The sequence below is a fragment of the Phycodurus eques genome, chromosome 1 (genome assembly GCF_024500275.1).
Source record: "Phycodurus eques isolate BA_2022a chromosome 1, UOR_Pequ_1.1, whole genome shotgun sequence".
NCBI classification, from domain to species: Eukaryota; Metazoa; Chordata; class Actinopteri; order Syngnathiformes; family Syngnathidae; genus Phycodurus; species Phycodurus eques.
In genome coordinates this window covers 33,277,995-33,422,173 of record NC_084525.1, presented here as the reverse complement: position 1 = coordinate 33,422,173, position 144,179 = coordinate 33,277,995, and the positions used below count along the sequence as shown (strand labels likewise).

General features: G+C 42.9%; 3 protein-coding genes across 5 annotated transcripts; 1 reads left to right on the top strand and 2 right to left on the bottom strand.

Annotated features, from left to right (window-relative positions):
• Positions 1-51,906: 51,906 nt before the first annotated feature.
• zmp:0000000926 (uncharacterized) lies at positions 51,907-77,165 on the top strand. 3 transcript variants are annotated; one of them, XR_009770245.1, is made up of 4 exons: positions 51,907-52,077; positions 73,787-75,430; positions 75,583-76,124; positions 76,244-77,165. XR_009770245.1 is itself a non-coding variant. In XM_061703045.1 (3 exons), exons 2-3 carry the CDS (start codon positions 73,943-73,945, stop codon positions 76,039-76,041), a joined length of 1,947 nt encoding a protein of 648 aa, XP_061559029.1. In that variant the 5' UTR covers positions 51,907-52,077; positions 73,787-73,942; the 3' UTR covers positions 76,042-77,165. The 3 variants fall into 3 exon arrangements, 2 of the variants coding, with proteins under 2 accessions (XP_061559029.1, XP_061559105.1); XM_061703045.1 differs by having other exon boundaries at positions 75,583-77,165; XM_061703121.1 differs by lacking the exon at positions 51,907-52,077 and adding an exon at positions 68,658-68,823 and having other exon boundaries at positions 75,583-77,165.
• Positions 77,166-77,199: 34 nt separating this feature from the next.
• irf10 (interferon regulatory factor 10) lies at positions 77,200-89,197 on the bottom strand. Its single transcript, XM_061689139.1, is given in 9 exon segments — positions 77,200-78,258; positions 78,260-78,301; positions 78,538-78,656; positions 79,474-79,860; positions 79,937-80,032; positions 83,780-83,837; positions 84,102-84,181; positions 86,900-87,095; positions 88,864-89,197. Coding segments are annotated over 9 exon segments (1,248 nt in total). The 5' UTR covers positions 89,041-89,197; the 3' UTR covers positions 77,200-78,165.
• A 1,541-nt stretch (positions 89,198-90,738) lies between these two features.
• bmp7b (bone morphogenetic protein 7b) lies at positions 90,739-141,897 on the bottom strand. Its single transcript, XM_061689126.1, has 7 exons — positions 141,243-141,897; positions 105,771-105,963; positions 102,583-102,731; positions 93,797-94,000; positions 92,076-92,152; positions 91,883-91,993; positions 90,739-91,742 (listed from the first exon to the last, which is right to left on the bottom strand). Exons 1-7 carry the CDS (start codon positions 141,640-141,642, stop codon positions 91,593-91,595), a joined length of 1,284 nt encoding a protein of 427 aa, XP_061545110.1. The 5' UTR covers positions 141,643-141,897; the 3' UTR covers positions 90,739-91,592.
• Between the last annotated feature and the right edge of the window lie 2,282 nt (positions 141,898-144,179).

Genomic DNA, 144,179 nt, shown 5'->3' with positions numbered 1-144,179 from the left:
TACTTTTATTCAGATCCTCACTCAATGTAATGGTTCCTCTTTGATTGTTTTTCTTTTTCTTCCCACAATCCCTCTGACTCCATCTGTAGTCTGTACTAGTAAAACACATCCCAAGATGGCAGCAGCATAGCTAAGGTCATATCAGCTCTCCGCTGGGTGCAATTCTACATGATTGCTTGGTGGGGACAGCACTTTGATCATCTATTGGATTGTCCTTTGAAAGCGTATTTAGGGCCTATTACAGGTAAAGAAACTAATTAGACCGTGTAGCAAAAGCATCAGAAATTCTCTAAGATGCCAATTATCATAAATATGTGACACTTTTTTAAAGTGCAGTAAAATCATTTGTGTGAATTCAACAACAAACAACAGTACATACATTCTGACATTTCATTTAATTACTGAATGGAGGAATGAAAGTGCACTTTTTCTCCGGGGAGTTTTTGCCCCCTTTCTAATGAATTTCTCTCTCTCTTATGTATACATATACATTCCTGCGTTGGCACAGTATCCCTGTCAAATATGAATGTAAAAAATGAAAACTCCAAATAGCTGGTCGGGGCATGATGCTCAATGGACTCTGTAAGGCATGTCTTTGCTTTTGTTTCTGGTGTTTTTACTCTTAAAGGTGTGTGGTGATGAAGGAAGTTCTCTAGTTCACAAATGACAAGACCAAATATAGCTAGTGTGTCTTGCTAATGTGCACATATGAGCTATTGGCTGATGTTTGGTTTAGCTAAGACGCTTCATCGTGGGCACACAGCCAGAGCCTTATGTACTCGGACACTACAGGTGAATACTGCGGTATTTATATCATGTCTAAAACACAAAATTAATATGTAAATTGTGCACTAATAATTAAAAATGGCTATTTTGCTTATATTTGCAATTGCCAAAGCATTGCTGAGATAAAGAATGAAGAAAAACAAATCACCACAGAACTTCTTCAGTTATTAGAGAGAGAGCCTGGCATGCTTAAATGTGTAGAGGAGTTTGTTTAGTTTTTTTCTTTTAGACTGAAAGAGCATGCATCCATTAACTTTTATCTCAAAATGATTAGAGCAGGAAAGCATAATTTTTACCTAAAGTGTCATGTCTTAAACAGCTATGGAATTATTTTGATTGTATGGGCACCAGCACACTTTTCCTCCATTCCTCAGGCATCTTCTCACCCGCTAGTATTCTATTGAACAAGCTGGTCAAAAACTTCACAGCAACCTCTCCTAGATGCTTCCATACCTCCACAGGAATGTCATCAGGACCAACTGCCTTTCCATTTGTCATCCTCTTTAATGCCTTTCTAACTTCCCCCTTACTAATCATTGCCACTTCCTGGTGCACCACACTTGCCTCTTCTACTCTCTCTTCTCTCTCGTTTTCCTCATTCATCAACTCCTCGAAGTATTCTTTCCATCTAGCTAGCACACTACTGGCACCAGTCAACATATTTCCATCTCTATCCTTAATCACCCTAACCTGCTGCACATCCTTCCCATATCAATCCCTCTGTCTGGCCAACCTGTACAGATCCAAGATCTGGCAGGCTTTTATGCAGGTGATGATGAGGGCTGATTGATGACAAATCAAAGCACCACCCAAGCTCCAACAACAGAACTGCAGGGCACAGCTCATGACAACAGTATTACTTTCAAATATCACACAGATGGTTTTAAATCATGGGAAAAAAATTGGGAGAGCACTTCAAGCACAAAATTAAGTTTGAACTGATGGAATTGAAAGTGTCAGTGGAAGAAGCCAAATAAGAATATTTTGCCCCAACATTTGTTATGACCGCAAACTTTTTTTGCCACCTCTACCTTTGCCCTATGTCGCATCTCAATGTATTCCTTTCGCCTCTCCTCGGTCCTCTCAGTGTCCCACTTCTTCTTAGCTAACCTTTTTCCTCTTATGATTTCCTGTACTGTGAGGTTCCACCACCAAGTCTCCTTCTCTCCTTGCCTGCCAGAAGATACACCAAGTACTCTCCTGCCTGCTTCTCTGATCACCTTGGCTGCAGTGGTCCAGTCTTCTGGAAGCTCCTCCTGTCCACCGAGAGCCTGTCTCACCTCTTCCCGAAAAGCTGCACAACACTCGTCCTGTCTCAGCTTCCATCACATGGTTCTCTTCTCTGCCTTTGTCTTCCTAATCTTCCTCCCCACCACCAGAGTCATCTTACACACCACCATCCTATGCTGTATAGCCACACTCTCCCCTACAACTACCTTACAATTGGTAACCTCCTTCAGATTACATCGTCTGCACAAAATGTAATCCACCTGCATGCTTCTACCTCCACTCTTGTAGGTCACCCTATGTTCCTGCCTCTTCTGGAAAAAAGTGTTCACTACAGCTATTTGCATCCTTTTTGCAAAGTCTACCACCATCTGTCCCTCCAAGTTCCTTTCCTGGATGCCGTACTTACCCATCACTTCTTCATCACCCCTATTTCCTTCACCAACATGTCCATTACAATCGGCATCAATGACGACTCTCTCTCTTTCTGGGATGCTCAGAACTACTTCATCTAGCTCCTTCTGTATAATGTATAATCTGTATAATGTATATATAATCTGTAACCCTGTATAATCGAGCTAGAAACCATCTTACTAAAGAAATTAACATTGCAAAGAGGATCTATGCAGCAAAGTTGGAAAAACAGTTTAGCGCGAACGACTCGAAATCAGTCTGGCGTGCATTCCAATCGCTGACTAATTACAAGCGACGATCCCCCCAAGCTGAGAACAATAGCACACTAGCCAACGACTTGAATACCTTCTATTGCAGATTTGAAAAGGACAGTTTCACTCCACACACCCACCCGGCCGCACCCGCGACCACAACCACACCTCTGACTTCTGCGTTAACCATCCATGAACAGGATGTGAGACGCATCTTCAAACAACAGAAGATTAACAAAGCAACAGGACCGGACCATGTGTCCCCATCCTGCCTCAAAGTCTGCGCGGACCAGCTCGCTCCAGTCTTCACTCAGATCTTTAACAGATCTTTGGAAATGTGCAAAGTTCCATCCTGCTTCAAACGCTCCACCATCATTCCAGTCCCCAAGAAACCTGCAATCTCTAGTCTGAATGACTACAGGCCTGTCGCTTTGACATCTGCGGTCATGAAGTCCTTTGAACGTCTCGTGCTGGACCACCTCAAGAGTGTCACAGGTCCCCTGCTGGACCCCCTGCAGTTTGCCTACCAAGCGAACAGGTCTGCGGATGATGCAGTCAACATGGGACTGCACTTCATCCTAGAACACCTCGACAGTGCAGGGACCTACGCGAGGATCCTGTTCGTGGACTTCAGCTCAGCGTTCAACACCATCATCCCTGAACTCCTTTCAACCAAGCTTCTCCAGCTCAGCGTCTCACCTGCCATCTGCCAGTGGATTTACAGCTTTCTGACGGGCAGGACACAGCAGGTCAGGCTGGGGGAGGCCACCTCATCCACACGCAGCATCAGCACTGGGGCGCCCCAAGGTTGTGTCCTCTCTCCGCTGCTCTTCTCTCTGTACACGAACGACTGCACCTCAGCGAACCCGACTGTCAAGCTCCTGAAGTTTGCAGATGACACCACTGTCATCGGCCTCATCAAGGACGGTGACGAGTCTGCATATCGACAGGAAGCGGAGCGGCTGGAGCTGTGGTGCGGGCGACACAACCTGGAGCTGAACACGCTCAAGACGGTAGAGATGATCGTGGACTTCAGGAGGCATCCTTCGCCACAGCTGCCCCTCACGTTGTCCAGCTGCCTTGTGTCAACCGTCGAGACCTTCAAGTTCCTGGGAATTACAATCTCTCAGGACCTGAAGTGGGCGACCAACATCAACTCCGTCCTCAAAAAGGCCCAGCAGAGGATGTACTTCCTGCGGCTTCTGAGAAAGCACGGCCTGCCACCGGAGCTGCTGAGACAGTTCTACACAGCGGTCATCGAATCGGTCCTGTGTTCTTCCATCACAGTCTGGTTTGGTGCTGCTACAAAAAAGGACAAACTCCGACTGCAACGGACAATCAAAACTGCTGAAAGGATTGTCGGTACCCCCCTACCCACCATTGAGGACTTGCACGCTGCCAGAACTAAGACAAGGGCGTGCAAAATCCTCTTGGACCGTCTGCACCCCGGTCACCGGCTCTTCCAGCTCCTTCCCTCAGGTAGGCGCTACCGATCAACGCAAACTAGAACTAGTAGACATTCCAACAGCTTCTTCCCTCTTGCGATCAACTTCTTAAACACCTAACCTATAATTCCATTACAACAAGCTGGCAATTTTTTGACTTGAGTTCGTTGTCACATTTCTGTGGGGCCAATTATTTATTACTTGTGCACTCACTGTAGTTGTCTCGCCATGCTGCACTATTTGCATATACTGGCCACTCATGCCAGAGTAGCATCTGCTCCATTTGCACACTGATTGAGGAGTATCTGTAACATTTGCACAACCGACATTGTCCCAGATGATCGCACTACTCGTCACTTTAAACCGCATTCACTCCTTGAAGTCTCAGCGCCCTTTGCACAATGGTCATTGCACCGGACTATTGCAATATTAGTCGTTCGAACTGCTCTAAGTGCTAGAGGACTCTGCATCTTTTTGCACAATTGTTTTTTGTCAATGTCTTTATGTCCCCAAAGTGTTCTGTAAATTGACTGTTTGTTGTACTAGAGCGGCTCCAACTACCGGAGACAAATTCCTTGTGTGTTTTGGACATACTTGGCAAATAAAGATGATTCTGATTCTGATTCTGATTCTGATTCCAGAATTTCTCTTTCACCTCTAGGTCACATCCTACCTGTGGGGCATAGCCACTAATCACATTACACATCACACCCTCAATTTCAAATTTCAGCCTCATCACTCGATCTGATACTCTTTTCACCTCCAAGACATTCTTAGCCAACTCTTTTAAAATAGCTCAGACTCCATTTCTCTTCCCATCTACACAATGGTAAAATAATTTAAAGCCTGCCCCTAAACTTCTAGCCTGACTGCCTTTCCACCTGGTCTCCTGGACACACAATATATCAACCTTTCTCCTAATCATCATGTCAACCACCTCCTTAGCTTTTTCTGTCATAGTCCCAACATTCAAAGTCCCCACATTCAGTTCTAGGCTCTGTGCTTTCATCTTCTCTTTCTGCCAAAGAACCCGCTTTCCACCTCCTCTTCGACTTTGACCCACAGTAGTTGAATTTCCACCGGCGCCGTGCAGGTTGACGGCGCCGGTGGTGGAAGTTGTTAAACCGGGCCACGACCGATCCGGTATGGAATTCTTTGAATGAACGCTCATATTTGTTTGCAAAGTTTTAAGCCGGATGCCTTTCCTGATGCCACCCTCTGCATTTATCCGGGCTTGGGACCGGCCTACAGTTTGCACTGGCTTGTGACCCCCATAGAGCTGCATTAAAGAGCAGCAAATGAATAAATAAATTACAAGAAGTGCCCTTTTTCTCACTTGATCCCCTGCTGCCCAAAATGTCTGTGCATGTCATTAGTCGGCTTCCTAACCAAAATTAACCAATCCCAACAAATGCACTGGTAAAAAAGATACACAACAATCGTCACACGTGCCGCGTTAATAGGTACTTACCCCTACAGGTCTCTGCCATGAAAAAGGCCTCTAAGAGCCAATTATGTCACTTCAACTGGAAGAGGTTCTGTTGTCCAATCAACCTCTGGAAATAGTTTTTTTTTTTTTTTTTTTTTGGCTTGTTCTATTTCTATTCTGATGATGAGGTAAAGTATAAAGTCAATTTCAGCCTTTATCTATGGACATTACTATGAATTATTGGCCCTTGACAGTTTTTGGAATCATCCAAAGTTTTACTCTCTCTGAGGGTAATTTCCATGTGATAACAATGATGCTCTACAAATACTATTAATAAATTATCATCAATATTCATGATGTATGATGAAACTACGGAGCAAAATTAGATGACCTTAGTCCCAAAAGTTTATAATTGGGACAATATTGCCATCTACTGGCTAAAGTTGTGTTGTACATTATAGGTCCCTTGAAAAGTATACATTTAACCTATCAAACACAAAATTAACTCAGACAAAACTGTTTCACATTAATTTTTATTACAAATGAAAAAAATCTTAAAATGATAAAAACTGAAACACCACGTTTCTAAAGTGCAACTTACATATGACATACTCCCAATGGTATGGTATCAAGTAAAGAAGGGCTTTCTAAAGTCTGTTTTGCTGGGTTGCTGTGTGCGAGAGTGTGTGCATGTGTGGTTCTGTGCTGGCTTCCTCTCTGAAACAGTGTTGCCTCAGCTTTCTGCAGTGTTGTTTCTGATGCGGCTTGTGAGTCACTCTAAAAAATACACACGCGCATACATGCATGCGCACACAAAGATGGGTGCGTTCCACTCTCCCCACAGTCATTTTGCCTTCACTTAAATGTAATCATTTGGGTTGTGAGCCTGCTGCTAACATAAACTGCATGTTGCACACCCAAACGTACAGTATTTGAGAGGCTGTCAGGGACATAATTCAAGGATTACCTCTCATACACACTACTGAAAGGCACTAATATACTCACAAAACGAAATATTTTGTCACTCACATTCACTGTGAAGCCTTTCACTCACATGCAGAATTGAGAATCACAAACACTACATACTGTAGAATGGGCTTTGTGAAATCAGTAACAATTTGAAATGGCTCTGTCCAATAGATTTCTGTTCTCTCCATTTTAAAGTGAAAATTTGCCAAGGAATCAAGATGTGATAGCTTTAGCTCAGTTCGCAGGGTGTTCCACACGGAAGGAGCAGCATAACGAAATGCGTTTACACCCAGTTAAGTCGAACATGAGGAACAGTAAGGTTTTAAATGTCATATGACCATAGGGAATAGTGGCTGTTGGTTAGGAAACAACCTAAATACAACAAAGTAGTCCAATCAGGGCCTTGTAGAGCAGGGTTAATGTGTGTACATGCGTACACTCAGAGACAACCAACTCGAATTCGCATACAGATCACAATGATGTTTCAGCCAAGTGCAACCAGCTATTTTTGTATGATTGCTTAAACACGATTTTGACAACAGGCCTCATTTTGTCAAAACACTACACACATGTAACAACCGCACACATGTAGCAGAACACATCAGCTCCTTTGCAAAATGAAACACTCTTGTAAAAAGTATACAGTAATTTATTTAAAAAAAAACATTCTGTTACACCTGTTATGAAACACCTTTCATATGACTTCAGTTTTTTTTTAATCATTTACGCACTGCTGTTGGTAATGTAAAACAGTTTTAGCAATTCTACTTCTCAGTGATTAGAGTACTGTAAGTGAAGTACACATAGAAAGTGAAAATACTGTATACAATATGTAAATTGACCAAACACTAGACAAGACCAATGCTGCACACTCCATATGCATACCCACATCAGTCAACATGCTGACATGGAAAAATCACAAAATAACATGTCCCAGTTTTCATGCTAGTACAGTAAGCAAAGCAAAACAAATGTATTTATGTAGCGCATTTCATACAGACGGTAACTCAATGTGCTTTACATGATTAAAAGCATTTAAAAACAAAGAAAAAAAACAGCTTACAAACATTTAAAACAAAGGGAACAAATAAAAATAAAAATACAATTAAAACAGCGTACAGTGCAAGAAATATCATTTAAAAGTGGAAATGCTCTAAAAAGCAAGGGAAAAAAGAAAAAGAACCTTTACCCTGGACTTAAGAACATTCACACTTGGGGCGGATGTCGCTTCTGTTGGCAACTTGTTCCATTTGTGTTCAGCATAAGAGCTAAATACTGCTTCACCATGTTTGCTTTGGACTTTGTGCTCCACTATTTGATCTGAGTCTGTTGTTTTCAAAGTCCTACTGGGTTTATATCCCATTAGCATTTCATTCATGTATTCAGGACCTTAGTGATTTATAGACCAGTAGCAGAACTTTACAATCTATTCTATAGCTGACTGGAAGCCAGTGCAAAGACTTTAGAATTGGAGTAATATGCTCTGACCTCTTTATTTTGGTCAGAACCCAAGATGCAGCATTCTGAATGAGCTGCAGCTGTTTAATGCTCTTTTTCGAGAGTCCAGTCAGAAGACCATTACAATAGTCGAGTCTACTTGAGATAAAAGCATGGATGAGCTTCTCCTGGTCTGCTTGACACATGAAAGCCTTCACTCTGGATATGTTCTTCAGATGGTAGAAGGCAGTTTTAGTAACTGATTTGATATGACTGTTGAAAGTCAGGTCGAAATCTATCAGAACACCAAGGTTTCGAACTTGGTCTTTGGTTTTTAAAGCGAGTGAGTCCAGGTATTTACTAACAGCAATCCTCTTTTCTTTATTGCCAAAAACAATGATCTAAGTTTTGTTGTGGTTTAATTGAAGAAAATTTTGGCTCATCTAGTTATCCGTTTTAGACAGTGACACAACACCTCAATTGAACTGTAGTCATCTGGAGACACTGCTAGACACTGACTGTTGTTTTTTGTCAATGTCTTTATGTCTCAAAAGTGTTCTCTGTCAATTGACTGTCTGTTGTCCCACGAGAGCGGCTCCAACTACCGGAGACAAATTCCTTGTGTGGTTTTTGGACATACTTGGCAAATAAAGATGATTCTGATTCTGAGATATAACCGTGTGTCATCTGCATAGCGATGATAGTCAAAATTAAATTTCTGAAGAATTTTACCCAAGGGTAGCATATACAGGCGGAACAGGAGTGATCCAAGAACTGACCCTTGAGGGACCCCATAGGTCATTGCCATTTGATGAGATTGAACACTTCCAATAGTTACAAAATAACTCCTTTCCTCCAGGTAGGACCTGAACCATTTAAGGACTGTTCCATTTAGTCCTACCCACGTTTCCAACCTGTTCAGCAGTATATTCTGAGCTACCGTATCAAAGGCCGTACTGAGGTCCAACAAGACCAAAATTGACACATTTCCCGAGTCAGTATTCAACCTTATATCATTTAGCACTTTGATAAGAGCAGATTCTGTAATGTGATGAGTTTGGAAACCTGATTGAAATTTGTCAAAAAGTCCATTAAAGTTCAAGAAATTGCTGAGTTGATTAAAATAACTTTCTGAACAATCTTGGCTATGAAAGGGAGATTTGAGATGGGTCTATAGCTTGCTAACATGGAAGCGTCCAGCATTCTATTTTTTAGCAGAGGCTTAATGGCAGCTACTTTAAGAGCTTTCGGAAACTCGCTTGACTTAAGTGAGCAATTGATTATTTGCTGAAAATCAGCCAGCACAGATTTCGCAATAGCTTTGAAAAAGTCAGATGGTATTGAGTCAAGACAGCTCGTTGATGGTTTCAGCTGCTGAATCATTTTCTCTCTTTCTTTGGTCAACTGTATCAAATTCTGACATGGTAAGAGAGTTTTTCCTGGGTGGCTTCAGATGTAGTATAATTTTGCTTATTTGTGCTCATATTTAACCTGATAGATTGTATTTTTTCACTAAAATAATAGGCAAATTCATTGCATTTATCTACTATTAGGTGTTCTGGAGCTATTTGATTCGGGGGGGGGGGGGGGGGGGGGGGGTTGTGAGCTTGTGAACCACAGCAAACACTGTATCAAACGCTGCAGTTAGGTCCAGCAGGACAAGACACACATAGTCCCTGGAGTGGTTAGAGATTAGTATGTATTTTACAACTTTTAACAAAGCTGACTGTGCTATGAAGTGTTCTAAAACCAGATCATGCTCATCCAGAAAATTGTTGATTGGGCACAACTTTTTCGAAGATTTCTTTTTAAATAAAAGGAAGATTGGAAATAGGTCGAAAATTGGCGAGCACATTACAATCAAGAACAGGTTTTTTTCAGCAGTGGCTGTACAAAGGCATGTTTAAAACTTTGCAGAGGACAGACTGCCATTAATAATAATCAAAATCTATACTCGAGAAGGGCGGCACAGTTTACGAATGGTTAGCACATCTGCCTCACAGTTCTGAGGACCCGGGTTCAAATCCGGCCTCGCCTGTGTGGAGTTTGCATGTTCTCCCCGTGCCTGTGTGAGTTCTCTCCGGGTACTCCAGTTGCCATTCAGTAGTTTAGTTTGTCCTCCCACATGCCAAAAACATGCATGGTAGGTTGATGGAAGACTACAATTTGTCCGAAGGTGTGAATGTGAGTGCGGATGGTTGTTTGTTTCTATGTGCCCTGCGATTGGCTGGTGACCAGTTTAGGGTTTACCCCCCCTCTCGCCTGAAGATAAATGGGACAGGCTACAACACACCCGCGACCCTTGCGAGGATAAGAAAAGGTTGGATGGATATACTCGGGAAGACCTCTTACATTTTAGTGGATTCCTCTGTACAAGCAGGCTGGCAGGGGGTGTGGGGGTTAAGGAAAGAATCAATTATTTTAAATAACACATGGGTTTTGGTACTTTTAACTGAATAGAATAAAAGAATGTTAAAAGTCTGTGGTCAACCATGTCAAATGCCTTTGACAGATTAATAAAAGTAAAATAAAAAGAGCTGCACACTTTTTTAAAATGAAGAGACTATAAAATAATCTAAAACTCTCAGTGTGGCAGTGATAGTATTATATTGTTTTCTGAAACTTGACTGAAATTTGGTTAAAATGTGATTGCAATTTAAGAATTAATTCACCTGATCACTGACTAGTTTCTCATAGATCCTTGCCAGAATATAGATTTTTCAGATTGTCTAACGTCAGATCTTCACCCTGTATCAAGGTAAGTACAAATGCAGTTATACCAACTTTGGGAATTTCATTACAATCCAAATTTAAAATTAAAAAAATCGGCCAATGCCTTGGCCATATACAGTAGTCAGCAATTCTTAGCATTTGGTGCACAGGCTCTCCTAGTGGGAACAATGTTCTCTATATGTATATGAAGGGCTTCCGTTTCAATTTAAAAGTGGCCTCTTACACAAGTGAAATGCTCTTACAGAAACAAGTGAAACACTCTTACATACACTACAGAAATCCTTTATCATACTGGAATGTGCTCATACACTGGTAATATGCAAAAATTTGCGTTTCAGTAGTGTGCATGAGAGTGTTTCACCAGTCTGTGCAAGAGAGTTTCGCTTGTGTGTTTGTGCAAAAAAAAATAAAAAAAATCAGCGTTTCTGTGGTGTTTATGAGGGGTCATTCTGAACTGTCCCTGATGATCCCTCTTAGGCATACCTTTGTGACAGTCAAGTCAAAGCACTCAAACTTTATTAAAGAAAATATCACTGTGGTCTGTGAGAATATTCTGGGGATCACCATGGCAACAGACATCCCAGTGCCACATGCACGAACATGCACATCGGCCTGACAATGTTCCAGTGTGTGCTGCTCTCAGACAGTATCTCGTTGCTGTTTGCTAAATGTGACAGGACGGAGAGACTACAGCGGTGATGCAAAAAAAGAGGAGCACACTGCATTAGCAAGACGTTAATGAGACATTGTGAGATGTGGAAATTGGCTTTGTGTGTTGTTGGCAGCAATTCGGAATTACACACTTTTTCTTTTGTGAAGCATTCTTTCTTACCCAGTTTTGTAACCAGTGCTACAGTGAGAGCTCCTTTGAGAGAATTCAACACATCCTTTGACCTTGCCTGTAGAGTGATGACTATAGGTGATATAATTAATACTGTACTCTGTGGCTGACATGTCTGGTAAGCTGTAAAGGAGCATTGGGCATGCGGTGAGAGAACAGACTACATGTATTTGTCATGTCAGTTTTGCAAGCAAGTTTTTCTGTGTCCAAATGTGATCTCGTGACTCATGTGGGGAGAGCAGGCTGCTTGAACTGGTTGATTAGTTTCATTTGGACTCATCACAACATTGAACTTATCTTCCTGTGGAAATCAGTCAAGGCCAGAGGTAGGTCAAGTAGCCAAAAGACAAACGTGTATGACTGCACTACCAGGTTGATGTTATTGTCCTTATGTCTAAGGCATTAAATTGTATACAATAATTCTTGCCAAGAGGTAAACTAATTGAACTTACCGTAACTTACCGAACTTTCTAAATAGAAACACAAATTGACCAAGAATTATTGTATAAAATGTATTGCCTTAGACATAAGGACAATAACATCAACCTGGTAGTGCAGTAATACACACGTTTGTCTTATGTGCAGCCAGCATGGGATTTGATTCCCGCTCAGTGACTGTTTGTGTGAATGTGGATGGTTGTCTGTCGCTATATGCTTCAGGTGTGACTGGCTACCAATACAGGATTTATTTTGCCTTTTCGCCCAAAGTCAGTAACTTTATTTATTATTGTGGATGTATTGGCGGCACGGTGAACAACTGGTTAGAGCGTCTGCCTCACAGTTCTGAGGACCGGGGTTCAATCTCCGGCCCCGCCTGTGTGGAGTTTGCATGTTCTCCCCGTGCCTGTGTGGGTTTTCTCCGGGCACTCCGTTTTCCTCCCACATCCCAAAAACATGCATGGTATTGACAACTCTAAATTGCCCGTAGGTGTGAATGTGAGTGCGAATGGTTGTTTCTTTGTATGTGCCCTGCGATTGGCTGGCAACCAGTTCAGGGTGTACCCCGCCTCCTGCCAGGATGATAGCTGGGATAGGCTCCAGCACGCCCGCGACCTTAGTGAGGAGAAGCGGTTCAGCAAAATGGATGGATGGATGATAAAAACTTTTAATAAAACACATACTCATAAATGCGTATTATTTATAGACAAATTCCATCCTCTTTTGCTAACTGTGTTGGGTCTGAGCCAGCTACATACAGTAGTTGTTGAAGAGGCAAATAAATCCTTTACCAGGTTGAAACATTCCAGCCAGCTAAAAGCATTGTCCGACTTATTGTCACAATGTCTGGTGTGTCTTGAGTAAGTCCACCTTGAAAATTAATTTTTCACCATCATTTCCTTCATGTTCGTTATCTTGCTAAGCCGCCGGCTTCACGTCACGTTATGTAGGGAAAACCCACTCAAGTAGTTCTAAACTAATCAGAGGACGGAAAAATTCTGACGCCAGCAAGCTGTTTACTGAATCTGAAATCTGATTGGTTCAGATTGGTAAAAAAAGAACCAGACACTTTTATTGTGTGTATTTGGCATCGGCCAGCAATCTTGGTTCTGAAGCCCCTTGGAAGATTACATTCATAAGGCAACACACATAGAAGCTGAAATCTGATTGGACCAAAAAAAAAAAAGAAAGAAAATCAACCCTTGAAGACTGGAAGCTGCTGAACCAAGACACAAGCAGTGAAATAAATACAAGAGACTGTTGGAAAGTATTATTATTAAGTATTATTGATTTTGACCAATATTTTGATAATTGCGAAAATGCCTTAATGAGGTTAAAAATGTTTTGAAGTGATGCCTTGGGTTCTTGTAAATAAAGAAGGATATCATCTGCGTAAAGACTGATTTTGTGTTCTGACACAGGAGAACAGATACCTTTTGTATTATTGTTCTGCCGTGTTGCTATTGCCAGTGGTTCGATAAATAGTGTGAATAGCAGGGGCGAGAGTGGGCATCCTTGAGTAGTTCCTCTTTGTGAAGTGACATTTTGTGATGTGACCCCATTTGTGGTGACAGTTGCTTTGGGTGAGTTGTATAACGTTGCGATCCAGTTAATATATGAATCACTGAAGCCAAATTTGTGAAATACAGCAAAAAGGAAAGACCAGTTAACTTTGTCAAACGCTGTATCTGCGTCTAATGACAAGACAATTGTTTTTAGATTATTACGCTGAGACATACTTATTAGGTTTATCAGTCGCCTGACATTGTTAGTGGAGCTCTGTCCTTTAATAAAATCTGTTTGGTCACAATGTATTTTCGACGGGAGAAGTTTTTCTAGTCTGTTGGCTCAAGGTTTAGAAATTATTTTGATATCCGTATTAATTAGTGACAGCGGTCGGTAATTAGCTGGATGAATGGGGTGTTTCCCTGGTTTCAGTAGTAGTTTTATTGCGGCAGTGGTCATATGGCTTCTAATTAGGCCTTAATCTTTTATCTCTATCACCGTTTTGAAAAATAGTGGTTCATGTATAGAGCAGAAATGTTTGTAGAACTCTGTGGAAAATCCATCATTGCCTGTTGGCATATCGCTTAAGGCCTTATGTAACTCTACGAGTGTTAATGGGGCATCTAAAAACTATTTACTTTGTGAAGTTAATTTAGGGATGTTTAGGTTATAGAAAAAAGTTTCAATGTCATTTTTATTCGGCTTACTGTGGGATGAAGCTACTGTAGTAGCTCTACAATATATCATTAACATCCTGCTCTGAATGGGTAAATTTGCGATTTGAATCTTGTATGGTTGTAATTTGTTTTTTCTTTGTTACGTTGAAGTTGGTTTGCGAGAGATTTTCCTTATTCATAATGGGTCTCAACCAGTTCATGGTGTACCCCACCTCTCGCCCGAAGATAGCTGGGATAGGCTCCAGTACGTCCGCGACCCTAGTGAGGATAAGTGGTACAGAAAATGAATGGAATGAACATAATTGTGCTCAAAATTAGTGTATCTTAGCTGTTGTAGTCGGAACTCTGTTCTTTTCGATAATATGCAATCAAGTTGTTGTTTAGCATTATAAAGTTGGTTCCTAAGTAGGTCTGTCGGATTCATTGCATATTCTTCTGTGAGTTGCTTGATTCTAACCTCCAATTCACTTTCTTAATTATATATCGAACTCTGGATCTTTCAGTAGAGAAGTATTACCAGGTTGGATAAGGTATCATGTTTGATTCAACTTTGAGGCAGAGAGAAATTAGAGCATGATCGCTGATTATTATTGGCTGTATTTTGGAAATACTTTTTTGAGCAACTGAGTTATTTGTAGGCGGCACGGTGGACGACGTGGACGACTGGTTAGCCTCACAGTCTGCCTCACAGTTCTGAGGACCGGGGTTCAATCCCCGGCCCCGCCTGTGTGGAGTTTGCATGTTCTCCCCGTGCCTGCGTGGGGTTTCTCCGGGCACTTCGTTTTCCTCCCACATCCCAAAAACATGCATGGTAGGTTAATTGACAACTCTAAATTGCCCGTAGGTGTGAATGTGAGTGTGAATGGTTGTCTGTTTGTATGTGCCCTGCGATTGGCTGGCAACCAGTTCAGGGTGTACGCCGCCTCCTGCCCGATGATAGCTGGGATAGGCTCCAGCACGCCCGCGACCCTAGTGAGGAGAAGCGGCTCAGAAAATGGATGGATGGATGGATGATTAGAATACATGATCTGACTAGAGCAGTGATTTCCAACCTTTATGGAGCTAAGGAACATATTTTACAATTGAAAAATCTCACGGCACACCAACAAACAAAAATGTCACAAAACGTGGTTACATTAATTACTGTACTTCCTGCCATCTAATAGACCATTCATTTTTTTCTGGCTGTCACTATACCTCACTAGCATAAATAGATGAACAAAGATACATTATTTATTGTAAATATATTTTTTTGAGCAATTAAGTACACAAGTATATACAGTAAATTAACGGGTCATTTAAAGAGACACATTGCTCCATCTTGTGATCGGATCAGTGATCAGTTATCTCTTTTTTAAACTCGCTGATTGGTGATCAAAAATCCTGATTGTGTAAAGTCTAATGATCAGCCCTGCAATAAGAGGAAAAGAAGTGGATGAGGAGGAAATTAAGTCTCATGGTTGCTAATCTGATGTTGCAGCGTACCCGGCAAAATTTCGTCTGGGAAATCTCGCTGACTCTCGCAGTGTGTCGTCGTTCCTCGCAGTGTTAAATTTGAGTGGTTACATCATATTTAGTGTCGTTATACTGCATTATTTGAGACCCTTTAAGAAATTATTAGTACAGTTGCATTCATGGCTATGACTCTGTTAACCTCACTAAAATGTGTGTGTGTGTGTGTGTGTGCGTGTATGTGTGTACGTGTGTGTAAGTGTGTGTGTGTGCGTGTGTGTGCGTGTGTGTGTGTGCGCGTGTGAGTGCGCTTGCTTGTGTGTGCGTCTGTTGCTTGTCTATTTTGATTTTGATTTACCTTTAATTATTAATTTGTACATTGGTGATTATACAGTATGTATGTGTTGAAAGGACCTCCCTGAAAATTAGATGATACATCCCAAGGGGCCATCCTTGAAATTCATAAATACATAAACAAATAATGCACAATATAAATATAAATGTTTTTATTTATAAAGGCAACAGTCCTAAAACCTTTTAGCGCCATTGTTTTCATGTGAATACATTTTTGGTTATTTATACAATAGAGATAGCTGGGATAATAATCTGCCGATGAAGCTTCACTTTGTGTCGCTGCCCTTATTCTATGCTGCCAGTCAATGGTCCCGCTGCCAGCGTTAGCTTTTTTAGCTTTGGCTATCATCTTGAGGCTGCCGCCCGTCTTTTTTTTTTTGTTTTTGTTTTTGTTTTTTTGTCCCGTCCGGCTAGTAGGTCAAACAGAAAGGAGGATCTGTATCCCTTTTATGGTGAAACAGTTCTACTGTGCCATTGTGGAGTTTTTAGGCTGCCACTTTGGTTCTTTGTATTCTGATAGATTTTTATTTAAAATTTCAGTTGGACAGAACAACGTTTTAAGGGGGATTGACAGGGAGAAAAAAGGGGAGAGACAGTGAAAAGATAACTAAATAACATAGGAAGAGAAGACCGCAAAGGACAGGACATTAGCTGTAATAATGATGAGGAAAGTAAATTATTATATGCCTAGTACAATGATATATTACACTCAAGTGTTGTATGAGGCAGTAGTGCTACACCCTGTGAAGAAAGGACAGGACAATGTAGAACAGGACTGGACAGGACACGGACAAGAGGGGAAGCATGCAGGACAGAGGTAGTGGACCCGGCTGTACAACTGAAGTGTGGTGGGAGTGGTGGGAGTTCTTAAAATCTTTAAAAAATAATGTGAAAGTGAGGGGATACCCAGGAAGTTCGCATAGTTATGAGTTGTTTATCATAATGAGTGAATGGCCCCACACCCAGCGAATAAGTCCCAGAGGTGGGTATCTGCGGACACATGCAGATGAATTGTCACTGTCTCGCATGCACAATAACCTTCAGAAGTGACTTGTAATTGCTGTCCCTGCAAGGCAGGGGCTGAGTACCCCACCCCACCCAGTCGAGGGGCGGGGTCCAGGAGCCCACCCAGGAGCCCTTGGCCCGGCCCGGTGGACTGAACACCACCCACAGCGAGGGACCCAGGGTGGTACACCAGCGCCACTGAGGCACCCCAAAACTGGCTACCCAGAGGAGGCCGCTGGGGCCCAAAGCCACCTCCCCAGGCAACCCCTCCCCCCAACCGTCGCATGTGCCCCAACGCCGTCGCCCCAGGAGAGCATCCCCCGCTTGGTGGAAAGGAGGGCGGATAGAGACGCCCGAGAGGGAAACAATAAGGGAGAACCCAGGAGAGCAATGGTGGAGTGCATTCAAATCTGGAATGGCCCAAGAGGATGGGGGTGAGTGTAGAGCCTTCTGGACACTGCTGACCCAAATCCAACCACTTCCCAGAAATCAGTGTATGTAGTGCATTAAAAAATGCATTAAAAGTCCTGGGAGCAAGCAGGGTGGAACCGGGAACCAGCACTGACATACTGAATCCCAGTCTGACACCCGCATCTCCCTGACCAGCCCCCCACACGAAACCCTGAGTATGTGTGCACACCCGGATGTGATTTGTGCAAAAAAATATTTACAGTGAATGGTGTGAGTGTGTGCTAAGTGAATGATTAAGCAGCATGGCTCCTGTAGGTTCAGCATGTTGAAGAAGGGTGACCAGCTATCTGTGTAAAAAAGTAATAGATTTTTTTCATCCCACAGGTTTTTTTTCTAAAGCAATATATTCTATAATGAGATTTAACCAGTGATGAATATTGATAGATTATTTTTCCAGTTTAGTAAAATTATTTACTAACGCAACGAGTATTGATTGTGAATATTTATTTGGGTCGATTATGCTTAAGTCACCAAGTATGCACAATCTTTGGGAAAGTAGAACTCCGCCAGTTCAAATATATACCAAAGTTTCTGTATAACCGAAGTCCAAAAGCATTGAGGTTGGTGTGCATTCCCATGTATCATAAAAATAGGTGTCTGTGGTATTTTTAGTGCATATGTTAGATGAGGAGAAGCCCATTTTATGCATAGTGTATTGAGTAAAGTGTGTTCTATGGAGCACTTTATATTGTATAAGCTGTACACTTTTTTAATTTTAAATTACATTTTCGTCATGCTAGACGTATTGTATATATATCTGCATTCAGTAATTTCGGTCAGCAGACATAGAAAGGTCTTCTTCCCATTTCGTGATTGGTAAATGCATTGATTTTGTACTTGATATTAATTTATAAATTTTTGAGAGTTTTTTTTATACTTTCTCCCCTTTGTGGGAGAAGCCTCACTATTTGCTTAACAAACTCCGGCAGTTGAAGGGTGCTCTGAAGTGTTGGGATTGTTTTTTTTTTTGTGCTTTTTTTTTTTTATTACGGGTTTTAATCTATTGTATTGTATTATATCTTATTTGAAATTCTTGGAACAATTCATCGCGTGTCATAAAAATATTGTTCAGTAGTTGTTGTAGGTGGTCAATTCCACATTGTTCCTATGTGCTAAAATAAAGGGATATGTTGTTAATTTTGAAATCTGGATTGTGCCAGATTGGGGAGAGCATCCTGGGAGGTAATTGAGCTTCTAGACTTTTCCACCAAGATGGTAAGGTGTAAGTGAATGTTCTTGAAACAGTAATGGCATTTGAGACTTCCAGAAATAAATGTTAGTTTTTAGAGTTTGATATTATTGGAGTCTATCTTCCCAATTTTTGCCAAGAATGATGCTCCTCATTGTGGTACATTAATTTGATAAAATATTGTAATTGGTTAGCTGAACAATAGTGTTTACACTTGTTAGCATTTAGGCCTCCTTCCTGTTTATTTTTCTGAAGAGTGGATAAACTAATTCTATTTTTCTTATTCTTTGAGTAAAAATGTATTATGGCAGAATCTAAGGTTTGGAACCGTTTTAATGCGGTCTTAAAGTTAATCATTGAGAATTTTTTTTTATTTGAGGTAAGTTTTTTATTTTTTACTGTAGCTATTCTTCCCAGGAGTGATATAGTTGCTGTAAATTATTCCAGCGTTTTTCCAGAAGTGGTGTGTGATTTAGGTTAGCTCTGTGAGTTTTGGCGAAACTTGGCGAGTTTTGGCGAAATATTAATACCTAAATACTTAATGTTTCCTATAGGAATGGGATGGATGGATGGATCTATTCATAACTCTCTCATCTAATTTATTGAGGTCACCAAATTATTAGACATTCAGTATCTGGCTGTTAGGATGCAGTACAATTTTAAACTACTTTGAACTACAACCACAAATATGAACATGTAGTTAGATCTTCTTTCTTTTCCTTTCGGCTTGTCCCGTTAGGGGTCGCCACAGCGCGTCATCCTTTTCCATGTAAGCCTATCTCCTGCATCCTCCTCTCGAACACCAACTTCCATCATGTCTTCCCTCACGACATCCATCAACCTTCTCTTTGGTCTTCCTCGAGCTCTCTTGCCTGGCAGCTCCATCCTCATCATCCTTCTTCCAATATACTCACTATTTCTCCTCTGGACGTGTCCAAACCATTGAAGTCTGCGCTCTCTAACTTTGTCTCCAAAACATCGAACCTTGGCTGTCCCTCTGATGAGCTCATTTCTAATTTTATCCAACCTGGTCACTCCAAGAGCGAACCTCAACATCTTCATTTCCGCCACCTCCAGCTCTGCTTCCTGTTGTCTCTTCAGTGCCACTGTCTCTAATCCGTACATCATGGCTGGCCTCACTACTGTTTTATAAACTTTGCCCTTCATCCTAGCAGAGACTCTTGTCACATAACACACCTGACACCTTCCTCCACCCGTTCCAACCTGCTTTGACCCGTTTCTTCACTTCCTGACCACACTCACCATTGCTCTGGACGGTTGACCCCAAGTATTTAAAGTCCTCCACCCTTGCTATCGCTTCTCCCTGTAACCTCATTCTTCCCCCACCAGCCCTCTCATTCATGCACATATATTCTGTTTTACTTCGGCTAATCTTCATTCCTCTTCTTTCCAGTGCATGCCTCCATCTCTCTAACTGTTCCTCCAGCTGCTCCCTGCTTTCACTGCAGATCACAATGTCATCTGCAAACATCATGGTCCACGGGGATTCCAGTCTAACCTCATCTGTCAGCCTATCCATCACCACTGCAAAAAGGAAGGGGCTCAGGGCTGATCCCTGATGCAGTCCCACGTCCACCTTAAATTCTTCTGTCACACCTACAGCACACCTCACCGCTGTTCTGCTGCCCTCGTACATGTCCTGTATTATTCTAACATACTTCTCTGCCACTCCAGACTTCCGCATGCAGTACCACAGTTCTTCTCTGGGTACTCTGTCATAGGCTTTCTCTAGATCTACAAAGACACAATGTAGCTCCTTCTGACCTTCTCTGTACTTTTCCATCAACATCCTCAAGGCAAATAATGCATCTGTGGTACTCTTTCTAGGCATGAAACCATACTGTTGCTCGCAAATACTCACTTCTGTCCTGAGTCTATCCTCCACTACTCTTTCCCATAACTTCATTGTGTGGCTCATCAACTTTATTCCTCTATAGTTGCCACAGCTCTGCACATCACCTTTGTTCTTAAAAATGGGCACCAGTACACTTTTCCTCCATTCCTCAGGCATCTTCTCACGCACTAGAATTCTATTGAACAAGCTGGTCAAAAACTTCACAGCCACCTCTCCTAGATGCTTCCATACCTCCACAGGAATGTCATCAGGACCAACTGCCTTTCCATTTTTCATCCTCTTTAATGCCTTTCTAACTTCCCCCTTACTAATCATTGCCACTTCCTGGTCCACCACACTTGCCTCTTCTACTCTCCCTTCTCTATCATTTTCCTCATTCATCAACTCCTCGAAGTATTCTTTCCATCTAGCAAGCACACTGCTGGCACCAGTCAACATATTTCCATCTCTATCCTTAATCACCCTAACCTGCTGCACATCCTTCCCATCTCTGTCCCTCTGTCTGGCCAGCCTGTATAGATCCTTTTCTCCTTCTTTAGTGTCCAACCTGCCATACATGTCATCATATGCCTCTTGTTTTGCCTTTGCCACCTCTACCTTTGCCCTGTGTCGCATCTCAATGTATTCCTTTCGCCTCTCCTCGGTCCTCTCAGTGTCCCACTTCTTCTTAGCTAACCTCTTTCCTTGTATGATTTCCTGTACTGTGAGGTTCCACCACCAAGTCTCCTTCTCTCCTTTCCTGCCAGAAGATACACCAAGTACTCTCCTGCCTGCTTCTCTGATCACCTTGGCTGCAGTGGTCCAGTCTTCTGGAAGCTCCTGCCCTCCACCGAGAGCCTGTATCACCTCTTCCCGAAAAGCTGCACAACACTCGTCCTGTCTCAGCTTCCACCACATGGTTCTCTTCTCTGCCTTTGTCTTCCTAATTTTCCTCCCCACCACCAGAGTCATCTTATACATCACCATCCTATGCTGTCTAGCCACACTCTCCCCTACCACTACCTTACAGTTGGTAACCTCCTTCAGATTACATCGTCTGCACAAGATGTAATCCACCTGTGTGCTTCTACCTCCGCTCTTGTAGGTCACCCTATGTTCGTGCCTCTTCTGGAAAAAAGTGTTCACTACAGCCATTTGCATCCTTGTTGCAAAGTCTACCACCATCTGTCCCTCCAAGTTCCTTTCCTGGATGCCGTATTTACCCATCACTTCTTCATCACCCCTATTACCTTCACCAACATGTCCATTACAATCTGCACCAATTACGACTCTCTCTCTGTCTGGGATGCTAAGAACTACATCATCTAGCTCCTTCCAGAATTTCTCTTTCACCTCTTGGTCACATCCTACCTGTGGGGCATAGCCACTAATCACATTACACATAACACCCTCAATTTCAAATTTCAGCCTCATCACTCGATCTGATACTCTTTTCACCTCCAAGACATTCTTAGCCAACTCTTCTTTTAAAATAACCCCGACTCCATTTCTCTTCCCATCGACACCATGGTAAAATAATTTAAACCCTGCCCCTAAACTTCTAGCCTTACTGCCTTTCCACCTGGTCTCCTGGACACACAATATATCAACCTTTCTCCTCATCATCATGTCAACCAACTCCCGAGATTTTCCTGTCATAGTCCCAACATTCAAAGTCCCCACATTCAGTTCTAGGCTCTGTGTTTTCCTCTTCTCTTTCTGCCGAAGAACCCGCTTTCCACCTCCTCTTCTTCTTTGACTTCGACCCACAGTAGCTGAATTTCCAACGGCGCCCCGCAGGTTGACGGCGCCGGTGGCGGACGTTGTTAACCCGGGCCACGACCGATCCGGTATGGAATTCTTTGGATGAACGCTCATATTTGTTTGGCAAGGTTTTAAGCCGGATGCCCTTCCTGACGCAACCCTCTGCATTTATCCGGGCTTGGGACCGGCCTACAGTTTGCACTGACTTGTGCCACCCATAGGGCTGCATTATGAACATGTAGTTAGATGAATACCTAAAAAAAAATATACAAATGAATACTACATTCTCCTGGGACTTTATGTGTTTAATGGTTCAGGTCTGAAAGGCAATGGTGTTTGGATGTTTCTCATGGCGAAGCTGATGCATGTATATGTACAGTGTATGTGAATGTATGTATGAGTATGTGAGTCACGCACCACTATGCAGTCTCCTGGGCTTCCAGTTCTGATGGCCATCTCTCAGCGCTACTGCACACTGAACTCAGTGAACCCTCCGCTGTTTATACTCTACCCCTCCTCTATCCCTCTCTCCTTCTCTAGTTCTCATACACTCTCTCTCTTTCATGCTTGTCTGTTCTCTGCAGCTTTCTTCATCTCCCTCCAACTCCCTGCTGTAAAACGCTCATTCTCATGCACTCACGCTCTCTTGTGTTCTAACTTTTTTCTTGCTCAATCTCCCCTCTGTCTCTCTTCAGAAACATCACTCTATGTGTCTACCTCTGCAGTTCAAGACCTGTTCTGACTCAGACAGTCTATTATGCTAAGATTTCAGACACTCAGACACTCTCTATGTTAGGACTGTCTCGTTTAGCAGTTAGATGAAGCCAGGAAAAGAGGCAGACGAGAGAAGGAGGTGGCAGGAAGGAGAGAGAAAAGAAAGAGGATGTTGGTGCTTTTCACACCTGCAATCCAGTTCGAGATGCTATCCTCACTTCACATCCCCCAAATTCTCACTAGTGAGCTTGCCAATGCCATGATGGTCTTTCCAAATATGCACACACACACACACACACACACACCCATTCCATCAGACAGTAAAAAGTTGAACAGCTTTTGTGTCATCAGCACTCTGTTGCCCACACCGAGACCCTTCTGTTAGATACAACATTGTCCAAAGGCAGACTGGTAACAATGTGTCTCTTTTATCTGTCTGTGTGCAAGTCTGTGTCAGCGGATCTCAATGTTTTTGTGAATGGAAAATAGTGCTCGTGTGTTTGTGTGACTGTGTGTGTGTGTGTGTGTGTGCGTGTGTGTGCACATGTGTGTGTTTGTGTGTGATGGTGGCATTGTAAGAAAGGACAGCGCTTCGCTCTTCCAGGAATTGTGACTCGTGATGATGTAACGTGACCCCTTCCCCAAAAACAGTAACATCATCTTTTGAGTTTTGAACTGCTTGCCTTGCACTTCTCGAGTGCATTGTAGGACTGCAAAATGCTATTAATAATCCTGGCTGAGCATGAGCCGAGTGTTAGCAAGTGTGCGTGTTGGCTTCAAAGTCCATTGAGCTGTGTAGAGGAGGTAATGTGCATCACATGGCATGCACCTCAAAAAATACATTCTGCTCTGGTAAAGAGTACCTTGCATGTGGATTTGAAATTTTGGAGAAGGTACAATATACAGTAATGCACACCGTGTGTGTGAACGTGTAGATTGTGTACGGATATTTATGTAAAAATCACAAGTCATGTAACCACATACTGTGTGTCACTTTAGCATGTTCCTGTTGCTCAATCATAAAGGATTCTCTTTGCTGAAAGAATTCAAATGAATCCATTCATTTCCCTGCTGTCATGCCTCATACTGAGACAGACCTGCCTTGATGGCATGGTTTCCTCACTGGGTGGTACACATTGGAAGCACAAGGCCTGCTCACGGCTAGCGCAGATAACAACATCCGCGGCTAATCGCGAATCAAACCAGCGGAGAGGAAAAATCCCCTCCACTCCGTGCCTCATTCATAATTTACAGGAAGCAAATGAAGTTGGTACAGTGGGAGCAATCAAATATAGATGAGAGAAGGTCGGGGCGGGAGGGCGGGGGGACAGAGAGAGAGAGATTAAGGGGAATAAAGAGATACTCACCTTGCATGCAGCAGGGCTTTAGCATGTCAGTGAACATGGCAGCAGCATTCAGCTACCTGTATGAGTATGGACACATGTGCTTGGCTTTCGAGGCCTGAATTCTCAGCTGAGGGTTAAAGCAATGACACCATCAACGTACATGCATCATGGACCACACCAGCAGTATTTATTCAGCATGGTAAATTTAGAGTCCCCCTGCGTGCGTGTACGCTTTTTTTTCTGTTTGTTTTTTTTCCCTCTATGGCTGACTGCGCTGACTCACTCATAGCGAAACAGAATTCGGTCTCTTCACAAATGTCGAGAGACATTCATAACATCCCCTCAGCATGTTACTGCTCGCTCTGAAACCAGGATATCCAGTTGTTTCAGATGCTGTGTTTCAGAATACTCTTTAATTCTCTTCTGTGTTAGACTCACATAGGCCTTGAGTCTTTGCTCATTATAGCTGCAGTGCATGTGATTCACATGAAAACAGCTTCTAAGAATTATAATGAAATAATACAGCAGTTTTGATTCAAGTTTTTATTAATGCTGTCCCACAAAGCAAATGGTCTACATGGGATAAGATCACAAGATCCAAAAAGCTAAAAAAAATACATAAACCATTGACTCTATATAGAGTATATAATCGAACTTCGATAGGAGGGACTAATAAGGGCGAGGGGTCATCCAACATAGCAAATTGTCCGTTACATTGAAGCGCTTCCCTTTTTGAGGCCATATGCACTCATCTTACTGTACAGTACAAAATTATTGTTTTGTAGTTTTTTTTTTGAAGGCCTAAAGCACTAAGTACAGTACAAGGTTATTGTAAATAAATATTTAAAAAAAGCTTTTCAAACTTTTTCCAAACATACCACACAGTTGTGCTTGTTCATGGTGACATTGTTGATGTTCTACCGGGGTCCATTTTAGCGAGGTTCCACTGTACTTGTACTGTAGTTATTTTTTAAATTATTTATTATTATTATTATTATTATTATCCTTTACCATCATCCATCCGTTTTCACCAATTTTCCTTGTGGGTGAGCTGGAGTTTGTCTCAGATAGCTTTTGGGCAAGAGGTGATTTAGAGTTTTCATTTAAATCTGATAATCCAGAGAACTTGCAAACACCACACAGGATGGTCTGTGTGGTGTCGAGCCCAGTGCCCCTCGACACTACCATTACATTTTATTGTGAAAACACTGATCCAACAAAAAACATTGTGGAACATTATTAACCACATTTTATACATGGTAAATTCATAAAATGGCACTGTGGTTTTGTTGTTTTATGATTTTTGTATTCATTAACAACCAGTTTTGGGAAAGTTCATTTTATACACGAACTACTTCAAAATCAGGTTAACATTAAAAAAAACCACTATTTCAGTACATAGTTCCTAATTCTAAATTTTGAACTAAGTTCAACATTGCAAAAATCAACTACTTCACAGTTCTTTTTTGTTTTTTCTCAATATTTTGCTTACGAGGTATTTCCCTAAAAATGCTGGCATTTCATTTTCCCATTCTTTCCACCCATTCAGTCCACACTAGTAACCTTCTACAGCTTTCACCCTACAATCTAAAAAAAAATGAGGAAAAACTTGTTGCTTGAATAGTCTTTTTAAAAATGAGAAATTAAAATAAAAACAGGACTTTTGTCATTAATGTGCAAACAAAAACACGCAACACAGTATGACGGGGACGATAACTTTGCACTCCTCGCTGCTCTGGCTGACTATCTTTTCTTTATCTGTTTTTATATTACAAAACAAAAGAATTTCCATATCATGACAGTGTGATCGTACATCATTTTAACTAAGGTATTCAGATACAAAAAATAAATTGCATAGTAATCAGTTTTTACAATTATGTACTGTATGACAAAAGAACCACTGAAGAACATATCAATCCCATTTACACAGTGTCCCTGAACGCGTTCTCAAGCAGCTGCGACTTGCCTGACATGAATGGCGGCAGTGGCGGCACTGAATCCAAATACAGCGTTTATCCACTGATGTATGAAGGCTTGTATCTACTGTGTTCAGATCGGTTTGTCCTGGAAATCCCTAACAAAACCTGGAACTCTTGAATGAAACTGAGCTTTCGTTCGAAAATTGTTCTTTGACACCAATTACGTTCATCAGAATCAGAATCAGAATCAGAATCATCTTTATTTGCCAAGTATGTCCAAAACACACAAGGAATTTGTCTCCGGTAGTTGGAGCCGCTCTAGTACAACAAACAGTCAATTTACAGAACACTTTGGGGACATAAAGACATTGACAAAAAACAATTGTGCAAAAAGATGCAGAGTCCTCTAGCACTTAGAGCAGTTCGAACGACTAATATTGCAATAGTCCGGTGCAATGACCATTGTGCAAAGGGCGCTGAGACTTCAAGGAGTGAATGCGGTTTAAAGTGACGAGTAGTGCGATCATCTGGGACAATGTCGGTTGTGCAAATGTTACAGATACTCCTCAATCAGTGTGCAAATGGAGCAGATGCTACTCTGGCATGAGTGGCCAGTATATGCAAATAGTGCAGCATGGCGAGACAACTACAGTGAGTGCACAAGTAATAAATAATTGGCCCCACAGAAATGTGACAACGAACTCAAGTCAAAAAATTGCCAGCTTGTTGTAATGGAATTATAGGTTAGGTGTTTAAGAAGTTGATCGCAAGAGGGAAGAAGCTGTTGGAATGTCTACTAGTTCTAGTTTGCGTTGATCGGTAGCGCCTACCTGAGGGAAGGAGCTGGAAGAGCCGGTGACCGGGGTGCAGACGGTCCGAGAGGATTTTGCACGCCCTTGTCTTAGTTCTGGCAGCGTGCAAGTCCTCAATGGTGGGTAGGGGGGTACCGACAATCCTTTCAGCAGTTTTGATTGTCCGTTGCAGTCGGAGTTTGTCCTTTTTTGTAGCAGCACCAAACCAGACTGTGATGGAAGAACACAGGACCGATTCGATGACCGCTGTGTAGAACTGTCTCAGCAGCTCCGGTGGCAGGCCGTGCTTTCTCAGAAGCCGCAGGAAGTACATCCTCTGCTGGGCCTTTTTGAGGACGGAGTTGATGTTGTTCGCCCACTTCAGGTCCTGAGAGATTGTAATTCCCAGGAACTTGAAGGTCTCGACGGTTGACACAAGGCAGCTGGACAACGTGAGGGGCAGCTGTGGCGAAGGATGCCTCCTGAAGTCCACGATCATCTCTACCGTCTTGAGCGTGTTCAGCTCCAGGTTGTGTCGCCCGCACCACAGCTCCAGCCGCTCCGCTTCCTGTCGATATGCAGACTCGTCACCGTCCTTGATGAGGCCGATGACAGTGGTGTCATCTGCAAACTTCAGGAGCTTGACAGTCGGGTTCGCTGAGGTGCAGTCGTTCGTGTAGAGAGAGAAGAGCAGCGGAGAGAGGACACAACCTTGGGGCGCCCCAGTGCTGATGCTGCGTGTGGATGAGGTGGCCTCCCCCAGCCTGACCTGCTGTGTCCTGCCCGTCAGAAAGCTGTAGATCCACTGGCAGATGGCAGGTGAGACGCTGAGCTGGAGAAGCTTGGTTGAAAGGAGTTCAGGGATGATGGTGTTGAACGCTGAGCTGAAGTCCACGAACAGGATCCTCGCGTAGGTCCCTGCACTGTCGATGTGTTCTAGGATGAAGTGCAGTCCCATGTTGACTGCATCATCCGCAGACCTGTTCGCTTGGTAGGCAAACTGCAGGGGCTCCAGCAGGGGACCTGTGACACTCTTGAGGTGGTCCAGCACGAGACGTTCAAAGGACTTCATGACCACAGATGTCAAAGCGACAGGCCTGTAGTCATTCAGACTAGAGATTGCAGGTTTCTTGGGGACTGGAATGATGGTGGAGCGTTTGAAGCAGGATGGAACTTCGCACATTTCCAAAGATCTGTTAAAGATCTGAGTGAAGACTGGAGCGAGCTGGTCCGCGCAGACTTTGAGGCAGGATGGGGACACATGGTCCGGTCCTGTTGCTTTGTTAATCTTCTGTTGTTTGAAGATGCGTCTCACATCCTGTTCATGGATGGTTAACGCAGAAGTCAGAGGTGTGGTTGTGGTCGCGGGTGCGGCCGGGTGGGTGTGTGGAGTGAAACTGTCCTTTTCAAATCTGCAATAGAAGGTATTCAAGTCGTTGGCTAGTGTGCTATTGTTCTCAGCTTGGGGGGATCGTCGCTTGTAATTAGTCAGCGATTGGAATGCACGCCAGACTGATTTCGAGTCGTTCGCGCTAAACTGTTTTTCCAACTTTGCTGCATAGATCCTCTTTGCAATGTTAATTTCTTTAGTAAGCTGGTTTCTAGCTCGATTATACAGGGCCCTGTCCCCGCTCTGATATGCATCTTCCTTAGCTTGGCGAAGCTGCTTAAGTTTAGCAGTGAACCACGGCTTGTTGTTGTTGAATGTCCGAAATGATTTTGTTGGTACACAAACCTCTTCACAGAAACTGATATAGGATGTGACAGTGTCCGTATATTCATCCAGGCTGCCAGCTGAATTTTCAAAGACACTCCAGTCTGTGCAGTCTAAACAGCTTTGAAGTTCCATCTTTGCTTCATTGGTCCACTTTTTGACTGTTTTCACTGTAGGCTTCGCACATTTAAGTACTTGCTTGTACGTCGGTATTAAGTGAATTAAGCAGTGATCAGACGAGCCCAGGGCTGCACGAGGTATAGCACGGTATGCGTTTTTTAACGTAGTGTAGCAGTGGTCTAAAGTATTATTTTCCCTGGTAGGACAGTCGATGTGCTGCTTGTATTTAGGGAGTTCGTGGTTGAGTTTAGCTTTGTTAAAGTCCCCGAGAATAATGAGGGGTGAGTCAGGGTGTTTTTTTTCAATTTCGTTGACTTGTTCGGCGAGCGTTAGCAATGCGGCGCTCGTGTTAGCTTGCGGTTTGATATAGACTCCAGCCAGTATAAACGATGCAAACTCACATGGCGCGTAAAATGGTTTACAGTTCAGAAACAGCGACTCCAAATGCGGGCTGCAGTGTGTGCTGAGCACCGTGACGTCCGTACACCATTTTTCGTTTATATGGAGGCATATCCCGCCGCCCTTCGTTTTTCCCGATGATTCCATGTCGCGGTCCGCTCGATGAATGTTGAAGCCGGGAAGCGTGACGGCGCCATCGGGTACGGCGTCGCAAAGCCAGGTCTCCGTGAAGCACATGGCCGCGGAACGTCCGAAGTCTTTACTGGTCTTTAACAGAAGATGAAGCTCGTCCATTTTGTTGGGTAGGGAGCGTACATTCGCGAGGTGGATCGACGGGAACGCCAATCTGTGTCCTCTCTTGCGGAGTTTCACCTGAATTCCGGCTCGTTTTCCTCTGTGGCGCCGCTTCCGCATCCATGCGCCGAAAACCGCGGACGCCGCTCCGGTGAGTAACTCGGGGAAAAAACTGAGCGGATTTTCGAAAGTTGGTGACAGAAAGTCCGGAGTAGCCTCCTTGATGGTTAGCAGGTCTCCCCTTGTGTAAGTGAGTCGTGTAAGGTCTCCAAAGACGGACGAAAAACACAAAAACAAAGACAATACTAGAGAGCGCGTTACCGAGGCGGCCACACTGGTAGGCGCCATCTTGAAATGAGGGCAGAAATGAACAAAGTGCACTTGACGTTTGCACAAAATGTGGACAAGTTCATGAAGTTTTGTTCATTGAACTTGTTCAGGTACAACACTGTTAACAGCAGAACATATACAAACACCTACGCGGTCTTGCTTGTTTCTTGATCAGTTTCTTATATGTACAGCATTTGTCTAGCAGCTAAGCAATGTGGGAACCACCATCTTTTATTTTGAAGATGAAGACTCAACAATGTTTTTTCATCGCATTCTCTAGTTTGGGGACTTTCCCGGACAAACACAATGATATTTCCACTCGTTTAGAGCAGAGGTCACCGCAAGATGTGTGGGTTCTACACATCCATCAGCTGCCATCATTTGATTATGGATTATGTTTTTGAGAATAGCGTCTGTCAGCATCTTTGTTTCGATCTCTTTTTCACCTGCCTATTTTCTAAATGTCAGATATTGGAAACAACTCTTTCTGGGCCATCTGTATTGGATGTTTATGTGTTGGTCCGTGCATGCGTGTGCGTCTGTGTGTGCAAGTGTGTGTGGGCAGAGAGGCTGTTTGATGTGAGTCAGATCTAAACCCAGGCTGGTTTCTCTCAGATGTGTGGGACGCATCCAGATGGCTCAGCAGGACTGCACAAATGTCACTCTGATTCTGAGATGTCAGAAAATACAGGTAGTAGAGCTATTATGTGTGCTCATACAACATAGAAACACACATAAAAGGTAATACATGAACACACCAATGGCAAAATTTTCCCATGAAGATATCAGAATCAGAATCAGAATCATCTTTATTTGCCAAGTATGTCCAAAACACACAAGGAATTTGTCTCCGGTAGTTGGAGCCGCTCTAGTACAACAGACAGTCAATTTACAGAACACTTTGGGGACAGAAAGACATTGACAAAAATCAATTGTGCAAAAAGATGCAGAGTCCTCTAGCACTTAGAACAGTTCAAACGACTAATATTGCAATAGTCCGGTGCAATGACCATTGTGCAAAGGGCGCTGAGACTTCAAGGAGTGAATGCGGTTTAAAGTGACGAGTAGTGCGATCATCTGGGACAATGTCGGTTGTGCAAATGTTACAGATACTCCTCAATCAGTGTGCAAATGGAGCAGATGCTACTCTGGCATGAGTGGCCAGTATATGCAAATAGTGCAGCATGGCGAGACAACTACAGTGAGTGCACGAGTAATAAATAATTGGCCCCACAGAAATGTGACAACGAACTCAAGTCAAAAAATCTAAAATGGATGACCTTGGTCTTGTTGACATATGGAGGCTGAAAAGTCGTACAAAAAGTGAACATACATTTTTCTCGTCGATTCACCACTCTTTCTCAAGTATATATTATTTTCTTTCAAATAATTCGGTAGCTCAAAGAATTACCCCCAAAATACATCCAATCATCACCACTTGCACCAATTTCTCTCAATCTAAATAGTTTGTCAAGTTTGGGACCCCCACCAACATGGCACTTCAACACATCCCTATTGAAGGACCGTATTTTGATTATTTCGTGAGGAAGGAATAGGATGAGTTTTTGAAATTCAACGACTCCCCAACCATATTCCCATCTCTGCTGTCAGATACCGGGAAAGGTGTATTGAGAGCTCGAATCATATCATACTCTTTGTATAAGAAAAAACAAGAAAAAAAATTGCAAAATGGAATTGAGGAAAAAAAATCAAACACCTCACAGAAGAATATGCAATTAATCCGACAGATACGCTTGGAAACCATCTTCAAAAGGAAAAACATCAATTAGACGTTATCAAAAAGAACATATTTTCTACAGCAACAGTTAAGATACACTAACTTTGAGTACAATAATGAATCAGGAAAATTCCTTGCGAGCCAACTTCAGCGCAATAAAGAAAAGTCATTAATTACAGCCATTCAAGATTCAAACGGCAACTGTACACAATCACTGCTAGAAATAAATAAATAAAATAATATTTTACAATTATTATAGCATCTTATACGTATCTTCGAAAAAACCCAGACCAAAAACAAATGAAAACTTTAAGGATCTAAACATTCCTCAATTAAATACACAAATTAAAGACAGCCTTGATGTTCCTTTAACCATCACAGAATTACATAACGCATTAAAAAATATGCAATCGGGATGAGCGCCTGGCCCGGACGGAATCTCCGTTGAATTCATTAGATATTTCTGGTCAATACTAGCGCCTCTATTTTTCAGAACAGTCAAGGAGATAAAACGATAAAGGTCAAATTAGTAGCCATATGAACACAGCTTCAATTAAATTATTACTAAAGTCAGGTAAAGACCCCATTCCCTCGGCTAATTATCGGCCCTTATCACTGATTACTGTAAATATCAAGATTATCTCGTAAACCGTTGCGGCGAGACTTGAAAAGGTATTCCCGTCGATAATCCACTATGACCAGACAGGCTTAATTAAAGTTAGAAGTTCCACAAATAATGCCAGACGTCTGTAAAATTTAATAAGCACGTCACAGCGTAAAAATCTAAACGCAATCATCATGTCACTTGACGCAGAGAAAGCTTTCAATAAAGTTAACTGGGCTTTCCTGTTTGCAGTACTTCGCAAATTTGGCTTTGGAGATTAATTTATACATTGGATAGCAACATTATACATTTGGCCGAAAGCGACAGTCACCACAAATAGGATTACATCACAAAGTTTTACTTTACAAAGAGGAACTAGACTAGGATGGCCACTCTCACCAATGCTATTTGCAATATTATTCGAACCTGTTGCTGCTATACGTCAGAATGCTAATATTAAAGGCATCTGCTTGCTGGTGACAGAACACAAAATCAATCTGTATGCTGATGACATTCTTCTTTATTTACAGGAACCCAAGTATTCTCTTCAGGCAGTCTTCAATCTCATTAAAATAGTTTAACTGGACAAAATCAACAATACTCTCAATAACAGCAAAATCATGGACTCCTGCAGATGAAATCCCAGATTACCCTATTTCTATAGGAAACATCAAGTATTTAGGTATTAATATTTCACCAAAACTCAAAGAGCGAACCAATCTAAATTACACACCACTTCTGGAAAAAATCTCATCTGATTTAAGACGCTGGAATATTTTACCTATATCACCAGTGGGAAGAATAGCCACAATAAAAATGAAAACCTTATCTTAAATAAATTATTTATGCTCAAATAGTCTATTTAAGACCGCATTTAAATAGTTTCAAACCTTAGATTCTGCTGTAATAAATCTTTATTTAAAAATATGAGAAAATAGAATGTCTATCCACTCTTCAGAAAAGTAAACAGCAGGGAGGCCTTAATGCTCCGAACTTTAAACACCATTATTTAGCTAACCAATTACAATACCACATCAAATGGTTGCAGCACAATGAGGAGTATTATTGTTGGCTAGAATTGGAACACATAGACTGCAACAACATCAAACACCCAAAACTATAAATTAAATATAAATTAAAAGCAGCAATAAAAAAAAGAATACCAACACTCCAGAGCACACTCGAACTGCCGGAGTTTATCAAGCAAATAGTGAAGCTTCTTCCGCAAAGTAAAAGAAATGTCTCAAATGTTTATAAATTAATTTCATGCACTAAATCAATGCACTTACCAATCACTAAATGGGAAGAAGACCTATCCATGTCCACTTATATGTAATAATACGTTTAGAATGACAAAAAACACAAATTTACAGCTTATACAATATAAAGTGCTCCATATAACACACTTTACTCAATACACTATGCATAAAATGGGCTTCTCTCCATCTAATATATGCGCGCAATGCACCAAAAATACCCCAGACACCTATTTGCTACATAGGAATGCACACCACCAATTTTTGGTCTTCAGTTACACAAAAACTCTCTTATATTTTGAATTTCAGGATTCCACTTTCCCCAAGATTGTGCATACTTGGCGACTTAAGCATAATCGAACTCCCTAATAAATATTCACAATCATTACTCGTTGCATTAGCTACCGCTAAGAAAACAATTCTATTTAACTGGAAAAACAAACAAGCTAAAGATCTTTGCCCACGTCCTGGGGGAGACGGGGGACATTGAGTCCACGTGGACCAAAAGGATGCAAATAGTTGTAGTGAACACTTTTTTCCAGAAGAGAAAAGAACATAGGGTGACCCACAAGAGCGGAGGTGGAAGCACACAGGTGGATTACATCTTGTGCAGACGATGTAATCTGAAGGAGGTTACCGACTGTAAGGTAGTGGCAGCGGAGAGTGTGGCGAGACAGTATAGGATGGTGGTGTGTAAAATGACTCTGGTGGTGGGGAGGAAGATTAAGAAGACAAAGGCAGAGCAGAAAACCATGTGGTGGAAGCTGAGACAAGAAGAGTGTTGTGTGGCTTTACGGGAAGAGGTGAGACAGGCTTTCGGTAGACAGAAGGAGCTTCCAGAAGACTGGACCACTACAGCCAAGGTGATCAGAGAGGCAGGCAGGAGAGTACTTGGTGTATCTTCTGGCAGGAAAGGAGAGAAAGAGACTTGGTGGTGGAACCTCACAGTACAGGAAATCATACAAGGAAAAAGGTTAGCTAAGAAGAAGTGGGACACTGAGAGGACCAAGGAGAGGAGAAGGAAATACATTGAGATGCGACGTAGGGCAAAGGTAGACGTGGAAAAGGCCAAACAAGAGGCATATTATTACATGTATGCCAGGTTGTACACTAAACAAGGAGAAAATGATCTCTCCAGGTTGGCCAGACAGAGGGAAATATATGGGAAGGATGTTCAGCAGGTTAGGGTGATTAAGGATAGAGTTGGAAATGTGTTGACTGGTGCCAATAGTGTGCTGGACAGATTGAAAGAATACTTTGAGGAATTGTTGAATGAGGAAAATGACAGAGAAAAAAATGGAAAGGCAGTTGGTCCTGATGACATTCCTGTGGATGTATGGAAGCATCTAGGAGAGGTGGCTGTGGCTTGTTCAAAAGAATTCTAGCAGGTGAGAAGATTCCTGAGGAATGGAGGAAAGGTGTGCTGGTGGCCATTTTTAAGGACAAGAGTGATGTGCAGAGCTCTGGTAACTGTAGAGGAATAAAGTTGATAAGCCACACAATGAAGTTATGGGAAAGAGTAGTGGAGGCGAGACTCAGTACAGAAGTGAGTATTTGCGAGCAACAGTATGGTTTCATGCCTAGAAAGAGTACCACAGATGCATTATTTGCCTTGAGGATGTTGATGGAAAAGACAGAGAAGGTCAGAAGGATCTACATTGTGTCTTTATGGATCTAGAGAAATCCTCTGACAGAGTACCCAGAGAGGAACTGTGGTACTGCACGCGGAAGTCTGGAGTGGCAGAGAAGTATGTTAGAATAATACAGGACATGTACAAGCGCAGCAGAACAGTGGTGAGGTGTGCTCTCGGTGTGACATAGGAATTTAAGGTGGAGGTGGGACTGCATCAGGGATCAGCCCTGAGCCCCTTCCTGTTTGCAGTGGTGATGGATAGGCTGACAGCGGAGGTTAGACTGGAATTCCCGTGGACCATGATGTTTGCAGATGACATTGTGATCTGCAGTGAAGGCAAGGAGCAGGTGGAGGAACTGTTAGAAAGATGGAGGCATGCACTGGAAAGGAGAGGAATGAAGATAAGCCGAAGTAAGACAAAATATATGTCCATGAATGAGAGGGGTGGAGGGGGAAGAGTGAGGCTACAGAGAGAAGAGATAGCAAGGGTGGAGGACTTTAAATACTTGGGGTCAACAGTCAAGAGCAATGGTGAGTGTGGTGAGGAAGTAAAGAAACGGGTGCAAGCAGGTTGGAACGGGTGGAGGAAGATGTCAGGTGTGTTATACGACAAGAGTCTCTGCTAGGATGAAGGTGAAAGTTTATAAAACAGTGGTGAGGCCAGCCATTATGTACGGATTATAGACAGTGGCACTGAAGAGACAACAGAGCAGGAAGTGGCGGAAATAAGATGTTGAAGTTCGCTATAGGAGTTTTAATTATGCTGCGGCGAACACGTGATGCAATGCGGGCGTTGTCAGCCGCACGAACGCAGGAGTATAAAGAGGCCTTTAGTGTGATGCTGTTAGATTTATGACCCGTCACTTAGGAGCAAGAGGTGTCTGTGTTCCTTTCCCTAGTGTGCGTCCAGGAGAGGTGAGTGGAACTGCCACTTCTGTGTTCATTATTAGTTTGGTGAAGTTAAGTTGTTCTGCTACCTGTTGAGTTGTGCTGTCTTGGCATTAGCGATTGTGAACTAAATGTCTATTTGTCCTTATTTAATGTGCCTTATTTTCTGTATAGTATATAGTGATAAACACATTAACACCTTAAGTGAGTAATATCACTAGTCAGTTAGTAATTGTCCTTTGTTCTCTCATTGTAGAAACCACAACCACATAGAACAGGTGTAAACATAGACACATACAAGATACCGCAATCACCCCAAATTCCTTACAAAAGTGGAAAGTTACGTGGACAAAGTTAATGTGGACAATATTGGATGTTCTTGGAAACTGTTGGAATGAATGGACGTTTATTTGATAGTGTTGAATTGCACCATCAACCTGCCTCCTTATTCCGCCACATTGCCTTCACCCGTCATTTACTGCATCCTGTCCTTGAAGTACCACTCTGGCCGGCGCTCCAGCTTGTGTAAAATAGAAATTTGAACTGCCCTATTACGGTCATTATTCACACACCCGCTAACGACATAGCCTCCAAAACATTAATGGTCCTTCGAGCCGGATAGTACATCACACTCAAGCTCGACAAGATGGATGCTGCTTAGTTCGAAGCCTATGGCACACGTCCATGACACCACAGGCGCCTCCCCCTCCGTTACAAAGATTGTGAGACCAACTTGGATGGTCTCGGGTCTCAATAGCATGGACAGGCGACCACTAAGGGAGCGGCCGAGATGACCCCCCTTTCCTACGAGTTCTCTACTCCCTCCCGCACGCAGCTGAGTCGGGAAGCTGCCCTCCAGGAAAGTGGTGCATGGTACACCCCGAATAGTCCTTGGCCTGCCCCTGAGTAACCTACAGCTATGTCCATATGGAGAACATGAGAGGTTCCGTGGTCCAATAACCCCACTTCACACAGTCCTAGTCTCCAGAATGGAGTTGGAGGAAAGGAAAGGAAGGTCCAACATGAAAGACACCTGCTACAGCAGTTCCAGCAGCGCATGATGGCAGACCTCCACGAGTTAAAGGCATTCAGTACAGATAGCCAACAGTTGGTCTACGCTGCAAGAAGCCGCCCACAGTCCACTGAGGTACATGACCATCGTATAAATACATGTGAAGAGGAGGATGTGGACAGGCCCCTACCAACACCACCATGTGTAGAAGAGGAGATGAACCAATCTCCAATCGAACACCTCAATCGATTAATTGGGGAATTACAAGCTACGAACCATGAAACTTTGTCAACTTCTACCCATAATCCCCTCAGAGTAAGCCAACCCATAGCTGCACAGCAGGCTAACCCACTGCCACCACCTGCCTGGACCTGCTGTGGCTCCACCTGTCACGGGTGTGTGTTATAGTTGTTGTCTTCCCACTGTCTCGTACACACCTGCTCCTGACAGCATCTTCCCCACCTGTGCCTCATTTACCCTAATTACCCCATGCATTTAACCTTGTGTCTCATTCTTTCTGGTCGCCAATTTGTTGCACCTTGCTGTCACGTTCCAGCATTCCTTGTTTCCACGTCACTGACTCATAGTAAGCCTAGACCCTGTTCTGATTATTCACCTTGCTTTTTTTGCCTCACGTTTTTTGGACACTGTTGCCTTTGCAGATTGCCTGCCTGTACCAACCTCTGCCCGTTTATTAAACCTCTCTTTTTGAAACTGTCCATTGAATTGGAGTCATGCATTTTGGGTCCTGTCCTTTGTTCCGTTCATGACAGAACGAACTGGCCAAAACATGGACCCAGCAGACTCAGACCCGGTGCGTAAAGCCCTTCAAGTGCAGGGTCAACTCATCTCGAAGCAGGATGAGCAGCTTGCTGCCCTCCACCTTCATCTAAGGGAACTGTCAGAGCATCAGGACACTATGATGAGACAGGTGGCCTCACAGTTTGAAGTTCTAATGAATATGGTTCAGAAGAAGGCACCAGCTGGCACAGCACCCGATGCCACCACTGTACCACCATTTCCATGTGAATCAGTCACCATGCTGCCACCTTCCACCTCCGCTGCTGTCCCCTGCCCTGCAATGGCACACAAGGGAACAGACCCAGCCTAATGATGAGGTAAGGACATCAATTGAACGATGCTTCCATGTTGATAACTGCCTCCAGAGTCTTCCCTCTGTCACCACAGCAAGGGAACTGGTGGACAAGTTACGAACCCTCTTGTCCTCAGCTGGATTTGTTCTGCGTCAGTGGGCCAGTAACAAACCCAGCGTTATCAGTCACCTCCCCGAAGATGCTAGATTTAACAGCCCGAGCTTTGGCTCACACACGACAAAACGGACAGTCCTGAGTCAACCCTCTGTTTCATTTGGCACTTTTCCTCTGACGTTTTGGGCTATAAACATCATCCAGTGCAGTATGGTGAGCCCATCATGCGCAACATCTATAAAGTGCTCGCCAGCCAGTATGACACCTTGGGCTTCATCCATCCGTTCACAACCCGAGACAAGATGCTGGTGAGAGGCTTCTGGGACAAGCCAAGAGGCTGGCATGACCCCCAGCTGCCTCCCGAACTCCTTCAGCAGTGGAAGAATTGGGAAGAAGAACTGCGTTTCCGCCCACAAATGCACTGCCCACGCCCATATCTACCAAAGAGAGTCGCAACCTCAGTGAAAGGAATAGAGCTGCACATCTTCTGTGATGTGTCCGAGCAAGCCTATGGGGCATTGGCATACCTCAGGATGGTGGAAAATGATGATGGCTCAACTCACCTGGCCTTTGTGATGACTCGATCCAGGGTCTCCCCATGACGCTTGCACTCAATGCCTCGCCTGGAGCTGTTTGGCGCGCTGACTGGAGTGCAGATCGCAAAGTTACTTCATGAAAAACGTGGACTGACTCGACTACTGTGTTGACCTGGCTCCGATCGGAATCATGCCGCTTCAAATCTTTCGTCGGTACTCGTGTCGCCGAAATCCAAGAATTGACCCCTCAGTGCATATGGCGCTACCTTGACTCCCTACAGAACCCTGCAGATGACATCACCCGTGGCAAGGCACTCCAGGACCTAGTGCGCCCCAATCGTTGGAGCCAAGGTCCACTCTTCTTGTTGAAGGGACTACAACAGTGGCCAGCAGATCCTGTCGGTTTTCTGACAGACAATCGAGATCCCACTGAGCTCGGCAAGCCGACGTTCTATGGCATAGCTTCAGACTCAACTTACTCAGACCTGCTCCTCTTCACCTCGTGGAAGGAGCTGCTCCAAGTTACCGCCCAGAAGCTTCATGGGGCGGCTGCGGAGGATGATGGTATCAGTGCTGAGGTCTACCGCCAGGCCGAAAGACTCATTTTAAGGATGGCCCAACAAGACAGTTAGTGAAGAGGCCCAACTTCTTCAGGCTGGCAAACCTGTCCTGCGCAGCAGCCATCTTCTGAACCTGTCCCCAGAGTTTGACATCACTGCAGAGCTCATTTGAGCTGGTGGCCGGCTACGCAGGTCGGAAGAGCTGGCCTACAATAGCCTGCACCCAGTGGTACTCGACCCGTCAAATCCCGTGACGTGCCTCCTCATCCAGGACTTTGACGGTCGGATGAAACATGCAGGCCCAGAACGTGTGAGATTCACCGCACGTACTGGATCCAAATACTGGATCCTGAGGGGAAGAGAAGCCATCCGCCGCTTCCAAAGAACATGTGCGGAATGCCAACTGTGGAAAGCCAAACGCACTGTACCCAAAATGGCTGATCTTCCTGCAGCCCGGCTCCGTCTCTTCAATCTGGCGTTCTACTCTACCGGCTTCAGCCCATTTGAAGTCAAAAGAGAGATGGAGAATCCTGTTCACATGTCTCACGGTCAAGGTAGTGCAGTTATATATCTTAACATCAATCAATACCGATTCCTTCCTGGTGGCCCTCCATCATTTCATTGCTCGAAGAGGAACCCCAGCCAAGCTCTACTCAGACCAAGGGACCAACTTCAAAGGTGGAGAAAGAGAGCTGTGTGAGGCATTTGCAGCTATGTCACCCGATCTCCAGAGGCTTCTGGCCCCGCATAGGATCCACTTCCACTACAATCCCCCTGCCACTCCTCACTTCAGGGGTGTGTGGGAGCGAGAGATTCGCTCTGTGAAGACTTCTCTGTATACCACAGTCGGAGCTCACCCCCTGCAGGAAGAAGTCCTCCGCACTTTCGTCATCAAAGAAGAAGGAATCCTAAACTCCAAATCTTTGGGCTATATTCCGTCGGACGTCTGTGACCCTGATCCTGTGACGCCCAACTGCGTGCTGATGGGGCGGCCACAACAACAACAGTCTTACAGATCTATGAACTGCGTACAACTTCAACATTATACAATATAATGTTACCGGAATTTGTGATGTTTATTATTTTGGAAAGCAACAATATATATCCCTATCAATATAGGAGTGCAACCACTAGCCACACATTTTATGTATTTATGTTTGATGTACTGTGCCCAAACTTTTTGGCTCAGGGGCCACATTGCCGTAAAAAAAATTGTCATGCGGGCCAGCATTAATTTTACATGCTACCGACGAGGGGAATGCTTTTTTGAATTTTTATTTTACTGTTTTACTATGCTGTCTGCTGCTAGGTAGATCTTATAACTGCCTGACCTGGATAAATGAAGGTTAAAATAAAAATTAATGAAATGCAAAATAAAGTATTTTTATGAAATTTGACTCAAACTCAAACTTTATTCATCAGAATCAACAAACAACATCTTTGCATTAATGTGAAGGGTGATACTGAGATCTCGACTGCAGTAAATGGGGCAGGTCTGGCTCAAAAGCGGTGGTTTTAATGCGCAAGATGTCACGCAGGTGGGAGTCACTTAGTCTTGTCCTCACGCAGTTCTTATTCATGTTCATGACTGAGAATGTCTTCTCACACAAGTATGTCAAGCCAAACAAGCTCAACATTTTCTTAGCAAGTGTACAAATCTCTTGAAACCTGTCTTTATCCAGTTGCTGGTAAAAATTGACAAGAGGGAGTTGTTGGTACCGGCTGCGACACTCCGTGTCACACTGCAGCTCAATGAGCTCCAACTGCAGGTGGGCTGGAACATCACTGCGATCCACGGAAACGGTTTGGCACATAGAACTTGTTGGTGAATAATACAATGGAGTTTTATAGCTATACCTCCTTCTTCGCTTACTTTGTGACACACTAGGGTTGATAATCCACTGTGCTCGCCAACCATGGCAGGTGCGCCATCCGTAATAATCCCCGTGATTTTATTCCACTTTAATTTTATGTCATGTACGGCGGAACAAACAGAAGCAAATAAATCTTTCCATCTTGTTTAGTCCTTAAGGCTCTGGAGGTCAAGTAGCTCTTCACGCACGTTCATTTCACTGTCCACTCCTCTAAAAAAAATCAGTAACTGAGCTCTGTCGGATGCATCCGTGCTTTCGTCACAGGCTCACGAAAAAAATTCAAACTCTACTCCTTTTGCGTCCAACTGTCTCTTAATATCAGAAGAAACTTCTTCGATCCTTCGTGACACAGTGCTACGAACCAGGAAAACATTGGCGAACTGTTGCTTTTTCTCAGGACAAATGTTCTCCACCATTTTCATCACACAGTCTTTAATAAATTCACCCTCAGGTTTGCAGTGCTTGGCAATCAGCGTTGCCACCTCATAGCTTGCCTTTGTTGTATTTTCATTCGACTCACTGGCTCTTGTGAAAAAGTGTTGCTGTGCCGTTAAACCAGCTTCCTGTTGCTTCAATTTTTCACTGCGTTCGTTCCCAGTTAGCTTGTCGTAATTAGCATGTTCCGTCTGGTCGTGCCTCTTTATATTGAACTCCTTGAACACAGCCACAGTCTCTTGGCAAATTAGGCAGACGCAGTTGTTTCTAAACTCAGTGAAAAAATATTCAGACTTCCATTTGTCCTGGAAACGTCGGCCCTCGCTATCAACTTTCCTTTTCTTACTTCCAGTTGCCATTTTAGAAATGGGCAAAAAACAGATCATGCGCAAAATGGCCCCGCGAGAGTTCAGCCACAAGTTTACTGCCATCCTGTGGTGAAATATAAAATTGCGCGTGTATTTTGTACTGCCGGGCCACATATTATTGGTTTTATGACAGAGGCTTCGGGCCAGTGGACATATGAACACGGGGCGGATTTGGCCCGGGGGCCGGACTTTGGTCATGTCTGATGTACTGTATTCAATATTTATGATATACAGTCATGATGTATTTATTTCAACATCATTTTGACTACATAACAAGACAGTACACTTTGCTTTTTTTCCCCCCTGAGTTTTGACTGTCTGACGTGAAAAGACTCACCTGTTCCTGTTTTAAGTCAATTGGGATTTACAAAACAATTTCAATTTGCTAAATACTGGAATAATAAGGATATTAGGTTTTTATTTATTTATTTATTTTTTTACATAAATACACAGGTATAAAATATACAATACAGTCATGGTCCCGTGAGGGGCCAGTGTTTTTAGCCATGACTGTATTATTACTGTAGTATTATTATGATTATCATCATTATGTTTTTTGTATCTAGAGTATCTTCAATACAACTGTGGTCAATTGAAAGGTTTTATGTGACACTCATTCAGGACCATGGCAATCATTTTCTGTGTTGGGGAAAAGGGTTAGGGTTAGGGGCAACAGCGATGTGGGACTGCCTCGTGGATAACTTCATGGCTGTGCCCACCACAGAGGAGTGGAAGAAAATTGCTGGGAGGTTTGAGCAGTGGTGGGATTTTCCTCTCTGTTGTGGAGCACAGGATGGCAAGCACGTGGTCTTCCAAGCCCCTGCCAACTCCGGATCCCAGTTATACAACTTAAGAGCCACCCACACATACTTCAAAATTCCTGCAATATTACTTTATCAGCACCAAAATTATTGCACCTGTTTATATACACAAAGTCAACAATTAATTTGCATATCAAAATAAACATTGTCTGCTTATATATAGTATTTTATCCATAATATATTGTATTTAATTGACACTGTAACACTACACTGTAAAATGTATGGATTGCATTTAGCAGGTAACCAAATAAAACTGTACACGGTAGTAAAATACAGAAATAAACCTGACAACGACATGAGCTCATGACATAAGGTAAAGCACATATGGTTGTTTATGTATGTAATAACTATTTTTGTGAGAAAAATGTAAAAGACAAAAATTTGTCAAATAGAGTGGATTTAATCTAAAAAAAAAAAAAAAAAAGGGAAAAAAACGTTATAACTAAACATAGTTATAGTACATCTAGAACAAAATAAAAAAACATTAAAAAGTATAAAAGCCTGAATAATTCCTGGAAATATTGACACCTGGACATTATTAATCCAATTGCTCCAGATTTAGAGTAAATGTGCTCTGTTTATACACTAATTTATGAATTTGAAATTTTACATATTCCTTCCACTCTACTGACAAATCATTTCAAGGAAGGAGTCATGCTTGTCATGAACACCGTGTCCTCACGGTGAAGTCGTGATGGAGGAATGTTTGTACACTCCTTCAGGAGATGGAGAAGATGCTCCTCAATCTCCTCCTCAATTCCTCTGCTCTGTTTACATTTTCCTGTATGAAACGGAAATGAAAATGTGATATAAAGCAGTTTGTAAAGTTTATATTTTTTAATTATTTCAATAATGCATTTTATTTTGGGTGCCTTTCATGTCACTTAATGTCACCTACACTGGGTTAAAACAATACAATATTAATACATTAACAATAAAATACAGCGAAATAGTCGTCAAGAATCAATAATAGATAAGTAGTAGTAGTAATAGTATTAGTAGTAAGTGACTATAACCTAAAATATTGAAATTGAAGCCCAGACAAAAAAAAAAGAATAAAAAAATAACCCAAAAGGAAAAGTATGGAATACAGTACTACTCATTGTGAAAAGCATACCATAATTGGTTACACAGGTCGTACACTTGTACCCTATAAAATACAATCCAAATGTTTGATGTACATACTCGAAGGCAGTCTTTGAGGTAGGGCAGAGGCAGCAGCCTCCTGTTCTCCTTGACCCTCCTCCTGTTCCACCTCACCTGTCCGATAAAGTTAATCTGTAAACAGAAATAAATAAAAGTGTACCTGTGTAATCAGGTGGCCAGTGGTTGTGCTAAAGCTTTGGCTAATGCTATTGCTATATTGGTTAACAGTTCGATAGCTGTAAAAAAGTAAATGAATAAATACACTTACCAGATATGCCAGCTTTCTTCATTCACAATATTCCAAGCCTGCTTCTTTCTTGCTCGGTCCCGGTACTGATAATATTTTGCGTAAAACAGCACAGGGTGCCCACAGACTGTAACAATCACCTCTTCCATTTTCCTCTACTCAAGAACTGAACAGGATGCTGTGTGTGACATAGTCCATTCACGACGCTGATTGGCTGTCACCACACGAATGTCGTAGTTCAACTATCCCAACTCCGAGCGAACCTGTGAAGGAGGCGAATTTTCGTGTGCCCGCCCCACTCGCGCCACTCAAACATTCTTACTCTTATGTGCCGGCCAGCACGGATTCACGTCTATTCGTGCGAACTGCATTGACTTTCTATGTAATCATGCCACGTGAAATGCCCAAAACGCGTCCAGTGTGAACGCAGCATAAGATTGTCCTTATTTGTAATTGTAAGTGGGAATGGAAATCTGTCTGTTTGTCTACTGTGTATGTGTCCTACGATTGGCTGGCGTCCATTCCAGGCTGTACCCTGCCTCTCTCCCAAAGTCAGCTGTGAGAGGATCCAGCACACCCGCTACCCTAATGAGGATAAGCGGTATAGAAAATGGATGGTTAGCTGTATTTTGGACTTTGTCCAAACGCACCACTCAGTCCAGCTGGGTTGCAGCAATTATCCCTTTCGTCATTGGCTGCAGAAAGTTTTGGTGATCTTTCATGTTAAAATGACAAAGAACCCTACCATTCCAAACGCGACTAATTACCAGACTGACCTACACATAACGTTACATCAAACAATATTCATCCAGTGACCGGTGCTAAATGACAACTTCACCTCCGGTCTTTACAGGACTTTGTCGGTCACAATAACCATGGGAACAGCAACGGAAAAAAAATCTCAGACACATCAAACAGTGACACCTTACGCTGTCATGGAGAGACTCAGTTGAGAGGCACATCAAGTGTGAAAGCAAGAGTGAGAAGTTGTTGTTTATTTAATTTCCCGACCAGTCACCAGAGTGCCCTGTCAACCCCCTCTATTTGTTTAACTCCCACATAATATCTCACACGTATGCATGTAGAATATTTCCTTTGTCTCCGTCACACTATGGAGAAGTCTTGGAGCATAATATAGCTGCTATGTTGGAAGAACGCCTGTGTGTAATGCTCTCGCCTAGTACATTTAATTCTCCGATATTATTGGCCTTCCAGCAGCTCTGTAAGCCTCATACGGCTGCACCTGTTTTTCTAATACACATACAAATACGCTTTATATGTTCTCTTACGGTTTCCAGAGCTTATTTAATGACAACATTATTATCTGAGGAGGTGGTTGGCATGTGTGTGTGCACGTGTGTGCGTGCAGCAAGTGAGTGGTGTTGCTGCCTTATCAAAAGCTGACTCTTGCTGCCAGCAGATTTCCTCTGAGGTGATCTGTTATAGTGACAGGACAGCAAGTATTTTTAGCCAGAGATAGGGCGTACAAGTAATGATGAAGGAAAGGCATGGCAACAACAAGGAAGTGAGAGGAAGAAGCAGAAATTTAAACCTAAACCATTTCAATCTTACTGACTTGATGTTCTTCTGTCAGGTCACTGTTATGCAAACATCAATACGTATCCATTGTTTACAAGCTTGCACTCACTTCTCGCTTTCATCGCATGTTTCTTCCCATGTTGATGTTAATATGTAACTGACAATTTATACGTTTGAAGGTATGGAAACATGCAACATTTGTGGAACATACCTTCTTGTCTTCTTGTGAATCAAGATGTAGCAAGGTTGGAGAAGAACATCTAACAGGTCAAGAATTTATTACCCTGCTCCGATTTAAAAAAATAAAAGACATTATCCATCAACAGATTTAAAAGTTAAGGAGGCATTTGTTGTGTGCTCATACTAAGTGAGACACCAAGGCTATAAGGCAAGTGGAAGAACTGATCTACTTGCTGAGGGTTGAAACCAGTGTTGGCTAGTCAATAGAGGGCGCTAGGGCGCCGCCTTACCCCTCAGCTGAGTCACCTTGATTGAATAAGATAAAAATGTATTTTAAAAAAATTATACATATATATATTCATTTATTTTAGATGAGAAGGATAAATAGTAAACAATTAATAATGAGTAAAACTGTTTCTTTTATCTCCCGGTTTGGGTGCAAAAACCCATGGGCATTGATTTTCAGCGGCCACTGAGGAATTTACCCTCCCACCATAGAGCTGACATCACATTTGGCTATTGCGGATTGGCCTTCTCGGCGGCACGGTGGCCGACTGGTTAGAGCGTCAGCCTCACAGTTCTGAGGACCCGGTTTCAATCCCCGGCCCTGCCTGTGTGGAGTTTGTATGTTCTCCCCGTGCCTGCGTGGGTTTTCTCCGGGCACTCCGGTTTGCTCCCACATCCCAAAAACATGCATTAATTGGAGACTTTAAAATTGCCCGTAGGTGTGACTGTGAGTGCGAATGGTTGTTTGTTTCTATGTGCCCTGCGATTGGCTGGCAACTGGTTCAGGGTGTACCCCGCCTCCTGCCCGATGACAGCTGGGATAGGCTACAGCACGCCCGCGACCCTAGTGAGGAGAAGCGGCTCAGAAAATGGATGGATGGATGATTGGCCTTCTCTGTAATGCTATGTTCAGACTAAATGCAAAATAAACCTTTGTGTCATGTTACTCGCATGAGTTTGATCGCGCGATTAATTTATACACACTGAATGCGCAGTCGCACCACATTGATATGCTATATCATATATGCTATGATATATACGCGGTCCTCTAGAGTCAAAGGGTCGTCAGCGCGCTCGTCCCCTGGCTGCTTCCTTTGATATTTTTTTTCTTCCTAGTTCTACTCCGCTTCCAGCACTACAACTCTTACTGCCACCAATGTTGCGCTGTGACCGACCACGGCAGCTACTGGGACGCCCCGTCCCCGCAGTTGGAACCTGTCCTCACCATTTTCCAAGCTGATTGCCTGTCGCGACGTGATTTGTGGCTTGAAGTTCAAACTTCCCAACCTGAGCGAGTGAAGACGAAGAAGAAGCAAATGTTTGCATGCTTGCCCCACTTGCGTCGCATCAAACGCGTCATATCGCCCGGCACATATTCACTCCAACTGCATTGACTTTATACGTATGTAATCACGTCTCGTGAATAGTTACATTTGTGTCCTGTGTGAATGCAGCATAAGTCAGACAAGCATTGGTTGCTAACTTGCTATTATGTGCGTGCGTGCATGTGTCATATTTGTTGTGGCAGGTCCGCCTGTAAACTAATGCAAGTAAATGGACTGACCTTCATAAAGTAACAATCTCCAAAGCGCCCAAAGTTAAAGCCTTTCATTCACCCATATAAACACACACACAGACATACACAGTTAATTAATACGGAAGCAGAAAGGCACCAAAAACAACAGTTTTTTGTTAGTTTTTTTTATTCTGATGATTACGTTTTCTCCTACATACAGTATCATTACAGTAACAGCGTTAGATACATTGGTAGCTGCAAACACTCATGCAAAATTTTGAAAACAATGCATTCTTCTAAATAGTAATATTAATATATCAATAATTATCTCCAGGGTGTGAGACCTTTTTGGTCCTCATATTGGGTAACAGGGTATAAAATGGCAAGAGTGTTTGGTCAGGACACTAGTTTGCTTCATGAGTCAAAAGTCATGAGGCCTCACTGTGCAGAATTTTGTTTCTCTTTCTTTATCTCGCTCTCTCTCTCTCTCTCTCTCTCTCTCTTCTCCCTCTGTCGCTCACTCTCTCTTGTTGCGCTCTCTCTCTCACACATGCATACACGCGCACACACACGAACACACACACACACACTGATGTCCTAATAGCGTCGGGCAAGGGTAGAGAAACTGGAGCTCAGGCAGAATGCTGACTCAGGGAACAAACCAGTGTGCGTGTGTGCGTGTGTGTGTTTGTGTGTGTGTATGTACCTTTTGTGGTGGAGAGCTTCTGTTGCATTTACATGGGCAGACCCTTTGACCATCTTCGGCAATATGATACTTTTCACTTTGCGAGTAACCCTGGCCGTTCCTTTGTGCTCTCTCCAATCAGCCATTTTACCAGTGTGTCATAAAAAATGCACATCGCCCTGAGTTCTGCCACAATGCACCCAGTGGGCTTTGCATGTTGTAGTGAGTGACTGTATTAGTGTGTGCGTGTGTGATATACTGGATACTACTGGTTCTGCAAACACACAGCCAAAATAGCAAACTAGAGAGGTGTGAAGTAAAAAAGGAAAGGACACTTTAGCAGAGGAGTAACTGACACGGGCTGAGTCACACACACACACACACACACACAAAAGCATGAATGCACACACAGACACACACAAACACACACAAGCAGGTACTGCAATGCTCACCAGACACTTCATGAGGTACAATGCCTGCACTATCTAATGAGATCCACCACATCTAATATTGCCTTCACAATGATAATGATAATAATTAACATTGATTAGTTTCAACACTATCAGAGAGGTATTGTTTTTTATTGTGGTTGCAGTTTTTAAGGGTGAAGTACTGCACGGTATCATACTGAGAGGTGTGCTGTATATGGATCATAAATTGTTGTGAAATGATCTCTGGTACTGCTGAGTGTGTGTTCTGGCTCTTGCGCTCTGATTTTGGCTCTCTATGGTTTCTCACTTTGTCATTCTGTTTATACCAACAAACAATACCCAATTATTGGCTTGAAGAACTGCTTTATTTTCACCAGGCATTTTTTTTACATGCACTCCATGGGTTGTTTTTTTTTCTTATGTTGAGCAGTTTTAAACATCAGTGAGCAACAAGGAGGGTTGGTTACTCCCGTAGCCTTGCTTTCTGTCCCTGGTGGGTAATAAAAATATTAAAATGCAAACTTTATAATGAACCATTATTCATCAATTAAAATGGCAAATTAGTCAGCAAAGAGAGTTCTATACTTTTGCTAATATGTAGCCTAAATGGTTAGAACCCCATCCTTTTTTTTCCTGATTCCACCATAAGCACAAATGCTAATTGCGTGAATGTTCTGTCTTTGGAGCCTATTCATATGGCAATCAATTAAGAAATGTGCAGAAACGTACAGACAGCTACGTTTTCCCACTTCTATTCACATCTCTGTGAGATTAGGGTGTTGTCGTAAGATTGGAGAAGTGAAAATAGGAGAGAAAGAAGGAGAGAGGAAATGATACCAAAACGTTTGTCCGATGAGGCGCCTAATCATGACAAGAGCACATGCACGCATGTGAATTAGCACGTGCACACAACCACACATTCACAAAGAACACATCATGTGATCTGTCGGTGAGGGCTGCAGTCACACCCTCCCACTCTCTTGTTTGATCACAATCTCCTTCCTGCTTTCCAGTCCAACTTGCTCAAGTAGAAATTTTCACAAGATGATGTTTGTGAAAATACTGATAGTCACGTGTTTGGGCAACATATGCGAATACAAGATAACTCTTGGTTCTGTACATTAAACAATTCCGCGAGAACAACCCAATAATTCTGTCCATATATAAGTACAGTTTAGTGATTCCCCAATTCGATGAATTGCTGTGTAATATGTAAAAACATCTTACAAATATTTATGTACAAGCAGAAGTGAGTACTCATTTTCTTTTCTTCTTCTTAGGCTCCCCTGAGACCAACAAATTTGTCTGTTTTATCTACATTGTCTTTTTTTGTTCTGTTTTTTGCAGCATAGTTTGTTCTAACACTACAAACAACTCTGAACAATAACGTGAGCGGTGACCTGGTTTTGGTCCATGAATACTGTCGTCGACCAAAGCAGATAAGTGGTCACTATGCCAATGATATTGCTCTCCTTATTTCAAGACAGAGGACATAAAAAGCTATGACTTTGAAAAATATTTGGAAATGAGGACTCATCACACTACCATTTTCAACTTTGTATCAGGCCATCTTGGGCTAAGAGGCCACCGTATGTTTCATTGTGAATACCAGGCAGCCCCAATTTTGGAGGGAAAATGGTATCACATTTAAACTTAATTGTGTGATCTTGTGAGCTGATTGGCCACCAATCCGGGCTCAACATCCCACCCAAGTTAAATCAAAATCGTCCAGGTAGAGTAACCCTGCTAAAAGTAGGATGACCTTTAATTAAGACAAAAAACGTGTACAGTGGAACCTCGTTTTAACGGACTATTAGGTAGGGGTGTCTCGAGACGATCTTTGAGATTGGAAATCGGTCGGATGTCAGGAAAAAAAAATTAGTATAGGATAGGATTGGACTGGATCAATAATCTCAGATGTTTACACGCTTATACAAGCAGTCCATTCCATGCGCCGCTCCAGAACTTCTATTCAGCAGCGCCCGAACGGCATGCAGAGCGCACGTGTTTCCAACAACAGGTTGCTAAGGTGTAAAGTAGAACGCAATGAATGTTGCTTGCTTAAAGTCATTTATTGACACTCCAAAAAAACTCACATAACAAAAGAAGTACATACCTACTGTTGCTGATTGTTGTTCTCTGTTGGAGTAATATCCATCCATTTTCTGAGCCGCTTCTCCTCACTAGGGTCGCGGGCGTGCTGGAGCCTATCCCAGCTGTCATCGGGCAGGAGGCGGGGTACACCCTGAACTGGTTGCCAGCCAATCGCAGGGCACATACAAACAAACAACCATTTGCACTCACAGTCACACCTACGGGCAATTTAGAGTCTCCAATTAATGCATGTTTTGGGGGTGTGGGAGGAAACCGGAGTGCCCGGAGAAAACCCACGCAGGCATGGGGAGAACATGCAAACTCCACACAGGTGGGGCCAGGGATTGAACCCGGGTCCTCAGAACTGTGAGGCTGACGCTGGAGTAATATCACTTCCCTAAAAGCCTTTTTTAACATTCCACACTATAAATTAAGTAAAGTATGTATTATTATTGCTGATATTGGACCGATATCTTTATCTTTTTTTAACTAATTAATTTTTAATTAGTTAAAAAATTTGACACTGGATTTAATCATAGCGAATGAGGTACTGTGTGTGTTAAAAAATCCACATCAATAGTGTTGATTGTTTGTTCATTTTTCAGGTGAGATTAAAAAGAAATTGTACATGTGAAATGGGAAGTGCATATGACTTATTGCGTAGTTGCATAGGACATTCTTTTAGCCTGGTTTGACAATAAGAAGTGTAGTTGGTCTTTGTTTGGCCCAAGAAAAAGAAGTGTTGCCTCTGTCACAACTGTGATGAATCCTAAACTCGACTACAGCTGGGAGTGCATTGCACCTGCTGCAACTTGTCAGTGCTTTCTCACATACAGTGCAGCGTGTTCTCAACAGGCGCACCTTTGCCTTCATCCCTCCGGGCCTGGGATTGGGCGATGAGGCTAAGAGGCTGAGGTGTTACAACAAATAGCAAGAGCCACAGGGCCGGTCCATTCTGCATTCTGCTAAAGGGAGGTTAATGAGCCAATCCACTGGGCTGTCTGCCAAACATGAGCGTCAATGCCAAAGCTCTCACAATGAGCCTGCCTGTATTATCACTGAGCTCTCTCTAATTATACCCTCCATTGCAAGTAGGGGGAAAAAGTTAGCAAGTGTCAGGCAGCACTTGTAAAGGAACAAGGGAAGAGTGAGGTGAGGGGCGGGGTGGTGAGATCAAGCGAACCGGGGGAAGAGAATGCACTGATAGGGAGAAAGTGAGAGAGGGAGCAAGAGCAAGGGAGGGAGGGAGCAAAGAGGTGTTTAGCGAGTGAGAAGAAGGAGAGGCAGGGACAGGATGAAGAGAGGAAAGGCTGAGCAGTAGCGAGGAGGAAGACACAAAGTGGATATTTCTACGTGCCTGCTGCTGCCACCGCCAACCTGATCCAATGAGTGAACTCTCCAGTAGTAGATACATTCGGGCACCCGGCGAGGTATGTCACCAAATCACTTCTTCTGTGTGTGTTTTCGAAGTACAAGGCGAGTGAAACTGTGCCAGGAACTTTGAAGGAGACGTACTGTTGTCTGTAGAGTGAGGCTGAATTATGTACAGTATGTGTCACTCTCACAAACATCAAATATTATTTTTGTGTGCATGCGAGGATGAATGAACTCAAGTAAGATGGCACTTGTGTGTGTGTGCGTGCGTGTATGAATGTGTGCTATTCAGTAATGTAAGAAAGCACCTGCGTGCGCGTGCGTGTGTGTGTGTGTGTGCGCATGTGTCTATAGGCGCGTGGTGGGGAATAACCGAGAGAGTGTGAACAAACTGGTGAGTGTGACTGATCCAGAGACAGCGAGAGAGAGAGAGAGAGAAAGAGAGAGAGGGAGGTGGAGGTGCATCACTCAGCCTGATCAGGACTTTCAGAATTAGAGCAGTGGGCTTAAATAGCCCTGGTCCAGAGATAGCAAGGGGCCCAAGAGGAGGTGTGTTTAAACTGGCAAAGTACAGCGATTGGTCAGGGTGGGACTATTTGCAGTCGAGTCAAAAGCAAGTCAAAAGCCTTAGCTTGAGAAAGAAGTAAGAGAGAGAAAGAAATGAAAATAGGAAGTGCAGTCGCTGCGTATGAGATCTTGTGCCAACATGTGCAGGTGCATCAGTAGGTGCATAAAGTTTGGAGGGGTAACAATAACCAAGAATCGGGTTTTTTTCCTAGAATGTGTGCGAACAATACATTGAACTTGAAATGCATGGTGCATGGAGGGAAAGTGAAAGGAATACAAAGTAGTGAAACGAGGAGATCTCTATCTGCATCTGTCAGTCAGACCTTACAATTGTCAGTTCCCGCATCATTCTTTTGGGAGTTTTTGTGTTTGGCACCCAGCGAATTCCCTACTTTTCCCAACAATTATGGTGTCTACTTTTGCTGCGTGGAGGAACCTTTAACAGGTTCAAAGCCATCGGCGCGCTATATCTTTCATGTGAGCCTTACAGCTTTTGACCTCGCTGACTTAATTCACTTGTTCCAATCATGAACATTATCTGTACAGTTGTGCTTGATGGTGCAGAGGAAATATTTCTCGAGGCGCATAATTACCAAGATTGACTCCCATTGTTCAACTGAATGATGCCATGATGAAAACGTGTTTTTGGTGAGAATTATTACTCGTGCGTAGGCTGAACGAGAGTTTTCTCAGATGTGTGTCTGCCCAGGAAACCTGTGAGGTTGAATGGCTGCTGGCTCTTTAAGAGGTCTATTTTTGTAGAGGCACACATGAGGCAGGCGGCCACGCACTGGAGGCAGCGGCACACAGATCATAGTGTATGGGCCGTCCGCCTCACTTGTGTGACTCCGCACCACAGATCCTAGGAGACCGTAACCTTGTGACTAAGTGACTGCAAGAGTGAATGATACAATTTTGAGCATGTGTTCTCTCAGCACAAGCTCAAACAGGAACGTCATCAAAAGTCAAAGCTACAGGTTTTGCATCTGACAAGAGTCAGCTCCTTTTCAAGTGGATCTCTCTGAATCCTAAAAGTGATAATGAGTGGGAGCCTGTGATAAAAAGACAGCCTTTATGCACACTGTGCACAAGTGTGCCAACATTCCCACATATTTGTTTTGATATGCAGATAGCACCGAAAGAAATCTGAAACATTCATGCCCCCTTCTTAAAAACACATAATTCACCCTAGTTTACTCACACCCACATTCTCCACAAAAAGAAAGAGCACATCTCGGAATATTTTATACACTCAAGGTACGTACAGTGCTGTACGCCCACGTCCCAAAATACTTACACATTGTCGATATGTGGACTTAAAATAATCATCTCCTTATGCAATCTGCATGTTATATAATGCATGGCCTGTCATTATCACAGGGCTCCTTTACACCCTGCTGTGCTTCTCCACCTACCTTCCACACACACGGACAGACACACAAGTGTGCGCACACACACACACACACACATATATACTACACTTTGTGTTGACAGTCATATACTCTACTATGGCACTCTCACCCACTTTGAGTGAGGAGAAAAGAAGGTGAAAAAGACAACTGAACATTTATGAATATGTGCAAATGTATCGTGTAGCTTGTGATTGGGGTTTAGGGTTATACATACTCTATGTGTGTGTTGAAGTCGTTCACTTGTTCAAGGTCTTTTCGGCTTGACTGACTTGAAGGATAATGGCTCTCATTGTTGCTCACAGTCACATTGGCTCAATCAATTCAACCTTTTAAATGGAAAAAAATAGTCTTTGTCCATTCTTATAAGGGTTATTTGATCAATAACGGTCAAGACAACAACAAAAAAATCCAATTTAGCAATTTTTATGTGCCGCGCTTAAAGTCCTATTGTCAAAAAGTTATTGATGATTTAAAATTTTAGACAATCATACCTGTAGTAAAGGCAATCCTTATTGACAAAGCAAATGGTGGTCTGCCATTGAAATACACTTCTTTTCTTTGTAACAATAAAGACAAAAGTGCATAACGGTAAAGACAGCTTCATAAAAATCATGGGAGTTGCACAAATTATGTGTTGCCCTTCAAATTCTGTGGATGCAAGTGCAAAATGATCCTAACTACTCATTAAACCCCTTACACTCTTGTCTTTTTACAATTGTAATACTGGTGAAGACATGCAATAGTTCAGACGCTTTCACAAATTCACACATAAACTATTAATTCATATCTCAGAAATAACACCATTTATTTTGCTCTCTGCTATGGTGTGAATGCAAAATGGCTGCCTCATCCTTGCATTTCAGCTCACAGATCCCTGTGGTGGATTGCAACAATATAATGAGGCTCTCTCCCGTGACATAAATGCTAAAGACAGCTTTGGTTAAAAAAAAAAAAAAAACGTTCGTATAACAACCCCCCCCCCCCCCCAAAAAAAAAAAGAAACTCTGAAGAAACTAAGATGGTTTTGTGTTAGTTTTCATGGAGAAGGCATATTATGAAATATAAGAAAAATCCTTTATATCCAAAAGTTTAATTAACATCTTCAGAAAACATGTTGCAACTCATGAAACTTCATGTTGGACAACTCATGGTAAAGACATTCTGGCATTTAAAGTTTGAAAAATGTGATTTAAGAATATTTTGTTTCCATAGAATCAATTATGGTCTTTTGATGGATAACAACTGTAGCGTTTATGGTTGACATTAGAATTTGTGCTTAATTTAGAAGGAAACGATGAGTTGGAAGCGGCGCCTGCGTCACTTCCGGGTTATCTTAATTTTAAATTACAGCGTTATAAATCAAGATATTTGATAGATATGAGGGGCACCAGATCATATTTTTCCAAATTTAACTGACGACAAACCTTTATAATCAGTCTTTATCGGAAGGTGGCTACTTTGAGTTCTAGACTTTCTAGAGCTTTCGTTCCGAGCCCAAACACACATAATCCATGCAAGTGGTGAATTATACAGAAGGTTTAATAATAAAAAGGGTTTACTACAGGATAAAACACAGACAAACACAAAACAAACAAGGTATCTACGAACATTGGCAAAGGAACGGTTTTGTGACGTGAGATGAGCAGAATGGGCATGTAGTGAATGCGTATAGCTGAGGACTCCTGGTCTCGTTAATATAAACCCAAATATGCACTAATCCGTACTTTTAGTAGACCGCAATGTTGGACTTACATGTCTGGAACACGTTTGAGGCAGGCGAGTCAGACTCCCGAGTATTCGGCCGGCCCGTTCCACACTGGGAACAGGTGGATTCGACGGAGTTGCTTGCGTCCAGCTCCGTTCCCTCAGACTGAGTTCGGGCCCCAAACGGGGTAGCTCGCAGCACTTGCAGGAAGCGCTGCAGCCACGGATCGTCCGATGTGTCCTTGCCACCTCGGGTGTAGTGGGCGTCCTGTCTGGCATGGTCGTCGGTGAGTGGGTCGGGGTGACCAAAGGAAGACTTCTCCAATAAGACTCCAAAAACTTCTCAACTCTTCTCAGCTCCGGCCCCTTTTATGGCCAGAGCATTGTTTCACACTCATCCTCTTTCATACCTGTAATGAATGTTTCAAATGTTATGTGGTGTGGAGAACATTACTATTTTCATGTGACATTTGTGGCGTGGGGTGAGACATTTCATCTGATTCAGTTAACAAATTTGACATTCAAGTTTGCAGCAATATAGTCACTAGTGGCGTTCATGTAAAGTTCTTAAAATATTGACTCCCACTCGAGTCACAGACTGTCTTATGAACCCACGTCTGTAGTGTCGTTCCGTCGCCCGTGGGTGTCGCTGTTGCCTGTTCCAACTCCCAAGTAGCAGCACCCAACAGGGTGGAGGCGTCTTTGTGGGTGCAATCCTTCGATTGGCGGGGCGTCCAGGGGCGAACTCAGCATCCGTGGGTCTCCACTTTGAAGTACCAGGCAGACGTGATCCACTTAGCGTCGGCATGGCAAAGCAAATGTCTGTGTCTTGTTGAAGATAGTTTATTGTGTTAATGCGTTTAGAGTCTGCGTGTGACTGCGTGTGAGTTAACGTCTACCTCGCCGGGGAGTGGCGGTAGTGCGAGGCTGGGGTTCCGGGTGGTATCTTTTGCGTGGCATGTCCGCTACAACTACCAATAATTGAAATGCTCATATTAGTAAAATTAACAGATTTTTAAAAGGAAATCCAGTGGGCCATGTTTTTACCGCTATTGATCAAATTATATGAGAATGACCCGTGACTATAATTGAAACCTAATTTCAGAGGTTGGATGGTTCATATGTTTGTTCCCTTGTTGGGGATGGTGGTGGGGGTGCTGCATGGCCACTGTTCTCCAGCCAGGGGTCTTCCAGATGAAAGGGTTTGGAAGAATTGGCTGGACTCCTTAAAAGTGACAGATACAGCTATCCCTTAGAGAAGACACAGGTGGGCAGTTGTGATCACACAAATCCACGTGTGAAGTAAATGTTTCTATATGCATTATATAGCTTACTCTCTCCTGTTTCTCCAACCTTGGCTCCCTCACCCATGTGCCTCATCAAGCAACTTGCTTCCTCCTCCGCACCTCATATACAATACGGGTTCAGTGACCTTTCAACCCTGCCACCCACAGCTCACACCTACACTCAGCCAGATCAGCTCATAAGCATGCTGCAGCTTCGTGTAGTTTTAGTTAATGTGTTCCCCTGTATGGACAAGGCAGACATACAAGACACAATATATTGCACAGTATTGGTTTTGGTGTCAGTGTGCAGAAGAAGTAACATCTGAGACATTTTGTAGCTCCTATAGTGTCAATAAAAGATGATCTTGCCTTCTGTACCCTTAAAATGCTTTTCAATTCCTTTCATTTCATTTTTTTATGTCACTGGCTAAAGCATTCACACAAAAAAACTTTATTTGACCTTTATCCAGGTTTCTCTTCTTTTAGTTTGCGATCATCAGTACATATGATCAAATGGTTCAATAATAAGTCTCTAGTGAAAGTGGTTGAAAAAATAACACACAAACGTGTGTTGATGTGATTTGATGTTCAGGGCTGTCTATTATACCACAGGCAATGAATATGAGCACTGACGAAGGCATTCCAGACAGGCTCTGTGCAGACAGTCTAGACAGATTCTCTGTCACTGAATGGCACTCCAGCTACCAACAAGAGACCTAGCTATGGTCCCTCCATGGAGTTGCCATCACTGTGCTCACTTACTGCATGCTGACATTTTGCTGCTAAACCAGAAAACAAACCTAAGCCCACTTTGACTGACACTTTCCACGGGACAGTGACAAAAGAAACAAATATTTAGTATGGAAACAAACACACGCACACACACACCTACACACACACAGAGAGAGACACATACATTCATAGAGGCACTTATATTCTTTTTTACAAGCCGTACCCATCACATTCTCTATCCACTTCCCTCCACTCCCCTCATGTAAACTACTGATCTCGTAGTGTAAGAGTACTCCTATCAATGCCTGGCGGTTGTGTTAGTCATGTCACAAGCCAGCGGAGAGGTGCTGGCTGAGAAAGTGTGCTTTTAAAATTTGTGGAAGACAGAAGTTAAAAAGGTGTCACAAGTGTATCACCAAAAATACCCGCGATTGCAATTTTAGTTGGGCTTTTTTTCTTTAATATTGGGCCTATCAGTGCAGATAAAGTGAGCTTTTCATTTTTGAACATATACTGTATCTGATGTAGATGGCACACAGGAGGAGAGCAATTACACTTGTACAAAGTGCAAGAATGAAACTACCCTCAGCATACATTTAAATGTCAATGAATAATAACAAGCTAACGCCCACTTAAGAAAATGTCAGCCTCACAGTTTTGCAAAATACTTAACTCTCATGTTGACCTCTGCAAGAATGAGTGCCTGTGCCCTGCATATTTGTTTTTATAGGGTCACTCACAAACACCATCGTTTCATAATTTTTTTGTTCTGCTTCAGCAAACTGGCTGACCCCTGTGCAATTAGATGAGTCTTATTTAACTGATACTGCGTAAAAGCCATCTTGAAAAGTCATCGTGGTCCTATTTATAACCTAAGGGCTACCAGGTTGCACCACTTCAAGGTGAGATTTCCTCCCAGAACTACAATAAGCCTGGCGTAGGCCGTACCTGTTAGGTTTGTCTAGGATTAACCCTACCTCACTCTCTCATCTGCATTACCCAAAAAATGTCCCCACTTACAGTATAACACACATTCCTTGACCACTTCAGTAGGTGGACCTGCACAATGTTTTTCACAGTGTGTCTGTTATTGTTTGTTGTGTGCATTGGCGTAGAACTAACTACATTGCATCATTTTAAGGGATTTTGGAAATATTTTGTATTCTAACATTTTATATATTTGAAACACTTATCTTTCTGATGGTCCACCAAATATGGTGTTCGATAATAGTAATAATAATAATAATAATAATAATAATTTGTACTTGGCTACACCGGCTACAAAAAGAGAATTGTCCCGGTGAAACCTGTGAATGTAGAACATAATACATGATTTATGTTTTATTTTGGTGCTACTTGCGGCTCCTGATATTTGCATCAAGGTGTCTGGAATGACTGTGCAGATTAACACAAAGAAAAATTTTGATGTATGACTCAGTAGTCTTGCTTGTGTCCCTGGGCACATGCAGATTACCATTTGTGTGTGTGTGTGCGTGTGTGTGTGTGCGTTAATGTGTTTAGAGTAACTCTTGAGCCATAAACCCATCCTCATTGTGGTTGAGCCGGCTACGGGCTGGGCTTCCTGTCGAAGAATGGGTCAAATCTATCTTGTCCCTCTGCTTTCTTTTCCACTTTGTTACATTCAGCAACAAATTTCTGCTGTATCAGATGTCCATCACAAGAGATCCCTCGCATGGTCTCAAACGGGGTCAGATACCTGACTTAGCATTAATCATCTCTGCTCAACTGGAGCCATCAACAAACAACCATTCACACACAGATCTTCAATGAACCTAACATGCATGTTTTTGGAATGTGGAAGAAAGCCAGAAAACCCTTAAAAAAAAAAAAATTTCCACATTGACACAGAGAGAACGTGCAAACTCCACACAACAGAGATTCAAACCCCGGACCTTAGAACTGTGAGGCAGACGGGCTAACCAACCAACAGCAATATAATTTTTTTTTATTTCAATTAAAATAACCGGCTTGGAATGCGCACATGAAGTCTCACCAGTGAAAGTACTTGCCTTATTTTTATTTGGCACATCCATCGCTGTTATTTGAAGGGTGTAGTGTGACTCATTTGACCAGTTTACTTACTGTGACCCTTAGTGTGTGTGTGTGTGTTTGTGTGTCTGTGTGTGTAGGTGTGTTTGGGGGAGGGGGGCGGGGTGCATGTGAGTGTGCGTGCTTGCAATGAATCAGCAAGGCAAAGAAACTTAAATTAGTTAGAGCAATAATTTCCACTAAAAACCTCAGCGGTGGTGCATGATGTGTTTTTCTTAAAAAGCTAAACTAGTGCTTAGTGTAATCTGGGGCATAGCCATCATTTCCAAAGTCAGAGGTGAGGTGGAGCAGTTGTTCAGGAATAAGTCAACTTTATGACCGAATTATCATCCTCTCGCATTCAACACCTCCTCTCCATAGTGTCCAAAGAACTAAACAATCAAACTGTCTAACTGTGGTTGATGTAAAACACGATGATCGTAAAGTAGCCAGATAATTAAATGTCCAATGCAGAGCCGACCTTACCCAATGTGGCACCCCACGCGAGATTTTATATGGCGCACCCATCCTTTGGGGATTTGCATACGTTTAAGAAAGAAATTAAATGCCATTTTTTATAAATATTTTCTTTAATTTATAAGATAACATTTCACCCACTTTCAAATATGAAATGTATTTATTCCTCATTTCACTACACTATCGTTACTGCCGAACAAAGACGAGTGACTCGCTGTGATGCCCCCTGATGGGACAAAACAAAAGTTGTAAAAATAACCTCTTTTTTTATTTTTTCCTCCTTTTCCTCTTTCTTCCCTGTGCTCTGGACAGTTTATTTCATTTTTACATGTTTACAAAGGTCTCTAGGGTAACATCAATAAATTGTCCCTTCCCCCACAGAGAGCGAACAGGTACCAATCAGCCGGATGAGGAGGGGGCGGAGGAATGGTACTTATTTGGTTTTATAATTTGTAGTAATATTAATTAGGCATTGCTTAATATTTGAATCTGTGTTAGTTTTTCCATTTTAAGAGTTAATAGCCGTCAAGTTATTGTAAATGTGCAGCTTCCCCACTTGAAAGAGATTGAATAATTCCCTGAAGAGTTCATCTGTATTTATCTCAATGACCAGGCAATGGTTTCCTTTTTTCTCTTTTTATTTTGGCATTCAGTAGTTTAGGTTGACTGTTCATCAAGGAATGTGATTCCTTCCATTGGCCACTGGCCATAAGGTGCACTAAGTGTATTAGGTGCAATAGCATTCGAATTACATTTAAGATGAGGACAAAAACCTCAGAAAAAAAGAAAATACGCTATTGTAAATAACTAAGTAGTAACAGAAACATAATTCACGCATTTGTAATTACTATAACATCAAGCACAACCCTATGATTTACTCATGATCATATTTATCAACAATAAATATAATTAAAGCTGTCATTGGAGTTTTAACTTTTTAACTTAACATTAAATACAATATGTGCATGTTCTTATTGCCTTCTCATATGAAATATTTTACTGAAGGTTAGATTCAATGTTCTGTAATGCTTGTCCTCATTAGGATCACAGGTGAGTTGGAGCCTATCCCAGCTGACTTCGGGTGAGAGGCAGGGTAGACCCTGAACTAGTAACCAGAAGGTTTGATTTATTCAAATTATTTATTATTATTATTATTTATGATTTATTTTAATCATTTGTCTTATCATTAATCTTACACAATAGACCACAGGTGTCAAACTGGTTGCCCGGGGGCCAGATTCGACCTGCCACATAATTTTATGTGGCCTGCGAAACCAAATCATGTGCATCTCCGTCGTGTTTCCAGCTAAAATGCCAAAATTGAAAATTGCCTTCACTTTTAAAAGTATTCAGATATTCTATTTTGTTTGTTACTGATGCTGTTTTTAAAATAAATTAAATTATATTGTAGTCGAACAAAGTTTTTACTTCCTTCTGATTTTAAAAGTAGCTATGCATCAATTTGTGTATACGTAATAATATGACGCGATCATACATTCAAATGGGTTCATAACGGCCATCCAAGAGAAACCATAACTACGATGTGGTCCACGACAAAAATTAGTTTGACACCCCTGCCCATAGATAATTGAAAGTGCGACTAACATCCTACATTTAGAAATATACTGCAACAGACAATACCTGGCAAGCAAGCCAGACACTCAAGAGTTGCAGTCCCCTCCAAAAGAATTGGAACGGTAAGTTCAATTACTTTGTGTTTGTTGTATACAGAAGACATTTGGGTTTCAGATCACAAGATGAATATGACACAAAAGTTCAGAATTCCAGATTTTATTTCATGGTATTTTACATCTAGATGTGTTAAACAACTCAGGACTGAGCACCTTTTGTTTGAAGCCACCCACTTTTCAAGTGAGCAAAATTATTGGAACATCTGGCTGATGGGTGTTTCTAGTTGCTCAGGTGTTGCCTTTTAGATTGATTTCTTAAATATTAGATAGTGCTTGTTTTTGGCTTTGGGTTTCACCTGTAAAAATTGCATTGGCTGTTAAGCAAACATGAAGACCAGAGCGCTGTCTATGGCAGAAAAGCAAATCATTTTGAAGCTGAGAGAAGTAGGAAAATTGATCAGAGCCATTTCACAAGCATTGGGCACAGCCAATACAACAATTTGGAATGTCTGGAAAAAGAAAGAAACTACTGGTGTACTGAGCAACAGACATCAAACAGGTCGACCAAGGGTATTAACAGCAGTTGATGACAAAAACATTGTGAGAGCTGTGAAGAAACACCCAAAGACAACAGTCAGTGACATTACTGCCAAACTCCACAGGGCAGGGGTAAAGGCATCACAATTCACTGTTCAAAGAAGACTTCGAGAGACAAAATATACAGGCCATACCACAAGATACAAACCACTCATCAGCAAAAAGAATCAGAAGACCAGATTGGAATTTGCAAAGTACAGAGATGAGCCACAAAAGTTTTGGACCAAAGTTTCATGGACTGATGAGACGAAGATTAACCTCTACCAAAGTGGTGGAAAGACCAAAGTATGAAGAAAGAAAGGATCTGCGTATGATCCAAAACACACAAGCTCATCTGTGAAGCATGGTGGAGCTAATGTCATGGCTTGGGCTTGCATGGCTGCCATCTTTATTGATGATGTAACTCATGATGGTAGCAGCAGAATGATTACTGAAGTCTACAAAATCAATTGGTCTGGAAATTTACAGAAAAATGCATCCAAACTAATCGGGAGACGCTTCATCATGCAACAAGACTGACCCAAAACACAGACTGAAGGGAGAAACTCCCAGAAACAAAGAAGAACTGAAAGAGGCAGCAGTAAAGAGCTGGAAAAGCATTTCAAATGAAGAATGCAACAGTCTGGTGAAGTCAATGGGTCGCAGGCTTGATGCAGTTATTGCAAGGGTTATACCACCAAACATTAAATGTTATTCACTTGAAGTTCATTGAATGATGTGTTCCAATACTTTTGCTCACTTAAAAAGTGGGTGGCTTAACATAAAGTGCTCTGTCCTGAGTTGTTGAACACATCCAGATGTAAATACCATGAAATAGAAGCTGGAATTCTGAATTTTTGTATCATATTCATCTTTTGATCTGAAACCCAAATATCTTCAGTATACAACAAAAACAAAGGAATTGACCTTTCCATTCCAATACTTTTGGAAGGGACTGTAAGTCAATCCATGTGAAGCACTGTAAGCAAGCCACTGCCCCACCCCGATCATAACATATTGTACTGCCAGTCTGTCAACTGAGCCAGTGAAAGCGAACAATCTCCTACTGTTACCCAGTCTCTTGATTATAAGTACTTCTTATCTTGTCTGTACTTCTTAGCGGTGTTTGTTTACATCCAGTTTGCTGTCAGTTGTGGCTTGGTGTGTCGCCTTTTAATGCTCCGGTGCAGGAACAATTTCCAAATACTTCATCTTGCTCCTCTTATTAATTAATCATTCATCTTAACTTTATTTCACTCCCCTTTGCTCACAGTAGAAACAGTTGGCTTGACATCAAGGGCTTTATTTTCATAGACTGTGCAACGTGCGCCGGAGCACAAATGGTGACGTATCTTGATTTTCGTGCAAGTGCAAGGCTTGCTGGTGAGTTTGCCAATTTAGCAGACCTGTCTGTGCCACGATGGGTGAGGGTGTGTCCTTTGATATCCACCCAGTGCATGTGATCATTTGGTGGCTGAAAGTCACTGAAAGTATATTCGTATTGAGCCTAAATTTGGACAGCGGTCAGAACGGCGGCAAACACGGGGCAAAAACGAGTGAATATTCCGACGCCCTGTCACGGTGCCCCCTAAAAAGGCTGATGATTACAATGCATGACAGGTGCGTCACCGATGTCAACGCCCACCTTCGCTCACCCAGACACTGCAACACAAAGAAAAACAACTTGAAACACAGGGCCATGACACCGCCGCAACCAAGCTGGCGGCGTTTTCGATCGAAGAAGTCGACCATGCGGTTCCGATCGCTTTCCCTAGCCACGATCGGTCGGTGGGGCCTCAACGAGCAGCTGCCGGCCTCCCGCAGGGCCAGAGCATCCCAAACGGGACAACAACTTCCCTTTCCTACTTGTTTTTATTTTTGTACATCTGTTTTTTCTTCAACCAAACCTTCTTCATTTCCACCAGAGGTCCGCAGGAAGACCACCCCAAAGACCAGCTGATCAGCGTTCGTAAGTCGACACTGCAATCCTTACTATGATGTACAACATCAGTGTGTAATAATTGTGGAGAAATTACTAGCTTCATACAAAATCCCAACTTTGCCTTCTCTCGCTCTGACTCAACGCATTAAACGCTCACACGCTCATTTAGTTTAGCCCAGCGACCACACACGATGTCCTCTTTTCCATTTTCGTACGCCTTATTTTCTTTCTTTCTTTTACCCTTAGTGATATGTTCTTGTTGTAGTTTGCAGTTGTAGTTGTGTGTTTCATTAAATATACCATAAAATTCCACTCGTGAATTTGAGTAAACCTCTGTAACCAAGGACTCAAAATGTCGTCTCATGAACCTACAGATCATGAGACTGATTTAAAAAGGTTTGTCGTCATTTCGCCCAAAGTTAAACTTGAAAAATTTGACGTGGTGCATTTTTCGAGACATTAGTTTGATTTTAACAATCAAATCAAATTTTACGATAAACCGGAAGTGACGTTTGCGTTACTTACGGTTTATCTTATTACTTTATCCTAAGTTAATTACAATTCTTATTTCATACATAATCGCTACAGTGCAATATAAAAAAAGAGTGAAAATTTAAGGGGGTCTGAATACTTTACGTACCCACTGTATAAACAAACAACCATTCACACTCACATTCACAAATTAGAGTCTTCAATCAGCCCACTATGCATGATTTTGGAATGTGGGAGAAAACCAGAGGACCCAGAGAAAACCCACACAGACACGAGGAGAACATGCAAACTCCACACAGGGAGGCCAGATTTGAACCCGGGTCCTCAGAACTGTGAGGCGGATGTGCTAATCAGTTGGTCACCATGCCGCCTGAACAAGAAATAAACAGAATAATTCATCAAAGTAAGGGGGAAGAAAAAGTGTTGCGTGAAATCAGCTGAAGGCCGGAAGTGACGTTCCGCCACATGATATATAAAATAAATATTTTTAGGAATTAAACCACTGCCTTGTCTTATGGGACTTTATTTTAATCTTGGTTGTTATGGTTATGGGTATATTTGGATAGCAGTATATTACTGGTGTAAAAGGTTTGAGAACCACTGGGCTACATTCAGCATGTAACAGTTCACTTACACTACTTGTTTGGAAAAATCTGGGGATTGTATCTGCAGAAAATTAATTGATAACAACAAGTTATATTTTAGCATTCAAATATTACCAAGAACTTCTACATATTGCTGTATTTCCCAATACAGATTTTATTTTATTTTTTTACCAATGCTGTTAATTTAGGGCAGCTGTGGCATAAACCTTACATTGGGTCGTGGTTTGATAACTTTGTCAAGGACGATATGTTGTACAGTAGTAAATAACCTACGATGAGCACCTCGCCTCCTCTTTCACTGACTGTGTTTATGCATCAGTTCTATGCCAGTTCGTGGAGATTTGATAGTCATTTGATGTTTTGTTCTATTTAATTTGACTGAAGAATTTAACTATTCCATGTGTTGGTACAAAATTATGCTTACATAGCAGGGGAGGGTTTTATCTTTACCATTAAACACTCACACTGTTCATCACTACGTTATTTTTGCTGTGTTAAACGAACTAATTGTGATTATTTCCCAAGCTTTGGTATTTTTCTTTTGGTCATCCATGTTCAGTCTTTTTTGTTTGTTGTCTTTACTGGACTGTTGACTTCCAGCATTCTATGAACTATGCTGCTGTCACCAATTTTGTTTAATTTTGTTAAGCCACAGCAGCCATGCCAAAGCACTTGTCTTGACTCAATCACAGAGGAAAATCATTGAGAGCTCTCCTGCGGCGCTATTGTAGGCGTGCGTGAGCCTGCACGTTTGTCATATCAAACTAAATGCATTCATCAAATGAGGCACTTTGTGCAGGACAAAGGATGCAAATTCAAATGAAAACTTCAGAGAAAGAGCAAAAGTGTGCATGCGTTATGGATGTCGAGTTTGCTTTTGAGTCATGAGCAGCAGAGAAAAGCGAAATCTGAGAATGTGTGTAGGATGAACCTCAAGCTACATCCTTCCCTGCGACGCGGCCAAACGCGACTGAACTGTCGCAGCGTGAGTGGGGTTCTGCACCGTCGGTCACTAGTTTAGCTGAGATTCGAAATTTAAATTGCAGGTGAGGGGCTTCACAACATCGCAGATGTAACGGCGTATCAAAAATGCAATGTTGTTTTACATGGGCTTTCACAGCAACAATTACATTTCCAGGTACAAAGCGCCGCCACCAAGCCATACTAATACAGTAGATACAAAAAACGTGTACAGTGTTTAACAATAATACTGAACTATATATTTATAATTTCATATGTACCTGCTAAAAAGCGATAAACCGATGCGTGGAGATTCTTTGGAGCCAGCATCCTCTCAAATAGGACACTCTCTCTTTTGTTGTTCATTTCCTGTCTTTGTATGATCATACTATAGCTATAGCGGCCATGGCAGTTCACTTCTTCCTTGAAAATTACTCCAATTATGTTGTTTGTAGTTCGATAAAAAAATTAAACTAAAATACAGTACAGTATATATACTGTTTATATGGTGCCTTAAAATATTATTTCCCAATTAGAACACCAAGGGTCGCAGTTTTTCCTTTTCAGCAAGTTGGTTTTTGTGCGAGGGTCACTTGCCTGGTGAGTGGGTGTTACAACATAGTATCAATTCCAACATCAGGATGAAATACAGCAAAGTATACAACCTTTTTTTTTTTTTTTTTTTTTTTTTTTTTTAATAAGCACGAAGAAAATTACCTCGTTTTGCTTGCCAGGGGTGCTAATCCAGGATTCAAGACCTCAGGTTTGTTCTTTGTGGGTAATTTTTGGAGGCCGGCCAGTCCTGAGAAGGTTCACCACTGTTTCATGTTTTCTCCATTTGTGGCTCATGGCTCTCACCGTAGTTCACTGGAATCCTAAAGCTTTAGAAATGGTTTTGTAACCCTTTCCAGATTGATAGGGTGTCAATTGGCAATTCGTTGCATCTTTTTGAAATCTTTTGGCTTAATCTTGTCAGCAAGGTTCTATTTAATGGATTTCTTGATTTAACACGTCTGGAGGTAATTAGGCTTGGGTGTGGTCAGTAAAAATAAACTCAGCTTTCCAAAAAAATTGGATTAGCACCAGTTAATTCATGATTTAACAAGGTTACATTTTCACAAAAGGCCAGGTAGCTTTGAATAGGATTTTTCTCCCTAATAAATAAAATAAAAAGGAAAAAAATGCATTTTATGTTTACTTGGGTTATCTTTGTCTGATATTTCTGCATCTGCATCTTTTTGCACATTTGTCAAAAAAATAAAAAATAAAAATTCTCCCGGCATTACCAGATAACTAGAAACCCTTTATTGCTCAGTGACTGTTTTTCTCAATGTCTTTATGTCTCAAAAGTGTTCTGTCAATTGACTGTCTGTTGTTGTACTAGAGCGGCTCCAACGACTGGAGACAAATTCCTTGTGTGTTGTTTTTTTCGGACATACTTGGCAAATAAAGATGATTCTGATTGAGAGTCTGATTTACATTTGTTTTATGTTTGATGAAGTGTGATGCAGTTTCTGATATTGCCCAACAACATTTGTTTGTTGCAAAAAACAAGAATTTGAGAAGGGAGCAAGCAATTTTTCAAACCTCTTAGAATAAATTTCACAGTGTATTAAATTGAAATGAGTCATATAGCATTCTATCATAATTACACTGAATTGTAGCTACACTTGTATTGATTTGTATCGTAATTGGAGTGAATCGCAGAAATATTGGACTGCATTGGAATAGCTGTACACATATTGTACTACCATATCGATCTGCTGATGGAGATGCACCTACCCTATTAAAAAGTGGGCAAAATTATTAAATGGATGGATAGATAACAGCACATTGGTTAGTACGTGGCTGTGGGTTTGAATTTTGGCTCAGGCCTCGAAAATGGATGGATAAAATATACGAGTGTACCCAACGTTGTGGCTGTGCAGCATTAAATGCAGCATCCTCGGCTGTTTGTGTATGCCTGTGTGTATGTGTGTGTGTATGTTTGTGTCCCTCAGAGTGATTAAAGCGAGTGGGCGGCAGCAGCAACTGGTCTGCCAATGTGGCTCTGCATAGCAGACATGTTTCTCACTGCTAGATATTACTCATTTCCTCAGTCGTTTGCGCACACACGCGCGCGCGTGAGCACACACACAACAGAGACAAATAGGGCTCTCAGTTATTTCCCTCGATTTTGCTGGCTCGCCAGTATCATTTCACACACAGAGATCATAGGGTGGGCAGCTGTGTGTGTAGTTGCTGAGATGTGCAGGTGTTGACAGTGGCAGTCTAGCGGCGTAAGGAGCTGAAGAGTGGGTTGGGACCTCTGGGACGTTTGGGATATGAATGGCATGCTACGCTGGGATGTCTGCTCAGCCTGCACTAAGGTCAGTTTCTCGTCACTGCTCCATCCAGCGGGCTGCCTGCGCCCACATCACGTTCGCGCTCGCGATGTAACTGATTGACAGCTCCACAGAGGCATGCTCCTGCAGGAAAAGCGGAATCATATGGCGCTATTAAATACAAATATTTACCGGTAATCCTCGTTTAAAACGATTCTCAGATTGGAGTACAAATCATATTTCTCATGCATATTTCTCCCAAGTAAGCAAAATGTTTTCATTCTTTTTAAACCTCTTAGAATAAATTGCACAGTTTTCTAAAAACTTCAAAGTTGAATGTGAAAGAGTGTACAGTAGAACATTGCTATGATTCAGTGAGGTTTGATATAGTTTAACACTCCCACAGCAAAGTGAGCAACTCTATATGCATGTGTGTACAGTGTAGGAGTCTTCTTTCAGAAGACATTTCTCAGCAAACTCCTCCACATGCACCATATTCCTTCTTTGTTTTCACATACTGTTTGGCAGGTTTCAACTACCGGTTGGTTTTTAATGGGGTTATCAGAAGGACAAGGATATTCATTTTTGGAGGAAAGACAGCTGAATAATAGTTTAAGGAATATGGCTTTAACTGAAAGTGCTTTAGGTACACTAAAATATAGTTTAAAAGATGATGATTATTATTCATTCAATTTAACAATTTAGCTTTTTGCCTAAGATTTTTTTTTTAAGTCTTGTCTATCCATCCAACCATACTCTAAACCATTTGTCCTGTTCAGGGTTGCAGGAGCTTGAGCCTGTCCCAGCTGACTCTGGACTGCTCACCAGTCAGTTGATGGACACATTCATGTATAGATACAGACAACCACTCACACTCACATTCACAATGTCACCGAGTGGGAAATGAACCCACACTGACCTACAGAACAGGTATGTTTAGTGTTGCACCAAGTACCGATACCAGTACCGTACCAAGGTATTTTGATGTCAAAATTACCATGGTGCCAGTTTTTAGGACCGGTAGTTAAAAGACAAACAAAAACTTATGCGACAGCGCTTAATTAATATGGTGTCTTCAAGGCCAGTACCCAGAAATGCCGACAGTCAGCCAATGACTGCCTGTCTTCCTGCATGTTGTGTGAGCGTGACTGTGTGCGAGCCAGAAGAATTAATTGGCTTCAAACTGCCGACTTGCTCCTGCGTATAAGTTAGCACGCATTAGCGTTAGTCACCAGGACGTCACCTCAGAGAGTCCGCAGTTTACGAGGCTATTTGAGCAAAGTCAGTGTTATATGCAGTGGATTTTCCCATGCTGTTAGGGAAATTCGGCATTCGATGCACACGAGCGTCAGTGTTACCAGCGGGTAATCGATAGCATCGATAGCATGAGATGACTTAGCGCGGGTGAGCGCCACACGTTAGCCCAGCTTGAAGCGCTCCAACCCACATACAGGCTACGCTCGTCGTTGGAGACCACTTCGGAAATCAGGGAGTTCGAGAAGAGTAAAAATCCACCCGAATGCAAAAGGAAAAGCATCTATGATCTAAGTGGAGCAAAAAGGCCCACTTTCTGAGTGTCGTGGCTCCGGACGCAACGAAAAACAGCACTGCACTGAATGGGTGCACAATGTATTGTTTACAATGGGAGAAATCAAATGCTGTCAAAGACAAGAATACTGCACACTAAAAGCGTAAATACAAAGCTTGAAAGCTTGAAATACACAGTGTTAAGTATGAGTAAAGTACAACTAAATATAGATATAGAAATAATTAACATCGTCATGGATAAAATATTACACCCCTTGTTTCTTCAGTTTCTTATTAATTTTTAATGCCAGGTGCAACTAAAGGTACCTTTGTTTGGACAGATATAATGATGGCAACGAAAATAGAGTTTCATAGGAGTTTTGAATATATGCTCATATGTAGCTCTAGCCATTTTCCATGGTTTTCTTTTTATAATAACCAAAATTGTTTTGAAAAATACAATGAAGCTTTTCAGGTAAAATGCCTTTAGTGGTACCAGGCATTCAAATGAACAAGAAATTGAACAAGCAAGGGTGGACGAATATTTGTTTTTCATTACTGCATATATCATACATATACTGTATATACTGTAGATGATGATGATTTTATATACATGCGAACACACATATTCTTCATATAAGATATATGATAATGCAGACATTGATCTAATTATTTCAAACATTTTAAGAATAGGGTAATTCCATCATTACATAATTTTAAAAATTTGACATAAAGTTCTGAATTAATAAAAATAAATATAAAAGTATTTGAAGTTGTTCTGGCAGTTTTTATTCTGTTGCTTTTTCTGATGTTTTAAATTTTTGCTGTGGTTTCAGTACCGGTATCGAGGTACTTTATGCAGGTATATTATTGAAGTTGACATTTTGGTATCTTGACACCAACACCAATGTTTGATTGAATTGCATTTATTTAATATTATGTCCATCCACCCAAACATACTCTAATCCATTTGTCAGTTGATGGACACATACAGTACATGTATAGATAGACAACCACTATAGATAAAGACAACCACGATACACACACACATACACGCACACGCACACACACACACACACACACACACACACACACACACACAATTACTTTTAGCACCAATGGCCAAACTTTTAAGATGCATGATTGGGCCATTGTATTAAAAATAAACAATACAATTTTTCCAAATTTTTGCTTCTGGTGGGACATTTAATCTCTCGATTGAGGGAAGAATGAAACTACTGTATGACATTGGTTGTTAATATTACATTGGCACCAAATGTCTGCGTACATCTGAGACACTGAATTTCACAACCACAGCGAAGTGCCAACTTTTCAGCTTTCCACTCAGATGCATAAACAGCTTGCTTGTCTCCAACACCTAATCTGTTTTTGGACCTCGTAACTCCATGAGCAACAGTTTACCCGCCGTTCTGTGGAATATCCCCGTCTCACCTCTCTAACTGACGAGATGCGTGAGCGGACGCAGTCGCCATGGTGATAGTGTGGCGAATTGTCAGATGGCGGTACTGTCGGTTGTTGTCGGGTGAGCGTGGGGCCAAGAAGCAGCGTGGCGTTGTGGCTGTGGGGATGGAGGGAACAGCTGACAAGACGGTCGTTGAAAGGACTCATTTTGATGCACTTTTTTCATGGAAGGAAAAGAATTCGTGGAGCTCCCCCGCACTTCTCACTGAATGAAACGAGACTGCAAAATCTGTGACACATTTTAGGCCTCAAACACACACAATAACCTCAACAAATAAACACATTCACAGATTCTCCCATATCCCGAGCAACATGGCATGCACTCACACAGTTCTCGCCTCTTTTGACAAATATTGAGTTGGCACAGACAGATACTCACTATCCACAACAACTGCTGCTGTCTCTGTCAGCTTTTGGGTGGGTGGTGACCAGCTTTGACTGTCACTGGGGGAGCAAGCACTGCCGGCTGTGGGAGTATTTGTGTGTCTGTTGCTGTCTGCGAGTGTGAAAGCGAAGGGCCAGGGGGGTGTTTGTGGGGAGAGTGCTGGGTTTGGAGAGAGGGGGGTGCTGGTAGTACACTTCTATATAATTCCTGCAGGTGTCATGGGGGTGCTACAAGAAAATGATATCAAAACACATCTCCATATTACAATCATCACCAAAGAGTTAAGAGTTGAAAACTCAACTACAGTTGTGTGTGTGTGTATGTGTGTGTGTGTGTGTGTGTGTGTGTGTGTGTGAGTGCATGCACACGTGCGTGCAGTGCATGCGTTTGTGCTTATATGTGCTTAACACACAAAGAAATGCATCTGCTTAATTAGCTGTGAGGTGTATTTTTAGCCCACATGTGGGAGTAATGTGTTTGAATGAAATGAGTAAGTTGGGTAGTTTCAGTCCCACCACAGCGCACTCGGGTAATGACTAATTAGCGATGGTTATCAGAGTTTAAGTGCGAAGAGTTCTGACCTTTTTAATTATGGAAATATCTGATGCCAGCATCAGATGGGCTGCCCATCTTCACATATATTTATGACATACAAAGTTGGGTAGTAATGTGCTACATTTACTCCGCTATATTTATGTAACTTTTGGTATAATTGTACTTGTCTGAGCAGTTTTAATGCAACATACTTTTTACTTTTACTTCAATATTCTTGTTCAGAAGAAGCGTTTTACTCCGTTACATTGAGCTAAATTCCACACGCTACTTTTAATTGTATCTATCTTTCATTACTTGTGCGATCTATTTGTTTTGGTTTGTCATGAAGACTTCCACCTTGGGAATCTGTTTCAGCAATCCAACATAACCAGTTGTGAAATTTGACGCCATTTCACCAATCAAATGAAGCCAGGCAGTCATATGACAGCACAGAAAGCCTCCGCGTCCCCTCCCACGCAGAAGCAAAGTTTTCAAAGTGACTCATTTACGTGAAGCATAAGCATGGCAGAAACAACGGAGGAAACAACGGCATGCGACACATATCACATCCAATCTGTTTACCGTACCGACCACGAAAAAGAACCTCTCACTGTTCATTATGCGCTGTCATTTGTGTATGCCACAAAATGTCCAAATTTCAATCTACTTGAATTCCACTTCCAACTTGTGCTGTTTCATGAGTGTAAACAAAGAAAGTCAATTAAAGACCATTTCTTGTGGCTGAATTTGCCTTAATTTATGTCGTTTTACAAAGATTTTATGTATTATTGTTTTAGCTGAAATGGTGATGTTGGGCAATATCTGACTTTTTACAATCCTATTTTACTGTATAACCTTTTCCATTCGAGGTTCATGCTCTGATTAAAACAAAAATAAATCAGAAGTTATTCACTACTTAATACTTGAGTAGTTTATTTCACTGAATACTTATTCTTATACATTAATTATTTGGTGGACGATTTTTACTGAGGTAACAATACTTTTACTTCAGTACAATTCTTGGCTACACAACCTGCCTCTGGTGACCTCTTCCTATCTCACCTATGTCCTCCTCTGTAGGTGAGTGTCTTCAATCCTGAAAAATCTACAGTGATCTAACAGCGATGCTGTGCCACAGCCTTCCCCTCTGTCTGTGCCCCTCATTCTCCCGTGAAGCCCATGTGACCTAGCCTACGCCCACACATAGGGGGCACCCACTGCCGCTGGAGCCCACCCATGAATCCCAGCCCTGACCGCGGCAAAGAGTGCCTCCCTCCCAAAAAGAGGGAGTCTCGGCAAGGGTCGTCAGAACACTACCTTCCCCCGCCAGATGAATTCAAGCCCCCTGTGCCATTTCGGAGTAGGACCAACGTAGGGCGTGGGGAGAGCAGCAGGGAGGTTGGGGAAAGGCAGCGAGCTCTAACTACCCCAAACCCGCATCTCCTACAAACTCCTCCGCCGCTACCTGCTCCCGCACCCCTGCACCTGCCGTGGCCCCTGAGCTACACTTCATCTGTGTCCCTTCCAGTCTTTCAAGGACATGTTGTGGAAAGGAGGGGCTCTGGCTCTCCTGCCTGGAGAGATGATCCCCTCTCAACACCACTGCCTCACCACTCCAGCTGGCTTCGAGCTGAAGGGCCCCTTTCCTCCCCATCCTCCACTTGCTCTTTTAAGACTCCCTTCCCAGCAGATTCAAGAGAGATGTGGTCTTACATTAACAGCGGTCGACGAGATTACAGCTCCTCTCTCTTCTCCTCATCCTACTTGTTTGGCCATAGCTCTCTCTACCCTCACGAGCCAAGTTTAGTTGAAGCCAGACACAGATATTTGGGCAAAAGGCCCAATGGGCTGGAGGGGTCGGGCAGCAGGACTGCCTCCGCTTCCAGGCCTTTGCTCACAGGGGAATACAGCCCTGATAGCATCAGAAGTAGACTGGAAACAAGTCCACAGAGCTCCCATAGTAATGGTGGGCGGAGACAGCAAGAAAATCTGACACCTCATGCTCAATCCGGGGCCCCATTTTTTTCAGACTTTCAAGCTCAGGAGGGCCATGTGCCACATTCCTCACTGCAGGACAGACATCGGCAAAGAATACAGACCAGCCCCCATCTCCTGGGACAAGACCCCAGGGCAGGTAAAGAGGGATTACTGGACACCGTGGGGGCCCCGTCAGCTGAAGCTCACATCTACTACTCTTTGGGATCTGTCTGCCAGCCGAGCCCTCAGACCTCCCAGTCCTGCTCACTCCACAGTCCCTCAGGAACACCACTGTATAACTTGCAAGTAGAGCCAGGCCCAAAGAAGTACAATCCAAGGAACTCCCCTAACTCACCACAGGGTCTATTGAATAGCCATGACAGGTCCCAAAAAGACCATGACAGAGACCAAGTCAAAGACAGAGAAAAGACTGTGCATAGGGACAGGGAGCGAGGTAAAGACAAAGAGAAGCACCTGAAACATAACAGGGATCAAGTTCACACCTCACCCCCTACCCTTCACCCATCGCCCCCCGCGCTCCTACCTCACTTCACCAAGGGGTCGCTCATTGAGCTGGCCAGCGGGCAGTTGAAACAGGTGGAGGAGCTGCAGACAGAGGACTTCTTGAGGAGTGCAGATACGTCCCCAGAGTTCCATCTGAGCACCTGCACGGTGTTGCTCATTTCGCCCAGCAGTACACCGGGCGTCAGCCATCTAGAGGTCCACCTCACAGACCGCAACACTCAGGTAAGCAATCTCATTAAAAATAATCAAATTCGGTTGGCACTGTAAAGCTACTCTCAATCAAGCTTCTCCTGTTCAACTGAAATCCTGTAATGTACCAACAATTGCCAATTATATTTTAATTTGAATATCTGATCCATTTTGCCTTGACTAAGGAGTTACTGAAGGTCTTGGTGGAGTATCCATTCTTCGTCCAGGACCAAGGCTGGTCTTCTTGTTGCCCTCGGAGAACAACACAACTCTATGGCCTTCCCTGCCGCCAGCTTACAGAGGGAGATGTCTGCCTTGCTCTCACCCCCACACCCAAGCAACTCCACCGGACACATGTGCGTTACTCCTCCAGGGTCCAATGCAAACAAAACCTTTCCAGGGCTGTGGCAGGAGGGTCGAGCAGCTCACACAGAGAGAAAATGCCACCTCCTCCGCCTCCTCCCCCTCTCTACCAACACCCGCCTCCTACTGGGCCTCCGCATACTACGGCTGCAAAACCTCAGACTCAGGAGCTTGGGCGCCCCCGGAAACGGCGCTGGTCAGCCCCTGATGTCCTTCCCTCAACAGGAACTGATGAAAGCCTCCTGGATTTACCTCAAGGCTCCAAGCTGATGAAGTGGTAGTAGAAACTTGCACATGCACACGTTCACCAACAGTAAGCAGATGTATAAGCGCCATGTCTCTGTTGCTCCCACTAGAGTTTCAGGTACGGAAAAAAAGAACAATAAAAAATTACGGGTGTTCACACTGCTGCCCTAAGGCTTAAACATGTCTACTTGTTGCACCTCTCCTTCCCCCTCTTTTGTTTTCCTTTCCTTTCCTTAGCAGTGAAAGGAGCAGCCACTGAAAGATGTCTGAGTGGCTTCTTGCAGACACACTGAAGACATTAGTGAGACAATCAAGTACTCGTCTATGTTCACTCTGTTTATGTAACAGTCATCCCATACACATACGTACCGACAGTGGGTCCTGCAGGCTATCAATTTCAATCAGTGTTATGAAAGTAAGCGCTATTCATACATTGCAGATATATATATATATATATATATATATATATATATATATAAAGATATGAACAAAAAATGTTACTAATTATCTTACACGTGTACAGTGAGTATGCTAAACAGATTTAATGCAATTTTGTCCAGATATGTAGTGTTCGACTTTTTTTCTTGCTTCTCAACCATTGTGTATGCGTCGGTCTGGGCAGGCAAGATGAATGTATGAGCGCAAGCAACTCTTTGCCTTCTTCAAATCTTATCACCTTCAACGAGTTGTTTGTCAAGGCATTACTCTCCAATATGTTCTTAACATTATCTCTCAGAAGAGATGGGAGAACACTAAGGAAAACTGCGTATGAGACAATCATGCCCACATGGACAGATGTGTACCATAGCCTACACACTGATTTCCATTAAAAGCTGAATGGTGGAAAGAGTGCAGTAAGATAGAAGAGTAATGGTGCTAATAACACGTTGGAGCATGATGCGTTGTGGATATGCTCAACCCCTGTTTACTGTACACTTGTGTTTTCCATTTCATTGTTACGTACTGTATACAGTATGTCTGAAAGCAGGGAAAATGATGAAAGTATTTTAAACTCTGATACGGGTATCTGCTCTGATTCAGCAGTCTTTCACTTTAGTTTTTGTGACAAAACCATCCTTGTAAATTATTCCTTCTCAATGTCATAGCTACAAAATGTATATTTTTTAAAATTGTGAATCTGTTATATGATGTACGCTAGAAATAAATGGAAAAAAGCTTCGTAGATTTAATTATCACTTGTGATTTATTCAAAGCACTTGCTCAAATCAGTCTTGCAGAACAATTCCTGTTTAACAACTTTTGTTCGGTCACAAAAATACAGTATGTTGTCTGACTGAAAGGCAATGTAAAAACTCTATGTCCTACAGCAGGACCTCGCAGTCAAACACAAGTTGCTGACCTCTAATAGTAAGGCATTAGAATTGTGTTGTTCTTTTCATAAGAAAAAAATGGAACTCAACGATCACTTTAATGACACATGATGGACACAGTTGACAAACGTGCACATGGTGGATTTCTGTTTGGAAGGTGAGTCACTTCATAATGCTTAATTCATCACACTGTTTAACACACACATTTTGACTTTGAAATGAGGAGTTTACGATTTCCGCTTCAATTTTCCTTCTGTTACTGCATTTGAATTACATATTACAAAAAAGTCAAAGCGTTCAACACACCATTTTCAACATTCATTCATTCATCTTCCGTACTGCTTATCCTCACTAGGGTCGCGGGTACTCTGGCGCCTATCTCAGCTAACTGCGGGCATGAGTCGGGGTAAACCCTGAACTGGTTGCCAGCTAATCGCAGGGCACACATAAACAATCAGCATTCACACCTACGGGCAATTTAGAGTCTTCAATCAACCTACCATGCATGTTTTTGGGATGTCGGAGGAAACCGGAGTACCCGGAGAAAACCCACGCAGGCACGGGTAAACATGCAAACTCCACACAGCTGAGGCTGGATTTGAACCCCGGTCCTCAGTACTGTGAGGCAGATATACTAACCACTGTGCCGCCCATTTTCAACATTTTGGTTGAATTTCAAATTGTTTGATCCATGACTTAAAGACTAAAATAAAACATTAAAATACACTGAAAAAAAAGAAACAATCAAACTTTCATTTCCCTTACAAAATCCTGTTGTGATACTGTATCTTTCATGACAGTGAAAGGAGAAATAAACCTTTGAGTGGGTTATGTTGGCCCCCCTGCAGGATAATTCACTTTCTGACTTTCTTTCCCTTTACCTGTGACAGGACCGACATTCTTTTCCTTCATCTCCTCCAAGCTGAAGCTTTTGCAGCTGATCCACTGCAAACATGGGCAGCACCTGGGCAGTGCAAAAGGTTAGCGTTAAACAGAAACGGGGTTGCAGCGAACTCTACTGGTACGTCTGGGTACGACAAGTGATTTCGAGTTACAGGGTTGTCTGAATGCAAGCCTGCTTTCCTTTAAAATTCTATTTTCAAAAGGCAAAAATTTAATGAAATAATAAAAATGCACAATCGAAAAGAAAGGGATTTCTCAAGTAAATAGTCAAATCACGACATCTGAATTTTGACCTACCTGTACCATGACAAGCTTCTTGGTTTTAGGAGTGTTTGAGTCTGGGTACTCCTCTCCAAAGCAAAGTTCAATTCTATAATTGGGTGTTGTTCCCTTTCCTTGTAAACAGCTCTGAAGATCTGTAGACATATTTTTGGAGGTTTTGTTTTCTCATATGCCGCAATCCAACAGTTTATGTTGTATAATTTATAAGGATGTAGAACAGCCTGTCTTTCCATGACAACATCATGTTTTTAGCAAGGTGGGCTTCAATGAATCCAGAGGCGTTGCAAGGTTTTGACCTTTTGGGGTGGCTTAGCCTATACAAAATGTTTTTTAAAAAATTGTGTTACCCCCAAAACCAATCGTCGACAAGGGGGATGACCATTTTCTAAACGAGAAAATGGATATGGCTGTACTTGCTCGTATAATAAATAGTACATAATAGTGAATGTTACTTTGCGTTGACCGGGGGGGGGCTGAAGATAGGTTTTAGTTTTTTTTTTTAAGACAATAAAATTTCACCATTAATTCATTAATTTTCCGTCTGCGTGCTGGACGCTATCCTAGCTTTCTTCAGGCGAGAGGCGGCGTACACCCTGAACTACTCGCCAGCCAATCGTAGGGCACATACAGTATAAACAAACAACCATTCACACTCACATTCACACCTATGGGCAATTTAGAGTCTTCAATTAACCTACCATGCATGGTTTTGGATTGTGGGAGGAAACTGGAGTACCAACGCAGGCACGGGGAGAACATGCAAAGAACATGCAAACTCCACACAGACGAGGCCGGATTTGAACCCGGGGGGCAGATGTGCTAACCAGTCGTCCACTTAACCCTAACCCCCATTAACACATAATACCAAATAATTGTTTTGGGGTCCCCCTAAAATAGGCCTAGCAACACCACTGAATGAATCTTTTTAAGTGGAAAACCAAGTTCAATTACCATTGAGAAATGTTGATGTATCGAGTAATTTGACAGTCTTCCCCCGCTCCAGTTTGTTTGGTCTGTCAGTGTGTGGGGCCATGGGACCACTCCAGTACACTCTGCCCTGGCAGAAGCGCTTGATGAAAAGGCCGTCAGGGGCAACCCATAGGAGTACACCCCTTTCCAGATGGCAGAGAAGTCGGTTTATAGCTTCCACTATGCATGACGGCATGTGTATGCCATTTGGGGAAGGGAAGGAGAGCTGTTGCGTGGTGCAGGGCCCGTATATACGCTCACTTCCTAAAGGGATACGACCCTGCAGGATGAAGCACCCGTCTGGACTCTTGGTGGTACAGTTCACCACCCGTTGGCCTTGGTACAACAGTGCCACCTGCATTCGAAAATCTGTGAACAGAACATGCAAATCAGCAGGTTGTTCAGTGATATGTGCACTTTGTTTTTTTCCCCCAGCTTTTCTTACCTGTTATGGTATGTACAGAGGTGCAGAAGGTCAATGAAGCAGAGTGCTGAGAGGGACTTGTTTTCCCAGTCGGCTCAGAATACATATGTTCCATCTCTAGATCATCGAGGATACAGTGGAAAAAAATCCGTCAACACTTTGTTTCGCTCAATCTAGTCTCTGTAGTCTCTCTCTATGCCCAATTATATGAACCAACCATATTAGCCAATATGCTTAAGAAAATCAGCTTGAACCATGTAAACATGAAATAAATTTGTCCCTCTTGTGGATGACACACGTTATCACATCATCATTGCAGCAGACGACTAACAAAAAGTAGACCTGAAAAGTAGCACAGGAAGTTCTCGAGTTACGACGCACTCGACCTACGACGTTTCGACTTTACGACGCCCGTGCCTCGACCGCCATTTTGTCCCAGCACCATAGTCTTTCTGCTTAGCTAGTGCATAGCTAGTGCATTTTTGTGGGCCGGGAGTATCTTTGCCTTTTTCGTCCTCCTTTTTTCACACTCAGCACTAATGGTAAGTACAGCATCTTATTTTTATATTTTAATGTATTTTAGTTTTTTTACACGAAGTGTTAACCTTTCCTTCTACGGTCACCTGACCGTGGTCGAGAGACGCAGGGGAGACGCCTTCTCCTGTGCCGAGGTTGTCCTCCTCAGGTTTAACTCCCTTCTCTTGTTGCACAGCTGAGCTGGGTGGCGGCAACAATAACTCACTCACACATCGATGCACACGCCCACACACACTGAGCTTGCTGTCACAATCACGTGGGACAATACCCATAACAGAAGTATTTCGACGTTAATTTCGAATATAACGGTGAAATCCGACTTTCGCGGACATACGGGTTACGTCGCCAATATTTGGGCCAAATTTGAACTGTTTTCCCTCCTTCCAATCAAAGTCAGCAAAGGCTCTGCCTTTAAAAGATTATCCAGATCCGATTGTCCTGTGGTGTGGGGTGTCTTAAGAGTGATTTTTCCACCCCGATCAGCCTGGAAAATGGTCAAAGCTGACAATCTTAATTCTTAAATCTGGTCAATATTTATAGAATCTTTATTTGTGGTTAACATCGAGTTTGGCCGATCCACTACCACTATGTGATTAGGATGTGAAACAGAACGACAGCCACTTATGAAACTCACTGGAGTTTGCCCTATTGACTCTCTCCCAAGTCATTCACCACAAGAAACATTTAAATGAGATGAGCTTGCCACTGCAATGTTGTTATCACAGATGTCTTGAGTACTCCACACATTATAAGAGCAGTTAAGCACACACATGCCAATATTTTCTTCTTTATGCGTGTTCTCTCAGATTTAAAAAATATGTTCAAAATCGGTACGCGTGTACACCCAGCTTTAGACATACTGTATCTGACCAATGCGAAAGATACCAAGATTTGACAACTAACAAGCATACTGCAGTTGCTTTCACAAAGACCTGTTGCAATTTGTCAACTGGACTAAAAAAATAAATAAAAAATTGCCTCGTTAACATTCTCTTGTGATAGAAATATTATGGTCACTTGGATATTCACACTTTGAAGCCTTATTTTATGCCTGGATCAGACTACTGCCATAAAATCTTGCTGTATCTCATCTACTACAAGTATAATGTACAACCCCAATTCCACTGAAGTTGGGACGTTGTGTTAAACATAAATAAAAACAGAATACAATCATTTGCAAATCATGTTCGACCTATATTTAATTGAATACACCACAAAGAAAAGGTAATTAATGTTCAAACTTGATTGTTTTTAGCAAATAATCATTAACTTAGAATTTTATGACTGCAACACATTCCAAAAAAGCTGGCACAGGGTCATGTTTACCACTGTGTTACATCACCTTTTCTTTTAACAACATTCAATAAACATTTGGGAAATGAGGACACTAATTGTTGAAGCTTTGTAGGTGGAATTCTTACCCATTCTTGCTTGATGTACAGCTTTAGCTGTTCAACAGGGTCTTTGTTGTCATATTTTACGCTTCATAATGCGCCACACATTTTCAATGGGAGACAGGTCTGGACTGCAGGCAGGCCAGTCTAGTACCCGTACTCTTTTACTACAAAGACATGCTCTTGTAACACCTGCAGAATGTGGTTTGGCATTGTCTTGCTGAAATAAGCAGTGGCGTCCATGAAAAAGTCGTTGCTTGGATGGCAGCATATGTTTCTCCAAAACCTGTTTCAGCAAAACCTGTTTCTCCAAAACCTGTTTCACCAAAACCTTTCAGCATTAATGGTGCCTTCACAGATGTGTAAGTTACCCGTGCCATTGGCACTAACACAGCCCCATACCATCACAGATGCTGGCTTTTGAACTTTGCGTCCATAGCAGTCCGGATGGTTCTTTTCCTCTTTGGCCCGGAGGACAATGTCCACAATTTCCAAAAACAATTTGAAATGTGGACTCGTCGGACCACAGAACACTTTTCCACTTTGCATCTGAGATGAAATTGGGCCCAGAGAAGCCGACTGCGTTTCTGGGTGTTGTTGATAAATGGCTTTTGCTTTGCATAGTAGAGTTTCAAGTTGCAGTTGCGGATGTAGCGCCGAACTGTATTTACTGACATTGGTTTTCTGAAGTGTTCCTGAGCCCATGTGGTGATATCCTTTACACGTTGATGTCGTTTTTTGATGCAGTGCTGCCAGAGGGATCGAAGGTCACGGACATTTAATGTTGGTTTTCGGCCTTGCCGCTTACATGCAGTGATTTCTCCAGATTCTCTGAACCTTTTGAACGATATTAAGGACCGTAGCTGATGAAATCCCTAAATTCCTAGCAATTGTCCGTTGAGGAACATTCTCCTTAAATGATTCGGCTATTTTCTCATGCACTTGTTCACAAAGAGGTTAACCTCGCCCCATCTTTGCTTGTGAATGACTGAGCAATTAAGGGAAGCTTTTTTTATACCCAATCATGGCACCCACCTGTTCCCAATTAGCCCGGGATGTTCAAAACAGGTGTTTGATGAGTATTCCTCAACTTTCAGTTTTGCCACCTGTCCCAGCTTTTTTGGAATGTGTTGCAGCCATAAAAATCTAAGTTATTGATTATTTGCTAAAAACAATAAAGTTGATCAGTTTGAACATTAAATATCTTGTCTTTGTAGTGTATTCAATTAAATATAGGTTGAACATAATTTGCAAATCAATGTATTCTGTTTTTGTTTGTTTAACACAACGTCCCAACTTCATTGGAATTGGTGTTGTATTACGACACCACTGCATCCCGTCTTTTACAATCACTGGACTTTATGTTGTCAGATCAAACACTGTCGGAGAGGCGGAACCAGAAAATGTGTCACCGGTCAACATGATCAGATACACTCGTTACCATGGTGACAATAACAACAATGGATCAGGCCAATGCATTGTGTGGGGAAAATAAGAACTAAACGTGTGGTGGTCGTCACTGGTCCTCAGGAGTCACATGCGCCAGCAGGCGATGCGGCGGTCACAATACGAGATCCTATTGGTCAACGTCAAGGTGCGCTTTTGGAGAGTTGCTTTTGATTTGTCACACTACACGGAAGATATCCCAAAAAAAAATCAAACATGCTGGACTTTTCGTTTTGGCGTCGTAGGCCTATCGTAGGGCCAAATCGTTGGTCGTGGATTATGTCACACTACAAGAAATTTCTGACAAAATATGTCGGGCCCGATCTGGGAAATCGCCCGCGATAGCTAATCGGGCCAATAGCGGGGCTAAAATCCTTTCGTCTGATCTAGGCATTACCCACCTATTAATGGACACCTTTCCAACTCAAACTGTGGTAGCTTTCTCTGTTTTTGTATGTAGTTGTAGTTTTAACAGTGAAACTCTTACTGGGTTCTTTTTGTTCTTCTTCTTCTGGCTCTTCTTCGCAAGCATGAAATGATTCCTTCTTGACAACAACAAAAAAACAGTTTCAAACAGTTAAATCAGTAAAATCTCTTCAGTATAGCAAAAACAAGGAGCATGTGCCTTACAATATGATCTATTGGACAAGGTGGGGCAAGAATCTTTTCAAATCTTTTTTTTAAATTTTCTCCGACACAAACTTGTCCCTGCAAGAATTGTCGCTGGCAAATCATTGCACATCATTCCAAATGAAGAGAACACAATAGAACCAAACACAAGGATCGTTGCTATTTTCACCAAGACTAACCTCTTTTTCTTGGAAACCAGGGCTCCTTGGCGATGTCCTAAATTGGATGATCATGTGGTCCTTTTTTATTTGTGGAGACTCTGTAAATCAATCAAACCAATGAGAAGGAGCTCCTCATATACAGTAAGTACTCAGATATCCATTCATCCATCCATCCATCCTCTTCCGCTTATCCGAGGTCGGATTGAGGGGGCAGTTGAGAGCTAAGCCTTTCGGCTTAGCTCCTTCTTCACCACAACGGACCGATACAAAGTCTGCATGACTGCAGACGCTGCACCGATGCGCTTGTCGATCTCCAATTCCATTCTTCCCTCACTCGTGAACAAGACTCCAAGATACTTGAACTCCTCCACTTGGGGCAGGAGGTCTTCCCCAACCTGGAGAGGGCACGCCACCCTTTTCCGACTGAGGACCATGGTCTCAGATTTGGAGGTGTTGATTCTCATCCCAGCCGCTTCACACTCGGCTGCGAACCGCTCCAGTCAGAGTTGAAGATCACGGATTGATGAAGCCTTGACTTCCTGTATTAATCTTGTAGCCTTTTATTTTGAAGGGTAACTCAGCATTTTGGCCCAAAAAGTAACTTCACACGGCACCGGTGATTTATTTTATTTTTTTCATGGATGGAACCAAATGCTATAAAACATTGATTCCTTTCCCTACCCACCGATGAGGCACAGGTTTCGTGCTTGTGATACTGTGAGACATTTATGTGAATTTTGTCCAAATTCATTGAGATGTAAAGTTGCTATGGTGAAGTTTGGCCATTCATTTTAACAAAGTTAAGACACTTTTGTTCGCCGCCACCGGAAATATGCACGCTCTTCTTTGTTGGTTTTCTTCGGGGTGGGTGGACTGTAGGCATCGAAACTGGGAACCGAAATTTTTAAATTTGAACGATTCCGGAAGAACGGGAACGTTCGTCCCGGTTCCAATCAATGCCCAACCCTACCCCAGACTCTGCTTCCTCATGGGAAGGCGTGTCGGTGGAATTGAGGAGGTCTTTGAAGTATTCTCCCCACCAACTCACAACTTCCCGAGTCGAGATCAGCAGCGTCCCATCGCCACTACACACAGTGTTGATGGTGCACTGCTTCCCCCGCCGGATGGTGGACCAGAATTTCCTCGAAGCCTTCCGTGCATCTTTCTCCATGGCCTCACCGAACTCCTCCCACGCCCGGGTTTTTGCTTCAGTGACCACTAAAGCTGCATTCTGCTTGGCCCGCCAGTACCCATCAGCTGCCTCAGAAGTCCCACAGGCCAAAAAGGCCTGATAGGACTCCTTCAGCTTGACGCCATCCCTTCCCGCCGATGTCCACCAACGGGTTTGGGGATTGCCGCCACGACAGGCACCGACCACCTTACGGCCACAGCTCCGGTCGGCCCCCTCAGCAATGGAGCTGCGGAAAATAGTGCACTCAGGTTCCATGTCTCCCGTTTCCCCCGAGATGTGGGTGAAGTTCTACCGGAGGTGGGATTTGAAACTCCTTCTGAGAGGGGATTCTGCTAGACGTTCCCAGTAGACCCTCACAATACGTTTGGGCCTGCCAGATCGGAACGGCATCTTCCCTCCACCATTGGAGCTAACTCACCACCAGGTGGTGATCAGTTGACAGCTCTGCCCCTCTCTTCACCCGAGTGTCCAAGACATGCGGCCGCAAGTCCGATGACATGACCACAAAGTCGAGAACTGAACTGCGACCTAGGGTATCCTGCTGCCAAGTGCATATGTGGACACCCTTATGCTTGAACACGGTGTTCGTTACGGACAGTCCGTGTTGAGCACAGAAGTCCAATAACATAACACCACTCAGGTTCTGATCGGGGGGGGGGGGGGGCTTTACTCCCAATGACGCCCTTCTAGGTCTCAATGTCATTGCCCACATGAGCATTAAAGTCCCCCAGCAGAACGATGGAGTCCCCAGCGGGAGCGCTCTCCAGCACCCCCTCCAAGGACTCAAAAAAGCGTGGGTACTCTGAAATGCTGCTTGATGCATAGGCACAAACAACAGTCAGGACCCGTCCCCCCACCCGAAGGCTGAGGGTGGTTACCCTCTCGTCAACTGGGGTGAACTCCAATGTACAGGTGCCAAGCCGTGGGGCAATAAGTATACCCACACCTGCTCGGCGCCTACCACCGTGGGTAACTCCAGAGTAGAAGAGAGTCCAACCCCTCACAAGAGGACTGGTACCAGAGCCCAAACCGTATGTGGAGGCGACCCCGACTATATCTACTCAGAACTTCTCTACCTCACACACCAGCTCGGGCTCCTTCCCTGCCAGAGAGGTGACATTCCACGTCCCTAGAGCCAGCTTCTGTAGGCGGGGATCGGATCGCCAAGGTCCTTGCCTTCGGCCACCACTGCACCCAACTTCTGTGGCCCCTCCCACAGGTGGTGAGCCCTTGGGAAGGGGGACCCACGTTACCCTTTTGGGCTGTGCCTGGCCGGGCCCCACGGGTGCAGGCCCAGCCACTAGGCGCTCGTCTTCAAGCTCCGCCTCCAGGCCTGGCTCCGTGGGGGGGGGTGGGGGGGGGGGGGCGTGACCAGCGTCCGGGCAAGGGAAAACATCTTCCTGGAATTTTTAACATCATAGGGGTTTTTGGAGCCATGCTTTGTCTGGTCTCTCAACTAGGACCTGTTTGCCATGGGTGACCCTGCCATGGGCATAAAGCCCCAGACAACTTAATTCCTCGGATCATCGGGACACACAAACCCCTTCACCACGATAAGGTGACGGCTCAAGGAGGGGTAGTCAGATACGATTTCAAATGTTGCAAAACCAAATATTCTTCTTACCAACTTGTGAAGCATCTGTGCTGTCTTGCCGGATGCGATAAACTTTATAAGGCTCAGAGATGTCCAGCTGGCTGCGTTCATGGACCACTTGGAAGTCTGTGCTCTTGTTCAGTGCGCACCGCAGACGTGTCTTCCACACAGTGGGGTTTCCCTTGTCCTGCCCCTTCCTGTGTTTGCCCTTGTGCAAGGTCCAGGCCTGAACCATCAGGTAGACATGTGGACAAAATACACTTGGCAATTGGTCTCTCAATAATTCAAATGAGTTCCATTTTCAGTAGAACATTTTTGAGCTGTCAAGCAGTGATTTTTATTTTATTCTTCAAGTACATCTAAACGTTAACAGTATTGTTTGGATTTGCCATAGCAGAAGTGCAACATGTATCATCAGATTTTCTTTCAGACAATTTCAGGCATATTTTTGATTGATGTTATCAGGGCTTCATAAACTTAAAGTACTTCAATCAAGACTAAATATACACATGACATGTTCCATCTGCCATCCTGTGGCATCTATAGGCAAGTATAAACCTTTTTAGCAGCGACATTAATTACTCATAAATTTATGCTTTTTGCGGCAGCTCTCCATCCTTTATGTCTACTGTACTTTTGGCAGGCTCAAATTATGTCAGTGACTGGGTCACCAACCAATCGCAGGGCACATAGACAAACAACCATTCACACTCAAGTTGATGCCGATGGGCAATTTAGTCTTCCAGTAACCGAGGAGACATTAATTATTTAACTTAGCTTTTCGAACATGGGAGAACATACAAACGCCACACAGAAAGTCCAGAGCCCACATTTGAACCCCCAACTTCAGAACTGTGGTGGATGTGCTAAACTCTCAGACACCCCAGGCTATACCAGCAATCTTGTCTATTTGTGTAACAACCAAAGCAACCCTATTTAGCTTATTATGCACATTCAGATGTTGAATTGACATTGGTATATTAGTAGTAGTAGTACAACCCCAATTCCAATGAAGTTGGGACGTTGTATTAAACATAAATAAAAACAGAATACAATGATTTGCAAATCATGTTCAACCTATATTTATTTGGAGACACTACAAAGACAAGATATTTCATGTTGAAACTGATAAACTTTATTGTTTTTAGCAAATAATCATTAACTTAGAATTTTATGGTTGCAGCACGTTCCAAAAGAGCTGGGACAGGGTCATGGTTACCACTGTGCTCCATCACCTTTTCTGTTAACAACATTCAATAAACGTTTGGGAACAGAGGAAACTAATTGTTGAAGCTTTGTAGTTGGAATTCTTTCTCATTCTTACTTGATGTACAGTTTCAGCTGTACAACAGTCCGGGGTCTCCGTTGTCGTATTTGTAGTCTATTCAATTAAATATAGGTTGAACATCCATCCATCCATTTTCAACACCGCTTATCCTGGTAAGGGTCGCAGGGCGCTGTAGCCTATCCCAGCAGACTTCGGGCAAAAGGCGGACTACGCCCTGAACTGGTCGCCAGCCAGTCACAGGGTACATACAGACACGGACAACCATTCGCACCCGCATTCACACCGTCACTGAGTGGGAACTGAACCCACGCTGCCCGCGCCAAAGTCAGGCAAGTGTACCACTACACCATCAGTGACTACAGGTTGAACGTGATTTGCAAATCAATGTAATCTGTTTTTATTTATGTTTAAGACATCGTCCCAACATCATTGGAATTGAGGTTGTAGATGTTGCAAAAATAAATAATAACTGCAAAATAGAATATTTGTAATAAGACACTTACTGTAGTTTCAAAGTCAGTTATTCATTATTTCCTGCTGTTAATATTTAGTATATGTACTAACATGGTTCAGAGGTCATTCTGTAGTCTTTTGGTTATAACTATCGAACTTAAAAAGACAACAACTATTCAAATAAAGGGGAAATTATTGAAGCAGAACAGCATGCTAATAGTTGGGCCATGAGTAAAAGAAGCTGAAAGGTGACCTTGAAGAGAGCAGCATCATCCGTCGGCTTGTAGTCCTTTTTGGCAGCGTGCTTCCAGGGAATCCTGAACATGGTTTTGTCCCGGTCCTCCCAACACAAACCCTCATACGCGCCACTCTCCACCTGAGCTATGAGCCACTCTTTCAAATACGTCTTGGGCCCTTCGTCCATCTTCATCAAACGATTCCGAGTCCAGCTCGCTCCAACGAACTAACCGGCTACCAGAACTGCAGTATTTCAAGGCAGGGCTCAGCCGACCCAAAGCAAAGCAAAGTAAATTCAAGATGCTCAGACAACGAGAGCACAGAGTAAAGTCCACCACTGCACGCGTCTTGTGTAACAGAAAGCGAAAGTTTAGCGCCTGCTGCATACTTTCGGTTTCCCAAGTCACACAAACTGCCTTTTAATCCTTCACAACATACACGGGCAGGGGTCACTTTTCAGGAGGCAAAAGCGCTTTTTGCGCAGTACGTGTATTATTTTAAACGAGATTATATAGCATTCGACACTCATAGTTGCAGGATTCGAAAAACTAAAATAAATCCATGAAAAGTTTTTTTTTGTATTTGTTAATGTGCGCTGGCGGTAGAACTGGGAGTCACACTCACCATGAAGATGCAAAAGTAGCAATAAAGGTGTGCTGGGTGCCATCCTCAGAGCATGAGGGGAGTGATCATACCAACCGTGTATTATACATTATTCAGCCATGAGCAGTATGTAGTGATGTTTGGCCGTCAGGGGGCAGTGTGGATTTGTTTTCTTCAGAACCGTATATAAATCACTTTAAAGACGGCTCTGGGTTTCCTGCTTCTTTCTGCTACAAACTGACGGCTATATCGTGACAATTTGGCTTTTTGAAAGCTTTTTTTTCTTGTTTTTGTTTTGTTTTGAAAGACACATTAAGTAAGCATGCCCTAAAAGAGTATGACAATGTTATTCTTCATTTGAACTTGAACGACTCAGAATGGGCCCTCAATGACGTTAATGTTCTATATATGAAATCAACCCTATTTCTCTATTTAGCCCAACTTTTAGCATACTGCGGTTTAAGTCCTTCAGTGATAAAAGCCTGCTTTCTTTATTTTGATATAAGGATTATACATTGATAAGTGCTGTCCTTAACATATTAGTACTCATTTTGGCATAAGTGTCACACAATGATAGCATATCGGGAGGATTTTCGTCATCCATCTTTCGCTATCAGCGCCTATACATTTTTGAATGAAATTCAACACAAGGAAGCAGAGTAAACGTTAAATCTCTTTCTTTTTTTATACCTTTATAATCACTTTTAGGAGTGCTGCTGTATGTCAAGGCTAAAATTTACCACATAAAGCAGTATACTCATTAGCCATTATATAGTATTAGGTACATAATCTAAAATTACCCACTTCATGAGGTGCATCAAAAAGATGCCTTAAAAAAAATTACAACGATGATAAGTTTTGATTCAAAATGTCATGATGAGCGGTGTAACTAATATTTTGTCAATCGCTAAACAGGGCAACCTAGATATGACAGTTAGACACCACAACGCTGCAAACTACAACTACCAAAATAATCATACTGTTCAGAAAACAAATATTTCCCTTAGAGATATTTTCTTATTACAATGTAAAATTCATGAGGTTGACAAACATACATACACACACTCGTCACATCTGCAAAAAAGGGCCCGTTGTATCTAGTGGAGATGCAAGTGTAATTAAGTCATTTCTTGTTGGATTTTCCCACTTAATTCTGCGGTTTATGCACAATAAACACCATGCCTAAAGGAGGTTTATGTTGTGCTTTGTAGCAGTTTGTCACACTGAGACATACTGTATCTTTGACAGCTCCCAAATAAGTACACCACCTTGAATATGACAGCTTTTATTACAGCAGAGAACCTGAACATGTCAGGGGTACAAAACGCTGCTCTCACAACCCCCACTCCACGCCGTTCCCCCTCCTCCTTCAGACATTTTGTGAAAACATCTTTCAAGTTTATGTAGCAGCTTCCACTGATTAAATAAGTCACCACTTCCATGACAAGTGTGCGGATATTCAAGTCAGAGTCATTGTATGCTTATGCCTCCAGGCATTTTCGATACTGCTTGTCCTCATTAGGGTCGTGGGTGAGCTGGAGTCTAGCTCAGCTGACATCAGACAAGATACAGCCTGGACTTTATTTTTCCCTTAAAGTTCTTTGTGTCGGAAAGAAAGCAGTCAGCATCACAAACAAACAAACCTGACTGACATCTCAGGAAATAAATACAGTTTTTGCTTGGTTTGACAACATTATTTACATATTATTTATACAGTTCATTAAGTCCTAACTTGCATCCAGGTTCTCTCGTAAGAAATAAACATCTACAGCAAAAGAAGGAACTAACACAACTGAAAATAAACAAGATTGTTGATGGAGAACGAATACACGGCTTAAAATGTCTTGTATACACAGTAGAAAGCACAAATGTGTGCGTGTGTGCATGCGTGCATATGTGTGTGTGTGTGTGTGTGTGTGTGTGTGTGTGTTTGTGTAATCTAAAATTACATTTCAGCCACACAACACTGTTTACTTGGAAACAACCCTGAAGAAGAAGCAAGGGCTTTTTGCACACAGGAAATTGTCTTGGACCGCATTTGCTCGTGCCAAAAGTTGTCAGGTTTGTGAATGTGAGTGTGTGTGTGTGTGTGTCTGTGTGTGTGTGTCTGTGTGTGCCAATATGTGACAAGGTGACCAGCGTCTAGTGGCAGCCGCAGGCTCTGACAACCATGTTGCGGTACTTTTTGAGAATGACATTTGAGCTGTCGTCAAAGTAGAGCACTGAGATGGCGTGGAGCTGCGTGGGAGCACAACAAGGCTTTGGAACCGTGTCCGGGTTGATGAAGTGAACCTGCGTGAGCCAGGAGAAGAAAAATGCAAACAAACAAACAAAAAACGGTGGTAATCTTGTGAAGGATTTGGTGCAAAACTCAATTCGACAATTTGTCTTGACAGTTGATGAGACTCCAAAGCTTTCTCGAGATTACTCACGAGTGTTTGCACAATGGCGTGGTTTGTGGCGTTCATATAGGAGTTGAGTGGGAAGGCGCACTCTCCCTCACAGTAGTACGCTGCGTATCCTTCAGGGGCGATGATCCAGTCCTGGGCATGGGGCAGGAGTTTGATATACAAATGAGACACAGAGGGTGGCTGAGATGTGATATTCGATGTGGGGGGCTCGTACCTGCCACCCGAGATCTCGGAAGCTGACGTACAACTCGTGCTTCTTGCACGCCTGCTTCTGATCAGTGCTGCTGTTCTCTGAGCAAGAAGAGGGGGGGACATTTGTCATCCTCCAATAACAATTCGGCCCAACTGACACAGTGCAGAACCAAACACAGACATTTCAACAGTCGCTATCGGAAATCCCCTCCAGATACAGCGGCGCTTTGCTAACAGGCCACCCGGCTCAGAGGTCACGTTGCGGTGCCTTTGAGTTTCAGCACATATTTCAGCGACCATTGTTCCCTCGCTTTTCTCTTCATCTGTGTAACTTTTAACCACATGTTGCAGAGCAACATTACTGGCGGTCAAACTCGCCCCATAAAACCCCATTTGTTGTTCATATTGACAGTAACGAATGACTAGCGAATCACAATCATATCAGTACTTTTTGTACCTTATCCTGTCTGGATCAACTTTCTCCCAATCTGCTGCAGTCGCACCCTCCAATGATGGCTCCTTTTTGGCTTTTGTTGTGGCGCTTCCATATTATTCGTGCAGCTCATTGGAGCTAGGCTAAGTGCAGGCCTCCTTTGAGCTCGTTTTATTTTTGATTTTTATAAGAACAAACTATGGAGATCTCAGTGAAGCTACAGTGCATACATGTGCAGAAGCGATGCACACTAAGGCAACAGGGCAGCGCCCGTAAACAACACAATCTCTTGTCAGAATAAAGAACTATGGTATGTTATTCTTTGACCCGTTTTGATTCTAATGTGCAAGTTATGATTCAGGATGCATCTTTTCTTGGGGGTCCGAATCACAACTGATTCGTTCATGGCTCTAATAGTTAATGTAACTTTCAAATGGCTCACTCCCTCTTTCTCTTGTTCCGGTGACCCCAGCAGTCCCCCGTGCTGCATTTCTGCCCAAGAAGGCTCCAAGTTGTCAGTGATCACGAGTGACTGGTTCTCATCATCCACTTAAGAGGACGCGAGTCCAAAAAGCCCAAAACAGGCTCATGTGTTTGTGGCCCCGGTTGCCCCGCAGCACACCCCAGATGTGCTCTACCATAAAAGCCTTTTACTTCCTCGTAGGGAACATGGGCCCAACTGCTCTTGTAATGCTTGTGTAAATAAACATAGGCGGCCGAAGAATACTCGAAGCTCTGGCATTACGGTCTAATGTTTCAGCGATTCGCATAAACACAAACCTCTCGCACCTCCAATGAAAGTTCATGAATATGGACTGCATGCTTTGTTGGACTTAAATCTCACTATTGTCTGTTGTGCATAAATATGACTGCTATGATGTCATTTTGTTTTTAGAGTTCAAAAACTTAAATTCATAAATGGACAAACTGATTCCTGGCAGGCGTCTTGGCAGAGAGACTGTAAGATATGATGTTGCCAAACTTGTCAGGCAGCTGGACTGGTGATTACAGAAGTTTGTAATCTCACAAAACAATGTTGCCAAGCTTCATTTGGGGCCAGTCAAAAATAGGGCTGACCAATCAGTGTCCTTTTCAGTTTAGAGCTTCGTTTGAATGTGATTAAACAAGTGATTGCTACCTTGGAAACAATTGTGGCCCCCAAAGAGTTTATTGTGGTTGTTGTCATCGTACCTGTATGTTTTTTGTTTTTTTTTAAATTAAAATAAGAGTAAGTAGCACTCACTTTTTTGCATGTAACATTCATGTGTTATGTGTAATTTATGCCTTCTGAACACAGTTTTGTCGATTACCTGCAATATTGGCCACTCGCAGGGCCTCTTGGCTCTTGGCCCCTTTGGAGCGATTGGGGTTACGCTGCTTGGCACCTCCTTGTGCTGATCGAATGCTGCGCAGGTGCACCTCGGTGGCTTTGAAGAAGGCCACCATGAATGGCTGTTTGTTCTGCGGCCCACTCCGACCTATCAGTCCTGCCGCACGAGGGTTTATACTGTCTCCTATAGAGGGCGACACAGCGAAGAGTACTGTAGTTCTTGAGTCATGTCACAGACATGGGAACTATTTGAATTAATAGAAACATTGACAAAAACCACTTCCTTTAAAATAATTCTCTGGAAATTCCTCTCCCCCGTAGGCGTTTCTAGCCCATTTTCAGGGGTACTCAAGCACCTCTAAATCGAAACTTAATACCGCTGAAATTCGATTTTAAAGATTTTTTATTTTAGAATTTTTTTTGACTCTATTTCCTTTTTAAACACGCTAGACAAGTGCATAACCATGCAGTATATTACTTGGTTAAAACGTAATATCATAACAATGAAAGTACAGCACCCCCCGCACCTCAAAAGTGGTTTGCTCCTCCCAATCCCTCCCACCGCTCTCCGACTGGAATCTAAGCGAGCTGTCTGCACAAAGCAAAAAAATGCCTTCCAGTGATATACAGTCGTGGTGGATGTACCTGGTTTAACCCAGGACATGTGGAACATTTCTTAACTTCTACCACTCAATACCAACACATATGATCATTACTATTCCTTATTTTTGCTGCATTCATGTGTCACTTATGTTGTTAGATATGAGTTAGCTGATTCTTTTAGCGAGGAAACATTTCAGGCGGTCTGAGATAGTACCACCGTCTTCTATTTAAATTGGAATGACAGAAGCTAGCTGTTGTGTCATAAGCATGTCTTAATATTAAAGCCAAGGTGCTACTGACAAGCTAATTGACTGGGTGCCCATGAACATTATAACCAGGGGTTCGCATAACAATTTTCATCTGATTCTCAAATGAGCATCAGAGGTTTTTGCTTTGTGCTCATTTTTTTCATGACCCACTGACCTCAATGGAATGGATGAACTTACAGTATGTCCGTTTGTAGATATACGTTACTTACTTATTTTATGCACAAATAAAGGCTAGCATTTTTTTTTTAAACGGCCTTATAGTTCTTTTTTTCCCCTTTAGGTCATTTTGCATATGCTTTACAATTTATTAGTTTTAGTCTGAGCCAGTTCACAGATGGTAAACAGCCTGCACATACATACAAGCATTTTCTGAGCGCATGCGCACCTGCACCTCACTGAGGATAACTCCTATTAGGACACAGAAACAAGGAGCAAAGGGAGGATTTTATATATTATTAGTCAAAGTATTCACAAAAGTCAATTGGCGTTATTGTTTTACATTTTGTAAGTTACATTTCATATAAAAGTCCCCCCAAAACAACAAGTCCCTTTTTTGTTATTTTTCGTACTCACTATAGGAGACTGGCTTACTCCAGAGAAAATGCATACTGTTAATAAATATGTAGAGGAGCTACATCAAAATGAGATGTACTTTTCTCAGAAATTGGTAGGGTTACAATATGTTAGTTTTATAAATCCAAACCATTACTCTTTTGCTGTGGCTCAATATTGAAATACCCTTTATCAGATTTGCTGTTTTAGTACATACTTTCCCAAAGGTGTTATAATTCTCTTTCATAAAATGTAGGAATGAAATTACATTGAAATTGACAAAACAGGGTAATTGTCTCGCCTAGCACCCCTAAACCTCTGATCCTATGGTGAACATCGAGGCCTCCACTTCTTCTTTATGTGCTCTGTGTGGGTGTGTTGGCAAACACGTGTGTGGCCCCGTGCTTGCACAAAAGAATGTGCGTCTGATCGCCATTTGGTGGTAAATCGAGGCTCCTGGTTGTCGCTGCCGGCAGACCGTCTTGTGTGCCTGTCTGCACACGCTCACCCGTAAACCGCTCATAGGGACTTCAACACGCACTCATAGTTGCAGCATTCTCTCCCTAACATGAAAGCGTCTGTTTTCCTCGCCAAGCATGTAACATCCTGCCAACCTGTGAGAGATCATGTGGTTAATCACACTTTTCTAATCAACGCTGTTTGTTGACAATGTTTTCCAAAGACTAACAATCGAGCCTGGCAATGACAACTTCGAGCAGTCATATTCTCCAGAATGTGATAACATGACATACTTCCTGGAAGCACGCTAATCATGCTGCTGGTATGATGGAAGGTAGTGATGTCTGATTGAGTTTATTTTCATAATGATTCACCTTCTGGAAACTGTGTAAAGTGTGACACTCTTTTGTTGCCCCTGCACCATATTGTATATATGTTTCATTAGATTGGGTTCACCTATCATGGATTATAAAAAAATCTTTTGAAAAAGTCTAAACCCCTGTTGAAATGCTTTTCTGTGATATAAAAAAAATTAACCCCGGATAAATTATTTCAAAACTTTTTCCACCATTAATGTGACCTGTGAGCTGTACAACTCAATTGGAAAAAAGGGAAATCTTTTCGAGAGGGGAAGTAAAAATAAATAACTGAGCTTATGCGGTTGCACTAGTGTGCACACCCTCTTATAACTGGGATGTGGCTGTTTTCATAAGCAACCATTCACATTCAAACATGTTAAATAAGAGTCACCACACACATGGCAACATTTAAGGTGGCTCTGATTAATCACATAAATTTCAGATGATCTAATAGGTCTTTGAAATATAGGTTTGGAGTTCTTGTTGTTTTTTTGTTTTTTTTTAGGGAGGGGGAGCGGGGGGAGCATGGTTGTGTTTGCATCAAACAGGCATTTTGGAATTACAGTATGGCCAAAAAGTTCAACCTTATTTCCATCGGACCGTAACACATTTTCCCACACGTTTTGTGAGATTTGGTGATGGTCTTTATCTATTTCAAGCAGATCTGCAAAGTTTTAAAGTCAGTTGTTAAGATGTTATGATGTGAGATCATCAACCAGTAAGAGTGTTGACATGGTTGTAGCAGTCGTAAGTAGAATGACAATAACAGAGTCAGAAAAGTGGCGGTTTTGATCATCAGGCCCCCGAGAAAATAGGAAATACAGTGCTCCCCCAAAATAATGTGGTTCACCGACCACGACCCCGCTGTATTATTTTGAGAACATACTGTATCTATTTGTCTATCAAGGAAATCCACGCTATATTGCGGAAGCGTTTTTTTTTTTTTTTTTTAACAGCTTTTTTTACATTACTGTATTTCCACGACCATAAGGCGCACTTAAAAGTCTTACATTTTCTCCAAAATAGATGGGGCGCCTTATAAAGCAGCGCGCCTTATGTGTGCACCGAGTTCCAAAATCTGTAAATGTTGTTGTGTGACTTTAATGAGCACTCCGCTTGACTAACTGTGAGCATTTCCTGCCGACACGCTGCTTATATAGTGGAAAGGCGGACGTGACTGAGGACAGTATGCGGACGTTAAAGGGGGAAGGGTGCGCGTGACAGAGGAGGCTAAAGACACACCCCCAGTATGTATATACTTCCGGTATGTGCATCAGTTTGGCCCCCGAAAATGGCACCTACGAAGAGACACGCTTACGAAGCACAGTTTAAACTGCAAGCTATTAGTTACGCGTAGGAACATGGGATTCGAGCAGCCGCGAGAGAATTCAAGCTCAACGAATTCATGGTTCGCAAGTGGAGGAAGCAGGAAAACGAGCTTCGCCAAGTCAAGAAGACGAAGCTGAGTTTCCGCGGAAAAAAAAGAAAAACAAAACATGGAAACAAGGCGATGTGGCCCGAGTTGGAAGACCAACTCAAGCAATGGATTAATGAGCAAAGAGCAGCCGGGGGAAGTGTCTCCACAGTCACCATTCGACTGAGTGCAATAACTCGTAGCTTGCCATCATTCCGGGAGGCTTGACGAATCGCCAGACATCCGTGTAAACAGGGCGTTCAAAGTGAAGTTGTGAGCGGCGTTGGAGCCATAGATGACAGATAGCGAACACAGCTTTACTAAGACTAGGAGGCAGCGCCGGGCGAGTTACGCCACAATTTGTGAATGGATTGTGGATGCTAGGGCTAACGTGTCTGCTTGGACTGTTGTTCGAGCTTTCGTAAAAGCCGGCATCATTTCTGAGGAGCCACACGGCAACGAGACTGACTCAGATAATGACGAGAGGGAACTCTGCGTGTTTGTTGGAGAACTTGCCCAGCTGTTCATTTCGGATACAATACATGAGAACTTTGATGATGAGGATTGATAAAAAATAACATGAGTACATTGTTGTTGTGTACATTGTTAAATATTTCAATAAAGTACAACCAAACTCAGTTTTGCTCCCGCTGCCTTTTTAAAAACATTGTTTTAGCGTGCATGCATGCTACCGTCATGCATGCATGCTACTGAAAATACGGTAATATAATTTTGCAGGGTGCACAAAATTGAAAACATATGAAAAGTGGTTAAAATCCAGTAAAAAGTCTCTGCGACATCTCGGTAGGATATATTCCAGCCACCAGAGGCCTTAAACAGATATGTAGGTATAAGAAAGATGCTGGATGAAGCATCCATTTTTCCAGGTCATAGTAGTGGTATTAGATAGACAGTTGACAGTTGGACAGGGCTCGGTCAACCGGGAGGATCTCAGACTAGAGCCGCTGCTCCTCCACATCGAGAGGAGCCAGATGAGGTGGCTGGGGCATCTGATTCGGATGCCTCCCGGACGCCTCCCTGTTGAGGTGGAGGCGTCCGGGACATGTCCCACCGGGAGGAGACCCCGGGGACGACCCAGGACATGCAGGGGAGACTACATCCTTCGGCTGGCCTGGGAACACCTCGGGATCCCCCCGGAAGAGATGGATGAAGTGGCTGGGGAGAGGGAAGTCTGGATGTCCCTGCTAAAGCTACTGCCCCCGCGACCCGACCTCGGATAAGCGGTAGAAAATGGTTGGATGGATGGATGAAGATAAAATGTAAGATGCATTCGGCAATAATATAACATACTAATAGTGCCCTGACTGGAGGATTAGCTTGTCAATGAGTCAAACCCGGAGCAATGAAGTAGCCCGCCCTCTCCTATCAGACAGACGGCATCAATATGTTGACCAGGCGGGAGGTATGCCAAGAGTTACTGAGAGGTATGTCTTTAAAAACTACAAGTACAATCCAAAACGGTGAAGTTCGGAATGTACACATTTTTCACCAAACATAACAGACAAGCAAATCACAACATTATACTTTGTTCGTCATTTGAAGGCCCATTCTGTGTAATTAATTTGTTAGCCTGTTCCTCAACTCTGTCAGTACCAATAGTTAGTTAACGTTAGCTTAGGGGCTTTTCCACATTTGCATTTTCTACATTTATTTATTGATCCATCCATTTTATTTATCCTCACTAGGGTCATGGGCTGCTGGAGCCTATCCCAGGAGGGAGGCGGAGTACACCCTGAACCGGTCGCCAGCCAATCGCAGGGCACATAGAGACAAACAACCATTCGCACTCACATTCACACCTACGGGGAATTTAGAGTCTCCAATCAACCTACCCCGCATGTTTTTGGGATGTGGGAGGAAACCGGAGTACCCGGAGAAAACCCACGCAGGCACGGAGAGAACATGCAAACTCCACACAAGCGGGGCTGGCATTTGAACCCCGGTCCCCAGAACTGTGAGGCAGATGTGCTAACCAGTCGCACACCGTGCCGTTATTTATTTATTTATTTATTTATTCATTCATTCAAAAAGACAAGTTTTTCTAATGTCCTGGCATTCAGGCGATTACGTTTTTTAAATGCAGGTTCTCCAGCTTTAGAGAACATCCGTTCACATGTCTTTTGAGGACATTTTATTCACCATGTGCTACGAACATTGTACTGTTTATACAACCCCAATTGCAATGAAGTTGGGACGTTGTGTTAAACATAAATAAAAACAGAATACAATGATTTGCAAATCATGTTCAACTTATATTTAATTGAGTACACGACAAAGCCAAAATATTTAATGTTCTAACTGATAAATTTTATGTTTTTTTTGCAAATAATCATTAACTTAGAATTTTATGGCTGCAACACGTTCCAAAAAAGATGGGACAGATGGCAAAAAAGACTGAGAAAGTTGAGGAATGCTCATAAAACACCTGTTTGGACCATCCCACAGGTGAACAGGCTAATTGGGAACAGGTGGGCGCCATGATTGGGTATAAAGGAGCTTCCCTGAATTGCTCAATCATTCAGAAGCAAAGATGGGGCAAAGTTCACCTCCTTTGTGAACAAGTGCTTGAGAGAATTGTCAAACAGTTTAAGGACAATGTTCCTCAATGTACAATTGCAAGGAATTTTGGAATTTCATCATCTACGGTCCATAATATAATCAAAAGATTCAGTGAATCTGGAGAAATCACTGCATGTAAGGCCGAAAACCAACATTGAATGCCGTGACCTTCGGTCGGCGGCACTGCATCAAAAACCGACATCAATGTGTAAAGGATATCACCACATGGCCTTATGAACACTTCAGAAAACCAAAGTCAGTAAATACAGTTTGGCGCTACATCCATAAGTGCAACTTGAAACTCTGCTATGCAAAGCAAAAGCCATTTATCAACAACACTCAGAAACGCCACGGGCTTCTCCGGGCCCGAGCTCATCTAAGATGGACTGATGCAAAGTGGAAAAGGTTTCAAATTGTTTTTGGAAATTGTGGACGTCCTGTCCTCCAGGCCAAGAGGAAAAGAACCATCCGGACTGTTATGGACGCAAAGTACAAAAGCCAGCATCTGTGATGGTATGGGGCTGTGTTAGTGCCAATGGCATGGGTTACTTACACATCTGTGAAGGCAGCCATTAATGCTGAAAGGTACATACAGGTTTTGGAGAAACATGCTGCCATCCAAGCAACGTCTTTTTCAATGGACACCCCTGCTTATTTCAGCAAGACAATGCCAAAACACATTCTGCACGTGTTACAACAGCGTGGCTTCGTAGTAAAAGAGTGCGGGTACTAGACTGGCCTGCCTGCAGTCCAGACCTGTCTGCCATTGAAAATGTGTGGGGCATTATGAAGCGTAAAATATGACAACAGAGACCCCGGACTGTTGAACAGCTGAAGCTGTACAAAAGCAAGAATGGGGAAGAATTCCACCTACAAAGCTTCAACAATTTGTGACCTCAGTTCCCAAACGTTTATTGAATGTTGTTAAAAGAAAAGGTGATGTAACACAGTGGTAAACATGACCCTGTCCCAGCTTTTTCGGAACGTGTTGCAGTCATAAAATTCTAAGTTAATGATTATTTGCTAAAAACAATAAAGTTCATCAGTTTGAACATTAATTACCTTTCTTTGTAGTGTATTCAATTAAATATAGGTCGAACATGATTTGCAAATCATTGTATTCTGTTTTTATTTATGTTTAACAAAACTTAATTGGAATTGGGGTTGTATATGTATTTACTTCAATTTTACTTTGTTTTACTCTGCTCTCTGCAGGCAGGTCAGCATTGCAAATAACCTACTTTTCCTGGAGAACTTTCAATGAATAAATAAAAAATACATGACTTCATGAGCATCTCTTAGTGAGTTTAAATACAGCAGTGAGACGTATTTGTACATGTGTTTGCGTGAGAAAAATAAAAACAGATTGTACATTGGAAATATTTATTTGTGCACGTACAAACACATTCTAAAAGCCGGGTTTCATGTCCTGTTCTTGCACAATGGCAAACGTGGCATTTTTACACAAGCTGGAGGAGCTCTTGCCTGGAAAGGTTTTTTATTTTTGTTTACCCCCGTGACTGATTGGATTGGACCATCAGAGGGTCCCCGCTGGCCAACCTCACGCCCCTCAACCTCGGCCGAGAAAGACACACATGCTTGCTCGGACTCAGACTGCTGTTCCTTAGCGGAACTGAGTCAGCCAGTGGTGGACCTTCCTGCCGGGGCGGTGACAGATCTTGCCACAGGCCCGTGGCGGCAGTGAAGTCCGCCACCGCAATGTCCGCCGCCACCACGCTCGATCGGTGATTTGAAGTTTTGCTTTTCAATGTATTTTAAACCTCTCATTTCGAGCCATGCGTAATGCCGCATCCAGTAATGGTGGCTCTGTGAATAAAAAAGTAAACGGCTACAGAGGTCTGTCAACCAATCTACGTTCGTCAGCACAACTCACCCCCTCAAAGAGTTCTTGGTAGCTCTAGGAAGACCCTACCTACTCGGAAGAACTACAGTAATTAATCCAGGGGGAACCTTCTGTACCTTGGTAGTTTTTTTTTTCGGTGGGGACACAGGGGAAACTGAAAGGTGCCTGCGGTGGGAAAGCCCCTCTTGATATAATACAAAGTTCAGGGTAGCTGATGTGAAAAGAAGACACTGACAAAAAGAGTTATGATAAATGTAATTGTGGTTTGAAACAGTGAATTAACAATTGAGGGAACAAAATAGTAATGTTTTCAAAATGGAACAATTTTAAGTTAAAAACAGTTCTCTAAATACATATGTTTTTGTTTTTTTTAGTAAATTTGACTTTAAAATAGCAATTGGAATAAATACAGTCTTAAAATTAATGAGAATTTAATTTAAAAACAGCCTGCTATTAATGAATATAAAATATGCTTTTTAAAATGAATGTATAAAGGTATTAATGACAAGATAAAATATAAAAAAACGGCACTTATGATGATATAATAACAATAATAATCACCATCATCATCATAATAATAATAGACTTAATATTGAAATAAGCACAAAACATCAAAATATGTCTTTCTTTTCAAGTTCCCCGGTTATGGACGCTTGTGACACTCACTGTTTGTGCCCTCCAGAGCCAACTGGAGACCCAGATTTCTTCCTGGGTTGAGGACCCAGTGGTTGCTGGTGGCCGTCACATCGAAAACCAGCCAGCCCTCCTCTGCGGCCCAGATGACTCGTGAGTCCAGGAGAAAAAGGTCAGACTCTCTGGGCAGAACACAGAAGATTAGAGTGTGACAACCAAAACGATCACAAGGAGCAGCAGAGGGATTTGAAGGAGTTTCAAGCAAAGAGGGGGCGCTCCAGATGGCGAGGCCCGGGGGAACACTTCATTTCTTTGATTGACAATAATGGCTTTTTAAAAGACTGGTCCATGCATACACTACACACAGTCCATCACTAGCTGAAGTTTTGTGGCAACGAGTACAATAAAGTCAAAAAGAGGAATGACAGCGAAAGTCAGAATGAAAGCTAGAAGGAAGAAAATAGCTGTGAAAAAAATATGTAAGAAAAATAGTAGAAAGACTGGTAGTAGTAGAAGAGTTAAATGCCCTTCATGTATCCCGACTTATTTTATAACCAGGCAGATAGTATGTCACAGAACTCTGATTCATTCATGTAGACTAGCCTGCAACTGTTTTGTTCTCTAGGACGCTTTGGTAGTGTTTGCAGAAAGCAGGTCAATGACCTAAGTGGCAGCTTTTGATAGTCTGCATACTGAATGTGTGGTTCTCCTGGAGAAGCTTTAAGATCATTGCTGTAATGTATGCTTTCTTTCTTTTTTTTTTAACTAAAAGGTAGAGGATGCAGTTTTCAAACATCTAGCAAGATTTGAATGTAGCCTCACTTCACTGCCAGTCCCTGCCCACTCTTGTCTCTGCCCAAAGAAATACCCCCAGCTCACTAACGCACGCATACGACAGCTACATTGCTAGCATGGTTTATTCATGATGGAGTATTGATAAACACGAAATGTTACAGTGATTGCAGCCATATGCAGCCGTGCACGTACCGTGTAGAACACCACCGTTACATACTTTATGTTTACCTTTGATTAGTCTTGAGAGCTGCCCAATTCCTTCTTTTTAACTTTTTTTGCTAACTGGAGTTAAATAATTCGGCCAACAAACTAGAATAGTCCCCTTTGGGAAAGTCTACATGTGGGTGGGGGTGTGCATGAGAAAATGATTGATAGACCATTTGATCAGGCCTCCTGTCTCTACAGTCTCTGATTAGCAAGTTTTCCCCACACCGAGTCGGTTTTGAAATAATAATTAAAATTAAATTAGAGGCATTAGGCCTGTCACAATAATTACTATACCGACTTATCTTTCGATAAATAAAATGGACACGATAGTTTTTTCGGACTCGATAAATTGTCATTGTTGTGCAGATCACACAGTAAGTTAACAGGGTTGGACGGCTGTGTCATTAGCCGATAGTGGGCTCATGAAACGCCGGCGGGCCGGTACACTATTGCCGGTGTTGGCTCCGTCCAATACTCCACAGCCTTGCTCCATAGGCAAGCACGTAGATTCACAAAACAGAGACTCTTCAGGGAAAGTTAACTGTTTGTTGTAACGAGCTAACAAGCTAGCCTGCGAGCTAACAAGCTCGCGAGTTGAGCTAAACAGCTCGCTACACATCATTTATAACATCAGCGCTTCTCTACGCGTTGTCATTAGCCGGTAGTGGGCTCATGAAATGCCGGCGGGCCGGTACACTATTGCCGGTGTTGGCTCCGTCCAATACTCCACAGCCTTGCTCCATAGGCAAGCACGTAGATTCACAAAACAGAGACTCTTCAGGGAAAGTTAACTGTTTGTTGTAACGAGCTAATGAGCTAGCCTGCGAGCTAACAAGCTCGCGAGTTGAGCTAAACAGCTCGCTACACATCATTTACAACATCAGCGCTTCTCTACGCGTTGTTGTTGTGTTAGTCCCCAATTAATACAAACAAAGGAACGTTAATTGTATATTAAGCATAACCTCAGTGGCACACGTTATTCAGCCAGTAGTTGACGACAGCAAACGTCAATGTATATTTCATTGACAAGTGAAGGGCTCGTTTTCAGCGGACCAACCACACATAGCCAGGTTTACATGGAGGCTTTTTTGTCATTCTGATTAAAATCATTCCGATTGTCCAATCTCTGGTCAACTGTTTACATGTGACGTGATATATTCCGAGCGAGTGTATACATGATGTGCACTACATTTAATCGGAACAGCCGTGTGACATGCGCACTTCTTCGTGAACATCACATCATTGATCATGATGGAGGTCCGTCGTCTATTCAGCACAGTAGTTGGGATTGTTTTTATACATTAATTTTAAAAAAAAAACAACGCTTGATTATAAGTGGTTAACAACAAGATCTCCGTCGCATACGAGCCCCGTCGGGAACCGCCATATTTAAGCCATGTGTAAACGATGACGTCACTTTGGATTTACGTTGAGACGAAGCATGTGCAGACAGAGCTTTTTCCTGCTCTGAATAGCGAAAATTTACTTCTGAACAGTTTGGCAAAAGAAATATTCCACCCCTGTGAAACCGAATGAAATTCCATCCACATTCGGCCTGTTTATTACGATTGAGGTTTTTATCTGGAGCAGTTTCATTCAGTTTGGGCTTCTAAACCGATTATAATTTAAATAGAAGGCTCCATGTACACCAGGCTGGTCTTGCAGCTCTTTATTCATTATTTCAGACCCAGACCCAAGGGGATCCATATCACAGAGTAAAGAAAAACAATTTAATAGAGAAACAAGAAAGAAAATATTTGGTCATACACATATTTTTAACATAGATGACAAAAAGTGTTTTTTTAACTCCTTTTTAAAGTTGCTAATCCTACTTTTATGTTTTTACATTTTAACAATGTATTCATCACCTGGAAAGATGGAGCACCAGATGATTAAGAAAAGAAAAATTCAATAATGACAATTATGCATGTTGATATGACCCGTTGATATGACGTCAGTCTCTACTGTATATTTGTACCAGAGGTGGGACCAAGCCATTGCTTTGTAAGTCACAAATAAGTCTCAAGTCCCTTAAGTCCCGAGTCAAGTTACAAGTTGAGACAGGCAAGTCTTGAGTCAAGTGCAAGCCATAGACTTTGACTTGCGACTTGGCTTTGAGTTCAAAGTCTAGGACTTGCGACTTCCCTTGAATTGACTTGCTCTTTGTTCATACTAGTACATACCATAACACATTTTGACACAAAACCAAAACTATTTACCTGTCAGAATGTTCCTCCAGCACTTGGTAGATGCTGATGCGAAAAGTTTCATTATCAAAACGTTCATGAATGAAGTCTTTATAAATACGAAACTCAGCAGCAGTGACCGCCTCGCCCTCAGGAATCTGGGACAGGTCAAATCTGAATTCTCGATGATGCCGCCGCACTGGCAGGAATTCCTTGTCATGCTCCACTGCAAGAAGGAAACAAAGATTCAGAGATTGTTGATAGGTGACCCATCATTGCATCACATGTAGATAAGGAATTTGTTTGACAGTTTATGACAGTTATTGGGAGTGGCACAGTGAGCGACTGGCTGGCACATCAGAATCAGAATCAGAATCATCTTTATTTGCCAAGTATGTCCAAATCACACAAGGAATTTGTCTCCGGTAGTTGGAGCCGCTCTAGTACAACAGACAGTCAATTTACAGAACACTTTGGAGACATAAAGACATTGACAAAAAACAATTGTGCAAAAATATGCAGAGTCCTCTAGCACTTAGAGCAGTTCGAATTACTAATATTGCAATAGTCCGGTGCGATGACCATTGTGCAAAGGGCGCTGAGACTTCAAGGAGTGTATGCGGTTTAAAGTGACGAGTAGTGCGATCATCTGGGACAATGTTGGTTGTGCAAATGTTACAGATACTCCTCAATCAGTGTGCAAATGGAGCAGATGCTACTCTACTCTGAGTGGCCAGTATATGCAAATAGTGCAGCATGGCGAGACAACTACAGTGAGTGCACGAGTAATACATAATTGGCCCCACAGAAATGTGACAACGAACTCAAGTCAAAAAATTGCCAGCTTGTTGTAATGGAATTATAGGTTAGGTGTTTAAGAAGTTGATCGCAAGAGGGAAGAAGCTGTTCGAATGTCTACTAGTTCTAGTTTGCATTGATCGGTAGCGCCTACCTGAGGGAAGGAGCTGGAAGAGCTGGTGACCGGGGTGCGGAGGGTCCGAGAGGATTTTGCACGCCCTTGTCTTAGTTCTGGCAGCGTGCAAGTCCTCAATGGTGGGTAGGGGGCTACCGACAATCCTTTCAGCAGTTTTGATTGTCCGTTGCAGTCGGAGTTTGTCCTTTTTTGTAGCAGCACCAAACCAGACTGTGATGGAAGAACACAGGACTGATTCGATGACCGCTGTGTAGAACTGTCTCAGCAGCTCCGGTGGCAGGCCGTGCTTTCTCAGAAGCCGCAGGAAGTACATCCTCTGCTGGGCCTTTTTGAGGACAGAGTTGATGTTGGTCGCCCACTTCAGGTCCTGAGAGATTGTAATTCCCAGGAAGTTGAAGGTCTCGACGGTTGACACAAGGCAGCTGGACAACGTGAGGGGCAGCTGTGGCGAAGGATGCCTCCTGAAGTCCACGATCATCTCTACAGTCTTAAGCGTGTTCAGCTCCAGGTCGTGTCGGCCGCACCACAGCTCCAGCCGCTCCGCTTCCTGTCGATATGCAGACTCGTCACCGTCCTTGATGAGGCCGATGACAGTGGTGTCATCTGCAAACTTCAGGAGTTTGACAGTCGGGTTCGCTGAGGTGCAGTCGTTCGTGTAGAGAGAGAAGAGCAGCGGAGAGAGGACACAACCTTGGGGCGCCCCAGTGCTGATGCTGCGTGTGGATGAGGTGGCCTCCCCCAGCCTGACCTGCTGTGTCCTGCCCGTCAGAAAGCTGTAAATCCACTGGCAGATGGCAGGTGAGACACTGAGCTGGAGAAGCTTGGTTGAAAGGAGTTCAGGGATGATGGTGTTGAATGCTGAGCTGAATTCCACGAACAGGATCCTCAGCGTAGGTCCCTGCACTGTTGAGGTGTTCTAGGATGAAGTGCAGTCCCATGTTGACTGCATCATCCGCAGACCTGTTCGCTTGGTAGGCAAACTGCAGGGGGTCCAGCAGGGGACCTGTGACACTCTTGAGGTGGCCCAGCACGAGACGTTCAAAGGACTTCATGACCACAGATGTCAAAGTGACAGGCCTGTAGTCATTCAGACCCGAGATTGCAGGTTTCTTGGGGACTGGAATGATGGTGGAGCGTTTGAAACAGGATGGAACTCCGCACATTTCCAAAGATCTATTGAAGATCTGAGTGAAGACTGGAGCGAGCTGGTCCGCGCAGACTTTGAGGCAGGATGGGGACACATGGTTCGGGCCTGCCGCTTTGTTAATCTTCTGTTGTTTGAAGATGCGTCTCACATCCTGTTCATTGATGGTTAACGCAGAAGTCAGAGGTGTGATTGTGGTCGCGGGTGCGGCCTGGTGGGTGTGTGGTGTGAAACTGTCCTTTTCAAATCTGCAGTAGAAGGTATTCAAGTCGTTGGCTAGTGTGCTATTGTTCTCAGCTTGGGGGGATCGTCGCTTGTAATTAATCATCGATTGGAATGCATGCCAGACTGATTTAGAGTCGTTTGCGCTCAACTGTTTTTCCAACTTTGCTGCATGGTTCCTCTTTGCAATATTAATTTCTTTAGTCAGCTGGTTTCTAGCTCGATTATACAGGGCCCTGTCCCCGCTCTGATATGCGTCCTCCTTAGCTTGGCGAAGCTGCTTAAGTTTAGCAGTGAACCTCATAGTTCTGAGGACCTGGGTTCAAATCCGGCCTGCCTGTGTGGAGTTTCCATCTTCTCCCCGTGACTGCGTGGGTTTTCTCCGGGTACTCCGGTTTCCTCCCACATCCCAAAAACACGCACGGTAGGTTAATTGAAGATTCTAAATTGCCCATAGGTGTGAAATAGAGTGCGAATGGTTGTTTGTTTCTATGTGCCCTGCGATTGGCTGCCAACCAGTTCAGGGTGTACCCCGCCTCTCGTCCACAATTCACTGGGATAGGCTCCAGCATACCCGTGACCTTAGTGAGGATAAGCAATGTGGAAAATGGATGGATGGATGACAGTTACTGGTTATAATTAGCTCATTGTTGCTGTTCAGATGCTGGTGAGTGCCACATTAATCACTATCAGCTCTCCCAGCTAACATGCATATTGGGCGTATATAGCTGTCAATGAGTTAAGCACACATGCAGAATGCACGTTGTCTTGATGATAGGGGCCTTATTAAGCAGCATCTTGTGATGTTCCCCCCCTCAGCCCCAAGAGAGTCATCCACTCCACCCCTCATCTGGTTCTCTTGAGTCGAGAATCCATGTTTGGACTATCCATCCATCCATCCATCCATTTTCAACACCGCTTATCCTGGTTAAGGTCACGGTGCGCTGGAGCCAATCCCAGCTGACTTCAGTTGAAAGGCAGACTACACCCTGAACTGGTCGACTGAACTCAGTCGCAGGGCACATATAGACACGGACAACCATTCGCACTCACATTCATACCGTCACTGAGTGGGAACTGAACCCACGCTGCCCGCACCAAAGTCAGGCGAGTGTACCACTACACCATCAGTGACTATGTTTGGACTACATAGTTCCAATCATCTCCACAACACTAACCACCCCATTGTAACCCCCTCAGGAAGTGACCCCCCCACATCACCACCACCATCCCTAACACGTTCCTCTTATATCCCAGCAGGATGTCCCAGGGTTCAGGACCTCAAATCTCAACATCTCCACCCACTTGTCTGTCTGTGATTAACTATCAGGAAGACCTCACACACACCCACAAACACTTTGGATCATCTCTTCCCAAATTTAGGATCTGAACCCAAAATGTAGTCCTAAATCAGCTTTTTGTTAATTTGCCAATTGTCAGACTAAATTCAATCCATAAAGTCATCCACTTTCTATGTCGCTTGTCCTCGTTCGGGTCATGAGGAAGCAGGAGCATGTCCAAGCTGACTTAGGGCGAGAGGCAGGGTGCACCCTGGACTGGTTGCCGGCCAATCGCAATTCCTGTTATCGTGCTGTGTACAACACAAATGGATAAGTGCTATACAGTATGTCATTTTAAATCACAATACATTAAGGTTAGTTTGTGTCCTGGGCAGATTTCACATGAAATTTGAGTCTTGAGCTAAAAAATGTGCAATGAGTTGAAAATGTTTAATTTAGTTTAACATGAAACACTTTTTCCGCGGCACGGTGGACGACTGGTTACAGCGTCAGCCTCACAGTTCTGAGGACCCGGGTTCAATCCCTGGCCCCGCCTGTGTGGAGTTTGCATGTTCTCCCCGTGCCTGCGTGGGTTATCTCCGGGCACTCCGGTTTCCTCCCACATCCCAAAAACATGTGTTAATTGGAGACTCTAAATTGCCCGTAGGCATGACTGAGTGCGAATGGTTGTTTGTTTCTATGTGCCCTGCGATTGGCTGGCAACCAGTTCAGGGTGTACCCCGCCTCCTGCCCGATGACAGCTGGGATAGGCTCCAGCACGCCCGCGACCCTAGTGAGGAGAAGTGGATCAGAAAATGGATGAAACACTTTTTAGTGTGTTTATTGTTTGTGTTTAGTGGGAGTAAGAGACAGTTATAAAATAAAGGAATAAAGGAATCAAAATAGGATGGAAGGAAAAATACAGATGAAGAATGAAATATACTTGAAAATACGACCTTAAGACAGAATCACCAAGGGTCAGTGAAAAAAAAAGTGTTTTTCATATATGAGAAGCCTCAACACCTCCAATGTTGTTTGCAATGCTTGTAACAAAAGATTCTGCATCTTAAAATTATCCTCAAAAATTCTGCCAGTAGGTGTTTAACATTTGCAGTACATTCATTTGCAAAGTATCAAAAAATAAATAAATATTCCCCATTTAACTTTCCCTATCGCCTGATCTTTTGCTTGACCCCCTCTCTGTTGATTCAAGCTCCACCCATTAAATATTCTTTACTACTCAATGACTTCCTTGGCAAAACACGTGCAGAAAAAACACAGCGGGATTTATTTTTCAAACTGACATCACACTCACGCTCAGGCACATAAACACCCCAGCTTAAAGAGAATTTCTGATGACAGCGCATGTTCTAAAGCAGCTGTTACCGATATGAATGCGGCATGATGTCAGTATTACGCATGTTCCACTACACATGCCTGACACATGCCTGTGCAGAGTTGTTTTACTCTCTGTGCACCTGCTGCTCCCTCTGAGCTGGTTGCTATGATGTTATTCCATCCAGCAGACTCTACATCCCGTTTCTTTTGTCTCTCATAAATAGGTCAGCATTAGTCGGACTCAAAGAGACTCTAAATGTGTATTTGCACCTAAAAGACTGTCTGCACCTCAAATATCAACATCTATCATCAAGAGTGGCTATAAAAAGTCAACACACCCCAGCTCAAATGTTAGATTTTTCTTGATATAAAAAAATAGCCCGATAAAGAATGTAAAATATTTAATCTTTTCGAGTGGGGAAATAAAAATAAACAAATTAAATAATGTGGTTGCACAACTGTGCACACTCTTAACTTGGACGTGGCTGTGTTCATAATTAACCAATCACATTAAAACTCATGTTAAATACACCTGCAACCATTTAAAGTGCCTCTGCCTCTGATTAACTCTGAATAAATTTCAGTTGTTCAAAAAGAAACCTTTTTTCAGTTGAGTTATACAGGAAATATATTAATATTATATTAATATTGGAAAAAGTTTTTAAATGTATATTCTCTCTCTCTCTCTCTGTATATATATATATACATATATATATATGTATATATATATATATATGTGACAAGGTAAAGATACCCACTCCTATATATACCTATATATACACTCCTATATATATATATATATATATATATACAGAGAGAGAGAGAGAGAGAGAGAGAGAGAGAGAGAGAGAGAGAGAGAGAGAGAGAGAGAGAGAGAGAGAGAGAGAGAGAGAGAGAGAGAGAGAGAGAGAGAGAGAGAGAGAGAGAGAGGGCGGCACGGTGGCCGACTGGTTAGAGCGTCAGCCTCACAGTTCTGAGGACCCGGGTTCAATCCCCGGCCCCGACTGTGTGGAGTTTGCATGTTCTGCCCGTGCCTGCGTGGGTTTTCTCCGGGCACTCCGGTTTCCTCCCACATCCCAAAAACATGCATAAATTGGAGACTCTAAATTGCCCGTAGGTGTGACTGTGAGTGCGAATGGTTGTCTGTATGTGCCCTGCGATTGGCTGGCCAGCAGTTCAGGATGTACCCCGCCTCCTGCCTGATGACAGCTGGGATAGGCTCCAGCACGCCCGCGACCCTAGTGAGGATAAGCGGCTCAGAAAATGGATGGATGGATGGATATATATATACATATGTATGTATGTATACATGCATACACATACATATATACAGCGGCTGACATAGGTATTTAACACGTCACCATTTTTCTCACAAAATAGATTTCTAAAGGTGCTACTGACATGAACATTTCACCGAGCTTTGACATGCAAGGAGGTCTAAATCGTACTTCATTCGAAAATGGGGGAATAGTTTACTGTGCAGTGCACTCACATCACTATAACTGAGAAGTACTTGTTTATATGTTCATTTCTTTCGACTCTTCAACCTCCCCAGTTGTAGATGTGTACAGAATGTAGGGCATCCTTTCTGTAATTTGCCTACTGCAACAAATAAAAGTATGGAACATGGAATAGGTTACAGTTTTGCAGACCCACCTCACAGTTCTGAGGTTTGGCGTTCGAATCCATGCTCCGGCCAGTCAACTGGGATAGGCTCAAGCTCACCCACAATCCAAGTGAGGATAAGCAGTATAGAAAATGGATGGATGGGTGGAATTGGTTGCAGGAGTTGTGTGGATTTGCTTCCTTGGAACAGCCAAGGTGTCCTTAACAAGGATCCAAACCCACCCCATCACGGAATCTCTGGATCTTTTTTTTCCAATTATTGTGAAAACTAATACAGTCCATGCAATGTCACACCAGAAGCAAAGGTAGGAGATCCAATTTTCCTCTACACTTTTTCAACATTGTGGTGCTGATTTATTTGCCGAAAGTAAGTCAGAAAAATAAGAGGAGAAAACAAAAAGCTCACAACTTTAATTATATATTGGCATCTCTGTTCCCTGGTTTCCCCAGCACAGGTGCACTCCCTTTGAGAAGACGCCACTTGGGATTTTCAGCTGCAAAAGCAGCCGAGCCGCCCTCTCACCTCTCGAACAGCTGAATTCTCTGATGTCTCTGAAAGAGACGAGGCTTTTGCATCTCCACAAATGTCAAGGTATGAGTTTGTGTAGTTTGAGACAGCGTTAGATGTGAGCAGAGCTATAGCCTAACCGCATACCTGCTCTGACAATAACAGTAGCATCAATAGATGTGGGAGCCACACTTTAAGAAACATTAATGACTTCCCGTCAGAGGAAGTGTTTAGCCATTACACCGCCTGTGCTACAAACACACACGCATGCACACCACAAACAAGGTAAAGATACCCACTCCTACTATGTACTGTAAACGTGTCGAGGGTCCACATCTTGCACACACATGCATAAAGTACCAAAAAGTAGTGTCTGTGAAGCAGACAACCTTGTGCGTCACAGCACAGTTAGACAATCATTATGGGTTTCTGTAATCCATAATTACAGATGCAACAACAAATGTATCTGCACATGCACACACTCACAAATACACAAAGTACACACACACACACACACAGAGTGAGATACTTTAATCATTTAGTCTGGTGTCTGATTAGCTTTTTATACAAGCTGCTGATTAAGCGGCATGAGCCCACATCATTGGACATGACCCAGCCACATGTGTGGCACAGTAACGATTATAAATGGTGAATTGGTGGTCCAAATGGTCCAAGCATCTGGTCCCAACACATGGTCCAAATTCAATTCCAGATGTAAATGCACCTGGCAAGCATCGTGCCAAGTAATCTTCGTCAAGATACCAACAAGTGAGTTCTATCATCAACGTCCAACGTGTTTCTTCTAAGGACCTGTATGTCCATCACAAATTGGGCTGTAACGATACACCAAAGGATTTGATTAGTATCTCGATTATTATATGATATTTTTATGAATAAATTAATCAAATAAATATAGTATTATTATAATATAATTTATTATTATATAGATATTATAATATACAGTGGAATCTCTTGTTACGAATTGAATTTGTTCCGTGAACCCATTTTCGAACCAAAACATTTGCAAACTAAGGTTATCTTTCCCATTGAAATGAATGGAAATGCAATTAATCCCTTCCAGTGGCAGAACAACACTATATTTACCTTCTTCCAATTGTCTGCTTAAAATTAAATACTGTGCAGTATAGAAATGGGTGAAAACACAATTTATGATGATGAAATAACAGTTGCGGCACGGTGGGCGACTGGTTAGAGCGTCAGCCTCACAGTTCTGAGGACCCGGGTTCAATCCCATGTTCATTGCACGTTGCATGTTCTCCCCGTGCCTGCGTGGGTTTTCTCCGGGCACTCCGGTCTCCTCCCACATCCCAAAAACATGCATTAATTGGAGACTCTAAATTGCCTGTAGGTGTGAATGTGAGTGTGAATGGTTGTTTGTTTGTATGTGCCCTGCGATTGGCTGGCAACCAGTTCAGGGTGTACCCCGCCTCCTGCCCGATGACAGCTGGGATAGGCTCCAGCACGCCCGCGACCCGAGTGAGGAGAAGCGGCTCAGAAAATGGATGGATGGATGGAAATAACAGTTGCTTCGCTAGCATATCACTGTACAGTGTCTTAGCCTTTTTGGGAATAGTAATGTTTATGTTGACAGGGGTTACTGCCTGCCTTAAATGGCCACCAAGTCACGCAGTGCAGCTCAGATTTTGTGTTGCATTGGGGGATGTGGTGGCCATTTTAGGTAAAAAACTAAGACACCTGAAGCACAGAGCCACTGATATTTATGTAGCATGAGAAAATGCCATGCCAAGACTGTTCATAAACCAAAAGGTGTGTAAACCGAGGTAATTTTACTTAAAATATGACTGTACAGTTGATAAAGATTTCATGGTAGTTTGTCGTTTGTTTGACGATAGAATTATTTATGTTGTTTCCCATGGGAAAAAAAATTATTTGAAGTCAACCAGTATCTCAAAATGGACTATATTCTACTTTTAAGGTTCCACTTTCCAGTAAAAGGAATGCTAAAATAAGCCACACAGATATGTGGTAACGGTACATCTATTGGAGGTTAAAACAAAATGTTGACTGGTTCTCATCTTCAGTCAGTGAGAATAACTTTGAGAGGCACATTAGAGCAAGTTATTGATGAGACATGAGCTGTTTGTTTTGTATTAACTTTATAATAATACAAATATCGACTATAGTCAATGTAGAATTTTCTGTCCTTTCCCTTTTTCCTGGTTCACCCCTCCCTTGTCTTACCCAAGACCCAAGAAGCATCCCAGACACCTCGGCCTCCGGAGCAACAGCAGACAGATCTGACGGTTCACATTAGCCCAAGTGTCTGCTCAACACCATCACACCCCTCAATAGCACCTTGAACACTTCCGCTGCATGGCAGGGGTCCAGGGGGGATCCCACCCCTGCCACTGCTGCACTTTGGCTTCGTCGTCACCCCCTCACTCTTTTAATGCTTTCCGATCCCTAGAGATGTCTGTTCCACAACATCCCTGTGGAGTTCATTAAGTCCAACAATACAGCTGATTCCCACAAGATCAGTTATCTACATTTGATCAGCCAAATGTAGATCATTTTCTGATGGGAGGAATTGGAACATTCACAAGCCATGCGCATTTGATTGACACAATATAACGATGCGCCTCTTTCTTCCTCTCAGTTGCCTTGACAATGTTTTAATTACAGTCCAGGGAAAAACTTGTAGTCATAGTTTCCAAGAGCTTGGGGAAGAAATAGGGATTGCATAGAAGGGACAAGTTGCTCAAGATGTTTATCCTATAAAGCTTAAAGAGGGTTTGATCTCTGGGCTAACCACAGTAGGGCGATTACTATGTCAAGAAACTTCCTGCCCGCTGCTGACTACTGATGACATCATGCCTGTGTGATGTATTTATACTGGTAAAAGGTCAATAGAGTTTCACGTTAGAACTTTGTCACACTTGACAATCATAAATTAACTCGCTGCAGCATGTGTGCGTGTATTCACATAAGCGCATGCACGTGTGTGTGTCCGCCTGAGGGCGTGCACGTGCCACTTCAACTGCATGTGTGCAAGTTGAGGCAGTAACCACAGGAAGAAGAGTCTTTTACTTGTGGTCAAATCAAACCTTTATGGGTTCTCTAGCCTGCAGGCCGTCTGCGGATCACAGGTTTTGGCCTTTCTTGTCTCTCAGCACAGTCATCAAACATACTTTCCCTCTGCAGCCATAAAGCACAGTGCGAGATTCCACCTCATGCTTCACTGGGCATCACTGACCAAAGATTTACGGTATACTCCATATGTAACAGCCTGGAACTTAGAGAACTTGTTGGGCTACTGCTTGTTTAAAGACGGTCAAGTGCAAACATGCTTCCACTACCCTGACTGATATTTGCAAATAAATAAAAATTATGGAATTACATCCTCTTAGTTTTTTGTCTCTGTTAACCGTGCATGTCCTAGGTTATGGGTTTGTAATGCATTTGTAATGCGTCTCACGCTGAAAATAATGGCAACATTTTGGAGAGATGTGGACTCGAGTCACGTGACTTGAACTTGAGTCAGATTCGAGTCATGAATTTGATTACTTTAGACTCGACTTGACAATATGTTAAAAGACTTGCAACTCGACTTGGACATGAACAGCAATGACTCTTGACTTCACTTGGACTTGAATCCATTGACTTGAAGAGACTTGCTTCTTTGCAAGCACTGCAAAGCACTGAGAAACCAACACTTTGTAACTTTTTCTTTCACAGCTACATGTGCAACGTATTGTTTTACTACAAGAAAATATGATAAGTGACAACCTAATGCTGAAGGTCTTAATTATTATTTATTAGGTCGAAGTGTCCCACACCATGATTGCTAATGTGTAGTTAGTACCTATTATTTTTAACAGTTAACACCCTGTTGGGCAAACAACACACACTACCTAAAGTAATGGTTTTATTAAAAAAAAATAAAATAAACATATTTCAACATAAATCTACAATAAATGTGACAGCTAAATAAGGTATATATCCCAAGAACGACTGTTAACAGACACAGAAACGACAATGAGATTTAACATTAACTCATTCACCGCCAGTCCTCCATGTTAACATGGATATGTGAATTCAACAGCCGGTGAATAAATTTAATCCATCCATCCATTTTCTTTACCACTTATCCTCACTAAGGTCGCGGGCTGCTGGAGCCTAGCCCAGCTATCTTCGGGTGGAAGGCGGGGTACACCCTGAACTGGTCACCAGCCAATCGCAGGGCAGATATAAACAAACAACCAATCGCACTCACATTCACACCTACGGACAATTTAGAGTCTGCAATTAACCTACCACGCATGTTTTTGGGATGTGGGAGGAAACCGGAGTCCCTGGAGAAAACCCACCCAGGCACGGAGAGAACATGCAAACTCCACACAGGCGGGCCGGGATTTGAACCCCGGTTCCCAGAACAGTGAGGCAGATGTGCTAAACAGTCGTCCACCGTGCCGGCGAATGAGTTTAAATTATTGCAAAAAAACATCCACATTGCATTGTGGGAATCACGTGGTTTGACGTCACGTATGCTTGTTTAGGTTAGCATTAGCAGCTAGCTGGGTGAGCAAATAGTTACACCGTGGGCCGGCCAACCGTTGTCTGGGCTTCCTGTTGATTACAGTCTGCTTAAGTCAGTGTCGTGTCAGCTAGCGTCTTCGACATGAAACTACATTCTTCGTCATGTCCTTTTCGTCGACTCTTTTTGACGTAATATTTTTACATTATGCCCCCTAGTGTTCCAACTGAGATATCACAGTTGGAGAAAATCGTACCTTTATAACAAGATGACAAACTTGTGTTGCTCTTTGTTTTAATTTATGTTTTTGATATTCACAAGAAAAGTTTAAACTGAAATCTATTTATATTTATGTTTTAAATTGCCTCACGAGAAATGTTTGTAGACAAGAAAATGCAGTTTCGTGAAATGGCTGTAGTGAACACTTTTTTCCAGAAGAGGCACGAACATAAGGTGACCTACAAGAGCGGAGGTAGAAGCACGCAGCAACAAATGCAAAGTAGAATGTGACATATTTTTGTCTGCAGTGATGACCAAGATTGTGTGAGCCAGTTCCTTTAACGCTCTGTAGTATGTTCCCACCATACGGTGTTTGCACCTCCCACTGTGGATTTGTGTATTATTGCCATTTTTTACCTAATGATGTTGTGATCCGAATTATTAGTTTGTGCGCACTACAGCCAATGTTATTAATCCATCCATCAATCCATTTTCTTCCGCTTAGGTGCTGATTATCATCCCAGCCGCTTCACACTAGGCTGTGAACAGCTCCAGTGAGACCAAGGGACACGGTCAAATGCTTCCAAGTCCACAAAACACATGTAGACTGGTTGGGCGAATTCCCATGCACCCTCGAGGACCCTGGCGAGGGTGTAGACCTGGTCCACTGTTCCACGGCCAGGACGAAAACCACACTGCTCCTCCTGAATCAGAGATTAGACTTCGCGAAGGACCCTCCGCTCCAGCATCCCTAAATTGACCTTACCAGGAAGGCTGAGGAGTGTCATCCCCCTGTAGTTGGAACACACCCTCCGGTCCCCCTTTTTAAAAAGGGGGACCACCACCCCAGTCTACCAATCCAGAGGCACTGTCCCTGAAGTCCACGCGATGTTGCAGAGGCGTGTCAACCAGGACAGCCCCACAAGATCCAGAGCCTTTAGGAACTCTGGGCGAATCTCATCTACCCTCGGGGCCCTGCAACCGAGGAGCTTTTTAACCACCTCGGTGACCTCAACCCCAGAGATAGGAGAGCCCACCTCAGAGACCCCAGACTGCTTCCTCATGGGAAGGCGTGTTGGTGAAATTGAGGAGGTCTTCGAAGTATTCTCTCCACCGACTCACAACGTCGCAAGTCTAGGTCAGCAGTGCCCCATCCTCACTATACACAGTGTTGATGGTGCAGTGCTTCACCCTCCTGAGACGCCAGATGATGATATTATTTGCCCAAAATAAATTACAAATATTTTTATATTGAACATGCTCGTGCTGAAGGTGGACGGCGACCGATGTCAAATGTTGGATCAGGTAGTGTTAGCTAGCTAGCCTGCTAGCTTTTTTGCTTGGGAAAGTAAGCAGAGGTCCCAGACAGCGAGGATTTACGGCCCCAGACATGCAAACCAACTCGGGTTATACCTTTTCCCACTGTATGTTATGGATCCTGATTGAAGTGACCATCTAAACAAAAAAGAAAACCTTCTGGAGGGAGAAACGACAGCTTCCATAAGCACTCAGCCATAACCCATTGCAGGGCAGTGCTGAGGCAACACTTCTTCATAAAACTAACAATAAACACTCAAAGTACTCGTCAAATAAAGTTTCCCTAACTGGTTTGTTATTTCAGGTAGTGATAATCTATGTCCAAGGGTCCATTTCCCTGTGTAAGATTTTTTTATATGTATGTACTGTATATATAACAATTTGTATATGTGTATATATATATATATATATATATATATATATATGTGTGTGTGTGTGCGTGTGTGTGTGTGTGTGTGTGTGTGTGTAACACTTAGATTATATATTATTATTTAGATTTAAGATTTTATATTTAGATATATAACGTAGATTTAGTTTTTATATTTAAATTTACATTTAAAATTTGGATTTAAGATTTATAGTTAGATATACTGTATATTTAACATTTACATTTCATATTTATGTTATGTATGATATTTACATTTAACATTTTAATATTTAGGTGTAATATTTAATATTTTGAGTGAACTATTTAAGTTGACAAAATAATTTCTAAATGTGCAAAAAAGTGGCTCTCGAAAAGTCACACCAGTTTTTTTTTAAACACTGTTTTAAGCCAAATGTGACAAAATGTTGCTGTTATTTTCAGCGTGAGCCGCTTTGCAAATTGCACCCCATACTAGGTTGCCCAATCTGTTCTACGTTATGGCCTTCAGACTTGACCAGGGAAAGATGTTTTGCAGAACGTTATAATGGATAAAGTTGTCCACCTGCTTATTGTATCTTTGATCTGTTTGCATGATCGAAAAAGATTTGCAAGACCCAGTGTTTATGAAATTGAGGGTGTTTCTTATGTTTCATGTTTTTCATATTGGTGTTGAGATGTTAAAAGTAACAGCATTGAATCTGACACAGGAAGAATGATTATTAGTTCGGCATCTCATGATTTGCAGCATTGAGGTAAAACAGAAGCATACAATAATCAAAAAGACACTTATTGACAGAACATATACAACACAAGATATTTAATGTTCAAACTGATAAACTTTATTGTTTTAGCAAATCATCATTGACTTAGAATTTTATGGCTGCAACACGTTCCAAAAAATCTGTGACAGGATCATGTTTACCACTGTGTTACAGCACCTTTTCTTTTAACAACATTCATTAAACATTTGGGAACTGAGGACACTAATTGTTTCCCATTCTTGCTTGATGTTCAGCTTCAGCTGTTCAATAGTCCGGGGGCTCCGTTGTCGTATTTTACGCTTCATAATGCGCCATACATTTTCAATGGGAGACAGGTCTGGACTGCAGGCCGGCCAGTCTAGTACCCACACTCTTTTACTACGAAGCCACACTGTTGTAATACGTGTAGAATGTGGTTTGGCATTGTCTTCCTGAAATAAGCAGGGGCGTCCATGAAAAAGACATTGCTTGGATGGCATCATATGTTTCTCCAAAACCTGTATGTACCTTTCAGCATTAATGGCGCCTTCACAGATGTGTAAGTTACCCATGCCATCGGCACTAATAGCCCCATACCATCACAGATGCTGGCTTTTGAACTTTTCGTCCATAACAGTCCGGATGGTTCTTTTCCTCTTCGGCCCGGAGGACACGACGGCCACAATTTCCAAAAACAATTTGAAATGTGGACTCGTCGGACCACAGAACACTTTTCCACTTTGCATCAGTCCATCTTAGATGAAATCGGCCCAGAGAAGCGGGCGGAGTTTCTGGGTGTTGTTGATAAATGGCTTTTGGTTAGCATCGTAGTTTCAAGTTGCACGTAATGCCGAACAATATTTACTGACATTGGTTTTCTGAAGTGTTTCCGTTCCCATGTGGTGATATCCTTTACACGTTGATGTCGGTTTTTGATGCAGTGCCGCCTGAGGGATCGAAGGTCACGGGCATTCAATGTTGGTTTTCGGCCATGCCGCTTACATGCAGTGATTTCTCCAGCTCCTTTTATACCCAATCATGGCACCCACCTGTTCCGAATTAGTCTGTTCATCTGTGGGATGTTCTAAACAGGTGTTTGATGAGCATTCCTCAATTTTCTCAGTCTTTTTTGCCACCTGTCGCAGCTTTTTTGGAACGTGTTGCAGCCATAAAATTCTAAGTTAATGATTATTTGCTAAAAACAATAAAGTTTATCAGTTTGAACATTAAATATCTTGTCTTTGTAGTGTATGCAATTAAATATTGGTTGAACATGATTTGCAAATGATTGTATTCTGTTTTTATTTATGTTTAACACAACGTCCCAACTTCATTGGAGTTGGGATTGTAGTTGACATTTGGGAGAATTTCCATGTTAGGATATAACGGTAATAGTGTGAATATTAGGTATTACAGATTTCATTTATTTGAAAAATTTAAAACATGTATATCGGAAATGTAACAAACAAATGAACATACATATATATTAAACAGAAATAACAATATAATGTTAAAAAGAACATAAACATATTTAAATACAGTATCTACATTTTAACTGGAAAGTTGTAAAAACCTATATATATTTTTTTTTTGCTTCAGCCTCATGTCGTTTTTGTTCATATTCCAATAAAACGAACTTTATAATTGCATTTTGTGAAAGTTGTCATTTTGGTACAGTGCTTGTATGTATGGAGTTTTGTGTGCTGTTGAAGAAGACGTTTGTGTTGTTGCGTCCCTGTGGAGGAATAGGCGTCCAGTTATTTATAACACTGACCAGACCTCATCTGTGTTTAGTAAACCCGATATCAAACGAGGACATTTAAACACGAAGCTAACGGCTTCACAACGGTGCTTAACTACCGTAAAAGGAAAGTGAACGTCACCATATATTCAGAAGCGACATTACTAGCCACCCTACATTAGCTGCATAGCTTCTGACTGTGACTTAGCTGTCTAATAAATCTTTCTCGGAGTTCATAAAATGCAGTACATTGCAGTGAAGTCCGTTTTATGTCAATTTGTCACCATAGTCTGACGGTAGACTAGCGATGTGCGAGCTTGTCATAACGAGACGTTTACCAACAATTCCCAAATCATAAATGATATTTACGTTGTCATGAGTATGAATATCAATAATTAATCACTTACATTTACTTCCTTGAATCACTGATGGTGTAGTGGTACACTCGCCTGACTTTGGTGCGGGCAGCGTGGGACCAGTTCCCACTCATTGACGGTGTGAATGTGAGTGCGAATGGTTGTCCACATCTATATGTGCCCTGCGACTGACTGGCGACCTGTTCAGGGTGTAGTCCGCCTTTTGCCCGAAGTCAGCTAGGATAGGCTCCAGGATTTATTTCCTTGTCCATTCCACCATCTTGTAACCAAGCTCTTCGCCTGTCAGCGGGGGCGGAGTGCCATACCCATCGCTTTCAAGTGAGCTCCCCGACCACACTTGGGGTACGGTCGGAAATATACTCCAATAGCGCTCCTACACTCCGGAATGTTTGGAAACTCAGAGCGTTGTTCGAGTGTGCCGTTCGGGTATTCAGAGAGTCAGAGTCTGAGAGTGCTATAGCGCACTCCCGTTGCTCTGACTGAGGAGACAGGGTGGCCGAGCATCAGGCAGGGCGAGATGTTCACAGGAAGAACTGACAAATTCAATATGGCGGACGCACGGAGTAGTATTCCTGCCTGCTTTGCCTCTCCAAACACTGCAATCTCAGAGCGCAGTGAGAGCGTCAGATTGAATTTCCGAACGTACCCTTGGTTTCAAGGGCTATACACCCCTTTGTCTTAGCCCTTCCCCCTAGGAATTCGCATACCCCTTCGTTCTCATGTACACGCAAAACCAAGGGATGGAATGAAGGGGAAGGGCTAAGTGTACTGTAACTGCTTTGTGCTCAAGGCAAAGAGCTACTTTGTAAACAAACACAGTGAAGTTCAGCCTCTGGCTTTAGACATCCTGGCTAGCGATATGTTTTTGGTGATATGGCAATAAATAAAACTTGCTCTCGTTTGTTTTTCATAGCATAATAATTCAGCCTGATAATGTAATTTGTTATAGTTGTACTTATCTGCATCTTTTAAATTCCTAAAAAGAATAGAACAGTGCCAACTTGCCTTGGTATACTGTTGGTGACATTCTGTGGCTGTATTTTGTGAAATTGTAATTTATAATTTTACCATATTTATTTTTGTACACACAGCTGTAATGTTCATGCCTTAATAAGGTGTTCGCATGTGTAGTTATGTTTATAAATATGATATTGTCACTGTCAGGAGGAAAGCTCCTATGTCCAAATCTTATATTTTTTTCACATATCAATACTAATGGTCATGTCCCAGACAGCTGCACGGTGGACAATTGGTTAGAGTGTCAGCCTCACAGTTCTGAGGACTGGGGTTCAATCCCCGGCCCCGCCTGTGTGGAGTTTGCATGTTCTCCACGTGCCTGCGTGGGTTTTCTCCGGGATCTCCGGTTTCCTCCCACAGCCCAAAAACATGCTTGGTAGGTTAATTGGCAACTCTAAATTGCCCGTAGGTGTGAATGTGAGTGCGAATGGTTGTTTGTTTGTATGTGCCCTGCGATTGGCTGACAACCAGTTCAGGGTGTACCCCGCCTCCTGCCCGATGATAGCTGGGATAGGCTCCAGCACATCCGCGACCCTGGTGAGGAGAAGCGGCTCAGAAAATGGATGGATGGAAATGTCCCAGACAAATGGCTGTGGTGTCCTTGAGCAAGACACCGATACCCTGTACTGCTCCCTGGGCGCTTAAGCTGCCCCTGCTCCAGAGTGTTCCACTAACAAGTGTGTGTGTTCACTGTGATGGGTAAAATGCTGTGACACTCATATATTTAAATCGGGTGCTCTCCATTTCTTCTGATCATCCTTGAGATGGTTCTATACGGTCATTGGAGTTCAGGTGTGTTTGATCATACTGATTGGACTTGATTAGGAAAGCCACACACCTGCCTGTATAAGACCTTACAGCTCACGGTGCATGTCAGAGCAAATGAGAATCATGAGGTCAAAGGAACTGCCTGAAGCGGCCATTTTTTTGCGGCCCTCGGCATATGCTAAGAATAAAATTTGACACGGCCCGTAACGTTATTGAAAAAAAAAAAAAAAAAAAAAAAGGTGGAGGGAGCAGCATACAAATTGTGGGTGTCAAAAGCAGTGGGATTCCATCCATTCATTTTCTGTACCGCTTATCCTCACTGGGGTCGCAGGCGTGTTGGAGCCTATCCCAGCTATCTTCGGGCGAGAGGCGGGGTACACCCTGAACTGGTCGCCAGCCAATTGCAGGGCACATAGAAACAAGCAATCCTTTGCACTCGCATTCACACCTATGGGCAATTTAGAATATTAAATCAACCTACCACGCATGTTTTTGGGATGTGGGAGAAAACCAGAGTACCCGGAGAAAACCCACGCAAGCACGGGGCGAACATGCAAACTCCACACAGGCAAGGGTGGGATTTGAACCCCGGTCCTCAGAACTGTGAGGCAGATGTGCTAACCAGTCTTCCACCGTGCCACCAACAGTGGGATTGTCACACCAAAATCCTCAATGGTTGAAACGCCCCTGAAAACTTATTTTTCTAATACATTGGTTTCATACAGAGCTTTTTCTAGATATGCAAAGATGCAAATAAACTATTTACAACTAAAATAGAAACAAAATTGTCTCCATAACGCCCAGGTGAACAACGATAATTCCATGTCTGAAGCCAAAACGGTTTCCTCCACTTTCTGCTCCATGCCAAGGTCCAATTTGTGAAAATATCACATATTTAAAAAGTTTCAGGTTATTACAGTTTGCTGCTGTTTTGGTTCTTAATCGGAAGTCGGTTGCTGATAAGTGCTGGGGTGGCTCTGTTTTAGTGGATACAGGGCAGTGGGGGTACCCCAAAACACTGAAAAATCCTAAACTATTTGCCTGTCACCTTTGACAGATTGCTGTGACATAGAAGTTTTTTTAAAATAACTAATATATAATTGCTTGATGGACTGGTTTTAGCATGTTTAATAAAGTCAAAGAATCTCAAAGTGGCCCTTATATCCATAGATTTTTCTGTATATGGCCCTGGAGTAAAACTTTTGGACATCCCTTCTTACCGTGTCTTATTGTACATTCATATTTTGTGTTACTAATTAAAAGCTGATGTTTCAAATCATGGATGGGCTCAAATTAAGTAAATTACTAACAATCTGGTTGAATTACAGTAGATGTGTATAAGCCATAATTAACAGCAAACTGCACTAACAGCCCCTGCTGTGACAGTGAATAAAAAGAGAAATATAAAACTGATTCTTGAAAATACTACACCGACCAAACCAGACTGTCTGGAACAGGTATCTCAGACAGCAATGGCTGGCCCTATTATGAGTATGAGTATGATGATATTTGTGTGATTGATCATGCAGCAAAGATAGCTGCTAATGCTAATGCTAATGCAACAAGCCCCACCAGTGATCGGCAAACTAGTATCTTCTTGCCATGGTGAAGGGAAAATTAATACGCAAGCTCTCAAACTAAAAAATGAGTTAATATATTGTAAGGGATATTTTTAGATGGTGAATGGCTCAAAAAAGCTAGCCAAGAACGAACGCCCCCACTGCCTCCCTTTTGCTTTTGTAAGCTAACGTGATGTCAAGCAATGCTGTACCCAGAATGCAATGCGCCATACAACACTGAATTATTGCGATAATTAACATTCTTGTTAGGTTAATTCTTGTCGTTTCTGTGTTTGTGCTACCATTAGCTCGTTAAATGTGTTCTTTATTTAACTGTCACATTTATGGTTGATTTATGTTGCACTGTGTTTTTTAAGGGCGTATTCACACCTGCCATATTTGTTCCACTTTATACGTTTCCCCCTTGGTCTGGAACCTTTGTGCAGGTGTGAATAAACACAAGCGAATTCTGGTGTGCACCAAACAGCGACCTACTTTTTGAGGTGCTCTCGGTCCGCTTCCAAATGGACTCAGTGTGGTTCGTTTGTGGTGGATTTGTGGTGGAAATATGAACCGGCCTCGATCCGACTTGACAAGTCAATATCCCATGCCTTATCACGATAGTGAATGCTGTATGTCATACCTGATGTGCTGTCTTCAATATAAAAGACAACCCTCCGACAGCGCATACAAAGGTCAACCAATAGGACTGCAGCTTGCAACGGCGCTCGCCATTGTCAACATTTATTCACGCGCACAAACCAATGTTTACCGAAGCTTCAGAGCATGATTCAACAGAACGTTGGCATGTTTACGTATAACCTTTAGTAGAAGCATAACATAACGTTATGTTGCCTGCTAGCGAACTGTTTTAAAAGTACATGAACATACTGTACCTCAAGCTCTCCTTGAATGGACAGTCCAAAACGTCCCCTCCCAAGCACCCAATGACAACACCCCATTTTTTCCTCTTTTTGATTTTTACCAACATAATACATTGCCACGGTCCACTGTTGTCATCATGGTAACAGTTGTAGCACAACTTTTGCTGAATGAGCAGTTCTTTGTTATGTTAATGAGCCTGTATTATATTAACTGGAGGCTTAACACAGGAATGTCAGGTTACACCGTCCTTGCAGCGTGTACTTCCGGGTCTGTGCTCATTATTTTCTGTCCAATGGGAACGATTGTCACACACCCAACGATAAAAATAAAGCCCGCTTTTGGTCCGGACGAAACAAGCAGACCAATGGACTTTCCTGGTGTGAATACACCCTAAGAAACCGTGAATTCAGTTTGTATGTGAGATATTGACTTCCCGGTCAATTCTGCTAACCACATTAGACCGACAGGGCGTCCACTTTTTAAGCAAGCCTCAGAAATTCTTGAGAGTATATATTTTCTCAGTACAAGGTGAGTTACTCTAATAGAACATTAATATTATGTTGATACAGAGCAGACTAGCCAAAATAACCCAATTTGACCCAGTTATAATTTGGCCAGCTGTGGGTCATGACCGGAAGAACAAGATCCCGGATACAAGTGGCCGAAATGAGTTTCCTCCGCAGGGTGTTTGGGCTCTCCCTTAGAAATAGGGTGAGAAGCTCGGTCATCCGGGAGGATCTCAGAGTAGACCTGCTGCTCCTCCACATCGAGAGGAGCCAGATGAGGTGGCTCGGGCATCTGATTCGGATGCCTCCCGGACGCCTCCCCGGTGAGGTGTTCCGGGCACGTCCCAGGGACAACCCAGGACACACTGGAGAGACTACGTCTTTCGGCTGGCCTCGGAACGCCTCGGGAGCCCCCCCGGAAGAGCTGGATGAAGTAGCTGGGGAGAGGGAAGTCTGGGCGTCCCTGTTAAAGCTACTGCCCCCACGACCTGACCTCGGAAAAGCGGTAGAAAATGGATGGATGGATAATTTGGCAGATTATCTGATGTAAAAAGGCCAATGCCAATATGTGTCAAAATGCCGAATATCAGCCTCAATAGTCGTCCCAGCCGATAATCGGTATATCACTCGCAACATTCCTAATGCATGTATTTCAAAACAGCACCTACTTCGAAAAAGTGTGACAACGCCAGAGAGGAAAGCGTGCCGAAGTGCAGGTTAAACTCCGACAATGCGGATTTTGAACGCTGCTTCTGTCGAGTCCCCTCAAAAATCTACGCTCTCTACCTAACAAAATGGATGAGCTTCATCTCCTCACAAAGACCAGTAAAGAGTTTGCATGTTCTGCTGCCCTTTGCTTGAGGCTTCAGGCCACTTGGCTTTGTGAATGCATTCCCAATGACACCGTACTGCTTGGAACTAAACAAACGGACCTCGACACGAAGCTTTCGGGGAAAACAAAAGTTTGCGGAATATGCTTCTACATCAATGAAAAATGGTGTACTGATGTCACAGAGCTCAGCACACATTGCACCCCGGACTTGGAGTCACTGGTTTTGAACTGTAAGAAATCAGCTAACAAAAGAAATCAACATTGCAAAGAGAACTTATGCAGCTGGGAAACCAGGTTTGCTGCTAATGACTCTACATCAGTTTGTTGAGGATTACAATCACTGACCAATTACAATAAACAATTACAATAAAGGACTGGCTGACAACTTGAATACCTTTACTGCAGATATGAAAACCATTGACCATTCACAAACCTGATGTGAAACGTGTCTTTAAACAACAGAAGATCAACAAAGTGGCAGGCCCGGAGAGTGTGTTCTCCTTCTGCTTGAAAGTCTGCACGGAACAACTCGCCCCGGTTTTCACACAGATCTTCAATAGAACTTTGAAATTGTGTGAAGTCCGATCCTGCCTCAAATGCTCCACCATCATCACAGTCCCCAAGAAACCTGCAATTTCAGGACTGAATGACTACAGACCTGTCGCTCTGACATCTCTGGTCATGAAGTCGTGCTGGACCACCTCAATCGCGTCACAGCACCCAAGCTGGACCCCCTGCTGTTTGTCTATCGAGCAAACAGGTCTGTGGATGATGCAGACAATATGGGACTGCACTTCCTCCTGGAACACCTTGACAGCACAGGTACCTATGTGAGGATCCTGTTCTAGGACTTCAGGACTGCATTCAACACCAGCATCCCCGAACTCCTCTCCTCCAAGCTTCTCCAGCTCAACGTCTCGCCTGCCATCTGCCATTGGATTCACGGCTTCCTGATAGGCAGGACACAGCAGATGGAGCTGAACACGCCCAAGACGGTAGGAACGTCAGGAAACATCCTCCATGACAGCTGCCCCTCCTGCTGGCCAACTGCCCTTTGTCAACCGTCGAGACCTGCAAGTTCCTGGAAATTACAGTTTCTCGGGACCTGAAGAGGGAGACCAACATCAACTCATCCTCAAAAAGGCCGAGCAGAGGATGTATTTCCTCAGAATCAGAATCATAATCATCTTTATTTGCCAAGTATGTCCAAGTATGTCCAAAAAAACACACAAAGAATTTGTCTCCGGTAGTTGGACCTGCTCGAGTACGACAATTGCCTGATGCACTTTTGAGACATAAATACATTGACAAAAAAAAGTCACTGAATGTCTCCAAAGACGAACGAAAAACACAAAAACAAAAACAATACTAGAGAGCGCGTAACCGAGGCGACCACACTGGTAGGCGCCATCTTGGAAAATGTTGTTCACTGTATCCCATTCCGTCCATCCATTCTTTTTACTGCTTATCCTCACCAGGGTCGAGGGCTGCTGGATCCTATCCCAGCAATCTTCGGGCGGGAGGCGGGGTACACCCAGAACCGGTCGGCAGCCAATTGCAGGGCACATAGAAACAAACAACCATTCGTACTTACATTCACACCTACGGGCAATTTAGAGTTGTCAATCAACCTACCATGCATGTTTTTGGGATGTGAGAGGAAACCGGAGTGCCCGGAGAAAACTCATCCAGGCACGGGGAGAACATGCAAACTCCACACAGGCGGGGGAGATGTGGTAACCAGTTATCCACCGTGCCGGCCTGTATCCCATTGGAATACAGGAAGTCCTCGATTTACGAACGAGTTCCGTTCCTACGCTGGCAACGTAACACGAATTTCCGCGTAAGTCGGATTTCACCATTAAAGTCGAAATTTTCGGCGAAATACTTCTGTTACGGGTATCGTCCCACGTGATTGTGACAGCAAGCTCAATTTGTGTGGGCGTCTGCATCGACGTGCGAGTGAGACGGGACTGCGCAGGCGTCGTCCGGCGGGACTGTGAAGGAGGAAGGAGTGCGCCGGCGCGGGTGTGTAGCAAGTGTAGTGACGGCGACCGGGGAAGAGTAGCGATTAGCGGAGTACCCGTTGACGTTGAATGTGCAGAAGAGCTAATAAAGCCATTAAAGCAGCAAATCGGTGCTTTCTTGCCTTTATTGTTGCCACCACCCAGCTCAGCTGTGCAACGAGAGAAGGGAATTAACCCCTGCATCTCCCAACCATGGTCAGGTGACCGTAGCAGGAAAGGTTAACACTTCGAATAAAGAAACTAAAATACATTAAAATACAAAAATAAGATGCAGTACTTACCATTACTGCTGAGAGTGTGAAAAAAGGAGGGCAAAAAAGGCAAAGATACTCCCGCCCCACAAAAACGGACAAGCACTATGCGCTAGCTAAGCAGAAACACTATGGCGCTGGGACAAAATGGCGGACGAGGCACGGGCGTCGTAAAGTCGAAACGTCGTAGGTCGAGTGCGTCGTAACTCGAGTGCATCGTAACTCAAGGACTTCCTGTACATTAATCATACAAAGCATGTAGAGGACTGGTTCAGATCATCAGGATGTTGCTTCGGGATGCAGAAGGACATCTTGGCCAAGGAGCAAAGTGAATGTCCATCCATCCATTTTCTGAGCCACTTTTCCTCACTAGGGTCGCGGGCGTGCTGGAGCCTATCCCAGCTGTCATCGGGCAGGAGGCGGGGTACATCCTGAACTGGTTGCCAGCCAATCGCAGGTCACATAGAAACAAACAACCATTCGCACTCACAGTCATGCCTACGGGCAATTTAGAGTCTCCAATTAATGCATGTTTTTTGGGATGTGGGAGGAAACCGGAGTGCCCGGTGAAAACCCACGCAGACACGGGGAGAACATGCAAACTCCACACAGGCGGGGGACGGGGATTGAACCCGGGTCCTCAGAACTGTGAGGCTGACGCTCTAACCAGTCGGCCACTGTGCCGCCCAAAGTGAATGTAAAGGTCCATCATACAAGGTTGTGGCCGCTTTTCCTTTCGGCTTGTCCCTTTAAGGGTCGCCACAGCGCGTCATCCTTTTCCATGTAAGCCTATCTCCTGCATCCTCCTCTCGAACACCAACTGCCATCATGTCTTCCCTCACGACATCCATCAACCTTCTCTTTGGTCTTCCTCTAGCTCTCTTGCCTGGCTGGTCCATCCTCATCATCCTTTTACCAATATACTCACTATTTCGCCTCTGGACGTGTCCAAGCCATCAAAATCTGCTCTCTATAACTTTGTCTCCAAAACATCGAACCTTGGCTGTCCCTCTGATGAGCTCATTTCTAATTGTATCCAACCTGGTAACTCCGAGAGCGAAACTCAACATCTTCATTTCCGCCACCTCCAGCTCTGCTTCCTGTTGTCTCTTCAGTCCCACTGTCTCTAATCCGTACATCATGGCCTCACCACTGTTTTATAAAGTTTGCCCTTCATCCTCTTCTGTCTCTTCCATCACATAACACAGCTGACACCTTCCTTCACCCGTTCCAACCTGCTTGGACTCGTTTCTTCACTTCCTGACCACACTCACCATTGCTCTTGACAGTTGACCCCAAGTATTTAAAGTCCTCCACCCTTGCTATCTCTTCTCCCTGTAGCCTCACTCTTCCCCCACCACCCCTCTCATTCATGCACATATATTATGTCTTACTTCGGCTAATTTTCATTCCTCTGCTTTCCAGTGCATGCCTCCATCGTTCTAGCTGTTCCTCCACCTGCTCCCTGCTTTCACTGCAGATCACAATGTCATCTGCAAACATCATGGTCCACGGGGATTCCAGTCTAACCTCATATGTCAGCCTATCCATTACCACTGCAAACAGGAAGGGGCTCCCTGATGCAGTCCCACCTCCACCTTAAATTCGTCTGTCACACCTCCAGCACACCTCACTACTGTTCTGCTGCCCTCGTACATGTCCTGTATTATTCTAACATACTTCTCTGCCACTCCAGACTTCTGCATGCAGTACCACAGTTCCTCTCTGGGTACTCTGTAATAGGCTTTCTCTAGATCTACAAAGACATAATGTAGCTCCTTCTGACCTTCTCTGTACTTTCCCATCAACATCCTTAAGGCAAATAATGCATCTGTGGTACTCTTTCTAGGCATGAAACCATACTGTTGAGTCAACAGTCTAGCCTCCACTACTCTTTCCCATAACTTCATTGTGTGGCTCATGAACTTTATTCCTCTGTAGTTCCCACAGCTCTGCACATCACCCTTGTTCTTAAAAATGAGCACCAGGACACTTTTCCTCCATTCCTCAGGCATCTTCTCAGGCGCTAGAATTCTCTTGAACAAGCTGGTCAAAAACTCCACAGCCACCTCTCCTAGATGCTTCCATACATCCACAGGAATGTCATCAGGACCAACTGCCTTTCCTTTCCATCATCCTCTTTAATGCTTTTCTAAATCCCCCCTTACTAATCATTGCCACGTCCTGGTCCACCACACTTGTCTCTTCTACTCTCCCTTCTCTCTCATTTTCCTCATTCATCAACTCCTCGAAGTGTTCTTTCCGTCTATCAAGCACACTACTGGCACCAGTCAACATATTTACATCTCTATCCTTAATCACCCTAACCTGCTGCACATCCTTCCCATCTCTATCCCTCTGTCTGGCCAACCTGTAGAGATCATTTTCTCCTTCTTTAGTGTCCAACCTGGCATACATGTCATCATATGCCTCTTGTTTGGCCTTTGCCACCTCTACCTTTGCCCTATGTCGTATCTCAATGTATTCCTTTCGCCTCTCCTCGGTCCTCTCAGTGTCCCACTTCTTCTTAGCTAACCTTATCCTTGTATGATTTCCTGTACTGTGAGGTTCCACCACCAAGTCTCCTTCTCTCCTTTCCTGCCAAAAGATACACCAAGTACTCTCCTGCCTGCCTCTCTGATCACCTTGCCTGCAGTGGTCCAGTCTTCTGGAAGCTCCTCCTGTTCAGCGAGAGCCTGTCTCAACTCTTCCCGAAAAGCTGCACAACACTCGTCCTGTCTCGGCTTCCACCACATGGTTCTCTGCTTTGTCTTCCTAATCTTCCTCCCCACCACCCGAGTCATCTTACACACCACCATCCTATGCTGTCTAGCCACACTCTCCCCTACCACTACCTTGCAGTCAGTAACCTCCTTCAGATTACATCGTCTGCACAAGATGTAATCCACCAGCGTGCTTCTACCTCCGCTCTTGTAGGTCACCCCATGTTCCTGCCTCTTTAGGAAAAAAGTGTTCACTACAGCCATTTGCATCCTTTTTGCAATGTCTAGCACCATCTGTCCCTCCAAGTTCCTTTCCTGGATACCGTACTTACCCATCACTTCTTCATCACCCCTATTTCCTTTACCAACATGTCCATTACAATCTGCACCAATCACGATTCCCTCTGTCTGGAATGCTCAGAACTACTTCGTCTAGCTCTTTCCAGAATTTCTCTTTCACCTCAAGGTCACATCCTACCTGTGGGGCATAGCCACTAATCACATTATACATAACACCCTCAATTTCAAGTTTCAGCCTCATCACTTGATCTGAAACTCTTTTCACCTCTAAGACATTCTTAGCCAACTCTTCTTTTAAAATAACCTGACTCCATTTCTCTTCCCATCGACACCATGGTAAAATAATTGAAAACCTGCCCCTTAACTTCTAGCCTTACTGCCTTTCCACCTGGTCTCCTGGACACACAATATATCAACCTTTCCCTGTTAACCAACTCCCGATTTCCTTATTCAAAGTGGTGGTCTCAAAATGAAAGAACATAAAACTCATGTTCAAGCGGTCACTGATGGTGTAGTGATTCACTCGCCGGACTTCTATGCAGACAGCGTGGGTTCAACTCCCATTCAGTGCCTGTGTGAAATTTCCTTTTGTCTACTCCTGCATATATGTACCTTGGGATATGTGTCCAGGGTGTAGTTAGCCTTTTGCCTGAACTCAGCTCCCCCCAACTCTGAAAGCTAACACAAGATTCATGGTTTGTCCACATTATTGTAGATCTTTTTAATTATTTTACATAATCCACAGTACCAAAACAGATTTTTTTGTTTTTGTGTTTGTACAACGTAATTATAACAAATTGATGGTGTCTCTTGTCAATTGGTTCAAGGGTTGCTGAAACCAACTCCCCCACTAGACTACACTCGTGTGTGTGTGTGTGTGTGTGTGTGTGTGTGTGTGTTTGTGTGTGTGTGTGGTATACTGTGGTGCCACTGTTTGTATGTTTTGAAAAATTTGTTTTGAAAAAGGCATTTTAGCTTAATTTTGTACAGAACTCAAGATTAACTATTAGGTTCATAATTTTTGTTATTGGGTTATCAGTAGTTTACAAACATTCCCACACAATAATTACACAGTAAGGCAACACTCTAGGTGTCTACTGTCTGCAGGGTTGGCTGAAAAAGAACCCTAAACATTTTGAATAAGATGGAACACAACAGGCAGGGTCCTGAGTGTTTTTTTGAGTGGTGGCCCTGTAGGGTCACCATGAGCCAAGTTGTGGTGGCCCTGTTAGAACCGGTACCGGCTCCATATATTCATGATATCATATGAAAAGTATGAAGTATGAACAAAAAGTATGCAGTATGAATGAATGTAAGTATTTCATATTTTGCATCTTTATACTGTATTATTTAAGCCTTCGGGTAGTATAAAATCCCATTAAATATTTATTAACATTTGACAACCCAACCACTAATACTGGAAAAGTTGCAAAATGGCAGATCAAAGCCCAGTGATTTGATTATGTATTGTGACATAAGTGATCAGATGGACCGTTGATTGTAATTAACTGGAATTAAAAAAATGCTTTCACTCCCATCATTCTTCTTGATATACAGTATGTCAACTTTTATGGATGAACCACACAGGTTGAGTATGAGGGTTACAAACGACAACACAAATATTCAAGGACAAGCATCTACCTGTTACATGGTCCAAGTGATCTCAGAACCAAACGTGTAACTACAGTAAAGAGTTAGCACCTCTGAAAAATACTGCAATACTGAATTTAAAATACTGATACTTGATAATGCAGCCGGCGGCACAGTGACCGACTGGTTAGCATCCGCCTCACAGTTCTGAGGTCTCGGGTTCAAATCTGACCTTCCTGTACGGAGTTTGAATGTTCTCCCCGTGCCTGCGTGGGTTTTCTCCAGGTACTCTGGTTTCATCCCACATGCCAAAAACGTGCATGCTATGTTGATTGAAGACTCTAAATTGCCTGTTGGTGTGAATGTGAGTGCGAATGGTTGTTTTTCTTCAGTATTCGTGACCTGTGATTTGCTTGTGACCAGTCCAGGGTGTACCCCGCCTCTCGCCCTAAGTCAGCTGAGTTAGATACCAGTACGCCCGCGACTTTACTAAGGATAAGCGGTTGAGCGAATGGATGCACGGATAATGCAGCCATGAATCTGTCTTTTTGCCTCATAGTCATTCCGAAATTATTTTCTCACTTCGGGAGAATGAGTCACCTGGACAGTCTGGTGCATTACTCTTGCTGCTTTTGTTCTTATTAATCACTCTAAAGTCACAAAGATTGCACTGTGTTGCTACAGCAATAGTGTCTTTGCAGGAAATGAGAGTTGGAAATAGGAAAAGGAAGTGGTCACATATGACACAACCATTTTTGCAATGTCAATATGCTTGCATCTCAGCCTCCACCTTAAGATCACTTTCACACACATAATAAATATGTGTGTGAAAGTGATGTGTTTTTTTTTCTCTGTGTTTTAAGCTAGCAATTGTTTGATAGTTCGAGAACCAGCCTGCTGCTGCCAAGTCATACATATAGAGTTTATACAACATACATATATTGTGTTTTACAAAAATACGGTAACAATATTTATAATTTCATATGTACCTGTGGATGATATAGATATGCGCACATTTTCCATCGCCAAAATGCACGAGAGCAGTGAATGGTGGAAATTGAAGAAGCCCCTCAATTATACGGTGAACGTGGCAAAGTACAGATCCAGACTTTATTTATTTGTTTATCTTGTTCAAGCCATTGCTTACGAGAAGAATTTAACCTGGCATGCAAAAAATAGTAAACCAATGGTAAAATGGTTTGATCGATTTAATTGGATAAAACTAAAAAATTTAAAAAATTAAAAAAAACAAAAAAATGTGTATGCAAGAATGTGTCGATTTCATTGTATATATTTGTTAAATTTGTACTGGCCCGGTCGGGTTAGAGTCCGACCGGGCCGTGGTTGCCCGGCAGAGTTCCCTGTGACCCCAGGCCATCGGGCCACCGTTAATGTCGGCTCCTGATACTGTAGGTCAACTGTACATAGTCATTTTAAGCTATTTTCAGTTTACGCACAACCCAATCCAGAGACATGGGGTCAAGGGTCAAATTTATGTTTTCGGTTGTTTTTTACTTACTCCGCATACTTTGCTCACTGTTAATTTATGATGAATTGGATCTTTCAAATCAAACCAAACCTTAATTCGAAACTAAAGTAAACAAAATACCCATGGTAAAATGAAGTTAAAACTAAAGTAAAGAAATAAAATATTTGCTTTAAGATTAAAACAATAAATAAATAGCCTTCCCCTATATAGGTTATGGATGACCAATGAAACATTTCCTCACCATAACATAAAAACACTTAATGCTGCTTTTGCACGCTTTGATCTGGCCAACAGAGTCTGGTCAGTATTACGGGGCTTCCGCTAAGGCAACGTTCTGGGAGGAGCTCGAACACACATCGCACAGTGCTGGTAACTGAGCAAGAAAAGTAGCTGAACTTGTGTTTTATTCTGCACAAACACATAAATGCAAAAGCACATCCTGTTCCCACATGAAAAGGGGATAAAAAGTGCCTGATTTGCTTTGAAGGAACACAGTTGCTTTTCTGATATTACACCTTGCTTTCCACGCGACCTGATCCCTGTTACCACCTAAGTAGAGCTGCTCTATCAGCTTTTGCTTGGTACTCATTGAAGTGCAGGGGAGTTTGATATGCTGCTGGTCACTGATAAACCAAGGCCAAAGTAACCCAGATGAAAGAAAAGTGGCAAAATCGATGTACTGCATCTTGCGCACTTTAAAAAAATAAAATAAAACCAAAACTTACATGTTCTGTTAAGGACAAATCATTCCAGTTTACTGCAAAATGGGCGCTGCGGGACGGAAATATAATCAAAATGAGCCCGACATTCCTGGCAATGAATGAGCTGTGGCCATCATAACAGCAAAGTTAGAACGCCCACTGCTTCATGCATCCGGGCTTTTGGACACCTTGCTGCATTGTGAAGTCCCACCCACCCAAGTGTTTCATCAATCCTCCCAGCGAGTGCCGTAGCTTGGCCAAGAGCAATGAGAACCTGCTGCACACTCACCCAAGATGTAATTTTGCACTCCGGGGTTCAACAGGTGAATGTCAGAGATCCAGAGCAGAATTTTTCCTGGAACTGTTTTGGAAGCCGCCACAGATGCAAGATTATTTTTCTTTGTTGCTGGTATTGATTTATCCACCAGCCCACCATATAATATATCAAATCACGGGGGGGGCATTAAAAGGAATGACCTGACAGGAAGGCATGGCTATCTCTACCAACTGTAACATTCCACTGGCTCTGCTCACTCCCCTGTCTTCACAAGGCAGTAGAACATGCCCTGAATAACACTAATTAGCTCCAGGAACATTCCTTTTGGGCATCCTAAAAGTGCAAGCATGTTTCGTTCCAAGCCCACACGTTTAAACGCATATACTTTTAGTTGAATTTGGAGAGGTCCAGAAGTGAACTGACAAAGGCAACCAATGCTGTCCATAGCAAGATGCATTCACTGTGGAATGACGCGCCTTCAGCACTTGCTTGTGTATTCTGCGTCCAATTGAAGAACTCAGAGTTGACCCGCAGCCAGAACATTTGGATAGATAGACTAAAATATGTGTGTGTATTTATGAGGGTGGGAAAGTGAGAAATCAAGGGTGTGTATGTTTGGGGTTCATAGAAAGTGTGTAGATGTGTGCGAGAAAGAGGTGGGGAGTGGAAAAACACACAAAAGAAAGTGTTGAAATGTTTTGTGTCTGATCGCACAGGAGGCTTAAACCTCTGGAGGTGAGGGCCAGAGCTGGTGCTTGGAGACTAAATACAACAAAACCCATCTGGGACTCTATGTTAGATAACTGAGCCAGTGCAGATAATCAATACTGTTTGTTCAGGAAGGAAACGAGGGACATTCGGTGTCATATGGTCTTGCGTGCAGGATGAATTGGAGACAGGGCCAGACATGATGGAGGAGGTTGCAATGAGGGACTCAGAAAATATCAAGTTTCTCTGCACAGCTGCTCGGGCCTGGAGACAGTGGGAAACATCTATATTAACCTCTGCTCCACATGCAGCCCACTGCGGAGGAATGCAAGGAGAAAAAGGCACATAGGTGGGGAAAGAGTATGAATACATGCCTATGGTATGATTGGAGCGTGCAGTCCTGAGAGCTGGTGACACAATGCTGATGAAAGGCCCAAAACCTCTATGAAATCTCAATAAATTAATAATAGTTATGAATGTTCCTGCATGGCTCTTTTAACAACTGCAGGAATAACAGGCAGACATCCAAGTGCAGACTCCTAAGGGAGTGAAGAGGTGATATGGTGCCGCGCCAGGTGGTGCCCTGTCAGGTCACCAAGGTAACGCAGAAGCTACCTGCCGAGCAGAAGTTATTCACGGCCTCTCTGTCACCACACACTACAATCATTTCAGAATGAATTCAGCTATGCAAAATAGCACTTTGCAATAATAGCATAGAAGTGCAAGAACATTTTAGATATTTTTTTCGGGTCCTTTTTTGCGAAACATATCACATCTGGCAATGATTTCAGCAGCACAACATAGATGCTATTGTGTGATGACATGATCCATGATGATGACAAACTATTACTTTTTAAAAGGCTTGTTCTGAAAAACAAATCACCCACTGAGCGTACAGACACACAAGCTGCTTTCGTTTGTCAAGATCCCAAAACACAGAAACTTACTAGCAATGCCACACACATACATATAAACATAACGAGCAATTACAGATTAAAGTTACAATATACATTATGTACTGAACCACATTCAGTTCACATTGAGGGATATACACAACACAAAATGTACAGTTTGAGGCTTATTGAGCGTAAATCCTGGAGGATAACAGCTTAATAGGAAAATGTTTATAACAAACAATATAATAAAATCAGCTTCATCATCTCTTCAGATATTAAACGACAAATGATGACAACCATGACTGATGACTACATACACACTTAAGTATGTACTAAAATATAGAATATTAATGTGTTGCAGTAAAAGGCTGTAACACTCACCAATCACCACTCCCCCTCCCACGTAAACACAGGTGACCATGTTGGTTCTGTTTCGGTCATCCAGGATACAAATTGCAGATACAAGTCATACTACTTAACTATGACAGGAAATGTATCAATGTACTGAAATGTACTGTATCTCGGCATTTAAAATCTGAACTGAGTATGAAAGAGCATAACCAGACCCAAAGTAAATGAACTACAGTGCACCGTCTCAGCAGCACAGGCCAAAAGTCCTACAAACTGTAATTTGTTATGGAGGAAATGCTTAATAAATACTGAATTTTGCCTGAGCACTAATGCTCCCATAGACGGCTGTGATTACTTTAAATACTAAGTAATTACAGACAGACCGACTGATAGATAGATATGTCAGCAAGAATTGATTTTGATTATGAGCTATATCCAAATAATGAATCTGAACCCATATACATTTTTTGAACATGGACATCATTCTTGACAGCTTCTGCTAAAATGAAATTTGAATTGTTGAAATAAATCTGCCGTTTTACGAGATGTCTGTATGTGCCACCGCAGAGGTATGCTTTGCAAACGCCCTCCTTTAGCTTCATGTGCAACAAGCATGACGTATTTGGGTGGCCCAGGCTGCGTGCGTAGTGCTGTGCATTCTCAACGTATGCTGTAAGCCATTTACACAGCTGGCCTTTCAAATGGAGGTGACTCAGCGAGAGGACGTCCCTGGATGGGGGGTCTGTCCCAAAGCCCCCACCAACCCTAGCTGGCCTCTCACGCAAGCAGACAAGAAAGAATTCTAGCTCCTCTGGGTGACAATCCAAAAAATTATATGGAAGAACAACTAGGATTTTGAGGAATATACTTTTGTATTATTGTAAGTAAATACAGCTTCATTGTCTCGTCAGTGTATTTACTCTGACACTAATAGTATAAACCAGTGCATTAAAAGAGGCTTTTCAGGAAAGAGTAGGCTAATGCACCTTGGCACAGAGGCCTTGGAGACTTGCAGAGAGCCTAGGCAGTTTTTCAAATAAAAGCCACACTCATTCTACTCTCAGGCAACCTAAATAAAAATAAAAACCACAATGAGCAAATGTGGAAAGGAAGGAATTTGGAGAGGAAATGGACAATCCATCTGATTCTCCCTTATGCTCATGTGAAGGCAAAGAAATCAAGTGTACCTGCTGCTTTCAATCAAGCTGTCAGGAAACTGATGATACCACAAGGGGCAACAGAACTCAGTTGGCAGATGTAATTCATAAAGGAGGACAGAATATGTGCCTAAATAATCACAGCATAGCCAGACAGTTTCAAAGGTGCAGAGTGACTTACTGATTAACTCTTTAATATATGAATTATAATCGAATGTGACCAATGACACATTTTAGAATCACCATCGAGTTCAAGCGCCTCTCATCTGTCTCTCTCCTCCGAAAGCTCCCTTCTTCCCCGTCGCCTTGCCACATTCACCCTTGGCTGCACACTTTGCGAGGCCTTTTGACTTTCGGAGTCTTTGTGGTCAAATCCATCTGTGTTGCAGCCTGTCGAAAATAGTCACAATGCAGCAGCTCCCACTGTAATTACACAGTGCAGCGGAGGAGCCAGTGTCACCTCCCTCTCTCCTGCCAAGACGCTCCGACAATGATCTTTCCAGGAGTGTAATAGTGCAACTCTAAACTGCGCTTCAACGAGTTTAAGTTGACTTACGAACGTTTTACGTTGCACAGAAGTCCTTCTTGCATTAGAAACATATCGTCTTAGCATACAGATTCATTGTGTGACCTCCTGATTCAATTGAGCGCGGCTCATAGTTGAATGCCATTGTCTTGGGTACTCATAGGGGCGCCTCTGAACCAAACTTTGAAGGGAGCACCCGCTGCACTTTGATCCCATTGTGCTGTTGACTCTTTCATTCTTTAGATAACACGTGGTGGACATAGCAGCGCCAGCACCTGAACATTAGCTGCTGCACAGCTGTTAAAGACAGAAGCGTGCAAACCGCATTTTGTGACAGTAATTCTGCCCTCCTCCAGTGTACACCGCCCAAAAATATGTTTGAGGGGTAGCACGAGGAAAGTGATCAGTCAAGCTGCTGATTTCGCTCCATATGCAGACTTGGGGGGGTGTCATTACTTGTTTGTGGAATCGGAACTGACACAACATTTAGTGGCCTGGCTGCAACCATCACGGAAATGTTTCTTTCGCGACGCATGCACGGAACTGATTTCTTGTGTTACGCTTAAAAAGTAAACACGCCAAGAGGCGATTATGTGAGGAGAAAACATCCTACCTAGATTAACAAAGCTCATGACCATGTCTGCATCATTCAGGAAGTTGTTGTCTTGCAGGCTGGCGATGGGGGGTGCCTGCGTGGTGAAGATGGGCTTGTAGGGATATGAGTACCTGTCCTCGTCTCCCTCCGTGGACATGGCGTTGTACAGGTCCAACATGAACATTGGGGCAGAGTTGTGCTTGCCGTGGAGGTGGGGTCGCGGCCGGTGAGGCAGCCCCAGGATGGATAGGATCTCCCGCTGCATCTCCCTGCGCTCCTGGCTCCTCAGTCGGCGGTGGATGAAGCTGGAGTGGAACTCGTTGTCCACGGAAAAGTTTGTAAAAGCCGTGTCGGCCACGACGCAGTAACTCCAAATCAAGAGCAGAGCGGGAGCGCGTCTATCCAAAAGCGGTGCCATAGCAAACAATGCCGTGCGTAAAGGTATTGGACGCTGTACGTTGCCAAACGCTCCAAAATGGTTATTGCACTTTTAGCAATCGTGTTCTATCCTGAATCAGCTGCCCTCATATTGATGGAAATTCTCCCGAATACAACATTAACTTCGACTCTTCCTCCTTATTGTTATCAGGCGCGCGTGGTCATCTGTCGCTCGTCCCCCTCACAACATGAGTTGGTGCAGACCAGTGGAAGCTGGCGCCTTTAACCAGGAGAGAACAACTTCTGCACGGAGCTGTGATGGGAGGAGCAGGAGAAAGAGATAAAGAGGGTGGCAGCTGAATGAAGACGTGGGATTTGGATTTGTACAGTACTGTATTTGCGTTTGTAATTTGTATTTGCGCTATAATTTTACACAATGTTGTGATCATTGTACTTGAGTGAAAGTTGGTGAAAACGGCATTGTATTAACTAATGACTTTGGCATTACGTATGTTCTTTCACTTGTTATAATAACAAATGGAACATGGTATGTTTTGAAGAATTCTGGTAATTTTATGGCGTTGGTCCCCCTTTTTAAGACCTTGGCCCTTTTGGGGATATGTCCATTTTTATGGACATATCCCCAATGTCCATGCTTTGTGGCAAAAACTCATATTTGACCAATTCCAAACTTTCTACTCTACTGTGGCAGGAAGTTTGTGACAAAGGCAGTGGTGAACAGCCCCAGATTTACAAAGGAGGGTTGCAGATGTTTGGCAGCTGCTTCCACGCTCCATCTGCCCCCAGTGCCCCAGCACCTCTTAAACACCAAACTTTTAAGGAGCGCCGCTGACCCTCTCGTGAGTTCTGTTCTCACTGACACAGTTGAATGTATTTCAGATGGCTGTTGCAGGACTAAACTCCTAAAACATTAGAGAGTGGAGTTTCAAAGGCTCCTCTTGAGATGTTTTAGGGCTGCAGCTCGCCAGAAGATTTTTATGACAATAAAATTAGAACTTCAATCGCACAGCAAGCAGGGCTGCCAGAGAGCTTTAGCTGTGATTGTAAACAGAGGGGGCGGCCAGAGAGGGTCTTCAAGTCCTGTCTACTTGGCTCACCTTCCCACCCTCTCAATATGGCTCTTCTTTTCGTCCTCAGAAAATGATTTGCTTCTCCTTTTCCAGTCACTGTTTAAAATGGCTGAAAGACTATATGGTTCATCCTCACTCATTTTGTTCATTTGTTCTTCAATTTGCTTTAAATAGTTGTCAGAAGTAGCGTACCTCATATAAACAGTTTTATCCAGTACCACCAAATGGCTGCAGATGTTTGAAGAGAACACACAGGACTTCAAGTGTCTTGCTATGTTATTCATATTTGTTTCACTCTCATTAACATTTGTTCTCGTGCTCTCCCTTTTCGTGTTGGCTTGTTGAGGTCAAACCTCTAACTGCCCCCAGTCTTTGGCTTAGTTTTTGCCAAGCCAGGAGATGACAATCATGGATGGGACAAAAAGAACAGACCTCCCTTTGTTTGCGACTCACCAAGCCTGGTGACATTCACAGTAAACAGTGGGCACAAGGCTCAGGCTAGACTGAGTGAGCCTCACTGAGATGTCCTTGACAAGGGGACAGAAAGCAGAAAAGCAGAGGAAACTGCGTTTGAAGCTTCTATCAACAACCCTCAAAACACTGCGTACAGCTGGATTAGACCGGAGTCTCCTCTGTCACAAACTGTCTTTTCGGCTGTGGGGAGACACTATCTTGCAAGATATCACACAAATTGACAACAGACACGTTTCTTTTCAGGCAGTCATCATTTTACTCACAGAACAGAAGTTATCTAATTACTTATCAGCACAGCGTTGTCTAGAAAGGAGAGGCTGCTGGCTGGATGTTGTGCTTGTTCACTCAACGAGCGTGTTCATCTGTGAGTGCTTTACCAATCTTTATTCACTGTTTGGCATTTTATTTGCCACTATTTGCCATAGTTCCAATCAAAGTTTCGCTTGCATGCTCTACTTGCAGACGCTATATCGTTCCCCGCTATTAAATTTTGTTTTTTGTACCTATCATTATCAACTTAATTATTTCAATAGACCACAACAAACAGGATTTGGAGAGAAAACAAAGTACACAAATAATATTTATGAGTAACATAACCCAAAGTTATATGTTGTAGCTTCATCCGTCTTCTAATTTTTCCACCTCTTGCTGTTTTAATACCCTTCATAAACACACAAGGTAAATTAATTTCATCATGTCCAGGCTACATGACCTTAAATGTATTTCTAAATTGATTTCTCATGTTAATATTAATGGAAAGTATTACATTGCATGAAAGTAATTTCATTATGTCCCGACACTGCAAAAAAATAAAACTTCGAATTTACTAAATGTATGTACATCGGTTGCAGATCATTAAAATGTGGTTAAACTGACGTGATTTTCAAGAAGAGGGGAAAATTACATCATTTGCAACATCTTAATCAAGTGCAAACAATGTTCAAATTAAGTAAATTAAAACAACTTTCTATTCAGTGTAGTACCCCACTTAGCTCTGTAAATATGTTTTTAT

Excerpts from the sequence above, each read along its gene's own strand:
- zmp:0000000926 (XM_061703045.1), top strand. The coding sequence starts at position 73,943 with ATGAATCCCAGCCCTGACCGCGGCAAAGAGTGCCTCCCTCCCAAAAAG. Across the intron at positions 75,431-75,582 it reads TCACAGACCGCAACACTCAG|GAGTTACTGAAGGTCTTGGT; the intron begins GTAAGCAATCTC and ends GCCTTGACTAAG.
- bmp7b (XM_061689126.1), bottom strand. The coding sequence starts at position 141,642 with ATGGCACCGCTTTTGGATAGACGCGCTCCCGCTCTGCTCTTGATTTGG. Across the intron at positions 105,964-141,242 it reads CATGAGCTTTGTTAATCTAG|TGGAGCATGACAAGGAATTC; the intron begins GTAGGATGTTTT and ends TCCTTCTTGCAG. Across the intron at positions 91,743-91,882 it reads ACGCCATTGTGCAAACACTC|GTTCACTTCATCAACCCGGA; the intron begins GTGAGTAATCTC and ends TGGCTCACGCAG.